General features: G+C 43.1%; 4 protein-coding genes, 1 non-coding gene and 1 pseudogene across 6 annotated transcripts; 3 read left to right on the forward strand and 3 right to left on the reverse strand.

Annotated features, from left to right (window-relative positions):
- The first annotated feature begins 7,114 nt into the window (after nt 1–7,114).
- Nucleotides 7,115–10,491, forward strand: LOC116745993 (C-C motif chemokine 8-like). Its single transcript, XM_032617163.1, has 3 exons — nt 7,115–8,597; nt 9,398–9,527; nt 9,933–10,491. The coding sequence occupies exons 1-3, from the start codon at nt 8,522–8,524 to the stop codon at nt 10,036–10,038; spliced, it is 312 nt and encodes a 103-aa protein (XP_032473054.1). The 5' UTR covers nt 7,115–8,521; the 3' UTR covers nt 10,039–10,491.
- An 11,231-nt stretch (nt 10,492–21,722) lies between these two features.
- On the forward strand, nt 21,723–24,918 carry LOC116745522 (C-C motif chemokine 13-like). The gene is made up of 4 exons (XM_032616285.1): nt 21,723–21,763; nt 22,786–22,859; nt 23,408–23,522; nt 23,990–24,918. The coding sequence occupies exons 1-4, from the start codon at nt 21,723–21,725 to the stop codon at nt 24,186–24,188; spliced, it is 429 nt and encodes a 142-aa protein (XP_032472176.1). The 3' UTR covers nt 24,189–24,918.
- A 1,450-nt stretch (nt 24,919–26,368) lies between these two features.
- CCL1 (C-C motif chemokine ligand 1) lies at nt 26,369–57,197 on the reverse strand. 2 transcript variants are annotated; one of them, XM_032615818.1, is made up of 4 exons: nt 57,072–57,197; nt 29,734–29,890; nt 28,460–28,574; nt 26,369–27,350 (listed from the first exon to the last, which is right to left on the reverse strand). In XM_032615818.1, the coding sequence occupies exons 2-4, from the start codon at nt 29,807–29,809 to the stop codon at nt 27,260–27,262; spliced, it is 282 nt and encodes a 93-aa protein (XP_032471709.1). In that variant the 5' UTR covers nt 29,810–29,890; nt 57,072–57,197; the 3' UTR covers nt 26,369–27,259. The 2 variants fall into 2 exon arrangements, with proteins under 2 accessions (XP_032471709.1, XP_032471708.1); XM_032615817.1 differs by lacking the exon at nt 57,072–57,197 and adding an exon at nt 30,023–30,165 and having other exon boundaries at nt 26,370–27,350.
- Nucleotides 30,152–106,272, reverse strand: LOC116745244 (AP-2 complex subunit beta-like). The gene is given in 17 exon segments (XM_032615807.1): nt 30,152–30,282; nt 31,174–31,283; nt 48,853–48,899; nt 57,072–57,331; nt 65,329–65,427; nt 67,189–67,354; nt 69,366–69,390; nt 69,393–69,471; nt 76,072–76,167; nt 76,300–76,420; nt 76,945–77,166; nt 79,438–79,628; nt 90,427–90,672; nt 92,594–92,729; nt 95,868–95,973; nt 100,112–100,171; nt 106,124–106,272. Coding segments are annotated over 16 exon segments (1,950 nt in total). The 5' UTR covers nt 100,149–100,171; nt 106,124–106,272; the 3' UTR covers nt 30,152–30,273.
- Nucleotides 106,273–111,469: 5,197 nt separating this feature from the next.
- On the forward strand, nt 111,470–114,993 carry LOC116745253 (annotated as a pseudogene).
- A 1,173-nt stretch (nt 114,994–116,166) lies between these two features.
- On the reverse strand, nt 116,167–116,263 carry LOC116746489. The gene has a single exon (XR_004347746.1). It is a non-coding gene; the product is annotated as a Z30 small nucleolar RNA (small nucleolar RNA).
- Nucleotides 116,264–122,508: the final 6,245 nt, after the last annotated feature.

Consider the following 122,508-nt stretch of genomic DNA (forward strand, 5'->3'; position numbering starts at 1 on the left):
TCATCCAGGAATAGGAGGAAAGTTCAGAAATTTTAGAATGCGAGCTTGGAGTCTTGTTTTAGAGGGTCTTGAATGTCAAGGTGGACAGCTGGGGTTCAATTCTGAAAGTGATAGGGAGATACTGAGGATATTTGACCAGCAGGGAAGCCAAAGTGCCATAATCAGAAGTGTGCTCTCAGAGGAGAAAGCTGTGGGCAGGATGGGGTATGGAAGGGAGGACCTGAGAGCTGGTCTCTGCGATGATCCAAGCAAGAAGTAATGGCAAGGGTTGGGGAGAGGAGGCAGCTTGTAGGGGATTTACTGAAGATATTCAGTCATGAGGACAGAGAGGAGGGCCAGTGATGCAGGTTCTAGAACCAGCTCCCCAAACACCACAAGCTGGTATTTACAGGCATGTCCACCCTATGCCCGAAATTTTCTTCCCTTTATCACTATCCCCTTAAGCCCAACTCTAGAGGTTTAGGAACAAGCATTTAAAGAGACAGGGTCTCCTCTTCCTGGATGGTCCCCTAAGATCCCCCTGCAGTATATGAGCTTGGCTTGCTGTTCTTTCAAAAAGGGGACCCACTTGTACGGAAACCAGCCTCCCCACCAAAGTTAAAGACCAACTATCGGGACTCACACTTGCCAGTTTCAGGGAGAGATGGCTGCTGTACATAACAGTGTACTTGGGAGCGTGGGGTGCTGGAAGAGTCCAGTCCTGGGAGGCAGGAGATGTCAGTGCTGATTGCAGATGTGGCACTGACTCCCTGTGCACTCAGGCATATCAACTTCTCTTTCTGGGCCTCAGTTTCCCTCTCCATTCAATGGGGATAATACTGTATCACAGGCAGGAAGGGAGAGAGTCTGGTAAGTGACCTCACCATTTCCCTCAGTTCAGGGAGCCATGTCTTGGGAGAAGCTGGAAGGCACCGAGCTTCAAATCCGCACTTGGGGCCAGCCAGGGGCCTGGGTTACTATAAACCCACTCCTGGCTCAGCCATTGCCTGCCTAGGTACAGAGTTTTCATCAAAGCCCCCAAGGAGGCCCCCAAAGTCCTGGGAGAAATTAACATCTTCATTCATCCTCGGACTGGGTCCAGTAGTCCCGTGTGCCTCTTCAGACACCAAGATCCTATCTCCAAACGCCCATCAAGAGTGACCCCTAAACCTCCAATGGAGTGGAGGGGCACAGAGTGAGTCAGAGTACAGATGACTAAGATGCCGCCATATGATCCACACTCAGAAGCCCCTCTGGCACTAGGCAAGTCTTGGGCAGAAGGTGGGGAATGGTAAGAGGCATGAGGTGGGCTTTTGCTGTTTTTGGACCACCCTCTGCTGCTATATCCTTGGGGTCCATAGGTAGAGATGCACTGCCACCAAATGCCACAAGTGCACAACCTCAAATAGAATCTGCTTGCACTCCCTCCTTAAAGATATCGCTCTTCATTTTGAAGTGGTCCTCAGCCCATTTGTCCTCTCACTCCTGTCCATGAACCTGTAAACTCAAAGCACTGGAGACTCTGGGACCTCTGATAGAGAAAAGTTCCCACCAGGGACCAGGGACAAAACACGGATGCATGATGTGTAATTGAGCACCACCCTGTCAGATTCTTCTGCACTAAATGGTCAGCCTCTTTCCATTGTTTCTATGATTCTGTGATCTCTGAATAAACCTGGGGCAAAGCTGTAAAATGTAGCCCGGGCTTGGGATTCCCAGGCTATTCTTCCACCTGACCCTGATGTTCCTTGAGAGTCACTTAAGGAGATGGAGACCAGCTTCCACGGCAGCAGCCTCATTTCTTTCCCAGTGCTAACTTAACCCTGCCCTCTACCAGCTTATTGTCTAGACCACAGGCTTGCCATCCACTGGCTCCTAAATGACAAGCACGTTGAGAAGCCCCCGGGAGAGGAGAGAGAGAGAGAAGGTAGAAGGATCCCCTCCCTGGGGAGGGCAGTCTGGCAGCTGGCCAGAACAGCTACAGAACTTGAGCAGTCTCGAGTTTCGTTTCAGCTTTCACGCTAAGATTTCCCAAATCCAGATGAAAACCACAACGAAAGGAGGGAAATTGAGAAATCAAAGGGATTTGCTGACAGCAGTCTTTGAACTCCCCGCAGAACCTGAGCGAGGTGCCTCTCTGTGTCTGTCCTACCTGGGATCTGTCTCCCATTCCTTCTGGGGGCCCAGAGCCTTCTGTACCTCTGGTTTGTGTGAGGGTCTAAGGACCCCATGCTCCACTGTTTCCAGGAGACTCTATTTCCTCATCTATAGCACAGGTCTCCCAGAAGGTCCTACTACATCTTTACCAAGAAACATGAAGACAGCTAAAGGAACACTTCCAGTAGTCCACACCCCAGGTACCTCCCTAGCAGCCTCTGGTCACTGCATCCCCCTCATTATGAATATCCATAACTGCTAACTTAATAAATACTTACTATATGCTAATAACACACTGTTCAGTGCTCTCCTGTGTCAACTCTTTTCATTCACTCATTTTACTGATAGGGAAACTGAGGTACAGAGAGCCGAAATAAGCATCCAAGCATCCAAATCCTGGAGTTGATTAGCTTAACCACTCTCCTTCCTCCTAGATGGAGCTAAGCAGGAAAGAACACTTCCCAGGCGATTCCTAATGTCCTAAATGTCCAGTCTCAGACTGGACCCGGTTCCAGATGATCTTGGGAGAATAAAATGGAGGGGAGCATAGGTATCTCTTGGCCCAGAAATGGCCATGTCACAAAACTGGGGTCCTCCCTAACACTGTGCCCATGGAGGACATCAGTAAAGAGCCTCATCACTATTTCTCATAGCCCAGTATAAGACCTCGTTATCCTTCCAACCATCCTCTTGGGTTGACACTTGCACTGAAACTCACGTGTCATCCCTGATCTTGTGCATCCCCACATTTCATAGATGAAGCAGGTGGGCCTAATGGAATCTGGGTGGGTCACAGAGCTACTTGGCAGGCAAGCCAGGATTATGCCTGCTGGACCTTAATCCCTTGCATTTCGATGAACCCACTTGTCCTCATAATAGACTTTTAGTCTTATTTCTAGTTCTTGCTTCCAGATGCACCTCTGTATCATGTCACCTCACTGGAGAATAAAAATGTCCTGGGCTTATTTAGTGACCTTGCATGTGCACTGCAGCTAAGTACAAACTTGGTCCCTAAACCATGCTGGACCATGTGTATCAGACATGATGCAATTGGTGGGGAGAGTCCCTGAGTTTAAAAAAGCTGCCGTCCTGGAAGGGCTTAAGTTCCTTCTTCTTCTAAGAGGAAATCCTGAGGTCAGAACTACGGTTCATGTTCTGTAACTTCTGTATTGTTAAGAGGTGATACAGTGTTTTCAAAAAATGAAATATACAAGAGGTAGATGTTTTAAAGTCTCTTATAAATAAAGAAGAAAAATAAGTGAATTCTTAAGCTAAGGAGACTATCAATTCACAAGATAAAAAACCTAAACCAATAGTGTATTGTTTAGCCTCCACGTATTTGTATTTTTTACACTTTTTTCCTGTAATTGATATCTAGTCTCATAGCGTCGTGGTCAGAAAAGATACTTGATATGATTTCAATTTTCTTAAATTTACCAAGGCTTGATTTGTGACCCAAGATATGATCGATCCTGGAGAATGTTCCATGAGCATTTGAGAAGAAAGTGTACTCTGTTGTTTTTACATGGAATGTCCTATAAATATCAATTAAGTCCATGTTGTTTAATGTATCATTTAAAGCTTGTGCTTCCTTATTTATTTGCATTTTGGATGACCTGTCCATTGGTGAAAGTGGGGTGTTAAAGTCCCCTACTATGATTGTGTTACTGTCGATTTCCCCTTTTATGGCTGTTAGCATTTGCCTTATGTATTGAGGTGCTCCTATGTTGGGTGCATTAATATTTACAATTGTTATATCTTGATCCCTTGATCACTATACAGTGTCCTTCTTTGTCTCTTGTAATAGTCTTTATTTTAAAATCTATTTTGTGTGATATGAGAATTGGTACTCCAGCTTTCTTTTGATTTCCATTTGCATGGAATATCTTTCTCCATCCCTCACTTTCCCTCTGTGTGCCCCTAGGTCTGAAGTGGGTCTCTTGTAGACAGCATATATACGGGTCTTGTTTCTGTATCCATTCAGCCAGTCTATGTCTTTTGGTGGGAGCACTTAATCCATTTACATTTAAAGTAGTTATCAATATGTATGTTCCTATTACCATTTTCTTAATTGTTTTGGGTTTGTTATTGTAGGTCTTTTCCTTCTCTTGTGTTTCTTTCCTAGAGAAGTTCCTTCAGCATTTGTTGTAAAGCTGGTTTGGTGGTGCTGAACTCTCTCAGTTTTTGCTTGTCTGTAAAGCTTTTAATTTCTCTGTCGAGTCTGAATGAGATCCTTGCTGGGTAGAGTAATTTTGGTTGTAGGTTTTCCCCTTTCATCACTTTAAGTATGTCCTGCCACTTCCTTCTGGATTGCAGAGTTTCTGCTGAAAGGTCAGCTGCTAACCTTATGGGGATTCCCTTGTGTGTTATTTGTTGTTTTTCCCTTGCTGCTTTTAATATTTTTCTTTCTATTTAATTCTTGATACCTTGATTAATATGTGTCTTGGCGTGTTTCTCCTTGGGTTTATCCTGTATGGGACTCTCTGAGCTTCCAGGACTTGATTAATTATTTCCTTTCTTATACTAGGGAAGTTTTCAACTGTAATCTCTTCAAATATTTTCTCAGTCCCTTTCTTTTTCTTTTCCTCTTCTGGGACCCCTATCATTTGAATGTTGGTGCATTTAATGTTGTCCCAGAGGTCTCTGAGACGGTCCTCAATTCTTTTCATTCTTTTTTCTTTATTCTGCTCTGCGGTAGTTATTTCCACTATTTTATCTTCCAGGTCACTTATCCATTCTTCTGCCTCAGTTATTCTGCTTTTGATTCCTTCTAGAGAACTTTTAATTTCATTTATTGTGTTGTTCATCATTGTTTGTTTGCTCTTTAGTTCTTCTAGTTCCTTGTTAAATGCTTCTTGTATTTTCTCCATTCTATTTCCAAGACTTTGGATCATCTTTACTATCATTCCTCTGAATTCTTTTTCAGGTAGACTGCCTATTTCCTCTTCATTTGTTTGGTCTGGTGGGTTTTTATCTTGCTCCTTCATCTGCTGTGTGCTTCTCTGTCTTCTCATTTTGCTTAACTTACTGTTTTTGGGGTCTCCTTTTCACAGGCTTCAGGTTCATAGTTCCCGTTGTCTTTGGTGTCTGCCGCCAGTGGCTAAGGTTGGTTCAGTGGGTTGTGTAGGCTTGCTGGTGGAGGGGACTAGTGCCTGTGTTCTGGTGGATAAGGCTGGATCTTGTCTTTCTGGTGGGCAGGACCACGTCTGGTGGTGTGTTTTGGGGTGCCTGTGACCTTATTATGATTTGAGGCAGCCTCTCTGCTAATACGTAGGGTTGTGTTCTTTTGCTAGTTGTTTGGTATGGGGTGTCCAGCACTGTACCTTGCTGGTCGTTGAGTGGAGCTGGGTCTTAGCGATGAGATGGAGATCTCTGGGAGAGCTTTTGCCGTTTGATATTACATGGAGCCAGGAGGTCTCTGGTGGATGAGTGTCCTGAAATTGGCTCTCCCACCTCAGAGGCACCCGGCTGAAGCACCAAGATCCTGTCAGCCACATGGCCCAAGGAGAAAGGAGAAAGAAAGAAAGAAAGAAAGAAAGAAAGAAAGAAAGAAAGAAAGAAAGAAAGCAAAAGAAAGAAAGGAAGGAAGGAAGAAAGAAAGAAAGAAAATAAAGTTATTAAAATAAAATAAATTTAAATTACTACAAATTTAAAAAATTAAAAAGTGAAAAAAAGAAAAAAAATAACGGACAGATAGGACCCTAGGACAAATGATAAAAGCAAAGCTATACAGACAAAATCACACAAGGAAGCATACACATACACACTCACAAAAAGAGAAAAAGGAAAGAAAATATATATATTTAAAAAAAAACAAAAGGAAGAGAGTAACCAAATCAATAAACAAATCTACCAATGATAATAAAGTCTAAATACTGAACTAAGATAAACATAAAACCAGAAACAAATTAGACACAGAAAGCAAACCCCAAGTCTACAGTTGCTCCCAAATTCCACCTCCTCAATTTTGGGGTGATTCCTTGTCTATTCAGGTATTCCACAGATGCAGGGTACATCAAGTTGATTGTGGAGATTTAATCTGCTGCTCTTGAGGCTGCTGGGAGAGATTTCCCTTTCTATTCTTTGTTCGCACAGCTCCCAGGGTTCAGCTTTGGATTTGGACCTGCCTCTGCGTGTAGGTCGCCTGGGGGCATCTGTTCCCACCTCAGACAGGACGGAGTTAAAGTAGCAGCTGACTCGGGGACTCTGGCTCACTCAAGCTGCGGGGAAGGAGGTGTGCAGGTGCGGGGCGAGCCTGTGGCGGCAGAGGCCGGTGGGACGTTGCACCAGCCTGAGGCGCGCTGTGCGTTCTCCCGGGGAAGTTGTCCCTGCATCACGGGACCCGGGCAGTGGCGGGCTGCACAGGCTCCCGGGAGGGGAGGTGTGGAGAGTGACCTGTGCTTGCACACGGGCTTCTTGGTGGCGGCAGCAGCAGCCTTAGGGTCCCATGCCCGTCTCTGGGGTCCGCGCTGATAGCCGCGGCTCACGCCCATCTCTGCAGCTCATTTAGGTGGTGCTGTGAATCCCCTCTCCTCGCGCACCCCAAGACAATGATCTCTTGTGTCTTAGGCCAGACTTTTTCCCAGACTCCCTCCCGGCTAGCCGTGGTGCACTAACCCCCTGCAGGCTGTGTTCATGGCGCCAACCCCAGTCCTCTCCCGGCACTCCGACCGACCGAAGCCCGAGCCTCAGCTCGCAGCCCCGCCCGCCCCAGCGGGTGAGCAGACAAGCCTCTGGTCTGGTGAGTGCTGGTCAGCACTGATCCTCTGTGCGGAAATCTCCCCGCTTTGCCCTCCGCACCCCTGTGGCTGCGCTCTCCTCCGCGGCTCCGAAGCTTCCCCCCTCCGCCACCTGCAGTCTCCGCCCGCGAAGGGGCTGCTAGTGTGTGGAAACCTTTCCTCCTTCACAGCTCCCTCCCACTGGTGCAGGTCCTGTCTGTACTCTTTTGTCTCTGTTTTTTCTTTTTTCTTTTGCCCTACCCAGGTACATGGGGAGTTTCTTGCCTTTTGGGAGGTCTGAGGTCTTCTGCCAGCGTTCAGTAGGTGTTCTGCAGGAGTTGTTCCACGTGTAGATGTATTTCTGGTGTATCTCTATCCACACATTTTGATTGATTAATCCCTTAGCTATGGAATTGAATGGAGACATTAATGATAATATTACATCAGTTTTCTCATAATTATTGTTTATGATTGTGAAAAAATGGAAATTATATAATTCCCAACTGAAATTCTTCAATTAATTATGGTGCCTTTATATATGGACTCCTGTGGAGTCTTTAACATTCAAGATTATTGGAGAATATTGAATGATTTGTGGAAAATCTGGAAATATTCATTGAAAAGGTGATATGCAAACTTGGGTTTGATGATGAGATTTTAGCTATAATACCAAAAGCAACATCTATGAAAGGAAAAAAATTGATAAGTTGGACTTTATTAAAATTTAAAACTTCTGCTCTATGAAAGCCATTGTTAAGAATATAAGCTACAGCCTGTGGAGAAAATATTTGCAATGCACATATCTGGTAAAGGACTTGAATGCAAAATATACAAAGAACTTCTTAAAGTCAACTGTAAGAAAAAAAAAATTTTTTTAATGGGCAAAAGATTTGACACCAAAAGCAAAAGACCCTTTTCAAACAGACCCATTCCATCTGAATCTGCATGATATATTGGGCTTCCGCATATCATTTCACTTGGAAAGAAACTTTAGTGTCTAGATAAAATATTTGGAAATCACCACCCTAAAAGATCGGTATTTGCCACCCAGTTCTTAGGCTCCACAACAGAACATTCCAAGGCATTAAGACTTGAAGATTCCTGGATTCTATCGTTCTGCTAAGGTTCTATCAAGCTACCTGTATGAGGTTCTAAAGGAGCCTGACTGATTTAGGATGGCAGGGACACGAATCTGATAAAGAGACCAGGCAAAGCCTTAGGGCCCCGTCCCAGACCTCCCGGGACATGGGGAGGGTCAGGCACTTGGTTCTCTTCACTCTGTTAGGAACTCAGCTTCTACTCTTCCTTTCCAACAGATCATGTTCCATTTCAAAGAAATCAGAGCCCTTCATAGGCCAATAAGGTCACTTCCTACACTTTACTGGGTATAACTACATCCCCTTCCACCACTGCCCCACCATCTAAACAAATGATGGAAACTGCACGACTTCCCTTTCTCGGTGTTTGGAAATCACCACCAGGATCTGGTACCTACTCACCACATTTAGGGGCCTATTTTATCCTTCCTTAGACATGACCCTGCCCGTGTGCTCTGCTCCTTATAAAAGGCAGGCAGATGAGCCAGAGGAGCCAGAGTTGCAGAGAAGCTGAGACCAACTCAGAAACCTCCAGCTCTCAGGCTGAAGCTCCCGTGCTCACCCTCCGGTATGAAGGTCTCTGCAGCACTTCTGTGTCTGCTGCTCACAGCAGCTGCCTTCAGCACCCAGGTGCTGGCTCAGTCAGGTAAGCCTCCTCTCTTCTTAAGCCTTAACATTTTAACTACCCCAGGTACTAACACCTGGCATGAGTCATCCCATGCTTGCTGCATAGCCTACATTAAAAAGATGGAGAGAATGAAATCCAGAGGGGAATTAAGAAGAGCTGGCATGTCACAACTGGTCAGAGGCAGAACCAGAACTAGAAGCCCAGGCCACTGGAGCCAGGCTCCACGATCTTTCTCAACACCAGCTTTGGGACATTAAATGCAGCTGCTATCTCAACAATCCTCACCTTGTTTGGAGATGTGGCACAGAAGGAAGAACCATTTCTCATTGTGGATAGGAAGGACATTTTGGGCAGTAGTAGAGAGGAAGAAACTCTTCCTGAGGATTCAAATGTTGGATTACAGTCCAGGGTAGCTCCCAGAAGGGTGGCTGTGTAAGGAGGATAAGGAACCCAGAGGCATCTCAGCATGTGACTTAGGTTGGCTCTAAGCCCGTGGGGACAAATAGCTGGGAAGCAAGGTCTTAGAACTTATCTTCCCAGGGTCAGAGGTTTTGGATATGTAGACCCTGAGTCACGCTACAAGGATTAATCTTGTTACTCAAGATTTTGCCATCTGCAGTCAACAATGAGGGGCCCCATAGTTCAGCAGAGGAAACTGACTCACAGATAACATTTTATCTATGGGATCTGGACTAAAGCTCTGAACTAGGGAATGGTAGGTCTTAGTTAGAACTTGTGTATTTGCTTTGTCTTCTACCTTCTCCTTCTTCTCTTACAAATGCAGGCTGACAATACATTATAACTCTGATGCTTTGCAGAATGTTTTTCAGATTCAGTTTCTACCCCAATCACTTGCTGCTTTATTGTGATCAGTAAGAAGATCCCCTTCAAGAAGCTGGACAGCTACACAAGAATCACCAACAGCCGGTGTCCCCAGGAAGCTGTGATGTGAGTGGACCATGCCCGGGCACCGTCAGCCAAACATTCTATCTGAGTTCTATACTTCCAAATGAGTCAGATAAATATGCCATCTAATCCAAAGGACCCTTTACCCCATAGACAAATGAAGCCCATGAGAAGGAATCCATACTCACTCCAGGCTCTTCTGGAAGCTTGGTCAGATCATCCAAGTTCCTTTAGCCAGGAGCTAAAGGAAGGCTTCCCCTGGAGCAGTAGCAACAGAACTTCCTTTCTGGAACAGAGGCCTCTTCCTCCCTTTTCCCCTTCTTCCTGTTCCCATCCAGGCTCCTCACCCAGGGAGCAAGGACTAATCATGTCCAGGGGCCAATGGGCCAAGCTCCTGGGCAAAATCCTCAAGACACTCGATTTAACTGTGCCCTCTTTTCCCCACAGCTTCAAGACCAAAGCGGACAAGGAGGTCTGTGCTGACCCCAAGCAGAAGTGGGTCCAGAATTCCATAAAGCTCCTGGATCGAAAGCCCCAAGCCCTGGAGGCTTGAACCTTCGTACCTGGACTGAGAGACAGTCAGAGCCCTGGAAAATCTTATTTATTTCCCCCCACCCTTCCCCAGCTGTATTATTTTATTATAATGTCCAAAAAGAGGTTCTTTGTTTAATAATTTAAAACACATAGTTTCTTAAACAATAATTCTATTTAAGTTATTGATGTTTTAACTTTATCTGCCATAAATCCTAATGAATGTAAAAACACAACATCTGGTGACGAGTTTTCCTTTGTGAGCTCAATTAAGCTCATGGTAAGATGGCACTGTTCTCCCTCCTACCTGCCTGTAGTATCCTGAGGTCCTTCCACTGATCATCAGAGTGAAACACCTTTGGATTCTTAGGAAATCAGTGCTCCTGGAAGTCGATGTGTGCTATGTAGTATTGTGATGGAAATTAATGTTATTAAATGACTATGGTGTTTTCAAAGAAAAAAATCTATATAATTTTAAACTACTTGGCCTTATTTTTCATGGGGTAACATTTGGCAGGAAGGGAGAAAATGGCAGCAATGAGTGACAATTGGGGGTGTGAGGATCATCCTCTAAATTGAGTTTTTTGGACTCAGCTGAGGATTACGGAGAACCTAGAAGGACCAGACCAGACTGTTCCAGCCCTGTGGCTCCAGTCCCTAAATCACCTGCCCTTATTTAATAGAATCTAGATTCCTATTGCTTTTCTCTCCACACTTACCTTTGCCTGGTCTCTCTCTTGATCTCTTGCAACAGTCTGCAAACGTTTCTCCATAGCCCCAGGTTTTCTCCATCTAATTAATTCTCAAACCCAGAGTAATGTCCCAGAAATGAAACTGAGTCTAACAGGAAACTAGATGTCTATAACTTAGAGGTCCATGTAAGGTTCTTTACTGGAGATGAGCCTTCAACAGGACCGGTCTTGAGAGATTGGAATATGATGGGAAATGAAAGGATTCTTCAGAACTGATACAGGAGGGAGATGAGGGGAGGGGGCCAGAGGAAGGAATCCCATCTGGCTGGGCTCTGGGAAGAAAGAGAGTCAGAGTTTTAGAAATGCAGGTTGGAGCCAGGTTGTAGGGGCTCTTGAATTTCAGATTGGGAAGTCAGCAGGTAATAAAGATGCACCGAAAGTTTTGAAACAGGAGAGAAGGAGAATATCACATTCAGAGGCGAGCATCAGGAAGAATAACCTAGTATCTGAGTACAGGATGGAGTGTGAGAGATAGAGGCCTGAGAGCAGGCTGCTGCCATGGTGCAGGGGAAATGATGGGGACATAAATGGTACAGGGTGGGAGTGGAGATGAAGTGAGGAAGAATGGGCCAGAAAGAGTGATAGGTTAAATGTTGTAGAAGGTTGAGAATAATTGACCAAGACACAGACCCTTCTCTTATAATCTTGCAAACCGATATCTACAGGGCTTGCACCCTTGAGACACAGAATGATTCATCTCTGTCACTATACCCTCAGCCCCCAATCTCAAGAATTTGCAAAATCCATTTGAAGCCATGGAATCTCCTTTCCTTAATAGCCTCTTAAGGTCAAGAAGATTCTCTTGTACTTCGTGAGCATATCTGGCTCCTTTTTCAGACAGGAGACCCACAGCACCAAGGCACAAAGACCAGACCCCTCATTAAGGGAAAGAAGATTATTGTCCTGCTGACCCAAGTCCAGGGGGGCTGTCATTGGTTGGAGAAATACCATGATTCCAGTACAAACATGGAAACATATCAAGGCAATGTTTCTGGGCTCTGATCCCAGAACTGACCCTGACTCTCTGAGTCACTTACAGCAAGTCAGTTTCTCTCTCTGGCATTAAGATGCCCCATACAAAAGTGGCAGTTGTTCTGTGTCACAGGCAGGAAGTGAGAGGATCTGGCAGACAGCCTCATAAACTCTTTCCTGCTCTAGGAGCCATGTCTCCTGGGAACTTGGCTACATCTGTTGGCTAGGGTAGGGCCAGGAAGAAAGTGCCTAGAATTAAAACCACTGAGCCAGCCAGGAGCCCAGCCTAATGGCAAACACCTGCAAGTCAGGTATATAACCTGTCTGAAGATGAGCTTTCCATTGAAGTCCAAGGTAGCACACCTAAACCCCAGGCATCTAAATAAGGCGCCTAAATGTCAGCTGGGCAAAAGGAGTGCTTTCCAACCACAATAGGCTCCATCCAGTTCTAACCCCTCTCTTCCACAGCCTCAAGGTCAAGCTGGCTCCGGAGATCTGGGCCCAGGGTTTCATGAACTACCTAGACACAAATCCTAAATTCCAAAGGCAAGAGACTCACCCTAAACTGGCACCAGGCCACAGCACAAGACACAATCCATTTGTTTTCCCCGAGCATTACCCAGAGGCACTCTGGGATTATGTCGTTGTATTTCAAATCACAATGAACTTTATTAATGACATTAAACATAAATGTGTTAAGTGATATGTCATCTTATTTAAGTTGTTGATGTTTTATGTGCCTTAACTTGAATATTAATATTTTGAAAATCCCCATAAAAATAGAGCTAGCATATGACCTTGCAATCCCACTCCTGGGCGTATATCCAGAGAAAAACATTGTCTGAAAGGATACATGCACGCCAGCACTGTTTACAAGCCAAGACACAGAAGCGACCTAAATGTCCATTGACAAAGGAATGGATAAAGAAGATGTGGTACATATATACAATGGAATATTACTCAGCCACTAAAAAGAATGAAACAATGCCATTTGCAGCAACATGGATAGACCTAGAGATTGTCATACTGAGTGAAGTAAGTTAGGCAGAGAAAGAGAAATATCATATGGTATGCCTTGTATGCGGAATCTAAAAAGAAATGATACAAATGAACGTATTTACAAAACAGAAACAGACTCACAGACCTTAGAGAATGAACTTATGGTTACCAGAGGGAAGGGTGGGGCGGAAAGGATAGTTAGGGAGTTTGGGACTGACATGTACACACTGCTACATTTAAAATGGATAACCAACAAGGACCTACTGTATAGCACAGGGAACTCTGCTCAATGTTATGTGGCAGCCTGGATGGCAGGGGAGTTTGGGGAGAATGGTTACATGTATCTGTATGGCTGAGTCGCTTTGCTGTGCCCCTGAAATTATCACAATATTGTTAATTGGCTATACCCCAATACAAATTTAAAAGTTTTTTTAAAAAAAGAAAAACACATCCTTCCACGAATGGGTTCATACCAGTGAGCACAATTCATTCCCTTGTCAACTGGGGGCAAAGAACTGGTGAGGTCACTTGAAGCTGACAAGAATCCTCTAGGGCTCTCCTCTGATTTCACCCTGGGCTCGGGCAGGGAGCTTGCTGTGGGCTTGGACTCATTTCACTCTCTCAGCAACTGCTCTGTGTCTCCTCACTTCTTGCTTTCTGCACATAGGCTCCTCCTTGGGTGTCATCTCAGGTCAGGGGTTGGCTCAGCCTGCACATTTGCCTGAGGCTCACAAGTGCGGGGCAGTGAACACTCTGGGTGACAACTTTCCACCAATGCAGGGATGTTTAAATGCAGGCAGATGTTTAAATGCTTCTGCCACCCTTCCTTCCAGCGGCTGATTCTGGGAGCCATTCTGCAGGCATGTCAGTCAGTTCAGGAGAAGCTATCCCCATCGCCCTATACCGACCTTGATTCTGCATGCTTCTGTTCGTTCCTCCTCCTTTTCCGTCTCACTCGGCTGCCTCTCAGTCATGATCTCTGGGGTCACTTCCCAAAGGAGCTATGTATGAGAGAAGTTCTCATCTCAGGCTCTGCCTTATTGATTCATTGTTTTATGCAGTCAATATTTGTTCTCCTTCTCCCAGCCAATGCCTGGATTTCAACAGGCAAGTTTGCTGGCTCAGGGCCAGGGATTTAGCTGGGCATTTGTTTGGTGTGTTTACCAAGGCTGGGGCTGGGGTCAAGATCAGAGACTCACCCAGTATGTTCTTTGGGACCAGGGCTGGGGCCAAGACTGTGGACTCAACCAGCATGTTTGGTAGAACTGGGTTCAAGAGGTCAGCCCACAAGTCAGGGTCAACCGGACAAGGACTGAGTTAGCCACATAGCTAGCAGAATGGTGACCTAAAGAAGGATTTAGCAAATAAGTAAATGTATTGAAGATAATGGAAGCCATCTCCCTTACTGTTGGAGAAGCTTCCATAGAAAAATATGGAATGTTGGAAGCTAGAAAAACCCTGTGGTGTTGGACTGCAATTGGAGGTATCAGTGTGAACTTGAGGTTTTACAGGTAGATGGTACCTATAGATAGATAGATAGACAGATAAAGATAGATGGATAGATAGATGGTAGACAGATAGATGGATAGATTGATAGAGATAGATAGATAGATAGATAGATATACACATATGGATGACAGGACATGCATATATTAAGCATATACTCAACCACCAAACACCCTTCCAGATATGGCTAAATATTTTCCAGAGTTTTGTCACCAGTTTACACTCACTCCTACCAGCAATGTATGAGAGTTTGAGTTATTCCATATTTGGTATTTCCACACTTGGTACTGTCATTCTTTTTAAGTTAGCCATGATGATTATGTGTATAATTCCACATACTTATGGTTTAAATTTGCATTTTCCTCCTGACAGATGAGGTTGAACATCTATTTAAATGTTTATTAGATATCTTCTTTTATGAAGGTCCACTTCATATCCTTTGCCCATTTTTAGATTGTTTAGATTTGGATCTTGTCTATTTTTAGATTGCCTGTCTTTGTATTATGAATTTGGAGAAGTATTTTCTATATTCTGAATAGGAATCTTTTGACAGACATGTGAATTGAAATATCTTCTCATAATCTGTTATTTTATTTTTCACTCCTGTTTTGCCTTTTGATGATACAGCTCCCTGATTTGATTTGATTTGATTGATTGATTGATTTCCATGGAAGGGCTTACAAAGACCAAGATGTAGGTAACTAGAGAGATACAGGATCAGGGTGCTGTACACATGTGCTGAATTGTTCTTGGGCAACAGGTTCAAATGTAATTAATTGGCCTAAGAGAAATTTCTGTCTCACTCTTCAGCGAGTAAGTAGATCAGAGCCTAGTTTTTAACCCCATTGAGTTGGAGCTTCTCTATATATATCTCTTGGGAGAGAAATGTATTTCAATTCAGCATCGCCTACTGAGTGCCACTGTGTGCTTGGTGCAATGCTGGCACTGTTGAGGGTGCCATTACGGTGGTAAAAGAGACTCAGCACCCCCATCAGGACTTCCTCATCATGCACTAATGAGTATCACTGGGCAGAGGCCAGAGGATAGTCGGCCCAAGATAGGCCTTTGCTGATTTACCAGAAAGAGGTGGGGTTAAGAGCATCCAAGGAGGGGGATACTTAGAGCAAAGGCCTCAAATAAGGAAAAGTCCAGAGGGACTGGGGAATGGCAAAGAGACCTCAGTGGCTAGAGTTAGTTTCAGGCTTTGCATTGTGTATGTGGATAGGGAGAGGCTAGGATGGGGAACCCCCGTCTTGTTGACCTTCTTAACAGGAAATACAGCTTCCTAATTTTAAAATAGTCCATTTATCAATAAGTTCCTTTATGGTTAGTGCTTTTGTTTTCTGCTAAAGAAAACTTTTTTTAACCAGACATCACAAAGTTATTCTTTTACATTATCTTCAAAAAGCGTTATTTTTTTGTTGTTCACATTTAGAACTACAATCCACCTTAACTTGATTTTCGGGTATGCTGAAAGTTAGCGATCAAGATTTTATTTTTCCATATAAATATCCAATTGATTCAGCATCAGTTATTCAAAAGAGTTCTTTTTCTTAACTACTCCACAGTGCAAACTTAGGTTATATCCAACATCAACATATGTATGGTTCTACTTCTGCACTCTTTAATCTGTTCCCTTGGCATATCATCCATTCTTGGAACAATGGCACCATGTCATAATGACTATTGCTTTCTAAAAACTGTTAACATCTGGGAGTGTAAGTCCTACAACTATGTTCTTCTTTAAAAGTTGTCTTAACTATTTTAGGTTTTTTATTTCTCCTTTAAAAGGAATCAGTTTGTCAATCTCCACAAAATTCTTGCTTGGATTTTAATTGGGATTACATTGAATTAGGAGGAAAATCTGTTACCGAATCAAATTTGGGTCCACTCGCCTGTGGACAGAAGAACTTCCGTTTCTTTGGCCACTGCACCAGGGCCAAATACAAAGCTTTTTCTGCCTGCATTTTTTATTTAGTCGTGGGAAGGGGCAGCCTCAGGCATTCATCCTGGGAGTCTCCCCCAAAGAGAGGACAGCAGAAACTAAAAACTATAAACACCTGAATTAGCAATGCAACAACAGGCAAAATGCTAAGACCCCAGTGGGTAGGGAGACTGCACACCTCAGTTTGCCCAGGACAATTCTGCCTCACCCCTGTCTGGCTTGGAAAATCAATTACATGAGAATCTTCCCACAGAGGAGAACCCTTATGTCTTTTTAGGCTCCTTGGATCATTGGTAAGTATTCATTTTTTACTATATGCTGGTCCAGAGCATGACCAGAAAGATGAATCTGTTTTCTAGAGTAGAAGTAGGAGGGCTTGAGCTGGAAGGTCATCAGCCATCTATTTCAGAGCAAGTTTGGTTCCCTATGAAATCTGTGAAGCCAGACCCAATGTAAGCCAGACCTCACATAAAAAAAAAAAAAAGAAAAAAAGAATGTTTATTTCAAAGAGGATAAAAAGAAACACCCAGAGAGCTGAAGGAGTGTGAATGCCTGATTACAGTCTTCTTTGGATAAAACAGAAACTTTGCTTCTGTGGTATGTGTGTTTAGGCAGATTAAATTGATGTTTGATTATAAACCCCAGGGTAGAAAGAAAATAAATATGTTCTTGAAGACTAGGAGTTCCCAATAGGAGGAAGAGAAAAAAAAGTCATTAGCTAATACCCTGATGGCTGCCGTCTCTAGGAAAGTCTAGATAGATCTCATCATGGTACCTCTGGGCTCAGAGACCCTCTGTGGATGGCTCCCCATCTCCCCAGAATATCCATGCTCCCTAGCATGGCACTCACGACCCTCCTATCTGAATCCAAAATATTTTCTCTTCCTCCTTCTCCTCTTGTACCCTCTCCTAAGTCACACAGCAAAGGGCTTACCATGTGCCAACACCTTCTGAGCTTTGCTGCCTGAGGGCCTTCATCCCTCCCCTTCTTTACCTGTTGGAAAATGCTAATTTTTTTTTGCGGTACGCAGGCCTCTCACTGCTGTGGCCTCTCCCGTTGCGGAGCACAGGCTCCGGACGCGCAGGCTCAGCGCCCATGGCTCACGGGCCCAGCCGCTCCGCATGTGGGATCTTTCTGGACCGGGGCACGAACCCGTATCCCCTGCATCGGCAGGCGGACTCCCAACCATTGCGCCACCAGGGAAGCCCTGAAATAAACATTCTTGTAAAACAGTGCAACCTCAGAATACAGATCAAGGGATAGAGCTCAAAAAAAATAAATAAATAAAAAATAAAAGATGGGTGGAAGACCTAAATAGACATTTCTCCAAATAGGATATCCAGATGGCCAATAGGCACATGAAAAGATGATGAACAGCGCTAATTATCAGAGAAACGCAAATCAAAACCACAGTGAGGTATCACCTCACACTGGTGAGAACGTCCATAGTTTAAAAGTCTACAAATAACAAATGCTGGAGAGGGTGTGGAGAATAAGGGAACCCTCCTACACTGTTGGTGGGAATGTAAACTGATACAGCCACTATAGAGAACAGTATGGAGATTCCTTAAAAAACTAAAAATACAGTTGCCATATGATCCAGCAATCCCACTCCTGGGCATATATCTGGAAAGAAACTCCAATTCGAAAAGATACATGTACCCCAATGCTCATAGCAGCACTATTTACAATAGCCAAGATACGGAAACAACGTAAGTGTCCATCAATAGATGAAGAGATAAAGAAGATGTGGTGTGTGTGTGTGTATATGTGTGTGTATATATATATGACCTTCAAGATGGCAGAAGAGTAAGACGTGGAGATCACCTTCCTCCCCACAGATTCATCAGAAATACATCTACACGTGGAACACCTCCTACAGAATACCCACTGAAAGTTGGCAGGAGACCTCAGACTTCCCAAAAGGCAAGAAACTCCCCCACGTACCTGGGTAGGGCAAAAGAAAAAAGAAAAAACAGAGACAAAGAATAGGGACGAGACCTGCACGAGTGGGAGGGAGCTGTGAAGGAGGAAAAGTTTCCACACACTAGACCCCTTCGCGGGCGGAGACTGCTGGTGGCAGAGGGGGGAAGCTTCGGGCCCGCGGAGGACAGCGCAGCCACAGGGGTGCAGGAGGCAAAGCGGAGAGATTCCCGCACAGAGGATCGGTGCCGACCGGCACTCACCAGCCCGAGAGGCTTGTCTGCTCCCCGCCGGGGCGGGCGGGGCTGCGAGCTGAGGCTCGGGCTTCAGTCAGAGCGCAGGGAGAGGACTGGGGTTGGCTGCATGAACACTGCCTGAAGGGACTAGTGCGCCACAGCTAGCCGGGAGGGAGTCCGGGAAAAGTCTGGAGATGCCGAAGAGGCAAGAGATCATTGTCTTGGAGAGCGCGAGGAGAGGGGATTCAGAGCACCGCCTAAACGAGCTCCAGAGACGGGCGCGAGCCGCGGCTAAAAGCGCGGACCCCAGAGACGGGCATGAGACGCTAAGGCTGCTGCTGCCGCCACCAAGAAGCCTGTGAGCGAGCACAGGTCACTATCCACACACCCCTTCCGGGGAGCCTGTGCAGCCCGCCACTGCCAGGTTCCCGGGATCCAGGGACGACTTCCCCGGGAGAACGCACGGCGCGCCTCAGGCTGGTGCAATGTCACGCCGGCCTCTGCCGCCGCAGGCTCGCCCCGTACTCCGTGCCCCTCCCTCCCCCCGGCCTGAGTGAGCCAGAGCCCCCGATCAGCTGCTCCTTTAACCCCGTCCTGTCTCAGCGAAGAACAGTTGCCCTCAGGCGACCTACACGCACAGGCGGGGCCAAATCCAAAGCTGAGCCCCAGGAGCTGTGCGAGCAAAGAGAAAGGGAAATCTCTCCGAGATTTAGACACCGAATATTTAGACTATTTAGACACTGAATAGACACCGAATCTTCCCAAATTGAGGAGGTGGACTTTGGGAGCAACTGTAGACTTGGGGTTTGCTTTCTGCATCTAATTTGTTTCTGGTTTTATGTTTAAGTTAGTTTAGTATTTAGAGTTTATTATCATTGGTAGATTTGTTTATTGATTTGGTTGCTCTCTTCCTCCTTTATATATATATATATAAATATATATATATATAATGTTTTTTTACTCAGCCATAAAAAACAATGAAATAATGCCATTTGCAGCAACATGGATGGACCTAGAGATTATACTAAGTGAAGTAAGTCAGAAAGAGAAAGACAAATACCATATGACATCACTTATATGTAGAATCTAAAATATGATACAAATGAACTTATTTACAGAACAGAAACAGACTCAGACATAGAAAACAAACATTGTTACCAAAGGGGAAAGGGGGTGGGGGAAGGATAAATTAGGAGTTTGGGATTAGCAGATACAAACTACTATATGTAAAATAAATAAACAAGGTCCTACTGTACAGCACAAGGAATTATATTCAATATCCTGTAATAAACCGTAACGGGAAAGAATATGTAAAATAACATATATATATATAACTGAATCACTTTGATATATACCAGAAACTAACACAACATTGTAAATTAACTATACTTCAATGAACATAAAAATTTTTCAAAATTGAAATTATTGGCACAGGACTGAGCACTTTGCATGCACTCATTATCTTATTGGGTTCTCAGAACATCACAATGAGGTAATAATTAGCAATCAGTTCCTCTTAGAGGCTCAAAGAGGTAAGCAATTTGCTCCAAATCATATAACCAGTAAACGACAAATACAGTACTTAAATCCATGTCTGGTTGACTCCAGACCCCAGGCTCCTAAACATGTTTTCTTACAAGATAATAGGTCCTGAAGCAGAGGGAAGGACAGACAGGAGTCCCTTCAGCTGGAAGTGTTTGAATGTCCCCCCACTCACTCAGTTTGGAGAAGAGTTTGGGGTGCATGTGTAGGAGTGGATTGTAAGAGGATGATAACATACAAGACTCAGTTGGTTAAATTCACTGGCATGAATGTGCTTATCCAGAATTCAGGATTCAATGCACTAGCACAAGTACTTGGGGATGATGAATATTTAGCTAGATTGGCTGATTGGAATCTAGGCTTTAAAACAGGCCTGCAGTTGATGAAGTTGAAATGCCAGAACTCCCCTGGGACATTAGGAAGGTGTCTAAAGGCTCAGGGAAGTGGGTCTATTGAAAAGGATCTATTATGTGCAAGCTGCCTAGCCATCCCTAACTGCACTCCCGGGCAAGGCCAGAGGACACTTCCTTTACCAAGGCATGCTTTGATGGGGCCGTGAGAGGAGGCCAGCGTCCTTAAGAGCTCTCTGGTGGCTATTCACTACAGGTCAGAGATGGCCACGGGATATGCTGGAATCCCGCGGTTCTCAAATTTTAGTTCCCATTAAGAATCACCTGGAGGGCTTGATACAACACAGTCTGCCATCCTACTATTGGTGACAATTTAAGTAATCATGATGCCAGCAGCTGCCATTATTATGCTCCTAAAATATATGAGCAACCCAATTCCAGAATCCCATTTAGAAGGTCTATTACCAGAAGCCACTTCTGGTACCTAAACCTCTGTCAGTGAGGAAGAAATAGATAACACTGAAATTGGAATGATTTGAGGAGGGTTTAATAAAAATGCTATTTACCAAGAAGTGGGCTGGGTGTGGAGAAACCATAGGGCTGCTTTGGTACTCTGAGGCTAGTGACAGCATGGTGACCACCCTTGGACCTGAAGGAGCAAGGACAGAGTGTGGTTCCCCAAAACTGGACGGAGAGAGTCATAGAGAGGGCCACCTGGAAAGGAAGTGAAAACCATTGGTTGAGGGCTGCATCCAGGCAGAGGTATAAGGAGGCAACAGAGAAATCAGTACTTCACCCTAACTACTCCCTCTTTCCAACACCCTGCAGGGTTCCCTCATGTCCAAACCCAACCCAAAGCCAGAAGACCTGCAATCTCATTGACGTGATCCACAAAAGAATGGCATGTGTGTCTGCAGGGACAAACTTGAAATCTTTTCTTTTGTGGTTCCTGAGAAGTTTTTATGTCAAAGACTTATAAAATGAGTCGAAGAGTGAACACCTTTGATATTCCCTGGAAGCGACTGTGTAAGATCAGAATTATTTGTTCTTGGAATGCTTGGAGGAAGAGCTGTTAAAGCTTCTGGAGACTGGAGGATGTGTTGTGGGAAGGTTTTCCATTACTGACTCAATTTTTTAAATAGTTTGAGGATTAAAAAATTTTTTTTTCTTGCAATCTGGTAAGTTGGATTTTAAGAAATCCGTCCACTTCTTTTAAATTAAAGTTGCTGGCATAAGGTTCTTATTTTCCTCTTGGTGTCTGCAGGCTCTGTAGTGATGTTCCCTAGTGGTGCCTTTTTTCCTTTTTTCATGGTCAGTTCAGGAGAGTTTCAGCTTCTTTGTAGGCTTGTCAAAGAACCAAATTTGAGACTCTTTAGCCCTTTGTCTATATATTCTTTTCTATTTCACAAAACATAGCTCTTTATTTCATTTCTTTTACCATCACTGGGCTTGTTTTGCTAGAGTAGAAAAACTTGCAAGGATGGAAAGTGGACAGGAGAATATTCCAAGCAGGTGCAAAAAGTAAGCGAAGTCTGGGAGCCAAGAATGAGCATGGGGATAGGAACACTCAGGTGAAGGGCCTTGCCAGGTATTCTATCATAGTCCAAGCTGTTCCCTCCTTGCCACCGTGCTCATTGGCTCTCCCCCCCACCACCCCAAGCTCCTAGCTCAGACCCCTCGCAGGAGGGAGCCAGGTTCAGGAACAAAGAGCCCACTTCATTGCTCTGTTCCCCACCCCGTCCTATCAATGATCCTTCCTGAAAACAAGGGGCTTAGACAAATCAGTGGTTTTCAAACCGTATCCCTCTGGGCCTGAGTAGCAGAAGGGAGCACCTAGATGTGATGGGAGGAGCCTGGTCACCAGAAGCTGGCTTTAATTTGTCTCCAGTATGAGACTTCCACCTAAAACTTGCCTTGGAAAAAGACATCAGCTACATGAAACTCTCTTGGTGATTATATGTAAACAGACTGTTTTTTTCTCCCAGTGTCACCCCTCACTCCCCATGAGACGTTGGGCAAGTTATTTAATCTCTCTGCCCCTCGGTGTCCCCATCTGTAAATGGGCATGATAATAATAGCGCTTACCTTGTCAGGACTAAATATGTAATAGGGGAAAGTCCTTAGCATAGGAGTTCTTTTCTATGGTTTCTTTTTCATTTTGGAGAAAGCAGCTCCTCGGATCACTTACTAGGGTGAGTGCCAGCACATCTGTGTTCTGTCTTCATTTCTGTGGTCTGGGTGGCTGGAGGGAAACGGTGCCTACCCTGCTACAGGCCACAGCTTTTGCCTTGCATTTCCTGGAAAACTCTTTGGCAACCCAGCCTCCAGCTTAGTAGATTCAGGATACACAGTAAGAATTCAGAATCTTAGTAGATTCATCTTGACTTGACTGTACCCTGGCCAGGCAATGATCCCTCTGGGGGCCCCCATCCTCTCTGCCTCTCTACAAAGGCAGGCAGGGCAGCCAGAGCTGCCAAGAGGCTGAGATAAACCCAGAAACCAACAGCTCTTAGGCTGAAGCTCACATCTTCCCCTTCCAACAGGAAGGTGTCCACAGCACCTCTGTGTCTGCTGCTCACGGCAGCTGCCATCAGCACCCAGGTGCTCACTCAGCCAAGTAAATTCAATCTTTCTCCCCCCTTCCCTTCCTCTCTCTCCTTCCCTCTGTTTCTCATCTTCTAGGAAGGCCTAAGACAAAGTGACCCACTTCAGAGACTATCAGAGCACCCGGGGTCCTTGGAGTTGTAACATCTAATTTTGGAGACAGAAAGCAGAAGCCCAGGTTGGGGACAGCAGGCATCCTACCGGCCCCCTCCCCGCTCCAGGACACCGCAGAGCCAGAATAAAGCCTAAACTCTACTGAAAATCCAGGGCCTTTTCTTTGACCCCAGATGATCGCCCCAAACCCTGCAGGTTGGGGGGCCATATCCAGGACCTGTCGCACTGGCCTCCCTCAGTCAGCAAAGATGTGTCCTCACCGTGCAGAATGAACCTCAAAATCTTGAGCCACATGTTCCTGGTCCCACCCCCTCTCGGGGCGGCTGTCAGGAGCACTGGACCTGTGTGGAGAAGACACACTTCTACCTCTTAGCTTTCCTTCCCCTGCTGCGTTCAAGCTGAGAAAAGCCTGACATCTCAGATGTTTCTCAGTGACTTTATTTCCAGATGCACTCCGCGACCTGTTCAACTGCTGTTTCACATTTAACCATAAGAAGATCCCCTTGCAGAGGCTGAAGAGCTATGGAATCACCAGTAGCCAGTGTCCGCAGGCAGCTGTCCTGTAGCTAGAAAAACCCTGCTCCCCTCCAGCCCCCCACCTCATCTCACCCCTTCCCTTTCTTCCATCCCCCCCATCCTAAGTTCTGCCCCACAAGACAGACATAGACTAATTTGAGATGTCCTACTCAGGGGATAAGATCCAACCAGACTATGTAATCCAAAGCCTCCTATTATTACATCAGGGACAGGCCCAGAGAGGGCCGGTAACATCCCACACCCTCCTTGCTGAATGGGTACCAGCTCACACTCGGGTGGTTGCTTTGCTGGATGCCAGGTCAGCTTCTCCCAGGGCGTGGCAAGAACAGCAACTACCCCCAGAGGGCCTCTCCTTTCCACACCCCTCTGACTTCCTGTCCTAGGGCAGCCCCTCACCTGTAGCAGGTGGGCCTGGTCATCCCTAACGAGTCATCCCTTGGATAAAACCCTCCAACATTTCACCTAACCCTGCCAGCCCACTTTCATCCACAGCTTCAGAACCAAACTGGCCAAGGACATCGGTGCCGACCCAAAGGAGAAATGGGTCTGGAATTACATGAAACACCTGGGTCAGAAACCTCACACTCTGAAGACTTGGACTCTTTCGGCCACACTAAGACCAAGCCAGAGGCTGAGAAATGATTCTTCTCCCCCAGGCTTCCTGTCTCTATCCTGGACTAAATTGACCTGAATTTTCAAATAGGGTGCTTTCTGTTTCCTGATGCAAAATGTACTATGTCTTAAGTAATATTTCGTATTATTTGAATTGTGGCTGGTTGGGGAGTTATTTTGAATATTGGTGATCTCTTTTTTTAAAGCAAGGCCTTGAGCCACTTGGTTCCTGTCATGAGCCCCAGTTCCTTCTCCTGTAAGCTGTGGGCAGTGCGTCTTTCTCCTGCCTAACTCCCCAGGGGTGATGAGCATGCCTATGAGAGCCATGGCGATGAAGGGCTACTGCAATCTAGGGAGGACGGCACCTGGTGAATGTGACGTGTTGCTAAATGTGTTATTATGGAAACATGAATGCAATTGTAGGACGGCTGACTTTTTGCAGAAAATACATTTTGTTTAAAATCTCTAATACAGTAATGGTGTTTTCTTCAGGGATAACTCCCAACAAGTAGGGGGTACTCTCAGGGGCAGGTGGATGGCAGAGGGTGCTAGAGGAATGCGGATGTAGCCAGGGCCTGGTTGTGTGGCTAACCTGGGCCCATCTGAGTGTCAGGGAGGGCCTGGCTCATCAGCCCAGGATATTCTAGAACGATTGCTCCAGTCCCCAGCATTAGCTTCCAGTGGGTCTCCCTTCCCTCGTCCTCCACCCTGGAGTAATACAGCCAGTAAGTGCACTTGACACACCCACTGGCGGGGACGGGGGAGGGGGAGGAAACAGGTGGCCCTGTCCTGATTAGCATCAGACTTGACAGCAAAGATGGGACTTGGACAGATGGTGTAGCACCGTCACAGCAAAGACTCTACCGGAGAAGATGCGGGATGGAAAAGAGGGGAGAGGGCCTGCAGGGAATATCCCCAAATAGTCAGAGTAAGGGATCCAGAATGGAAAAGCCAGAGACTTTTGGAAAGGAAGGTTGAGGCATAGTTATAGAGGAATCGGAATATCAAGGTGGGAGTTTGGAGTCAGCTCTGAAGTCTTTGGAGCGATAGGGAGGGCAGGGTGTGGGGCGCCAGGAAGAGTAGCCTGGGATCGGGCCGAGGGCAGGATCGGGTTGGCAGGGGGGCACGGAGAGCAGCCTACTGCAGTGGTCCAGGTGAGGGGTAGCCAGAGAAGCAGGGCAGTCATGGGGGGCGGAGGGAAGAGATGGCCTAAGAAGAATGAGCCGGATACGCCGTGTGTTGAATGCCGGGGTAAGAGGGAAAAGCCCTGAGACACAGGACAGGAGACCGTCTCCCCTTAAGTCACCAAACCCAGAGACCCAGAATTCACTGCCCTCCTTTGCTAGTCTCCCTAGAGTCTCACGTTACACAACTTGGAGCTTGTGATTGTCCCTCTTAAAGGGACAGGACCTCCTCTTCCTCTCTATCCCCTGAGGGGCCCCCTGTTCTTCCCGAGACTGCCTCCCTCCCCTGGATGACTTGTGTTGGCATCTTCATCAGACGTGGACCCACCGACGCCTGGACCCTCCCCAGGGCCCTTCCCAGGAGAAGGCCCTGCTAACCAACTCTGCAGGCTGCTTCCGGTTGAGACAGGGTCCGGGTATCCTGCTGTACCACACAGTCACGTGGCATCTGGGGACTCGGGGAAGAGTTCTACCCTGGGAGGCATTGTAAGCAGCTTTGGGCCAGAAAGCGCTCTCTGCAGGAGGTCCCTTTTGTCTTGTTGCTAAACTTAAACCAGGCACCCCCATGCTCTACTTGTCTCTGGCCCTAGCACACTTTTCAAACCTTTTGATCACAAAATACTTTGCCTAACTTGTTGGTTCTTTACATAGATCAAAGAAGCAGAAATGAAGAGTAAGTAATTAACGGAGTGCCAGATCTCTTCCCCAGCTTCCCGTTCAGTAATCTCTCGAAAAAACTGCTAGCAAGAGAGCATCTAAAAAAAGATCACAAGGAGTCCACAAGCCTGCACACAGTGGGGGATGGTGACGACTCTGACACCCTATTTCAGTGATTAACTGAGATTACTTCCCTGTTTCCCCTTAAAAACGTTCATGGCTGTACTTCCCTGGTGGTGCAGTGGTTAAGAATCCGCCTGCCACTGCAGGGGACACGAGTTGGAGCCCTGGTCCGGGAAGATCTCACATGCTGCGGAGCAACGAAGCCTGTGCGCCACAACTACTGAGCCTGCATGCTACAACTACTGAAGCCCGTGCACCCTGCAGCCCGTGCTCCGCAACGAAGAGCAGCCACCGCTCACCGCAACTAGAGAAAGCCCGCGTGCAGCAACAAAGACCCAACGCAGCCAAAAATAAATAAATTAATTAAAAAAAAAAACTTTCATGGCCGAGGAGAATCTTCGGAGGTGGCTTTGGGGGGACACTGAGTCCACCATCTCCCCAGATTGCCAGCATTCTGATTAACGGGAACTTTCCTTTCTAGCAACACTTGTTGAGTTTGGTTTTGTAAGTAGCCGAGCAGCAGGAACCCTGGGCTCTAGCGCCAGATCTAATCCTGACTTTCTGCGTGTCCTCAGGCCTGTGGGTGTCCCTCTCCAGCCCTCAGTCACCTCATCTATACAATGGGGCTAGCATCGTCTTACAGGCAGACGATGCCCAAGATCCCTTCCAGCTAGGGCAGCTTTTGGATATCATCAGCCTCTGAACCCTCTGGGCAGTGCAGAGTGGGCGGGGGTGATGGGGAACATCCTGCATCCAAATGGGGACCCAGCCCCACAGAGAATCTACATCACAACCCAGAGCCCACACTTATCCCCCGGGACAAAGGCAGTCAGCTGAGAGATGTAAGTCATTTATTGGCTCCTATGATGAGAAGTTGGTTCTCCTGGCACCTGGTCCAACATGTTTCCTTTTCTCCAGCCCCTGACCCCAGCCCCTCAATGTCAATCAGCTTTGCACCCTGAAATCCCTGTGGGGTCCAAGAGGCACAGGGAGGCAGAAGTTGAAGAGTCTAGAATTTAACTATATAAAGTGCGACAACGTATCTTATCAGGACCCAGCAGACCCTCTGGCATGACCCGGCAAAGCTGGGACAGAAGGACTGGTGTAGGGTTGGGCGTTGAGGGGACAGGTAAAGCCACACGGTGTCCAGAGTCCAGGATGGAAAGGGATCAGCTCATATTCCCTTTCACTGGCAGGGGTTTATCCTTTTTAAATAAGCCCGAACCCACGATTTTGTCTGTGAGACACAGGCCTCTCGGCCTCCGTTCAGCTTCAATCTGTAGGCAGAGAACAAAGGAAGGGCTAAGTCACCTGAGCCACGCCCTGGGTGCCACACACAAGTCCCATCACCCCCTCATTGCTCCTGGGTGCCCCTAAGCTTTTCTCCCGGGGCCTATAAAATGAAGTCATTGCCTAAGACCTACAGTTTGTACACTGGGAGGAACACCCAAGCTTCAGGGGCAAGGGATGGGGGGCTTTCAAAATTGCATTTCGTGGACCCCTTTTGCGGATTCATTGTATCAGGGTAGAGCGAAGGCTGCAGACATTCTGAGGATCTGCTAACATGGAAAATTCCCCTCCTAGGACATCTCTGAGGGCCCACCTGCTCCATCTTTTCATGTGTCTGTGCCCATCCGGGACCCCTAGTCATTGCCTTGGATGTGTGTGTGTGTGTGTGTGTGTGCGCGCGCGCGTGCGTGTGTTTCTTTTCTGATCTACCCACCTCCCAAACTTGGCTATTGTCCAAAACCGTAGATCAATTCTGCCTCTAATTATCTGCAAGACCTTAGACAAATCTCTCCAATTCCCTGAACCTCAGTTTTCACGATAATGAAAATGTGTGCACTAAGAGTTAGATGAGATAATAATATACACAAAAGTGCCTTATAGACACTGAGTGGCAAGTGTAAGCTACCTCCCTGGAGCTTCATAACGACCCTGTGATGCAGCTATCGTGTTTACACCACTTCACAGATCAGGAGTGCAGAGGGGCTACCCAGATAAGGAAGTTCAGAAGACTTACCTGTCCAGAGTCACTCAAGACTATAGGTTGGCAAATCCAGAAGCAGGAACTATCTGAGAGCCCCTCACTCTTACCATCACCCAGTAGTACCTGGAGCTTTTAAGCTCTGGGCATAAAATATTAAGATATAACACTTGGCACCTTGCAGCTCCAAGAAACCCATGTCACTGCAGGAACACAGGTGTTCGTCCTAGCGCCCACTCTCAGCTCTGCGCCCAGGTTTTGGCCTCCTCACTAGTTTGGTTAAAAAACCTTAATCCGGTGGAACATCGCCATCTAGCGTCTGCTATTCTAATTCCAGGGCGGCCGCTTTCTGTCCTCTGGAGAAGGGAGTCAAGGATGGAAGAGGATACAACCACTCACATTAGATGGTTTTTGTAGGAGCAGGTGGAGCTGGTGTTCTTGTAACACTGGATTCTCTGCAGGGACATCTTTCTCTCTACCAGTGTGAAACAACAATTGGAGGATGACACATGCACTGGAAGAGAAGCGCAAAAATGGTTTGCATCCATTTCTCAAGCTGGACTGAGTTCCTTTCATCCAGGATGGGGAAAAAAGCAAAAACAAAAAACCCTTCCAGAACAGGCTCAGGCTCTGGGATCACACCCAAAGGGCACTAGTGTCTCATCAGCCACCCAGTTCTGTATTTAGGCAGTCAGGACACTGGGGTTCAGATCCCAGCTCTCCACAAAACAGCTGTGTGGCTTTGGTCACGATGAGCCCTCCCCTGGGCCCCAGACTTCCCAGCTGAAAAGCAAGACTCTTTAGACTGATTTCTAAAGGCTTTTCTAGTTCTGACATCCCACCACCAGGGTATGGTTCTGCCCTTACATTTGGGTTCAAGGGCCCTGAGACCCTGTGAGTATGATTCAACAGCAGTCCACTATTTGGGGCAGGATTAGGGACTGTTTTAGGAGCTCAGACTGATGAAATGACCAGGCAAGAGCTTCCAGGAACTGATCAGCTCCACGCAATCCCAACCTCACCCTCCACCCTGGTCCTCTCAGCTCTGACCCAGAACTCCCATTCTGCCGGTTTGTAACCCCCCCTACACACACCCCACCTTCAAAAGACTTGCATTTCAATCCTGGCTCCTTCCTCCTAGTTTGACCGTTTGCAAAGCCCCTTCCATATGTCTGCTGTTAGGTCAGTATTCTCTCATCAGCCTTAGAGGGTAGGCATGATCAAACCCATCTTACTGATAGCGAAACCAGAGTTTGGGAGGTATAGTAACTTGCCCAAGGTTAGCCAACTGTTAAAGCCCCAGATCCTGACCTCAGACTCTGCCTGTTATCTGTTACACAGTGGAGGCGAGACCCCAGTCAGTCCCTCCTCTGGACCTCAGGCCTCCAGCTTGGCCTCAATGACCTCACAGCTGCCCTCCATCAGTCCGCAGGATCTGGACGAGGCTGGCCTCCTTTGGCTGAAGCCAGCTGCTCAGCGGTCTGTGTTGGCCCCAGGCTTATGGCTCTCCTGCTGTCCCCCTGCCCCCGAGCAAGTCCTCCCTTCCTCCTCTTCAGGGAGAATTCTTTCTGGAGGAGTGGAGATGAAGGGGTGAGCCTGCCCCCAGCCCCAGAGCACCTGCCTGCGTCTCCACCCTCCCCAAAGAGGAGCAAAGTGACTCCAGCCAAACTCACTGCTCTTGGCATCCACATCCTGTAGCCACGCCCTGGCCAGCAGCAGGCACACCAGAGCAGTGGTGATGACCTTCATCTCGGGACGTCCAGCTCAGGCCTCCCTGGAAGGAGTCCCTCAAGGAGTCTGGTGGAGTGAAGAGCTGTCCTCTGGCCCATCCTGCAGTACCCAGAGCTTTTATTAGAAGACCTGGGTGGGGTTTTCCAAGCCCCAGTGCAGAGGTGGGGAAGTCACAGGAAGAAGAGGTGGTTACTTGCGTCCAGTGACCACATGGAAAACTCCTTTCCTTACCTCCCCTGGGTGGTGTGAGAGGTGTAAGGAAACTTCCCTAAGCGCAGGAACAGATACGGATCTTGAGAGGCTGAGTAGAAGCTGTCCCAGCTGAATGGGACGTGGAAAAAGGTGAATGAGAGGAAGTGGCCTGTCTGTGGCTCCTCTGATGTCACGTTTTTCCTGAGCAGAAGAGCTCTGCACCAGCACTGAGACACACATGGGTTTGAATCCCAGTTCTGCAAATCAGCGGATACATAAACTCGCCCGAGTCACATCTCCTGTGGAAGACGGAAAGAGTAACTCGTATCTCACAGGTGACCGAGGAGCATTCAGTAAGATCCATTCTGTCAAGGGCCTGGCCCAGATAGTTGCAATTTCTATTTTTTCAATCACTCAACACTTTTCAATCACTTGCCCTGTTCTTGGTCCTTGGTTAGTCCCAGGGAAGACAGCTACCGATGACATGCAAGCCATTGCATCACAGCTAAATAAGGAAAAGCCAGTTGGTGTAAGGACAGCAGTGGATGTGCCATATGGAGGGCGCAGGGGAGGCTGGGAGCTGCCCACAGGAGAGAGGCCTCCCAGGGGAATGTTCTTCAAGCAGAGTCTCCTGCAGAAAGGCTGAATTGGAAAGCAGCCTCTCCACAGAGGAAGGAGCTTGTGTAAGGACAGCGAAGCGTGGAGGACAGTGCCCGGAGTGAGGAAATGGCTGGAGAGATGTGTGACTGTCCAGCGACCAAGTGGCCAGGTCAGGAAGACATGGTGTGCAGTGCGTGGAATAAGTAACACTAGCAGGTGCTCAAGAAAAAGTAGCTGGGCCATATCCGTGTGTTAAAATCACAAGGCCAACGTGATAGCTTCCCATGGTCAATGGGATGAAGTGCAAGCTGCTGGCCATTCGTGGCTCACGTGATGTCTCCATGGATTCCCGCATGTTGCAATATTTGCAAGTCTCTGAACAGGTCACATGCTTTCTTATCTCCAGGATTTGCTGCCACCGTAACCTCCACCTGCAGGGCCCTCCTCCTTGTCTCCCGCTGTGAATTCTACCCATCGCAAATGTCGTTGTCTCTGTAAAGGCCCTTCTGCTGTCCCCACAGATAGGCCTTCAGCCTCCTTTGAAGCCCCTCTGTGCCTGGATCTCCCACATGAAGGTCTTTCATCCTTACAACCCCTGCATTCCGTGTATTCTCCATCCTAACACCTGCGTGGGGGTCCTGGCGTGTCGGAGTTGAAAGCTCCCTTGGAGACCATCTGCAGCAGTGGCTCTGAAAGTGTCCTGGGAGAGCAAAAAATGCAAAAATACCTTTGCCCCATTTCTGAAGCAACATCAAGACACATGTGCCCGTACGTGTTGAGGGGCAGGGGAGGAAAACTCCAGGTAATTCAGGCACCGGCAGATAAGAATCTAGTACGGTCTCTTTCTATTACAGATGGGGAACAAACAAGCCTCAGAAAGCAGAAACCGACTTTGCCAAGGTCATACCGAGACTTCGTTGCACAGATGAACAGTGGATGCCAAGGCATCTGGTCATCTGACCACCACGTGCGGCCACCTCTGGGAACACACTGTCAGTAAGGACCACACACTTTCAGTAAGGACCTGCTCCATCAATTCCTTCATCTGGCCAGCTGCTTCCTGCCGCCCAAAAAGTACTTAAAGCAGTTGAAATCACTAAGACACTGTTGTCACTCTCCTATTTTCTTTGTCCTCGCAGACTGATACTTTTTTATTCCTTGGTTGTCATTTTAGTGGGGTCTCAAAGAGGAAGGAGATTAAAGGGATGTGGCCAGTTGGTCAAATGTCACCTTAGATCCTTTAGACTCACTTGGGACACAGAGAGGGGCCAGGTCGCCACCCAGGAAATACTTTGCTCTCCCCTCCTCCCGGGGATGCTGCCTGGCCCACTCGAGACCAGGACAGGGCTCCCCCTCCAGCTGCTCACTTCCCATGCTCCCCCTCACTGTGGCTACCATGAGCCCAGGACAGGAAAGGAGGCGACAGAAAGACTTAGTCATGCCTCACTTAGTCATGCCTCCCTCTCCCCAGCTGCCGCAGCCCCAGAAGGAACTGGCCAGAGGCTCCAATTACATGGAAACCCAGCGTCCCACAGGGTCGCGCCCCCAGCCCCACTCCAACTCTTCTTCTCTAAGCCTGGCACAAAGTTATTACTTGGCCAGGCTTCTCTAAGCCTGGCCAAGTAATAACTCAATAAGATCTGCATGGCCTTGAATGTGATGGATCAGAACTGCGTAGTTGAGGGAAAGGTAAGAAAAGCTCCCAGCATTGACACTGAACCAGTTTCTCATGTGAACTACCCTTTTCTTAGTTAGAAGTTTGAAAACCAGTATGGGCCTGTAGAGAAGTTTTCTTTTTTTTTTTTTTACATCTTTATTGGACTATAATTGCTTTACAATGGTGTGTTAGTTTCTGCTTTATAACAAAGTGAATCAGTTATACATATACATATGTTCCCATATCTCTTCCCTCTTGCGTCTCCCTCCCTCCCACCCTCCCTATCCCACCCCTCGAGAGGTTTTCTTATTAGTCATCTTTTGTGAAGTAGGGACCAATTTACTACAGATAGGTAGAGGTCAGACAGAGCTCAACTGGTGCGGGTTCATCTTAAGATCATCTCCTCCTGGAGTGGCCCCAGGTTCTTGCCTCAGCCCTGATGGCCTGGGGGTCCTGGAGCCTGGTCCTGCCTGCTTCCCCTCCAGTTACATCTCAGCCTGATTCTTCAGACCAGGACACAGAAACCCATGGGGGTGGAGGGAGGAGTCATTTTCCCAGCATCGCACAGCTGCAGCAATACTGGCCTCGCTTTGTCCATCTCTGGGGCCAAGTTTTCTTAGTTCCCTCATTTAGGGAGGAAGTGTGTTTGCCCCAGAGGTAACTGTGTCAGATTTCAGCCCCACTACTTTTTAGCTGTGTGACCTTAGGCAAGTAACTTAACACTTGTGAACTTTAGTTCCTTCGTTGTAAAATCCACTACCGACTGGATCTGGTAAAACTCTCCCCAGTGTTTTCAAAATAAACTCCCCAAACCACAGCCTAACTTTGGGCTATTTGAAGGATTAAATGAGATGTCTCACCTTATCTTGGAACAGGGGAAGAGGAAGGGAAGGGAGGGAGAAAACGAAAGAGGGCAGGAAGGAGGGAGAGGAAAAGAAAGTTGGATCATTCAAAATCACTGTGGAGCACCTAAAATATGACAGGTCCTGAGGACACAGCAGACACAAGACAGACACTGGTCCTGCCCCTGTGGGGCTTACAGCTCGCCGCAGGAGGCAGGTACTGGGAACTGTGTTTAGTGCTCGAGAAGAGACCTCGTGTCCTATGAGCTGCAGAGTATACGGAAGCGCTTACCATGGGGCCTGGCACATAGTAGGTGCTCAATAAAACTGCACCCCTCCCCCCTCTACCCATTAATCCAGGAACCAGGCAGTGCTGCCACCTCCCTAGCCGGGACCCCCTTCCTGGTCTCTTTCCTCTCCAATCCTGTGATGCCCAACGCCCAGGCCAGGCTTTCTATTGTCACCCACAGGAGCGCAGTGTTCTCTTCCATCCCCACCTCCGCACCCCTCCCCAGCTGCCTCCTATAAGTGCAAGTCCAGCCACAGTGCCTCCAGCACCCAAACATCTTTGAATTAAAAACCCTTTCTTCTGTTTTCCAGCGACTCTTACCCTCCTCCTGGGTTCCCTTGTACACTGTCTTCTAACATTCAGCACTTTTTGTTCTTTTCAGGAGGCCTCTGTTATCCAGCTCTCAGCAACAAAGTGAACGAGACAGCAAGCATCTCTTGTAGCAACAGCAGACCCTGGGGGTGCCCAAAGAATGTCACAGCAGTGACAGTCACCAGTTTTTCAATTCGCGTCCACAGCCGTGGAGCTCCAGAGTGACAACTCAGCCTGCTGTTCGGAGGTGAAGTACAAATGTCTTGGCTCGGCTTACGTAGTCCCGCACAATGTGGCCCACAGAGCTCTAGCTGCACGGCGCTGTTACTGCTCGGCGCACCTGTGCTGGGGCGTCACTGCCCCTTCTGCCTGGGACGCCTGCTCCAGCTTTACCTGGAAGACCTCCTGCAGGCTGCCCCATCTGAGCTCCCAGCATGAAGCAGGCTCACGCCCCATAGCAGCCAAGCCAATCTTGTGATTGCCTGGTGGTCCACACCCCTCCCTCATCTGGAAGCTCCCGGGGAGCAGCAGTCCCTGTCGTGGTCCTCATTTCATGTCCCAGCGCCCCACCCAGGATGGGTGCGTAGTGACTGTTGCTAAAGCAGGTGGAAGGAGAGGCCTTCACATCATTCTCGTCATCCCCCTGCCGCAGATGAGAAACAGAGGTCCTGGAGATGACAGGAGTCATACAAGTAGCAAGTGACAGAATTAGGATGAGAAGCTCTGGCCCAAACCCTGTGCTTGTTTATACCCCCCTGGACCCTCTAGCATGGATGGACCATCTTCCGACTGTGCTGATGGGCACCATTCCACACACAGGATGCTGGTGACAGGTCTCAGTTCCTGATGTGGTCATTCATTCATTCATTCACTCATTCACTCAGGAAACATCTTCTGAGGGCCCACTTTGTGCATGGGCAGTCAGGTGAGAGAGGAGAGCTGACCACAGAGTCAGGGCCTTCAGAGGGAAACAGATACGCAAACCAGTAAGTGGGCACAGATGGTCAAGGCTGCTATAATATGCAGACTAGACTCTGCACATGCCCATTCTAGGGGAGCGGAGAGCTCACTGGGGTGCAATGTGGAATACTGGCTGGGCCTGGAAGGATGAAGGTGGAATTTCCCCTGGGCAGGGGCCTGGATGGCACATTGTGTGTGGTTATAAAGGTGGGCTCTGCCTGGCCCCCAGGCCCAGCTCCTCTGTACACCACTGGTGTGACTTCTTTCCCTTTCTTAACCTCCCAGCCTCATCTCCAAACAGGGATAATAATGATACCTGCTCATAGGCTTGTGTGAAAATTAAACGTGCTGTATCTCTTAAGGAAAATCAAACAATTGTTTGATGGCATGCTAATAGCTGGTGTGGAGGCTGATGTCTTCAGGGCATGGGGCGGGTGAGGAAGGCCTGCAGAGAGGGGCTGGAAATGGAGCCAGGAGGACCTGGGCTGGGTTTCACAAGATCCTGTTTACTGGGCTCAGCCCTTGGGACTTAAGCTTGCTGTCAGTGGAGGGAAGGCCAATCTTTTGCTTGGGACAGGGATGCAGCCAGATTTGTGGTTTGTGCTGAGGGCTTGTGCTAGAGGCTGCAGGACACAGTGACTGGAAGAAGGCAGTCAGACTGGGAAGTTTGAAGGAATCCAGGAGAAGTGACGGAGGTGGGGTTCTGTAGAAAGAGGGTGAAAAATCAGGATTTCTGAGCTCTGCCGCTCATTGTCTGTGGGACCTTGAGCAGGCTACTTCCTGCCTCTGGGCATCAGTTCTCCCACCTAAAACGTGGGCAAGTTGGCCTAAATCAGTGACTCTTTACCTGGAAATCGGATTCATATTAGGATCATTTGGGAAGCTTTTATCCAAAGACACGTGCTTGAACCTCACTATGGACCTTTGTATTCTGAGTTCAAGGTAGTTGGAGTATCTCAAAAGGGCTCCCCAGATAATCCAATCCCACCACTTCCCTCTAGCCTGGATGGCTACTGAGACCCTCTCTGGTTTGGCATGAAATAATATTCTGGGTCCCTAAGGGCAGACAGAGCCCTGCCTACAATCTACACCCTAAACAGCTCCCTCGTCCATCCGAGGTGGAACTGGCCTTTCGGATCAGGCCTGTTGTACTGAGAGAGCCTGCTGGGGAGGGCTCCCTGCCCTTTCTGATGGGGATAGAGGGCAAAGAGCCTAAGAGGGCTGATCCAAGTCCCTGAGGCATTTAGATCCCACCCACCCTAGGAGCCAGGGTCATCTGAAACTTAGAAAGCTCCCAGGAAGACAGAAACTCAAAGAAGCCTGATAGGCAACTCATAGGCTTAGATTCAGCATGTTTTGTAGCCTCAGTTTTGTGGTTCTTGAGACATTCGGCCCTGGACCAAAAATAGCCACATTGCAAAGTCTCTGCGGGTATATTCGGGGAGTCAGCGTGGGTCAGGTGTGTGCCACATCCCCCCAGCGCTCAGGAGGACACTCAGGACAACTGGGGTGGACCATCTCATGTTACAGCTGAGGAGCCGGAAGCCGAGAAAGGAAAAGAGAGCTGTCACATGGGGACCCCGTGAGAGCCCTGAAGATAACCCACCTTAACTCCCAGATAGGCTCCTTCTCTGTGATTTTCTGGCTTTATGCTCAGGACCAGAGAGCTGGGCTGTGGTCAGAGAGAGAAGCTGGGCATGATCGGGGCCCCTGGGATGCTGGAAAGCCCTGCAGGGTTCCTGCAGCCCACCTGGAGGCCAGGGCACAATGCCAACTTTGCAGGGAATGGTAGAAGAAAAAAGCCCCAGCTTTTCCACCCAACGGAGCAAGGACGCAGGGGCAGGAAGTGGCAACAGTTTGACCCCAAAATATACCCACCAACACCAACAAGGTCACCCATGATTTACCCATGTGGGCAAACACGCCCACATGCTGCTAGGAAAGTCCCCTGAGGAGCCCTCTCCCCCTGAGGTAGTAGGTGGACGCCTGGGTCCCACCTCTGCTCACCACCAATTTCCCAGTTCATCTTGGGGCCACAGCTCTGGGAGCCCAGGGGAGCCTGAGCAGGGATGCTCTTCCTTCATTGCCCTTTAGGCCTGGCTCTCAGGCTCAGCTTAGAGCTGGCCACCCAAAGAGACACCTCCACTGCCAGGTCTGGCTTCACGGGCTCTGGAGTGAGCTGAACTGGTCACAGAGAGTGCATTTAGCTCAGAACTGGAGCCGGGCCTGGGATATGCTAGCCAGCATAGCCTGGACATCCGGGTCCCCTGGCCTTCACCTCTATCCTCTAGTGTAATAGGAAAAGCACTGGACTTGGGATCCAGACACCTGCATTTTAATCCAGGTCACCGCTTACCAGCACCATCAATTCTGATCATCTTCCTGAACCTCTGGGTCATTATCCCTAAAACTGGGATCCCAGTGCCTCTGTACTAGGACCATTGTGAGGACTAAATATGGAAATGTGTCAGAAGGCTTGCAGCACAGAGCCCTGCTCATTATCGTGGTTTCTAAGAGTGTTCTGTGTTTCCTCCCTCCCTGCTCGGTTTGTCTGAGACATCTTTACAGCTGCTCTTAAGAGCTGACTGCAAATTGGCCAGGTTCTCTTTCTCAACTCCCGCTGGCTGGCCCAGCTTTCCCAAGGGTGGGTGAGTTTCAGGAGCCAGGTTCACGTGGGGAGCATCTGAAGTCAGGGCTGCTGCCTGCCAGACCTAGCTGAAGTCTGCAGTCCATGTGTTCCACCAAGGCCCTGACCAGGAGGTTCACATAATTTGCAGGGTCCAGTGCAAAATAAAATGAGGGGTCTTGTTTAAAAACTAAAAATTTCAAGCATGCAACAGCAGAGTCTGCACAAATCATATGCCATGAAGGCTGCCCTGCACCTCTCAGCCCTCCTGCCATGTTTCTGCTTCATGTTGGACAGGCATCCACTGGTTTTCTCCTTGAAATATCCCACTTTGGGTCTCCTGTGCCCTGGTTTGGAAAATGATTTTCCAAAATCCCACCATTATGGTTTTATCGTTCCAAAGTTCTTGACATAAAGACATTTCCCAAACAAATCAGAAGGATGCATTTTACTTCCCACAAGCATTGCTGCTTTAAGTGACACATCAACCTCCAAGCCACTCCCACCCACAAATCCCCAGCTGCAGAGTCAAAGAAAGACCAGACCTATCTAAAATGTCAGAGAAGGGATTGCAGAGAGGGGCAGCAGTGAAAAATAGACAGTGTTGCCTCTGCTGATGTGGGATCCATCTTGCCTCCCGTTTCTAGCTGGAACCAATTTCAACCAAAGATTTCTCCCACCACCTGGATATGATGTGATTCAGTAGGATGGGACATATTGGGCACCCAGCGTATATTAGTTTAAAGGAATCTGTCACCAACCTCTTCTGCCACCTCCTCCATCCACCTTCAAGAGATGGGTCCTTTACATCCAGGTGTGGTAAAGCAGGTAGACGGCACTGAGCATCCTCCACCCTCTTGCCCAGTCCCCCCTTGCCCGCAATCACATCATGAAAAGGGAGAGGAAATGGGTAGCTGGCCTTTCTCCCAGATCTGCCATTCTTCATCTGTCTATACACGTGTCCTCATTTATGACTTATATTTTCTGCTCTTTCTCCTGCTTAGCTGACCAGAGATTGTGAACCTCATAGGAGACAATGGCAGGATGCAGTGGGTATTTGGCAAAGCACATGGTTATCGACCTCACCGTCCCTCTACCTCTGCTGCCTCTCACTTGCTTCCCTTCCCAGCCAAACAGCTGGAAGAGTTGGCACCACTCTCCCTGGTTCCTCCCAACCCATGTGTTCAATATACTGCAAACTGGCCTCTGTCTCTACCACGTCACCAAAACTGCAATGGCTAAAGTCAACGGTGACCTCCTTGTTGCTAAATCCATGGCATCCTTGGCTGTCACCTTGCCTGACATTTTGGCACCCTTGACCCTGTTGACCCTTCCTTCTGGAAACATCCTCTTGCCATGGCTTCTATGACAGGTGGCCCTCATGGTTTTCCTCCAAGCACTCTGCTGTTACTTCTAGACTTGGTTAGAGGTTCCTGGTTCTCTGTTCATCCCTTAATCTTGATGTTCCCCCGGCCCTCCGTGGAATAACAGCGGCTATTAGCTAACGTTACGTTGTGCACTTCACGTGTGTCAAGCTACTCTAAGCACTTCATGTGTGTTCAGCTGTCTAGTCTTCCTCATGGTCCTGGAAGTAGTCATTATTATTAACACCCATTATACAGCTGAGGAAACCAAGGCACAGAGAAGTTGTCCAAGATTACTCAGCTAGTCGCTGGGAAGGTGGGATTCCAATGCAGACAGTCTGGCTTCAATCCTGAAACAGTACTCTGCACCACCTCTTGGTAGAGACTCACCCCTGGGTGCTGCCCAACATCTTACCTTGTCCTGCAATCTGCCTCCTGATCTGGCCACAACCTACAGCACCTGTAACCCCATATATACACTCTGTGCCCCTAGACTGGGTTCCACACCCTTCTGCCAGACACACCCTGGTCTTTGCACACGCTCCTTTCTTTAAGGGGAATAAACTTCAACTGTTTTTTCCCGTGGTAAGTTCCACTCTTGTTCAAAATCACCTCCTCTGTGAACCCTTCTCTGGTTCCTCCCAATCCTCTGTCTTCCCTGGATCCCAGGCACCGTGCTTTTCCCTCTGTGCTTGCACGGACTGCCTTATAATGTAATTTGTCTGTTCCTGAGACTGCCTTCCTGTCTAGACTCTGAGTTCCTGGTTTAACACAGGCATATGATCCCGCTGGAGAATGTGTAGGTGAACTAATGAGCTGACCCATGTCTCAATGGAACCTGATGCTACCGAACCAAACTTGGGTCCATTCATCCAAATGCAGTAAAGCCAATCTATCGATGCTGGGCTGTGGTGAAGGACAGTGCAGCATTTATTGCAAGGCCAAGCAGAGTATGGGCGGCTAATGCTCAAAAGGCCTGAAGTCCCCACTGGCTTTTGGGGAAAGGTTTTCAAAGACAGGGTAAGGGAGAGAGTTGTGAGGTGCTTGATCAGCTTGTAGACATTCTTCTGATTGATTGGTGGTAATGCATTCTGGAGTCAACATCATCAACCTTCTGGTTCCAACTGGTCTGGGGGCTACATGTACATGGTCATCATGCAGTTAACTCCTTCCATCTGGTGGGGGTTTTAGTATCTGTGAAACAGCTCAGGAATGTGTGTCAGGTACTGTCATTTACGTTCTTCAGGGAAGAACTAAAGATTCTGTGACTCTACTGTATGGCTGATCTATTGTTTAAATTATTACCTGTTCTCCTGACCCAACTGCTGTCTTTTGTTATACATGTTCACATTCTTCCAATCATTAACTCTTGAGCCACCCTTTTGTGACCAACAGAGGCCTGGGAGACGAAAGCTTTTCCACAAACAAGAGGCAGGCCAGGACACGGGGAGGTCTGTCCCAGGAAGGCCCCATCAGGTCCTGCTTCATTATCCTGAGACTTTAACCTCATCTACCCTGTGTTTTTACCTAAAATCTAAGCCTTCACATTCAGATCCACTCACACTCTCATGTGCATACAATGACACACACACACACACACACACACACCCCGGGCTCAGAAGTTCCCTTAGGCAGTCCCAGCCCCCTCAGGCCATTTTCCTAACTGTACAACCTTCCAGGAGTCTGAAAATCCTGCCTTTCCACAATGTCTCATCCCAACTCTGAGACTGAGTTTTGCATTCTTCCATAATGTTCAGGCCATTTCATGGGGCCTAGCAGCTACAACTTGACTACTGAGTCATGTCCCACATAGACAGGACTGTCTCCAACAATAGTTACAAAAATAGTCCCTTACGTGTTCACAACTATTTGTGGCTTCTTTGGTCCCTTACACCCATGTGTTCATTTAAGCTTCACAACAAGGTATGGAATAGTTGCTATAAATCTATATATTTGACAAATGAGGAAATCAAGGCGCATAGAAATTAATACTACACACACACACACACACACACACACACACACACACACACACACACACACCTCCACCCAAATGCCCCCAGGGAAGGGTTGGGCCCTGTGGGTCCAAAGACTGCTTGTCCCATGCTGAAGCAGGTTTATGCCAGGTGAGCATGAGATGGGCCCAGGCCACATAAGAAATGAGTTTTCTCCAAGACTGTGTATGGAATTTCTTTCTGGCCTCCACATCTCTACTTCCCCAGGGCAAGCCTCTGCCAACATCCCCCCTGTGTAAATAAGCAAGCAGGTAAATGTAGTCCAGTTTCACTTATTCAGGTACATCAGTGGAAAGGCAAGATGAATTTAAGACTGTTATTAAATAAATGTGGTTCTCTTACTTCCAACCATATATAAATCCTTCTAACAGTATTATGGCGTTGAAGGTACTTTGAAGATACACGTTAATGGGAGAGTTTATCAGGATTTGTAATTAGCACAACAACTGAGAGCACTTTAAAGTAGTTGGAAACAGGGTAACTCACTAAAGAGAATCAACCACTCAAAAACACAATTGCAGTATCCATTTACATGCCAGCAATTTGTCTCCCAATTAGAAATGCATAAATTCAAACAGCTACTGTAAATCTTACTCTTGATGCAGTATTTGACATCCCTCCCGGCAAAAAACACTCATTAACTAAGTCAACAGATATTTAAAGGGTGCCTACTATGTGCCAATCACTCTCCCATGTGCTGGGAACCAAGATACACAAGGCACTTGCCTTGTAGAGCTAACCCCCTGGGAGAGACATAATTTTTCAGTTAATTATATAAACAAGATAATTTCTAATAGGATAAGTCAATGAAGACATATAACAATGGGATATGACCAGAAGGGAGATTAAAGAGTTGGCATTTGAGCTGAGACCTGGAGGGGTAGAATATTCTAGGCAGAGAGAATGGTGAGTGCAAAGGCCTAATGTGGTATCTTAACACTACCCTCTGAATAAGACCCAAGACAAAGATTTAAAGAAAGTAATCTATTGGGGAGGTGCAGGAAAGATGAGTAAGGGAACAGGAGAGCAAAACAAGGACTTGACAAAGAACCTGTTATCAGGCCAGCTCCTTTGTGAGTCGTGGGGCCGGCTCCCCAGGGACACGTTGGGAAACAGTACAGAGCACACAGCTGAGACACAGCTGAGTTATCTCACCTAGGAGCAAGGGAGTTGGGGTATTTATACTCCACTTCCTGTCTCTCACTGGTGAGGCCTGCTCCCTGGCACTTCTGTCCTGTCCTGCTCATGGACAGAGTGATCTTCCATGGCTGAAGGCAGCTTATGTGCACTGAGACGGAAGGCCTAGCTAAGGCATGTGAGCTGGCTACTGGCAGCATCTGCTACATGCAGAGAGCAGCCTGGAATATTCCAGAAAGAAAGTCAGTGAGAGTGGCATATTAAACTTGGGCAGGGGCTGGAGCGCAATGGTAGGAAATGAAGCCTGAGAGGAAGGCAGGGACCAGCTCAGGTGAAGCCTGGGAGGCCATGATGAGTCTGAATTTTATTCTAAGTGCTTTGGGAAGACAGCTGAGAAATTCAGAGATAAGAACTGACTTTTTTAAAAAAAAAAAAAAAAAAAGAAGATTCCTCCCTTAGTTGTATGGGAAACAGGTGTTTTGGAGAGTAAGAGAGAATGTAGGAGGATCAGTCAGGAGGCACTGGCTGAAGTCCAGGTGGGAGATGAGGCTGGCTTTGGCTCCTGGGGGTGGGGTGGGGTGGGCACTGTGCAAAGCAGATGGACCCAGGTGTGTCAGAGCAGAGCAGAACTGATGGATGGGTTAGATGTGGGGCAGAGTAAAAGAGGATGAAGCCTTGGCTTGAGCGTGTCAGTACTGAGGTAGGAGGATTACAAGAGGAGCAGGCTGGGTTGCATCGCTCAGGAATTGTGTAACTTGGGTCAGTCACTTCTCCAATCTGGTCCTCAGTTTTCTCATTTGGGAAATAAGGAAGTAGAACTAACTGACTTCTAAGGATGCTTTTAACTCTAACAGTCTATGACTTAAATAAAAACAATCATATATACATACACACACACATTTATATAAATGTATAACTGAATCACTTTGCTGTACACTTGAAACTAACACAACATTATAAATCAACTATACTTCAATTAAAAACAAAATAAGATAAAAAAGAGCAATCAAGGGACTTCCCTGGTGGGCCAGTAGTTAAGAATCCGTCTTCCAGTGCAGAGAATGCAGGTTCAATCCCTGGACGGGGAACTAAGATCCCACTTGCCATGGGGCAACTAAGCCCATGTATCGCAACTACTGAGCCCACGTGTTCTGGAGCCCATGCAAAACAACTAGAGAGGAGCCCGTGAACTGCAATGAAGAGCCCATACGCCACAACAAAAGATCCCTCATGCCACAGTGAAGATCCCGCATGCCGCAACTAAGACCTGACACAGCCAAAGAAATTAATTAAATAAATAAATGTTTAAAAAAGCAATCAAAACAATCTCTTTTTTAAAGTTCTAGCTCTTCTTGATAATGCCACAAACCCATGTGAACCACCACTCCAAACAAAAGCTAGAACCTTGACAATAACCTGCTTCTAATCATATTTTCCCTCTATATTATTTTTCCTGACTCCTTCAACCCAAGGTAACCAACAACCCAAATTCCCTTGCTTATCTTAATCTCTGTGTGTTTCTAAAGTGTATATATTTTTACTTTATAAAGAGTATCATAGTGTTTATAATTGTAGGGACTTACTTTTTGGCCAGTAGTATTCTATTAATATATATCCATATTACAGACTGTGCCAATGCAGTTCATTTTGTTTTAACTGCTGTATAATATTCCATTGGTTAAGTATGCTCCTATTTATTCATCCACTCTCTCTTGATGGGCATTTGAGGTTTTTCCCAGATTTTCGCCATTGTAAACAGTCCAGCTATGAACATTTTTGTACGAGCAAGACTTCTACTATGTCTATATGAAAAAGTGCAATTGCTGGTTTAGGATAGTCACTGTTTTGAGTACAGTTTCAATCATTTTCTAAAGTAGCTGCCTGAAGATACCAGCCATGTGTAAGAGATCATGTAGATCCATGTTCTCTCCAATACTTGATATCATCAGAGTTTCCCGTTTTTGCTAGTCAAATTACTTTGAATTGAGATCTCTTTCTTGTCTGGATTTGCATTGCCCTGAACAGTAATGAGGTTAAACATTTCTTCGCTTGTCCATCACATCAATCATTAAGTGTGTCCTCTTCTGTGAAATATCTGTTCCTGTTTTTCATCATTTCTCTTCTGGGTATCTGTGTTTTTCTTATCAATATCATCAGTCTGCTTCCTGCCTGTAAAGTCTGGGGCTCGAGACCGTTTTATGTCCTGAAGCGTCAGTCTTATTCAATCCAGACCAGCAGCACTTTTGGTGATGGAACTCTCAAAAACTTTTTGTGAAAGGTCAGTAGCCAATTCAAGTGTCAGTGGCCACAACATGCGCTTTGAGACACGCCTCTCCGTCCTTCTCTAGATATAACTCCAAGTATTTGGACACTATCAGGATTAATGAGATTCAGTTTCTTTTCTAAGAAGTGATGTTGTCCAACTGGCAGGATTCCCTGGGACTAAATCTCCTCACAGGTCTTAACAAAGGGAGTAACAGTCATGTTCTTGATTTGGTTTTGACCCCAGGTCATGCCTTTGTTTTGATATTGCCCCTAAAGCTAGTTTCTATTTTGAGAATATTTTGCAGGCTGCAGAGGTTGACATAACAGATGATTGCACCTTTCCATCATTCAAACCCTACAATTTCTACACTTTCTGTTCTCTTTCAATTCTGCTTGCAAATGAGCCAGTCTTATCTGCTGTCACCTCTTTCTTGTATCTGATGAAATGTACTTAGTAACAAGTAACTCACACCAACAACATTCTGTCCCAAAACTTCCTCTCCCAAAGCCATAAATTCGGTAGGTATATTTTCTGCCTTCCGAATGATCACGTGACAGTTTTCCCAAATGTTTAACTATTACATTACATAGCTTGCTGGTTTTCCAGCCCCCTGTAGTAGTTACTTCCCTGTCTGCCACTCAGCCCCAAAGCCAAAACCACACATTTTATTCTTTGGGTAGCACAGCACCCCACTGCTAGGTACTAGTTTCCATATTGGTCAGCTTTTGCTACCATAACAACCCCCCCCCACCTCATCCCCCAAATCGGTGGCTTATAACAAGAAACATTCCTTTTTGCTCTCAAGTCTGCAGGTCAGTTGCATCTCTGCTCCAACCTGTGGGTCAGCTCCTTGCCCCACGTCTTCCCACTCCTGGGCTCAGGCTAAAGGAACAGCTCTTGTTTAGGATATGTCATTCTCCTGGCAGAGGATCCAGGAAAAAGAAACTTGCAATGCTTTTAAAGCTTCTGCTAAGCTATGACACATGTCCTGTCTGCTCACATTCTCTTGGCTCAAGGAAGTTACATGGCCACTCACATTCTCTTGGCTCAAGGAAGTTACATGGCCAAGCACAAAGCCAATGATGTAGGGCAATATATTCTGAATCATTTTAAAGAACAAGAGTCTCTCACAGATATCAAGGAGCTCTTGATACATTCTTATATAATCCTTTCTTAGGATGTGGATTGCCATATAGTCTACGATTTGTAGCTTATTTTCTTTTTTCTTTCTTTCTTTGGCTGCGCCGGTCTTAGTTGCAGCATGCAGGATCTAGTTCCCTGAACAGGGATCGAACCCAGGACCCCTGCACTGGGAGCGTGGAGTCTTAACCACTGAACCACCAGGGAAGTACCTGTAGCTTATTTTCAAGTTGTCTTTTTAAGAAAGAAAACTCTTAATCATAATACAGAAAATGTATCATTCTTTTCTTTTAGAGTCAACATTTTCGTATCTTAAGTAATCTTTCCCTTCTCCAAAGTTCAAAAGATATTTCTATTAAGGTTTTCTATTAAAATTTTCAGGGGCGTATTTTTAAACAAGATGTTGGGGGGAGTTTATTAATTTATTTTGGCTGTGTTGGGTCTTTGTTTCTGTGTGAGGGCTTTCTCTAGTTGGGGCAAGCAGGGGCCACTCTTCACCGCGGTGCGCGGGCCTCTCACTGTCGCGGCCTCTCTTGTTGCGGAGCACAGGCTCCAGACGCGCAGGCTCAGTGGTTGTGGCTCACGGGCCTAGTTGCTCCAAGGCACGTGGGATCCTCCCAGACCAGGGCTCGAACCCGTGTCCCCTGCATTAGCAGGCAGACTCTCAACCACTGTGCCACCAGGGAAGCCCCAGGGGCGTATTTTTAACATTTAACCATCTGCAGTTGATTTTTGCATATGGTGTAACGTAAGGATCCAATTTAATCTTTTCTTCCATATGGACTGCCATTTTTCCAGGCCTAATTTTTGAATTGATGTGACATACAAGCCATATCACATACCGTAGCATCATACATATGTGGTTCTGTTTATGGACTTTCTTTTTATTGGTCACCTACTTTATCACTGCATTGACCATAATGAGCCATGGTATCTGGTTAAGTAAGGCTCCCCTCTCTTTCTTTTGTTGTTTTTTTGTGTTTCAACCAGAAGTGTTCTGGCTATTTTCACCCTTTTACTCTTTTATGTCAAGTCTGGAGCCATTTCATCAAGTCCCAGGAAAATCTCTGTTGGGTACCCGTCTGTGCTCTTTACACAGCCAGCTCACTGAACCCTCACCACTACCTGATGAAGGTCAGTGTTATTTTCCTCATACTACAGCTGAGACGCACAGAGATGGACTGCTGGCACACAGCTGCAAAGCAGTAGCTCTTCTGCATGCCCCAGCACCCAGCTCACCCAGGCAGCACAGTGGATACACTGATAAGCCTGAGACCACAAAGCCTGGGTCATCTGCAGAGTCACTAGCAGTGCATGCTGTCACTTTGCTGAGGATCCCTGGTGACAGCAGAAACCATGCAGGTTTCTAAGTTGACCATCTAAGATTCTAAGTTGACCATCTAGGTCAGTTCATTCTCACTGACTGAAAAACAAAACAAAAAACAAACAGGAAACTGACCCCTGGAGATAGTTCATATTGAGAAGGCAGGCTGGCAGTGGGTCTCCATAATAGAGGGGAAGATATGTGTGTGTGTGTGTGTGTGTGTGTGTGTGTGCGCGTGTGTGTGCGTGTGTGTATGTGTATTCACATCAGAGCAAATGACTAGTATCTGGATTGTCTCATCAATTCCATATTTCAGTTCTTGAAAGAGAAGGAGGCAATCTTATTACCAAGAAGATTAAATGACTTTCCAAGTTCTCTATCCTCTTAGTTCATGGGAGTAATATTTAAGGCACTTCATTTGCAAGGTTATTTTGAGCAAAATATATGTAGAGCAAGTGGCCCTCCATACTGGGTCAGCAGCTTCAACATCACTTGGCAGCTTGTTAGAAATGCAAATTCCTGGGCCCCACTCCAGTCCTACTGAGTCTTATCACAGGGTGTGAGGCCCAGTAACCTCTGTATCAACAAGAAACCCCCTCCAGGTGATTCTGGCGCTCCTGAAGGTTGAGGACCTCTGGTGTAGGGCATCCACCACAGCACCCAAAGCTGTCAATTTTCAGTGAATGCTAACAAGTTTGGTCAAAGGTCACAGAGCTAGTTCATGGAAAGCCTAGACCTTACTTGGTCTCTGGCCCTACTGAATAACTTTTTTCACCAACTGGAGTCTTATCTCCAAGGATAAAGAGCTGCAAGGTCAGATATTTGTATTAACTAGATCACCTGAAAATATTCAAGTTTAGGGCTTGGAAGAATAACAGAGGTGAGCCTTAGGCCTGTGAAGCACCATGGACAATTCTTAGCTTGTCATTTAAGACTCTTGTATGTTGAGGCTGGGAGGCTGACCAAGTCCAATGTACACAATGGCATTCTTAGAGATGCACATGTCTGTGTATACAGCCCCTCGAACACAGGAGTTGCTAAGGGTCCATTATCCGCGAGTGGGTTAAATCTTTACTTCAGTTGTCAGGCTGGCTTACATTGGGATTTTTATATTACAGATAGCTTTGGGAACAGAAATCTTTATTATAACAACATTAAACAAACAAAAAACCAAATCAATAATAGTCATATCTCTCTCAAAGAGCTGTTCGTTTCTCACTTTCCATTGTTTAGCTCTTTGTAGACAAATCTTCATCTCATCCCATCCACAGTGAACTCCCAGTTTTGTGCTCTTCTTTTTCACTGACTTTATCATAAATATTTTCTGTGATGTTCCCTAGTCTTCATAATTGTCATTGTGATGTGGCTGGAAAAGATTGCCTCAAACTGAGATGACAGGATTTAATTGTAGATATTTATCTGGCTACCACTATTTCCTAAGTAACAGTGTTGTGGCTACTTTTCTATAAGTCAAATTTTCTTCTTGTCGATGTTCTTCTTTAGATTAACTTCCTAGAAGTGGAATTACAACAAAAGACAGTATAAACACATCTGACTACTGGAGCGATAAGAAAGATGTTTCCCAAAAAAAACGACCATTTCTTTGTTAGTGGCAATGTATAAAGACACTTGTTTTATAAAAAGTAGTCCTCAGCATTGGGTGTCATTATTCAACTCCCCTCCAACTTTTTCTTTTTCCAGTTTAGTGAGCATGTAAGTTTACCCTGTTATCGTTGCAATTTTCCTTTTTGTAAATCCTATATCCCTACTTCCTTCCAAAGACATCTGGTCAAACGGGCTTCAGAGAGAATTCATTTCAATTAGGGTGTACGTGTATGTGTGTGCATGCTGTGTAGCTATGGCTCTTTGTATCTGGATACATATAAGAGTCCGAGTATCTGACCGTCTCTGTGTGTGCATCCGCTTCCATGTTTATGCCTCAAAGAACAGACGTGTTGTGGAGTGTATATGTCTGGGGTTCTGCTGCAGACACCTTGTTTCTGAGCATGTACTCCTTAGAGTATGCTCATGTGTATGTGTCAATAAACTGTAGCGTGGAATCGTGGAGGAGATGCAAGTAATGAAATCAAACACAGACCACTTGTGGCTTAACACAGTTCTCTCATCTGTACCTTCCTGCATAGCTCTGCTAACATAGGGAACCAATTAATGAATTCCAAATAACAGTGAAATGTATAGAAGAGATGGGACGATTTGGAAAAAAGTGGACAGATCCTACAAGCCTCTAGTTTTCATACAGAAAATAAATAAAGCTTCAGTGGGCTGGGACTTTTAAAACCATTTATCAAATGAGTGATACTGGGCAGTGATACATACCACCATCAACAACCCTTGCCCATGCCTCCGTGCTCTGTTCTCTGAGTCTAAAATGAAGATCAGAACAAAGGATGCTTGTGAAAGTTAAATAAGATGATGTTCATAGAAGGTGCTCAGAAGACGTGGTCCCCTGTAGGAAAAGGAGTGGAGGGGACCCAAGTCCCAGGCCTAGGGCCCCAGTCTCTTCTCAGACTCTGAAATAGACAATGACGATTCCTAATTGTAAGTGTTGCCAAAGGTCTTTCCAAAATACCTTAACCAGAGCTAAAAATCTTACACGTCGTTGCTAAATACATGTAGTTTGGAGGTAGACCAAACTCTTCAAACCATGGGGTTTATAATGAAAAGATAGTCAAAGGTCCTCATGGGGTAGAGGGAGCTGGAAATCACTGACACAAATCTGTAGATTTCAAACTTCTAAAAAATCCCAATAGAACCACCTACCCCCCAACCCTGTCAACACACACACACACACTTTTATCCAAACAACTTTTACAGGGAACCCCAAGCTATGAAACAGATGGGGGCAGGGGCAGAGGCAGAATATGGGTGGGCCTTCCTAATCCTCTCTGGAATCTGACGAGGGGCTCCTGGGGCACGTCCACACACCCTGGAGCTCCCCAGGTGAAAACCATGCATCTAGATAACCCCAGAGTCCCGGCCAGCACTGCCACTCTCTAAGGCTAAACCGCAGTTTCCAAGCAGTAACAGACCAGCTAATGTTTTCTGAGAGTTTCCCATACTCCAGGTTCTGTGCTTAGCTCCTGACACATGCTATCTTATTTTGGCCTCACATGTTCTCCAGGAGGAAGACCCTAGTAGTACTCTTAGGATCCCCATTCTCAGCTGAGGAAGATAAGGCCCAATGCAAGGATACTGGGCATTATAAGAAAAGTGTCCAAGTTCATTCAGCTTGAATATCATGGAGCCAAGAAGCAAACCTAGATAGTCTGGGTCTCGAATCTGTGTTCTTAACCCAGCCTGTAAAGCCTCCCAGTTTTGAGGGTTAAGTAGCATCTTTGCGAGTTAAAGTTCCCAGTTCCCCATCAATTGACATTATAACACCAGTTTTAGTTTTGGGGTTTTTTTTGTTTGCTTGTTTTGTTTTCTTTTGCTTTGTTTTTAAGAAGCGGTATGGCAGTGACCCCCAATTCTCCTCCATCTCTTATCTAAAACCCTCTGTGATCAGGACAAAAGAGCAGAGCTCAGAGTTACTGTCTAACTTGAGGATCAAACCATTGACTTTGACAGCAACCATGGCTGCTGGGAAGATTGTTCCTCCAAGTATTTTTTGATGACAGGACAAGGTGGGAACGGAAACACAGAGTAGCATCTGATACCTCTCAGGGCTTTAAAACCCGCCTTATTGGACTCCCCTGGTGGCACAGTGGTTAAGAATCCGCCTGCCAATGTAGGGGACACGGGTTCGAGCCCTGGTCTGGGAAGATCCCACACGCCGCGGAGCAACTAAGCCTGTGAACCACAACTACTGAGCCTACGCTCTAGAGCCCGTGAGCCACGACTGCTGAGCCCACGTGCTGCAACTACTGAAGCCCATGTGCCTAGAGCCCATGCTCTATAACGAGTGAAGCCACTGCAATAAGAAGTCCACGGAACTCAATGAAGTGTAGCCCCCGCTCGCATGCAGCAATGAAGACCCAACGCAGCCCAAAATCAATCAATCAGTAATAAAAAAAAAAACCCGCCTTATTTACCAGGCACTACACTCCAGTGAAGTAGACAGGACTATCCCCATTTCATGATGGCAAAACTGAAGCTCAGAGAAAATCTGCTGGAGATCCCCTAGGTCAGAAGCGTCAGAGCCTGGATTTGAACCCAGCACTCTCTGACCTTCCATCACTCTACACGAGACCTTGGGGAGAGTGGGGCCTTGCCCTTCTTCAGAGCCTTCCTCAAAGCCTTCCTTCTTTGCCTGCTTCCACCACAGCCCTTGTCACCAGCCATGCCAATACTTGTTGCCACTTCTGCCTCTTCTACTACCCAGAGAGCCTTGGTGGTAGAGTGTGAGTACACACAGGGCCCTCTGTGAAGGTCTGCTAGGGAATGAACAGCCCAGTCCAAGTAACCCAGACCTCCGAGGAGATGAGAACCACCCCTCCACGAAGGAAGGATCTTAGATTACAGGAAAGCACCACTGGACTGCCCAGCACCACTGGACTCCAAGCACTCAGAACCCCTCCGGCCCCTGGAAATTCACACTTCCTCCCTCCCACACATGGTGGCCTTCTTTGGTCTCTGGGAAATCCCAGGGCAACTTTTGACTTCTAAGTGGGTGCCCAGGAGCCAAATTTTCCCCAAAAGTTGAGCTTGTGATGGGGTATTCAAATACTCCCAGCTAGAAGGACGCTTGTCTGTCTTTCCCTCTGCTTCAGGACCAAATATCGCACAGGACAGTGTGTTTAAGAACCTGGGATCTGGAGTCTACCAGATATGGGTTTGAGTCATGGCTCTGCCTAGCTCTGCGATTTGGGGTAAATTAACCTCCTTAACCTCCCTGAGTCTCCAAGAGGAAACAGTTAGTAACTAACCGTGACCACACAGTGACGTTTTGAGAGTCAAATAAGATAATGCACAGGGCCTGGTTCAGAGCAGGTGCTCAAAAGGAGTGGAGCCTTGAAATTGAGCCCTGCCCTCTCTCAGAGGCTCTGAGCGGCTGGTAAAGGAGGAGCCGGTGGTCAGAGTGGAGCAGGGACCAGCTCACCTGTGGGAGGCGGGGATGGGGACAGGAAGGGAAGCCCAATGCTGAGTCAGTGGGAGCTGCGGAGGGCACAGTGACTCAGACAGATGTTCCCACTCAAAGAACCTGCCCCAATACTAACCACAGGAAGCAGATAGGAGTTCAGGCAGTGGGGCCTTTCCATGGTAGAAACCCACGGGCAGTGTGCTAGGGAGGTGGAAAGGGGACAGGGTGGGGAGGGAGGGGAGAAGATTGAACTTCAGGCTGTAAAACAGAGAGGGAGACACAGGGCACAGTCTCTCCCACAGCCCCTCGGAGCGAGGTCCAGGAAGATGAAAAGGGCAAGCTGCCTGGGACCAGGAAGAAGCCGGCTCCAACTTCAGTAGGACACCCTCTTTCCTGTAATCTAAGATCCTTCCTTCGTGGGCTGAGACCGGAGAACCTTAGCTGAAGCCTAGAAAGAGAAGAAAGGAACTCGGGTTGACTGAGCCCCTACCCTGCGCCCAGGGCCAGAACTTTATAATGAGCTTTATCTCTAGATGCCTCTCTTGTGTCCACACAACCCAACACTGCAGGGCAGCACCCCCGTTGCATATCTAGGGGCCCAGGTGAGAGAGACGGCACCAGCTAGACGTGGCAAAGCGGGGCTTCAAACCCAGACCTACATGGCTCTCTCAAACCTGTGCTTTTCCTTTCAGAAAGGCAGCACCATTCTTAAGCACTGAAGCTGTCAGTCCTGGGTTCAAGTTGACACTTCTGTCAACTACTAGATATGTTAACTCGGATCAGTCACTCATCTCTCTGGGCCTCAGTTTCCCTGGTTATAAACCAAAGAGAGTAGTGGTACCCACTGCATAGGGTGTGGTGAGGATTGAAGGAGCTCAAGCCAAGCCTGGTACAGAGTCAGTGCTCCATTTATGTCGACTGTGGAGTTTGTGCTCTTCTCCAATAAAGCCACTCCCCAGGAGAGTGGAAGAAAGCATGGCTGCCCCCACCCCATGTAGGCTGCAAAGGAGAGAGCCCTGGGCTTGGGGGCTAAGGACATGATTTCAGAGCCCAGCCCTACACGTTACCTGGGGTGTTACCTTGGACAAGTCACTGGACGTCTCTGAAGTTCAGTGTCCTCACCTCTAGAATGAGGATAGTGAGGCTACCAACTGTGCAGGGCAATGGTGTCACGCCGGGTAGGTGACAGCCCCTAGCACGGTCCAGAGGAGAGCAGAGACCAGGAGGCAGGGACTGGAATTGCCCTGTGGTGGAGACTGATGAGCTGTGGGCAGTAAGAAAGAGAGGGGAAGGGGCGTGGAGGAAGGTTCAGATGCCCAAAAAGATCCAAACCCTACTGCCAAACCAAGGTGGGCATTTCCCAGCCACAGAGAGAGATTATGATATTCACGGAGCAAAGATGGATGGGAACATTACAGGACTGGGGTCTTTACCCTTTTCTGTCATCTTCTGTTGAAGGTGGCCACCAAGAAACTTACTGTCCACAGAGACCTTCCCGCTGTGTAACCTAGGGGAAGTTGCTCACCCACTCTGTTCCTTCTCTTTTTGGTGTCTAGGAGAATGATGTTCACAAAGCTCCTGATTGGGAGGGATGAGAATGAGGAGGAATAAACTACTGGAAAGGAAAGAGGTAGAAGACCTCAGCAAAGAACCCCTCCCCACCCCCGCCAGGGCATTCAGTGGTATCTCCCTTCCTTCGGTCCCTGGCTGGGAGATAGGGGCCTGAGGACATCACAGGAAGATGTGGCAGAGGAGGACCAAGCCACAGAGACCAAAATTAGCAACAAGTTGGGGCAGGGAAACCCTGTGTGGGTGCAGCTCTGAGGGAGGCAAAGCTCCAGCAGGGGCAGGTGGGTGTGGACTGCTGTTCCCTCCCAGCTTCCACAGGGTCAAAGTGGAACCAGCATGGGCTGGGGCTGGGGGGCGGGCCGGGCGAGTAGGGCATGAAAGATCCGGGATCATATTCCAGCTGTGTCTGTGTGAGATCGTCTATTTGACAAAGGTGTACTGAATACACTTTATACCCAAGGCACTATTCTAGAAGCTAGACAAGGGTATGACAGGAAGAAGCCCAAGAGCCTGACCTCAGAGAACTTCAAGGAGAAGAGAGATGCAAGGCAGAAGCTGACCATGGTCCAAGGGCGAGACCAGTGAAATGCCATGAGGAGTTCAGAGGACAGAGCTGGGAAGGGAGAGAGATCCAGGTCAACCAGCTGAGCCAGAGCTATGAGCATCACAGTTGGAAAGGACCTTAGAGGTTTTCTGATTCAAACGTCTCAGTTTCCAGATTAGGAAACTGAGACCCGGGGAAAAGGAATTCTTTGCATGAAGTCATGTAACGTACTGGCATCAGCAGAGCCAGCTGAGGACCTAGGTATCCTGACTCCTCAGGCCCATCCCCAGCACTATCATGGTTCCATTTACACCCCTGACCAAGGCTGACAGGTGATCTAGCAAACAGAGCTCAGGTAGCCCAGGACAAATCCATTGTCAGAACCGTAAGAACTCAACATACTCAACCATGGCCTTCAGCTTCAGGTAAGATTCAATTCAGCTGCACAAAGAAACCCAAAACATTCCGAGCTTTTGCACCCTAGTTTTTAATCTCTCAGGTGAAAGTCTGGAGGCCTGAGGTCCAGGCTATAAGAGAGCTCTGATCCACAAGGTTGCCAGGGACCCAGACTCACTCCAGCACCCTCTTTCCATCCCTAAGTTATGGCCTTGGTCCTACAGCCTCGAGTGAGGGCACCTGCACTCCAGGCAGCAGGGCAGGATGAGGAAGAAGAGGGGGCAGACCTTGTCTTTTAACAAGGGTTCCTGGAGGCTGTCACATGACACATCACTTTACAGCCTCCAGTGGGAGGCTGGAAAATAATTTTTTTTTTTTGTGGTACGTGGGCCTCTCACTGTTGCGGCCTCTCCCATGGCGGAGCACAGGCTCCGGACGCGCAGGCTCAGCAGCCATAGCTCACGGGCCTAGCTGCTCCGCAGCATGTGGGATCTTCCCGGACCGGGACACGAACCCGTGTCCCTTGCATCGGCAGTATTTTTAAAAGGTGAGATATTTCCAAGTTAGACAACTATTTACCATCTCATGCCCACAGAGCAGCTGAAAAGTATAGTAAGCAATACTCAACTAAAAAGCACTTTTCCCTTTCCCAAGTGACTTTAAAAGACCTCACGAAGTAAGCATTTTTAAGCCTCTAAGGTTTTATGGTGCAAATGTATTTCACGTCAGAGGCATATCACTTATTACCCTTAGGACGCAGAAGCTAGGTGATGAATGTACTCTTACAGACATGCCATTTGCAGCAACATACCCATATTTATTTCAAAGGGGATTTTTCTGCACTTGTGTTTCTTTTTTAAAAACACAAAACAGGGCTTCCCTGGTGGCGCAGTGGTTGAGAGTCCGCCTGCCGATGCAGGGGACACGGGTTCGTGCCCCGGTCCGGGAAGATCCCACGTGCCGCGGAGCGGCTGGACCCGTGAGCCATCGCCGCTGAGCCTGCGCATCCGGAGCCTGTGCTCCGCACCGGGAGAGGCCACAGCAGTGAGAGGCCCGTGTAGCGCAAAAAAAAAAAACCAACAACACAAAACAAGCACAAATGGACAAAAAGGTCATCCAAAAAGGAACCACATAAGGAATTGTGAAGGTAACAAATTAAAGGCTATTTATCTGATAAAGACCTTATGTAAGAGACTGTGCTTCTTTTTACATATTGGTTCTCTCTTTGTGTTCTAGGAAGAGTTGTTTTTGTTTGTTGATTTGTTTCATTCATTTTCCCCATCCCATTTGAGGGTCAAAGTTATCAGGAGAAAGGTAATTTAAATGGCAAACAACAGAAAGTCGTATCTATTTATCAAAACTTGAAGCACAGACTGGGAGATGTACTTAGAAGTTAAATGGTCATATCTAGCGAATGTTAAATATGCTTGCCTACGAGGTCAAACACCCTGTAACGAGGCCTGATCCTCATGAAACCACAAGTTTCCTTTGGGTGAAAATCACAGCACTGCCCTAAAACCAAAGATTCAACTCAAGGGCTAATGAAAGATTAATAATCATTTTCTTGGGTACTGCCCTTTTCTTTTTGTTTATCTGTGCCCATAGTCTGTCAAAACAGAGCTACAGTATTGTAAACGTTGACTACACTAATTTGTAAAGCAATAAATCCTACACTCTGGCTATTCATGAACCACTGAAACACCTATATTAGACAATACGAGACACTCAGAAACGGTGCAAGTGCAGATACTCTAACCACTCAGAGATCAAATTCTACTTATATTTGAGGTTTATTATAATTAATGAAGGGAGATTCTGAAAAGATTCCAAGATACCCATTATAAGAGTTTATGAGAGTACTGCCGCTCCGAAATTAAAATTTTAAGGTTATCTATAAAGCAAGAGTTCCGTGTTACCTGACAGTCTGTTCATAATAGCATTTCCTTACTGATATGGAGCAATTTATTTTGGTAAAAAAAGGTACAGGCAACTGAACAACTATGTCTACACAGAATCTAGGCTGTTCTTATAAAACAATCCTGCAAATATTATTTCATTAACAGCTAGCTTTACAGCATAAGAGAAGCAGTATCTGCTAACTTCACCCATAAGCTTGAACCAAAGTTACAGTAAAGGATAAAAATAGCTAAATGTATACATGGGCGGACCTCATTTTATTGCACTTTGCAGATATTGCAGTCTCTACAAATTCAAAGTTTGTGGCAACCCTGCATTGTCAGATGATGATAAGCATTTTTTAGCAATACAGTATTTTTATTTTTATATTTATTTTTGCGGTACGCGGGCCTCTCACTGTTGTGGCCTCTCCTGTTGCGGAGCACAGGCTCCGGACACGCAGGCTCAGCGGCCATGGCTCACGGGCCCAGCCACTCCGCGGCATGTGGGATCCTCCCGGACCGGGGCACGAGCCCGCGTCCCCTGCATCGGCAGGCGGACTCTCAACCACTGCACCACCAGGGAAGCCCCAGCAATACAGTATTTTTAAATTAAGGTATGTAGACTATTTTTTTAGACATAATACTATTGCACATTTAACAGACTACAGTATAGTATAGACATAACTTTTATATGCACTGAAAACACAGCAACAAAAGAATTCGTGACACTTCATCGCAGTGGTCTGGAACTGAAGTGCACTATCTCTGTGGTACGCCTGTACAGGCTTTTTACCAAGTTTTCAACTCTGGGAAAATTTCTAGCCTCATCTTTCTGGAGACTTAAGCAACTTTCAAACTTTATCCATTTAGAAAATCTTCACCACAATTTTCTAAAGGCACAACCTTACCTACCCTGAGGTTAGAACACAGAGGGGCCTTTTAACCCATTGTTTGTGTGTGGTCACTAGTATTCAGATGAAGCCTCCAGGGCAGTAGAGTAGGTTTGCCAAATGCATAGCAAATTTTTCTAGGCTATAAAAGCTTGAGGAAGACCAACTTCGTCTAAACAGAGAATCACTTCTCACTCAAACCTAGTTTACCTGCTTACCTCCCATGATGTACTGGCAAGTGTTTGCGATGGATTCCATGACTTCCTTCCACAGAAGCATTGGGCGGCTTATGGTACACTGAGGCCAAAGAATCAATGTGGCAGATGAGCTCATCCAACAGAGTTGGTTCAATAAGATCTGTCTCCTCGGAGATCAGTGGCTTCTCAGACAAGACTACTTCTTTGGCTATGACAGGATCAGTTGAGAGAAGGCACCAATAAATAAGGCCCCGGTCTCGAAGGTCAGGATTATCAGAATCCTAATGAAAAGGCAATGGCAAGAAGGTTTAAATGTAACCTTTCTCCATACAGAAAGCCAAACTGCTGGATTTATTATCAAGGCAATGCTGAAGCGATTTATGCAGAGTTGGCCGTTAAGAAGATATTTAGACTCAATATATTGTTAACAGAGCCATAATTCTGTAATCTCTAATGTTTCCAAGAATTTAAATATAAATTGAAGTGGGTAGTTCTAAGACTCAAATTCAAAATGAAGTTGGGAAAAGGAAAATAAAGTTTAAGCCGGTAAAAATCAACTGCTTACGATGGCCTCAGGACATAAAAATAATGTTTTTATAAGTGCTTTAATATTAGCAGGATTATTCATGAAACACAGCTTACATATATTTCACCCATACCTTCTTTCTTCATTTAAATATTTATTAACTATCTCCTATGGAGACACTGGCCAGGCCCTGGAAACAAAGAGACAACAACACAGTGCCTGACTTCAATGAGCTCAAAGAATATTAATTATTACAATATAGTATGAGAGGTACTATTACCTAAATAATAAAAAAAACTGTTCAAGAGAGAACATAACGAAGTGCTTCTAAAAGGGGTGACACGTGAATTCAGTGGTCTCGTTTTTTTTTGTGGCTGTTTAAAAATAATTTTATACATGGTCATGGCTAAGAAAAATTTATTATCAATGACACGTCACAATTTAGAAATGTATAATATAAAAATAAGTCTCCCCCTATCATCCAACCCTACCCCACCTTAACTCCCCATCCCCAAAATAGCCATATTAACAGTGCACCATATATCTTACCAGAGAGCTCCCACACATATATATTTATTTTCTACAAAACCAGTTTCATAGTATATATACTGCTCCTCAAGCTGCTTTCCATATTGGCACATACAGCTGTCATTTTTCCACTGTATACGCAGCACTGCATCATTATTTACTAGTGTCCTATTGATGAACATTTAGGCTGTTGCCTTTCTCCCTCCTTCCTACTATTTATTTTTGCAATCATTATAAAGTGGCAATAAATATCCTGGTATCCACCTCTCAGAATGTCTATATAGTGGCATTCATTTATGCATGAATTGTTCCAGTGGTATCATGTTATTAAAGGCAACAATCGGTCCCATTTCAATTTCTGTATTTAAAACACATACAAAAATATTTTCTTTAAACTAGGCCAGGGTTTTTCCCATGAGTTTCTACATAAGCAGATGAACTGGTTTATAATTTAGCCATTTAAGGCACGTATCATTCAGCTCAACACCGCAAGTGACCCTGATGGTTTCATATACATTTTCTTAATCATGTATTATTTAATTTGCACTCAAAATGGAGTGCTGGTTAAAAACAAAAAAGCATAAAGAACACTGAGATACAAGTTAATACAGCATAAAAATGGTAAATTTTACCTCAAGATAATCTTTATCACATTCATAGGTTGCATTATTCTAATAGAAATGCACATATATACATGTATTATTCATATCAAAGTGTTTGTAGTATTTGAAATGCCAGGGTTAAAAAAAGGAAACAGTGATACTATCCAATTTAAATGAGTTTGTTTTGTTGCTTGTTGGGAGGGGGGCTAATTTGCTCCTGAGGAAGTGTTTATAAATAGCAGCCTGAAACCTCCTCACTTAGATTTTCATTTGGAAACAAAGTGTGAATATTATGAAACATAAACAAGTTGATTTTTTAAAAGAGCAGAATACAACTTTCTCCAAGTATCACATCAGGAAAGCAATCCCCTGTCCAGCTTTTATTGATATTTAAATTAAAAGTTAAATTTTAATCTGTATATTCAGTCCCCAAAGCATGTGATTTAAAATTTGTAGACTATGCTTTTTATTACACAATGAACACTACACATCACTTAACTGGGAAAACTTAATTTGCCTTTATATAGTAGTAAAGTTGTTAAACATATTAAAATAAACTACATAATACAGCTTAATAATATACTTATCAAAATAATTTTTTTTTTTTTTACTTCAAACTATTTCTCTCATATAGCTGGTACATATTTAACCAAATGGCCAAAAAAAAAAAAATTCCTGTCAAGATTCGCAAAATATATACTTCTGTGAAAATAGCTTGAGTCCCCCCACAAATTCAAAACACTGCAACAGGACAAATTTCTGGAGACAGAATCACTGGATCAAAGGGTATACGTACTGTAAATCTTAACAGAAAAATTTAGTCCTATGAGAAATGAGAAAATGAGTGCAAATTTTCCAGGACTAGAAGTGAAGAGTGGGCAAGGATCTCCACTGTCCAAACTCAGTTATCCTGAGGGGTGATCTCTTAGGACTACTATCAGCTGGCCTTCACTGCCTCACTAATTCACATGGAGACCACGATAAATCAGGCCCAGTCAAGGCTAATGACAATAGAAACTTTTTATGATTTTAAGGTGCCATTATGTGTTTGGTGACTCAGAAAATTTGGTTTCGGATCTACTGTACTGCTAGTCTGATAGGCCCCCGTAAGGATCTCGAGAAAATAGTGTATTTCCCAAAATTTGAGAGCTTCCTAAACAATTCTTACCAGGCAAGCTCTGAAACAGTAATTCTTAAACTATAATGTGCATCAACATTTTAACGCACCAGGAAAGCCACTGAAAGTGCAGATTCCAGACTTTCTGATTCATTGTGTCAGAAGTGGGGCCCAGGAACTTTTATTTTTAACAAGCAGCACAGGTGATTTTGATGATGACGGTCTCTAGTTCACAGATGGAAAAACTAAGGTGAAGACTTCTTTTCCATGTACTAAAAATAGTAATTACTAAAGTTTGGACACTTCTATGAGTATTCTTTACTAATTCCTCTAAAACTATCAAAGCGAAAAGACAAATCTTTGAAATAAAGCCACGGATTCAAGGGTTGGTTTTCTTTTCCTCTAATTATATATATATATATATATATATATATATATATATATATATATATATATATATATACACACATATATATATATATATATATTTTTTTTTTTCCTAACCTGTTGATCTCTGTCGTTTAACTGGGGTGTTCAGACACATTTAATGTACTTATTGATGTGGTTAGGTTTGGAACTGTTGTCATTTCTTTTTTATTTGTCTTATCTGTTCTCTGCTCCCCTTTTATTCTTTTTTCTTTATTGTTGTTGTTTTTATAAATTTATTTATTTTTTGGTGCATTGAATCTTCGTTGTTGGGTCTTCATTGCTGTGTGTGGGCTTTCTCTAGTTGCCGCGAGCGGGGGCTACTCTTCGTTGTGGTGCGTGGGCTTCTCATTGCCGTGGCTTCTCCCGTTGCAGAGCTTGGGCTCTAGGTGCATAGGCTTCAGTAGTTGTGGCCCACGGGCTTCAGAGCACTCAGCAGTTGTGGCACACGGGCTTAGTTGCTCCGTGGCGTGTGGGATCCTCCTGGACCAGGGCTTGAACTCGTGTGCCCTGCATTGGCAGGCGGACTCTCATCCACTGCACCACCAGGGAAGTCCCATAATATTTCTAATCATACCACCATTTTATTTAAAATTAGAAGCACAAAGATTTCACATATACTTCACTGAATCCTCAGCACAGATAAACAATACGATTAAGTCTACTATAAAGACAGAACAGTAGTATGACAGAGAAATTTGCCCAGTCACGTCCTGAACCAGTGGATGTAGCAGAAACAGAACCCCACCACCCAATTCAAACTAACGTAACTCAGCAGATCATGCTGCCCTCAACTTAAAAATGTACGGCTGGGAACATAAATATTAAATTAGGTTCTTATTTCACGAACTTGAGAAAAAAATTCCAGAGGAAAATTCCAGTGGAAAAGACTTATATAAATGTGCTTACTCTATTATGCTAATGCCTCAGATTTCATTAACTGGACAGAAAAGGCAAGTCTAGAGAAACTGTTTATTAATTATTTATAGCCAAATATGAAATAATCATCCACAATAATCTTAAAACCTCTAAATTCACTTATTTATACTGGCTTATGCACAACAATGCTTCAGGCAGGCAAGACAGGAAATGCGTGTTCTCAAAAGTCATTCTCAACTTTCAGACTTGAGAAGCAGCATTAACAGAGTAGAAAAGGGCAAAGACTCTGGAGCCAGGCTACTTGGGTTTGAGTCCTAGTTCCACCCCATACTAACTGGGCCGGCCTCTCTATGTCTCAGTTTCCTCACCTATAAAATGGGAAGAGTAACAGTATTAACCCTTACTGAAAGCCTGGCACATAGTAAGCACTATACAGATGACTGTTGTTACTAAGATTCTCTACTAGTCCTTGTACAGAAAATCTAGAATTAGGAACGTCTGATGGTTTATTTATACCCTGCCCTGTTCTAGAAATGGATTTAGCAAATCTTATAAAATACATCTAAGGCTAGAGAACATAAACTAGAAGCAAAGGCAGAAAAATGCAAGCCACGATGACCCATACATTTTCTACGGGAGATCCTTAAATCTGATTCTAAGGTTTCAAACATCTGATATGAAAAACAAGTCTAGTCAGATAAGCCATTCAGAGGGGCAGTTAATTACACACTAATGCATAAGAGAATCCAAAACTGGTTAGGAATTTTTTTATGGGGTTTCATAGAGAAAAAAATATATAATGGAATAAATATTTGATAACAGATCTAAAGAGGATAGTTTCTCATGACAACCCTTACTACAGGATGATGATATTAGTGTAATTCAGTAAAAACAATTCTAATAAGGGTCAAATACAATGCAGTCTAGATCCCCAGCTCTCTACTAATCTGGCTTGATTCAGTGGTAAATTTCAACATCTATAAGAACATAGGGAATCCTCCCTAAACACTTTATCTCAGGCAAATACTGTAATAAGAGTGAGTTTGAACTCTGACGAGAACCTAAAACACAGCTCTCCTATGCTGCCTGTTACAGATACAGAGGCCTTAAGAGACAATGGAGGTGAAGGCAGGGTTCAGAACTTGTGAATACAATAGAATCTACCAAAGACACTCACTTGATTATGAGGCTAGCCTTATCTATTCTGAAGTGAGTAGACAGGATTCCCTGGTGGCACAGTGGTTAAGAATCTGCCTGCCAATGCAGGGGACACAGGTTCGAGCCCTGGTCTGGGAAAATCCCACATGCCACGGAGCAACTAAGCCCGTGTGCCACAACTACTGAAGCCCACGTGCCACAACTACTGGAGCCTGTGCTCTGCAACAAGAGAAGCCACTGCAATGAGAAGCCTGCGCACCACAACGAAGAGTAGCCTTCTCACCACAACGAAGAGTAGCCCCTACTCGCTGTAGCTAGAAAAAGCCCGTGTGCAGCCAAAAGTAAATAAATAAATAATTAAATTAAAAAAGTGAGTAGAGAAGGAGCAAAGCCAAAATTCTTTTTAGAAAATTGTTCTAACTCCATCTTAACAGAGATACAAATGGGTAATAAAGGGTCTAGACTAGGAAATCTAGAATGCTCAATATAGATAATATTAAATAACCATTGCCTTGACGGTTATGGAAATTGCTTTGCTTCAGGCAAAAGGAAGTTTTAGAAAAAACACTTCAAAGAGCTCTAACAAATAAATTTTAAAAGATGTACAATTAATAATAGGAAAGGTGTATCTATTTTCCAAGGTGGATGAATGTCAAGTGGCCTCTCAGCAGTTAAGATGATTTTGACTATTCCACACATACATAAACACAGAATCTTCAATTTGGCTGAGGCATGAATCTGTCACACAATGTAAGCCGAGACAGTCTCTTACCTGCCGAGTGATTCTAGGTCACCACCCAGCACTCCCATCTCTACATTTTCTCTTTCCTTACTTTCTATTTCTTGTGGTAACTTTCATGGAGAGCCAGATATTGCTGATGCTTTGAAATGTGGCCGTCAGGGGAGAGTTAAAACTTGAGATACTTTAATAAACAGAAATCCCATGATTCTTGAAGAAAATGAGATTTCTGAGAAAGCTAAGAGACTGTATAAATGTGTATTTATCTGTGTTTAGGGAGTTTTCTGAAGTGTTAGTACACAGGCCTCATTAAAGTCAAGTTTACTATATTACCATCTAGAATAAACACAAGACTTCTTTGAATCTGGTTAATTTATACAGAGCTCTTTCTTCCGTACAAAGGAGAGAGGCTCCAGGGCCTATAGCAAAAGACAGAAATGAACTTCAAGGCCCTAAGATGAAGTCAAATACATGGCTAATTTAATGGCAATCACCCTACAGAGTCTGTAATAAGCACTACATGATTAAGAAGGGGCAATTTCTATTCAAAATGGCCTCCTGTGGATGACCTATTAAACACTAACGCAAAAATTAACGTCTAACCTAAACTACTTTGATCCAGAAGATGACCAATTTCTGCTCTTAGTGCCAAGACATGCCTCATCAGTGATGGACAACCTCCCAGTCCACTTTTCATGGACAGATGGTGAGCCATGGCCTGCCCTTGACTCCACATACTCATATGGATGCTTCTTCACACTAACCATAATGGGGTCAAGTGAAGGTTTAGAGACTTGGGGAAACAGCACATTAAAAAGTTCATTCATAATTTGTTGGAGAAATGGAGAAAACTGAGAGGTACAAGGGGTGGAGTGGGACACCTCTATTTTCTGTGAAGTGCATTTTCTGACATCCTTTAACTCAACTACTGTTGGTCAACTGCTCCTTAAAAGATAATCAAGCGATAATTCTCAGTAATGTTTACGTGCATCAGTAATCAGACAAGACAATTATCTTAATTTTTAGTTCAGGTCTTCTTCACGTTTGAGTTCATTGATTGTAAAACATCTGTACTTGAATCAAGTGTCAGAAAGTAGCCTTTGACTCTAGCAGTTTTCTTGGCTGTATTTTTTTCAGAGTTATATAGCATATTCCATAAACAACTTATTTAATAACGTTGTCTGCTTTATAGTATTCCATTAAGTATTCAAATGCCTTATCTGCCCGTCGAACTTCTTTTCCTTAAAATGGATTCCTGGTATTTCTAAAATTAAATACTGTCAGAGGAAAGAAGAACTTTGCATTTATCATGTATCAAATGATGCGCTTTGACCACTTAACAGATGATGTATTGGCAACTATTCAAGGTTCACATTTGTGGCCTCAGTTTGGAACTGGGTTTCAAAAAGTGTACTAAGTGCACACCCCAACCGTACTAATTAATTACAGGATTTACCATATTTAGTCCTCCAATTGTGTTCATTATTGATATGAAATAAAGCTCCTCAGAGCAAAAAAAAAAAGGAAAGATGACAGCTCAGAGCTAGGTTAAAGAACTATAAAAGAGTTCAAATGCTGTTAATATACAACTATAAAGAGATGAAAGAGGAAAATGGCAAATTGAATATCTGAATCAGATTCCATGTGTAAACACACATCATAACTCTTGACAGCCTGCTAAAGCCAGCCTGTTCTCAAATTCAATTAAGAACATTACTGGATCATGACGGACTGATCATTATACTAGTTACGTCAGAAAAAGTAATTACTTTGATTTCTATGTATCCAGCTGGTTGCCACATTCCTGAAATCAGGACCCTCCCTAAAAGGACCAAAAATACTAAATAATTAAGGAAGCAGCATTAGCACTTTAAAATTACTTGAAGAGAAAGGCAACTTATCTAGAAGGCAGAACAGCACGCGAGATATCTGTCAAAGCATTTACCATCTCTACAGGGTACTTTCATTTGAAAGCTGAAATTAAGTCCCCCAGAAGGAGATAGTGTGAGACTCAATGTCCTTTTCACAAAGTCAGTCCTTCATTAACACTAAAGGGTCTAAGTTCAATTTTCATGAATTATCATTAAAACTGGAGTCAGTCAATTCATTTAGAACCCATACAACCAGTTCTAATTCAGCAGAATATGTAAAAGAGGCACTGTGTTTATTTTTTTAACAGAATCTAAAGACTGCACTCCTTCCGTTTAAAATCTCTGCAAATGAACCTTCTTGGAAGAAGTTTCGCAATTTCCTAGAATTCAAAACAAGACAAATCAACTCCATGCTTTCTTCAGACTTCTTACCTGTGTTGCCAAACTCAAGACCTGCTGTACCAGCTCCTGCGTTTCTGATGGTTTCTTGAGAAACAGCTTCACAATGGCAGTAAGCAGAGTGAGCTGTACCTAAGCAAATGTAATTTAATAGGTAAAGTGAAAGACATTTGCATTATTCCACACCATGAATTCCAAAGTGATATTTTCCCAAATATGACTTACTATGAGGTCTTTCTGATTTTGATTAAGAAACAAAGGTAAGGGGCTTCCCTGGTGGCGCAGTGGTTGAGAGTCCACCTGCCGATGCAGGGGACACGGGTTCGTACCCCGGTCCGGGAAGATCCCACATGCCACGGAGCAGCTAGGCCCGTGAGCCATGGCCGCTGAGCCTGTGTGTCCGGAGCCTGTGCTCCGCAACGGGAGAGGCCACAACAGTGAGAGGCCCGCGTACCACAAAAAAAAAAAAAAAAAAGAAACAAAGGTAAAAACTCAGCCAATATCCACAATAGCAGTCAAAGGTTTTCATCAACTGAAAACGCACTAGCCTCCTATCTCCAAATTGCATTTCTTGGCATCAAAAACTGCTGGTTTGTTTCTGGCCCAGATAATCACCTGTATTTCTTAAAGTACATGCTAACATACTGATGGCAATAAAACTGGTTCCTGACCAAATTCTTTATTATTTACTTCCACCAAAAGCTACAACTTCCAGGGAATTAGAGAATCATTTATCATACTGAGGCAAGAGCCAAGACAGTAGAATTATGCCAGATCACAACCAATTAAGAGTGGCATGCTAGGGCTTCCCTGGTGGCGCAGTGGTTAAGAATCCGCCTGCCAATGCAGGGGACACGGGTTTGAGCCCTGGTCTAGGAAGATCCCACGTGCCGCAGAGCAACTAAGCCCATGCGCCACAACTACTGAAGCCTGCGCGCCTAGAGTCTGTGCTCCGCAACAAGAGAAGCCACAATGAGAAGCCCTCGCACTGCAATGAACAGTGGCCCCCGCTGGCGGCAACTAGAGAAAGCCCGCGCACAGCAACGAAAGACCCAATGCAGCCAAAAATAAATAAATGAAACAAATCTATTAAAAACAAAACAAAAAAAGAGTAAAATTTTAAAAATAAAAATTAAAAAAAAAAAAAGTCGCCTGCTGAACCATGAAACTACTGGCTGGTATATGTTCCTTGTAGGGCCTATTAAAATTACTATGATAGATTACATACATGAACTTCAATTTGCAGTGAGTACAAATGCCAGGGAAAAAGAATAATTTATCTGCTTCTCTGGGCCTTTGACTCGAAGGTCTCTCAGTTTTGGTAGAAGACAGACAGAAGATGGGAAGGAGTCTAACCATCCACAAAGAACCTTTTCAAACTGCACATGCCAGCCTTCACCCCAGACAAAAACCCAGCTGCAACTGAGCCACAACCATTACTAACAGCAATGGGTAATCATCTTTAGGTGACAGAAAATTAAAAAGTAATAACTACTGCTCTAAGTCAGTAGTTGTCAAAGTGTGGTTCTGGACCAGCAGCAGCAATAGCATCACCACCCTCAACCTTGTAAGAAATGAACATGCTTAGGCCCATCTCAGACCTACTGACTCAGAAACTCTAGGGGTGGGGCCCAGCAACCTGCCCTTTAACACAGATTAAACACCAGTGCTTAGGTGCTTCTAAGGCTCATTAAAGTTGAGAACCACTGTCTAAATTAGGCAGGCTTGTTCCAACAGAAGTCAGCACAACTGAAAAAGGTCACCCCTTTCTGGGAGAAAAATGAACATACTACATGTGTATATAAATTCACACACATGAAACTGCCTAACCTTTACCTTTCCTGAAATCGTCCCCAAAACATCTAATACAGTAAGATATAGATGGGAACTTACCTGGGTGCTTTCATCATGAAAACCTTCCAGGAAGCTCTCTAGTAACTCATCTGCATTGTCAATTCTTTCAGCATATTCTCCCACAATCCAAATCATAGCTGCTCGAGTGTCTGGCTCATCCAGTGAGTCTAAGTTCTCACACAAAGTGGCAATGATACTTTCATATCTGATATAACAAAATGGACTATGGTTACTGAAGGCAAAACTGAGAAGTGTATTTAACAATGAAGCCTAAAAAGCAAAAAAACATGGACAAGGTACCCTAAACCACCACCAAACTACAAAGACTTTTAGCCAAGAGAATGTACAGGCTTTAAAGCCAGAAAATTATAAATGTCTTCAATTTTCCTTCAATTATGTTTTAATAACTAGACCATAAATCTTTATAAAAGTTTATCAGATATTCTTTTTACAAGGAAAAACTAACCTATGGTTTAAGATAATACCACTACCTTACATTTCTCACAGTCTTTCTCATAACTAGATCAGAGAATTTTCCTATTACTTAATTTTACCTTCATCGTAGAGGAACAGAAATTCCACTTTACTATTAGGAAAATGGAGTCAGACAGCAATGGCATACAGAAACAGTAATTTTGTCTCTTATCCACCTATCTCTGCGTTCTACAGAGATCTTTATGTTCTTCCCTCCCAAGGCACCCACACTAATGACCTGTTTTTCTAAAGAAATAAGCAATTCAAGTATTTATTTTCACAGGTCTATAGCTCTCATTCTTTACCATGTTAAATCCATCTCCTTGGCTAATTTTTTTTTTTTTTTTTTTTTTTGCGGTATGCGGGCCGCTCCCGTTGCGGAGCACAGGCTCCAGACGCGCAGGCTCAGCGGCCATGGCTCACGGGCCCAGCCGCTCCGTGGCATGTGGGATCTTCCCGGACTGGGGCACAAACCCGTGTCCCCTGCATCGGCAGGCAGACTCTCAACTACTGTGCCACCAGGGAAGCCCGGCTAATGTAGTTTTAAACATCAGAATGAAATTGTATAATAAATGAGATATGGACAACTGAATAATACACTTAATTATTTGCCCCATTTCCACTGATTAAACCAGGTTCTCGATAATGCTTTCTTAAAATTAAACTATCATAATCCCTCAGTAATACAAAGCAGAAATGGACACATTTCTTTACCAAGCATATTAAGATATACACCTCCCCACTTAATCAAGAAGTTTAGAAACCCAACCCTCCTCTTTCCTGGGAGAGTGGTAGAAGTATATGATCCTTTTTCCAAAAATACCATTTCTAGAATTGAAAAAAAAAATATATATATATATATATAGTATATATAATGCTTAATAAACCACTACCTTATTAAAATATTTCTTCTAATTCTGAGTCCACCACTAAGCTAACTAACTGTAAGTCACTTCATTTCACATTATCTTTAACGATAATCAGAAGCCTTAGCACAGTTCATCTCTATGATTATAAGGTAAAATGAGATTTAGGATGCTTATAAGATCTGCTCTTATTTCACTCTTTTCAGGTTCCTTAATTGTTTGCCTTCAAAAGCAAATCTGAAAAAGTATTTTTGTTTCATAACTAAGAGGCCTCAATGTGAAAATTTTTATGGAGTGAAAATGTAGATTTTGTATATCTTAATGGAAGCAGCTACAATACTTCAGAAAAGGCCTGGAACTCTGACAGTTCATTGTTGCATGTTCTATAATTTTCTACAAGTACTAGGTAACATACTAAGTGAATAGTGAAGCTGTCACCTCCCTGGCTTTTACAATAAGGTGACCATGTAATTTATTATTCAAACTGAGACGTTTCTGAGAGTGAAAAGGGGCACAATTATTAATTATGCCTGGTAAGAGGCATAAAATGGATTATGCCCAGACAACGTGGAATATATGGGTATCCTTATTTAATAGTAACTTCATCACCAAAGAACCTGGCTAACTTTAATATATGCCAATTGACAATGCATATTCAGACAGAGCTTCAATTCTTCTAAAAGTGATAAAGCAGAGTGAAAAATCAGATTTTAATCTTTGTGCTAACCAACTTATATGTTTCTGATTTTTAATAAAGTATTCAATTATGACCAGTTACTTTACAAAGACTAATTCTTACCTAGCCAACCTCAAAGTGCCTTACTTAAACATTTCCTAAATGATCTGAGGAAGAGGGGCAGAAGTATCTGGACGTACTTGTTGCGGTATTTGCGGAAGATATAACAATCGCCTCTTGGACCACATAATTTACTTTGGTTTGGATGAGATCAAGCAATGTGCTTACACAGCGCTCTGCAGATTGCTGCAAAGAGGAACATAATGGAAGTCAGATGATCTATCCAATAACACAACCTCAACATAAAAAATATTTTTTTTGGAACATTCAGGTGTTATCAACTAAACTAGACTAAAAGATGAGGCATTTAATTTGACCACGCTATACTAGAGGCTGGGTTATCTGATGGAGATACACAGAAGTTCTAGATATACTCCAAATTTTACTCATTACAAGAAACAGTTCAAGTGAAAAAAATCATCTTGGATAGCCAGGATGACAGAAATGAGAAGAAAGCATAAGTCAAGGTAGAAGGAAAGAATAAGAATGAAAGAATAAGCCAAGCGAAGAGGTCTTTATCTGCAGTTCATGAATGAGCACAGACAGAAGGCATCTTTAAACCTCTTGAAATGAAACTGCCAAATTTCATTTGTGCACACAAGCATATTTTCCTGGGAGAAGGTTTACAGTTTTCATTATATTTTCAAAGTTCTCTGTGACTCAAAACACTCTAAGAAAAATTTGCCATCTTCTGGGCTATATAACTGCAAGTCTATGGCCTTAGATAAACTGCAATTTTCCACAGCCTATGGTTCATCTATAAAGTAGAATTTAATCTATTAGTCTTTTATTAATGAAGGGAATATGGAAGAATACAAGTGACAAAACTAATGTATTGAAACAATAAGTCATAGTTTTTAAAAGAAGGGTTCCAGAAAAGAGATCCTAAAAACGAAGGACTGATGTATCATATATTACAATGTAGTATGATGGGTCATTCCATTATATGCCTCCTGATAAGATGCAATAGGAAATTCACAGCAGCATCTAAGAGGTATTCTTGCCAAGAACACTGAATATGAATATTACCAAGCCTCTAGATTTCATTTTCTAAAGGGGATGAAGGAATGAGATAAACAACATCACTAAAATACTATCAGCCGAATCTAGACTCTGGAAAATTCTACAAGCCTAATGATCTAGTCCTTTCAACAAATGGCACCCAAATAAATAAGTAAAGACTTAAGAGACATATTAACCAAATGCAATGTATAGCTAGCTCTCGTTTAGCTTTTGATTTGAACAAGGCAACTGTAAGAAGACACTTAGACACAATTAGGGAAAACTGAACATGGACTAGGTATTTAATGAGATTAAGAGTTACTGTTTGTTGAGTACGGTAACGATATCATTACAAATTTATTTTAGAGGACCTTATCTATTAGATATACACATTGGACTACTCTAATAAGATCATATCTGAGATCTGCATTAAAATATAACAGTAACCCACTCCCTTGAAGGGGGAGGGAGAGGGAGAAGATCAAATGGGAAGAGCAATGTGTTGGTATTTGTTCAAGATGGATGGTGGGTATATGAGAGCTCATTAATCAATTTTACCTTAGTGTATACCTAAAAATTTCTGTAATAAAATCTTTTAAAGGTACTATAATTTAAACCATTCCAAGCAATATAACGAAAACAAAATTGCATCTTGCGGTTATTTATATGAGGTCATATATATGATGATTCTGTTCTCTTTTATTATTGTAGTTTTCCCATTTTTGAATTCTATTTTATTCATTTTCAACTAGTTATTTCCTGTGCTGTTATTACAACAGCAAAACAGTTGGGAAATTTTAAATATAAAAGTTATGATAAATTATAAAGCATGTAAGGGTTAAATTATCAAATTAGATAGTACAAATAAAGTACTCAGCATAAGGCTTGATAGAAAGCTAACGTCTACTGAATCCTTAGTTTCATGATTATAATAAACAAAAGGTCATCTCCCATGATGCATCAATATTCAAAAACAATTAAGTCTAGGATAGTAATTTTCAAGCAAATTGTCATCTCACCTATATTGCTTTTGATTAAATTTTAAGAACACCATTAAAGCAGTATGGCAGAGGAACAAAAGTAAATATCCAATCATTGTATATACAAAGTAAGTCCAGAAACAGAGAAAGGCATACAGACATATAAAATTTAGTATATGATAAAGGCAACATTTCATAACAGTAAGGAAAGGATGAATTGTTCTTGTGTTTGATCCCCACACTCTTATCTTTAACCAAACCATTGCCATTAAAGTAGAAAATAAAAGTGAATTTTATATAATTTTGAAGTGAAGCACAATTTTCTAGGTGGTCCACTAAAGATATCATTGGGAGAGGGACTTCCCTGGTGGCTCAGTGGTTAAGAATCCGGCTGCCAATTCAGGGGACACGGGTTCGAGCCCTGCTCCAGGAAGATAACACATGCCACAGAGCAACTAAGCCCGTGACCACAACTACTGAGCCTGTGCTCTAGAGCCCGCGAGCCAAAACTACTGAGCCTGCATGCCACAACTACTGAAGCCCGAGCACCTAGAGCCTATGCTCCGCAACAAGAGAAGCCACCGCAAGAAGCCCGTGCACCGCGACGAAGAGTAGCCCCCCCCGCTCTCCGCAACTAGAGAAAGCCCACACACAGCAACAAAGATCCAATGCAGCCCAAAATAAATAAATTTATTATTTTTTACAAAAAGATACCATTGAGAGAAAATGGATAGAACTCACTATGTAAGGAAATGCAAACTCCTATGCATCAAGAAGTCAAATGAAATCAAAAGGAAAATAATTGGGAAAATAACTATTAATGAAATGAAGGGGTATTAAATGAATTAATACCTTTAATTAATTATAAAAAACTTTAAAAAATCAATGTGGAAAAGATAACACATTGAAACAAGATACACATGCCGTGAAAAAGCAATTCCAAATGGCTAAGCATAATGAAAAAAATGTCACCTCAACTAGAGATCAAAGATTTAGCTACAAGGATCCTCCTTATAATCATTATTTGGAAAAAGCAGAAACAACTTTAAGGTCCATACAGGAAGGGAAAGGCTAAATAATTATGAAGCAATCACACAGTATGTCTACAAACCACTAAAAATGATGTAAAATATTATCAGTAACATGGGAAAATGTCCATGTATAATAAGCAAAAAAAGCAGACTACAAAAACATAAATAAATAGCATTTGTAGAATGATCTCGTTTTTGTAAAAAGCACACCTGTTTATGGAGGACTATGTAAACAAAGACTTAAAATCATGTCCACATCATCTCTGGAAGGGTAGAACAGGGGTAGGAGAAAGCAGAGTGTTCTACTTTTAACTTGTCTTTTTTTTATGATTTTATGTAGTAAATACATATGCTTTTTGTTTGCATAAGACGTAAGTCAGTACCTTATCTTGAGCTACAAAAATAAGAAATGGTAAACACCAAAGAACAGAAGAGTGGGAAGTGAGGAATACCTTAACTTAGTGACTTAATCTCTCTCAAACAAAACCAAACATATAAATAAATCTCGCAAACAAAATCATTTTATTTGTAAGAAAAGGAGGGCAGGGGTTTATTTCCTCCTTAAAGAAACAGGTATACACTGTAATATATACAGCTTTAAATCTGTCAATCATACCTCAATAAAGCTGGAGGTGGGGTGGAGAGTAAAATCTATTTAAAAAAACAACCAAACAAAAAAGAACAGGCAAAAGTTACTGAAAAAACAGTACTATGAAATTGCTTTTTCAGTGTTATTTATTGACTCAATGGCTTATGCTTAATCTTTAACCTAACCAACTTAATATGATAAAATTCTACATTTTTTTCACCTCAGGGTACTTAAAGCAACAAGGAAACACCTGTACTTACAGTCATGCTAAAAAACAACTCCAACTCTTAACACCCAAATTTTACAATAGGCCCTGTTATCTTAGCTAAGCACTAAACTAAAATTCTTTTTTTCTCATCTGTCATATCTTTGAAACCAACTACACATTAAAAAAGGGTCAGGTGCCCTGAGAGAAAAGCAGCAGCTCAGTCTGGAAGCTACAGAGAAAGGCTATTACAATTCCCTCACTGGTTCTTGCCCTTGTCCCATGGATAGGTTAGTTAAAAACAGGCAATCACTGCCTCTCCTGCCCCAACAACTGTGTCTGGACTAGGCAACTCTTTCTAACTAATAACTTTCATGATTTAACCAGTTCTAAGAAAAGTTCTTAGGCAAATCCAGGTAACTGGAAATAAGAGAACACTATCTAAAAGGCAGGATTCTTGAAGGCTGATCTTAAGCTTCCAAAGGAAGTTCATTCCTCACACACTCATATTCCCACAGGGCACCCTGAATCAAAGGAAGAAGTGAGAGCCACCAGAAGTTCATCTCTTCCAGAAGATGATGGATAACTTTTCCATTTAGTCACAATAGACGGTACTAACAGCCGCTAGGAATCTAGATGCTTTGAGAACACTTTCTAGTAATTCCAGGGATAGAAAAATCTCTTTAACTTTGGAATGAGACTCTTCGCAAGAGCACTGTCAGAGAGGTTAGTAAGACAATGACATTCTGGCAGTGAAAAGCACAAAATGACTCTTCTGCTACCAAAATAGCTCTGAAAATTGTCTGCATTAATACCACAAGCAGGTGGCTATTCCACAATGAGAAAAGAAAAAGAAAAAAGTTAAGTAGTGGTGGTAAGTTAAGAAGTGTGGTAGTAAAAAAAAAAAAAGATGTAACACATCAAGATCCAATAAACAGATTTCCCCATTTCTCAAATGGAGCAACACAAGTATATATTAAGTATGTGAAGCAACTGAGCTGGCAGAACCAGAAGTAGAAACCAGGATTAATTGACTTCTTGGTATAACAACTAGTCTACTAAACGACTTATCAGTGGTAACTGTATGAAGCAGCATTCAGTAAATAAAAACAAGGAAGGCCAATTAGGAATTTGGCTTTCAGAGACACTTCTCTGACACAGCATCTGTTTCCTTCTGTTCCTGTGAAGCACTGGTCATACTGTACAAATTATTTTAGTAACTATCCTTGTGAAATCATATGGTCCCATCTGACTCAAAGTAGAACCGTAGGGACTTCCCTGGTGGTATAGTGGTTAAGAATCCGCCTGCCAATGCAGGGGACACGGGTTGGAGCCCTGGTCCAGGAAGATCCCACATACGGCGAAGCAAATAAGCCTGTGTACCACAACTACTAAGCCTGTGCTCTAGAGCCCACAAGCCACAACTACTGAGGCCGCGTGCTGCAACTACTGAGGCTCACGCGCCTAGAGCCCGTGCTCTGCCACAAGAGAAGCCACCGAAATGAGAAGCCCCCATGCACCTCAACGAAGAGTAGCCCCCACTCGCCATGACTAGAGAAAGCCCACGCGCAGCAATGAAGACCCAACGCAGCCAATAAATAAATAAATAATTAAATAAAATGTCAAAAGAGAAAAAAAGCAGAATTGCACATAGTCAAGTAGTAAGAACAAATATGGAGCTCTGAATCCACAATACTGTTGTGCACAGAAGCCATCATTAATTGCAACAAACTTCTGAATGAGGAAAAACAACAGAGGCTTGGTGACTGATGAAGCAGTGCATTGTAAGTTGTAGCCCTTAATACCTACTGGAAGGCTGCAACCAAGCTAGAACCAATCTGCCCTCTAAGACCACAGAGAAGCTCTTCAAGAGGACTTCCAAGTAAAGATCAACTCCCTTCCCTAAAGCAGAGACCTGCTAGTCAACAGCCCTGCCTATGTGCACAGAAGTCCTGACAACTTTTCTGTCGTCTCATTTTTAGTATAAATAGGCAGCAATTTACTGTAAGTATGGTATACACTTCGATTAAAAAATCATAAATAGACATGCAACCATCACCATAAAATACTCCAGATAATTAAATTCAAACTGCAGAAACAAAACCAAAAACTGTAATTCACATCACAAGAGATTTAAGAAACTACTGCAACCACAAAAAAAGGAATGCTATGAAAAAGTACCCATAACAAGAAACAGCAATGAAGGGAAGCTGTATGGAAAGACAGCTGTGCAGAAGACAAGAAAGCAACCACCCAGACTGGAGTAAGGACTGGAAGGACAGAGGACTGGAAGAGAGAAGGGTCTAGAACAAAAGAAAAGTTTTATTAATTTAATATTATGCTTGAAAAGCTGGAAGAAGATAGGAGTGCAATGAAGGCACAATGAAATTTAAAAAAAAAGGCAAAGGCCATTATAAACTACAGAAAAAACAAAAGCCTTTATGAGAAAGAAAACGCAATCATTTGATTGTGTAGGCTCTACATATTTACAGGCATAATATGCACAGCAAGCTTTGCAAGACTCTAGTTGATAGAACAAGAAACAAAAGTATATTATCTCAATTTACAAAGATAATATAGGACAAAAACCTCATGATATAACTATACAGGGGATCTATACAGAACGGTAGAAGTAGGAGTGATGGAGTATATGAACCAAGTTGCCTCTCTCATAGTGGAAAGTTAATAGACAATGTCTACAATTGGTAAATCAATAAATAGTAGCATAAGGATATTAGAGATATGGAAGTAATCAAAATAACTAAAACTAGGAACAGTTAAACATGATTCCCTCAGGAAAGAGAGGGACCAGGGACAGCTGTTTTTCATTAAAAATTTTTTAATATTTTAACAATGTGCTTTATTATTTTGATAAACTTAAAAATGTATTTTTTAATTTAAACTTAAAAATGTAAGGAAAGAGGTGAAGAGAATACCCAGAGTCCCACAACGTGATCACAACTACCACGGGACACTTGCCTCCACCTTGATGGCACACCGTCCAATGGCCCACACAGCTTTGCGCACAAAGTCGACATCCACCTCTGTGGCATATTCCTTCAGTTCTGCCAGAACCTGTTAAAAATCCACGAAGTGAACAATCATTAAGGATTCTCCAACAGCAATTTCATGGCCTAGGTTTTTCTGAAGGCCAGATCTTAAGATCTAAGTTATTAGATCTTAACTTGAATCTACTTTAAGTCTGACCTGAGCAATGTTGGCTTGGGATGCCAAACGAATCATGATGTCCAATTTCTCTAGTTTCACACAGATGGGATCATTGTACTTCACTAAGTAAACTCTGATCTCCTGCTTCAAGATTTCAGACCTGTGGTACACAGAAACACAAGATAAGGAAGGTGAGGCATATATTGATATATCCTTCTGAGTCTGCATTAATACCTAACCTGTGCTTCTCTGCTCTCCATTCACACACTCCACTCCAGGGGGAAAAAACTCACAAACTTCCTCTACATCCCTCTAACCAGATCCATCTGGCAGACTATTTTTATCCTTTTAAGGAGTAAAGTATATATTGCCAAGAAGAACCACTGGAAGGACAACCACCTGATCTAAATTACAGCCTGAACCATATTAAGCAGACACTAGCTATCATACAACTAAGAGTTCCTTCAGAAAAGAAACTAAATTGTAGAGCAACACCAGGCATTCATTGTAGGAACACTCTAAAATCAACTGTTAGCCTCCTGACCCTGGGCAAGTTGCTCTACCATACATATTTTCATTTCCATACATTAAACAGAGTTTTAACACAGTCCTCTTTAATAATGATGTTATTAAGTTTAATTCAAAATTACAAACACTTTAATCACCAATTCATTTTTTCCCAACCTTTTCTGGACGATCAGGTTGATGTTCCTCAGGGCGACGTACTGCACCTCTGGCTCCCCAGACAGCAAAGTGACAAGTGGAGGGGCCAACTTCTTCAGCAGCATATTGTAGTAGTCAGAGTCCTTGGGTAACAACTCTAGAAATTTCATTAGGACTTTTACTGCTGAAAGCACCACTGCTGAGTTGGCGTGAGATAGCCAAGGAGTTACCTGCTCACAGATATTGAGGACAGAAAATGAAAATTAGTACCTTAAATTATAATTTCTTTGCTCAATCCAATCTATAAGGGTAATGTTGTCAGAGGTTCCCATGGCCCAGGTATAAAGAAATTAGAAAATCAGTTAGAAAAGTCAAAACTCCATACATAGGTAAATTTGGGATCCAACACTGCGGACACCTCAATCCCAGCAAACTACAAACAGAGCAGGGATATCAGAAGACTTTAGGAAACCAGCAATAAGGGATGTTCAAACTGGAAGGGAACTAGCCAATACCCCAAACACCTGAAGCTCACACCATTTACCTTCCTATTTTATAGTCCTCTCTGTCTCCCCATACTATGTAAGGGCTCCCTGCCTCACAGCCCATTTCTCCTCAGCCTATAGGAAGTCAAATTAAGCATTCTGAGAGTTATTTCACAGTGAGAGATATCAACCAACTGTGGCTGAAGTTTCACTGTAAGATGCGGAAGGAGATGGGCTGACAGGGAAAACCACCCAACCTCTTGCATTCAGCATAATAAGGGAATCTCGGGAAGGGTGTTTGTTTGTTTGCTTTTAACAACACGACACCACTGCAATACTCTCTCAACCTCATCCCCTTCTCCTAGTCCCTGCCACCTACACTTAAATGTCTCATGAAATATAGAATATTTAGTTATCCATTGAGGGTTCTTCAGAAATTAACCTAATTTTGATAGCTCTTAGGCAACGTGAGTGGCTAGCTGACTCAATTAAGGACACAAGGTAAGTAAGCTGTGTTTTTCTCCCTTCCTCCTGTATCTACTTGGCTGACTCCCTGACCTCCTTTAGGTATTTATACAAATGCTACCTTCTCAGGGAGACCTTTCCTGACCACCCAGCATTTGTTAGATCTCCTCCTTACTTTATCTTTCTTGTTAGCACTTATCATCATCTGACCTATTATATGCTGTATTACGTATACATTTTATATATACTTCTGCCCTATCCCTCAGAATAAGTGTCCCATAAGAGCTATGATTTTTGTCTGTCCACTGCTATATCCTCAGAGCCTAGAACAATGCCTGGCATACAGCACGGGCTCAATAAATATTTGCTGAGTGAATGAGTAAGTGTGAGATGTCAATGACCAAGAGAAAATAAAATTGTATGTAAAGTCCTTTCCAGAAGATATTTGTACTTTCAGTGATGGAAAGAAACTATCAGGGTGAGCTTTGGTTAAATCCAGAAGGAACAATTTCCCAGACAAGTGAGGAGCACTTACATTATAGTAGCTCGAGCTTTAGCCGGGCAAGGAAGGTTCCTATCTACCATAATTAAAATGAAGAGCCAGGGCTTCCCTGGTGGCGCAGTGGTTGAGAGTCCGCCTACTGACGCAGGGGACATGGGTTCGTGCCCCGGTCCGGGAAGATCCCACATGCCGCGGAGTGGCTGGGCCCGTGAACCATGGCCGCTGAGCCTGCGCGTCCGGAGCCTGTGCTCCGCAACGGGAGAGGCCACAGCGATGAGAGGCCGACGTACCGCAAAAGAAAATAATAATAATAAATAAAATAAAATAAAATGAAGAGCCAACAATTCTTCAGAATTATTTTGCCTAGTACAGTGCCTGTATACACAAAATGCTCAATAAAAACTGATGATACCTCCAATTCTGTAAACTAAAATGTATGTATGTGTATATGAAATTTAGTAGTCAGTATCTGATAGTCAAAGAAAATCTGCAACACTAAAGTGGTAGAGAGCTGAGCAGAACAATCCAGGTGTGTCTTCCAAAATCTTCTCCAAATTCAGACTGATGAGATTCCTGTATCTAACGGAAGACACCATACATTTTGCTGGCTCCAACACAGTTTCTCTAGTATTAATTATAGGTATAAGGCAGCTCAATAACTAGTAACAAGCCAAGCCACTTACTATGTATGTAAAAGAACGAAAATTTTGTTACTACAGTGAGAGACGCTCAAAAAACCTTTGTTTGCCAAATGGCTAGGAATTGCTGTATGGGAGATGTGAGACCATGATGAGGCAGAGTTTCTTCAGAGGGCTGTAACTATACTGTTCAAAGAAGAAATGAAAAATACACATCTCCTCTTAGGAAGAGCTATTTTTTGCATGGTTTACTCTACCACCTAAAATGTTCCTAAATACACTGAGAAAATACCACAGGATAGCAATATATATCCCATAAGCCACTGATTTTCCCCACGTAACAGACCCTTATTCTAATACAGACTTACTAGAAATTATTGAACCGGGCAAGACTCCTAGATACTATCCAGAAAAACAGACTGACCTCTGAGCCTCCCGGTCATCTTTAGGGTTGTAATTAGACAGGCAGTCCAGGATGAAAATCTGGCCCCGTTCGGTGCACTCATTCAGGGCTGTCAGTAGCTTATTAATGTTCTGTGGATTCAGATCGAGTAAGTTGCTGTTTGGGTGAGATCCACTGATTTCAGATAATGCTGCTACAGCATTAGCCACCACCTGGGAAAGAAGCAGATATGACCTTGATTTGTCAAGAACAGTACAACTATTTCTCTGGATCACTTCATAGATCTTAACCCATAACCGTTCCTGAACGTTTTACGCAGTCAGCTAGAAAGAGATATACTGCTTTCAAAACGTATAATAAACCACCAATGATGGCATATATAGCTTCCTCATGGTCAGGCAACACAGAATTAAAACAATTCACATATTAGCAGAGAGTCCCTCATGATTTACTATTAAAACAATAATAATTTTAATAGTAGTCAACACTATCAGTAGAATTAAGACACATGAACAGCTGTAAAAGAAGTGAAGGTTAGGGACTTCCCTGGCGGTCCAGTGGTTAAGACTCATGGTTCCACTGCAGGGGGGCATGGGTTCGATCCCTGGTTGGAGAACTAAGATCCCACATGCCTCGCAGCCAAAACAAAACAAAAAACAGTGAAGTTTAAATATGAAACATGTACATTAGGCAATGGAAAGAAAAATCTAGGCGAAACAATTTTATAGGTGTATGGGCGTGCATGTACTGGGGGGTGGGGAGGTGATACTTCAGGTGTCAATCACACCTTAAGTCTCAGAGTAAGAAAATGTGACCCTGAAACCATAGTTCACTGTAACATGATGTTGGGAAAGCACATAATCTCCGTGAAATTCAATTTCCTCATCTGAAAATGGGATAATTTAATCCACCTCACAGATTAGCTTTAGTTTGAGGATAAAATCAGATATTTATGTATAAGTGCTTTCTACAAAGCCTTATACAAAGTTAAGGTGGCAATATTACCATAATTCATCAAGACTAAGTTGCACAGTTTTTCATATTAACATCTCCGAAGTTGGGATATATTTAATAATCAACGGCATGTCAGTTTAATAGGAGGTATTTTTCTTTCTACGTAATACAGGAAATAATAATGCATCTTAGAATCAATGAAATATGGTACCTCAAATGTATCCTTAACTCAGGCAGTATGATAAATGAAAAATTGCTACCAAATATAAGAAAGTACACTTGTTGCGTCCGGAGCCTGTGCTCTGCAATGAGAGAGGCCACAACAGTGAGAGGCCCACGTACCGCAAAAAAAAAAAAAAAGGTTCTGTTGAGGGCTTCCCGGGTGGCGCAGTGGTTAGGAATCCGCCTATAAATGCAGGGAACACGGGTTCGAGCCCTGGATCGGTAGGATCCCACATGCCATGGAGCAGCTAGGCCCGTGCGCCACAACTACTGAGCCTGCGCTCTAGAGTCCTCAAGCCACAACTACTGAGCCCGTGTGTCACAACTACGGAAGCCCGTGCGCCTAGAGCCCGCGCCCCGCACCAGGAGAAGCCACCACAACAAGAAGCCCGCACCGCAACGAAGACCCAACGCAGCCCTAAATAAAATAAATAAATTTAAGAAAGTACACTTGTATCCTGACTTAACAGACCCAGAAATCCATACTAGCTGCAAGAAAAAACAGTGGACATTTTATCAAAATTACAGAGTATGTCTAATTTAACTAAGAAATCTACAACCAATGAATGTTTAAAGTAATTTTAAGATTATAAAAACACCCCAAAATAAACAAAACAGACAAAAAACTATAGCTCTGTAAAAATGAATTTAAAACAACATTTTGCAGTGAGGCTCTCAGCTGTCGCTAAATATTAGCACAGTAAGGCTATATATAAATATTCTGTAGGCATAAGTGAGATGCAATAGGTAGCAGCTTCATTAATTACATATATTGAAAAGATTCTCAAAAATGTCAACTCGTTTTTAGTTCTGACTGAAGTCCCTGTTAAAAGCTTGAGAAACTAAGAGTTGTATGATTATCCTTTTGCTAGCAAGAGAAGAAACATAATGGTCACAGTTTAGCTATTGATTTTAATATCCATATCACTTGGGTACTCTGCAGATTATCCCAGTATATGATTTTACCTAGAAGATAAATTCTAGAGAATATGGCTTTTTAAATCAAATAATACACTCATGACAGTATCCATTAACTAAGATAATGATGCCACAAATGGAATCACCTTCAGTTATAACTTAGTGATCAGGACAAAAAATTCCAAGATGAAAAAAATTCAAAGGTTCACTTGGTAAGTATGATTATGGATGTAATATTTTATTGTTATTAAGACAACTCGAGAAGGATTATCTAGTTCACCTATCACATGATGGCATGCATGAGGTTCTTTCCTGACTTAATTTTTGTTTGCCAACCACACCATCAAGCATGGCCTTTAGTAAAAATTAAAAGCATGAAAAGGGAAACAATAATCTCCATCATCTCAGTGCTTTACATGCAGGGAAAAGGTACTGTGTTTCCCCTGTATAATACACTTAATACACTGGATTACAGGATAAAGGATCAAAATGTCACACTGGAAGAACAAATGCCTGTTTTCCTCTCTTGCTGCCAACACATGCCCAGTCTTGGTTACCAGTTCGTCCAAAACAAATGTCCTGTCACAACTTACCATTTCTGCCAGTCAAATTTTTTTAATGTTAAAAAAAATTAAATATGAGGTCTGTTAACAGGAAATGAACAGAATGAACAATTAGAACTCCTCTGCTACCATCACAGGTAACTGGAAATTAAACCAAGTATATAATGCAGCTAATGAAGTATATGTTCTGGTGGTAAAACAGGCAATTTTCACTTATTATCACATTAAAACAAGAAAAGAAACAGGGAAAAGTAAATCTAATTAAAAGATCCAGAGAGATCAGATTATATGATTATGTTTAGAAAAGGCTGCATGGCGAAAAAAGATCACTGCCAAATGGTCACTGAGCCAATGACTGACCAGATGAGATACACCCCCATTAACAAAACTCTACTGCTATTCCTCTAAAATTCTTTCTGTTCTACCTTTCCGCTTTCATCTCCTAATCTTCACATTCATACTGCTAAGTTTTCAGAAATATACTGAGGTGGGCCCATAAGAGCTGCTCAGAGTTCTCCTGGTCAGCAAGCCATGCTTCTCTCACTCTAATGGAAACTTAAAATGAGCATCGAATCTCAAGCAGGCAAAGACTGACTTCAAGACAGCAGCTGGGTAGCTGGGGTATACAGGACAACTCCCGTGTCTCTGTGTTTCTTTGGAATTTTGTATAGAATGTAGTACATATATTATCTGTTTGTAAAAATAAACTTTAAAAATAATGGATTGAAACATGATTTACTTCCTCTTCCCAGAGAGCCTTCTCCATACAATAATTCATTATCAAAAGAAAAAATCTGACTCTTGCAGTAACTGCCCTGGTTTACTAGTGTATTAAAACAAAGGTTATGTCTCTTTCTCTTGTACCATCACTTTGAATGTGAACTAAGACTAACATGCATAACATTTTCCCCCCAGAAAACTGGCAGTTCTTTTAGGAAACAGTGCCATGAAAAGAACAATGGCCTTTTAATTATAATCTCAGAAAAACTGGAGTTCCCAAGAAAGAAAGGGGTTTCTAAAGGAAGTTCTGCTTTAAAAATGGATTTATAAATAGGGTTTAAGTGAGTTTTCTCAGCACACTGGTTGATTTACAAAGAGTTGGCATCTAAGCTACAAAGGAACATATCCCATAGCATCAAAAGAAATTTTTTTTTTAATTCATCTTGCCTCCCAATTATAGTAAATTCTGTTCTTTGGAAGACTGCAATAAAACATTCCTCCTCCCCATCCCACCCCTACCCCCTGTAGACCTAATATGTATACTTTACAGATACAGATATTAAACACAAACATATACATACATACAGAAGTATGCGTGCACGTGTGTGTGTAAAATCACACTCAATACTAGACAAATTTTTCTCTGCTTTAACTACAGATTTCCCTTCAATATGACAGTTCATTGTGGACCCTTGGAGTCTGCTGAATTTTTTTTTAACGTAAGCAATTTGTGTTTTGGCTTACTTTATACTATACCTAATAGAATTGGACAAAGAGATAAAAGAGAATAATAGCTAAAACTTACTGAACACTTACTATGCCATTTACCTTCCCAGCAACTCTAAGGTAGTTGCTATCAAAATCCACCTATTACAGATAAGGAAATAGGCTTTAAAAATGAATTTATAAATAGGATTAGAGAAATTCAGTGACTTGCTTAGCCAACAAAGCTGGAAAGGGAAAATGCTTGAATACAAACTCAAGGCCTGGGGCTTCCCTGGTGGCGCGGTGGTTGGGAGTCCGCCTGCCGATGCAGGGGACATGGGTTCGTGCCCCGGTCCGGGAGGATCCCACATGCCGCGGAGTGGCTGGGCCAGTGAGCCATGGTCGCTGGGCCTGCGCGTCCGGAGCCTGTGCTCTGCAACGGGACCGCAACGGGAGAGGCCACAACAGTGAGAGGCTCGCGTACCGCAAAAAAAAAAAAAAAAAAAAAAAAAAAAAAAACAAACTCAAGGCCTGTATCTGATTCTAATGTCTGAGTGCTAATCACTCTGCCCCCTGCATTTATAGAAGTTCCAAGAGTTGTGAACATCAAATGGGGGAAAGGGAAAGAAAAATCGGAGCTGGGGAGAATAATATAATCAAAACATTATTTCCAGGCAGATTTATACAAGGAGAAAAATGCATTCTCCTACTTTATATATTTCAGAGATAATCACATCCTAGCAGCACTTCAAAGAGGCAAGATTTACTATCCAGCTACAAAATCTGATTTATAAGCTACCCGTCTCATATGCAGCAATTCTGAGGACATAAATTTGACATTACTTTTTTTATTTTTATTTTTTGGCTGCGCCCTGCAGCTTGCGGGATCTTCTTCCCTGCAAGTGGAGTCTTAACCACTGGACCACCAGGGACATCCCAGACCTCTTTTTTTTTTTTAAGGAGCAAGCTGGAGTGGTGGGTATGATTAAAATAAAAATGATCCTGTAAAAAAAGAACTCTAGAAGGAAATCTAGATATACATTGGGAGTGGAGTATCACAGAGAGAAGCTCCTTTAGGAGAAATCTCTCACACATTTCCCTGTTCTTTTGAATGATCTCTCTAATTTCACTCATTTTCATAGCCTCAGAACCCAAGAAAGATAGCACTTCCCAATATAGTGACTTCCTCCTATTAACTATATTTAGAAGACTTTCATTTCTAGCAATGACCTTCAAGGTCAAACACTCTGAACAAACACTTCAATTTTCCCGCTCAATTTACAATCCTTTTGGCTGCTGCCCCTGAAGACTTGAATAAATTGAATTCAGTAGAATAACTGACCAAAACTCTTATAATGGAAAATAAAGGTGATTTGCATACTTTCATCCTCTTGAAAATCAGCAACAGTTCAGAATCTCACTTTCTTCTTTATGGAGTTGCCTCAAATAACACGTTAAAGCACAGGGCATTTATTCTAAGCATGTTTCAGTCATTATCATCTCCTTAAGAACAAAATGACTGGACTTCCCTGGTGGCACAGTGGTTAAGAATCCGCCTGCCAATGCAGGGGACACGGGTTCGATCCCTGGTCCAGTAAGACTCCACATGCCGCGGAGCAACTAAGCCCATGCGCCACAACTACCGAGCTTGTGCTCTAGAGCCCTCGAGCCACAACTATTGAGCCCGTGTGCTGCAACTACTGAAGCCCACACACCACAACTACTGAGCCCACATGCCACAACTGCTGAAGCCCCCGTGCCTAGAGCCCATGCTCCGCAACGAGAGAAGCCACCGCGGGCTTCCCTGGTGGCGCAGTGGTTGGGAGTCTGCCTGCTAATGCAGGGGACACGGGTTCGAGCCCTGGTCTGGGAGGATCCCACATGCCGCGGGGCAACTGGGCCCGTGAACCACAACTACTGAGCCTGCACGTCTGGAGCTTGTGCTCTGCAACAGGAGAGGCCACGATGGTGAGAGGCCCGCGCACCGCGATGAAGAGTGGCCCCCACTTGCCACAACTAGAGAAAGCCCTCGCACAGAAACAAAGACCCAACACAGCAAAAATAAATTATAAAAAAAAAAAAGAGAAGCCACCGCAATGAGAAGCCCACGCACTGCAACAAAGAGTAGCCCCCGCTCACCGCAACTAGAGAAGGCCTGCGTGCAGCAACGAAGACCTAACGCAGCCAATATATATAAATAAAAATTTTTAAATGCATTGTTAAAAAAAGAAAGAATACAATGACTATACAGTACCAGTTAATTTTACAGTCATGCTTTAATCCAAGACACTGTCCAGACTGCCAACTAATAATATGCTGACTACATGTGACATTCTGTAATGTTCCGTTTTTTTCCCCATCTTCTTTCCCAGAATGAGGAAGCTAAGTGAACGCATCTACCTAGTGGAGTCAACACACCGTTAACAGCAAGAGAGTCTGAATATCTGATAACAAGTAAGATTTAAAAATTAGACTCAATAAAACTCATTACTTAGTTAAGGGGCTTACATAAGTAGCTTAAAATGTGTTTTGATGAAATGTGAATATTCACAAAGCTAAAACACTACAAATAAATATCTACAAATGGACAAAAGGCACTCCTAAGAAGCCAAGAGTTACTTGGCCCACCAGCCCTAAAATCACACAACAGCATGCTGCAAAATGAACAAAACAAAAAATTTATTATTACACCATTATCTCCCTTTTGAGAGTAAGTAATCCCCTGCCAGATTAGAGCCTTGAGATCATTTTAAAAGGGACACTAAGAAATGAATAAGCCGTGATCTTTCGGTACACTACTGAATTACTATGTACAACAGGTCCAGTTTTCAGGAAGTTGCCTACGAAAACTGCTTTAGGCATATCCTTGAACAATTCTCTTTTAAAAGTAATCCTGCAATGATGTGTTAAGTAATATTGTAAATAGATTTACTTCATTTGTAGATAAGCTGCCCTCAGAATCACCCTAAAAATTAATGTCTGGCTTTAAATAATGTATACAAAAGAATTAAATATCTTTGGGACTTCCCTGGTGACACAGTGGTTAAGAATCTGCCTGCCAATGCAGGGGACATGGGTTTGACCCCTGGTTCGGGAAGGTCCCACATGCCGCGGAGCAACTAAGCCCGCGTGACACAACTACTGAGCCTACGCTCTAGAGCCTGCGTGCCATAACTACTGAAACCCGTGAGACCAGAGGCCGTGCTCTGCAACAAGAGAAGCCAATGCAATGAGAAACCCGCACACCGCAAGGAAGAGTAGCCCCTGCTCACCGCAACTAGAGAGAGCCCGCACACAGCAACGAAGACACAACACAGTGAAAAATAAAATTATAAAAAATAAAAACAGCTTTAGTTAAAAAAGAATTAAATACCTTTAAAAAATAAATTTGCCGTTGAAATATTAACCCTTCTAAAATCATTAATAACCAGCACCACGATCACTATACAATAAAGAAACGTTTGTTATTATTAAGGGCTTACTCTATACCAGGTTCACTATTAAGTGCTTTGCAAGCCCTCTTTTATTTTTCACAACGATCCAATGATAGAGGCACTGTTTATAATCTCCATTTTGTAGACGAGGATACTGAGATGTTTAGGGAGACCACCAAGCTAAGAACGGCAGACCAGGATACAAATCCAAGTCTGGTTGGTTTCAGAGCCTGAGTTTTAACCCTCATGTGTTAGTACTGGAGTGAAAAAAAAAAAAAAGTTCACAGTTACAAAGCGCTTTTCTGTTTCTGAGATACTTTCATAAAGAGTGAGTCAACTCTTTATAAAAGGAAGTGATTAAATGCAATTTGGTATGCTGGATTGAATCCTGGAATAGCAAAAGGATACTTGTGTTGAAACAGGTGAAATAAAGTCTGTACTTCGGTTTATAGTGATGTACCAACGCCAATTTCTTAGTTTTGACAAAGGTACCATGGTTATGTAAGATGTTAACATTAAGTAAAACTGTGTGAAGATAGGTATATGAGAACTTTCTGTACAGTCTTTACAACTTTTCTCTAAATCTAAAAACCCGCCCCCAAAATGAGATTAAAAAAAAAAAAAAACCTAAGTTAGTAATAACTGATAAAATGAAAACTGATGATTAAAATTCCTAAGGTGAGAATACACATAAAAAGATCTCCACAAAGTCTATCATAAAGGAAAACAAAAATTGTTTCCTTCCTCTGCAAGAATTTAAAAACCGAAAAGCACTGAGATGGGCACTTGCCCTTATAACAGAGCAGCCTCCAATGATTCCACTTACTCAACACTCTGATCCTGCAGAAATTACCAGCAACTCATCTTTTAGTACCAAATACAACATTACTTACTTGGGGCATCCAGACACAGACTGAGTGAACATGTTACCTCCTACATCATTCTTACCCAGTGCCTACCACATACTGACACTCTCACACATGCCTAAAATTCTACCAGCTCTGGTACTCCTTTACGGACGCTGGGCATGAAGAGCATCACGCATTTTTAATTTCACTTCTGTATAATATTTTAATTTTATTACTTCTTCTATTTACTGATATATATTTAGGGATAACAGAATTCATATAATTAAAGTACTAAATTAAATGAAGTCGTTAATAGATGATCTAACGTTGCCCACGAGAACAAACATATTCTGACAAAAATCCTTCTCAAATTTACAAAGTGATCTAGAGAGACTTCAGTTTTCCAGCATTTATCATCTCAGACTGACAGCAAACCACCACAAACCTTCTAAAGCCTAAATAGAAATAACAATAATCATAAAGTACGTCACGTTAGATTTGTTTCTCAAGAATAGCTGTCATTTATTAAGCATTTACTATATGTCAGGCATTATTTAAGTTTTTAAAACAAATTAGTCCTTCATGTTGTTGTAGGGGGCTCCCTGTGCACTGCAGGATGTTTAAAGTATCCTTGAACTCTACCTACTAGATGCCAGTAGCAACCTTCCCATCAGTTGTGACAACCAAAAGTGTTTCCTGACAATGCCAACTGTCTCCCAGGAAGCAAAACCGCCCCCAGTTGAGAACCACTGTCATAATCTCATGTGGCTTCTACATGCTGGCTAGCACATGGATAAAATACATACAAATACATACTTTTTCTGAGGAAAAAAATGTTACTTTTCATAAAACAGCTTTCCAAAATAAGTTCATATTAAAAGAAGCTGGCAGTAACTAGAACCGTTGCTAAAGGCCATACCGGGCCAGGTTCTGAGAGCATGCTGCTTGTGCAAAAAAACCCTCAACAAACGAAAATATGTTTCTGGGGGTTTTTTTGTTTTGTTTTTTTAACTAATTCAGTAGTCTGTGCTTTGGCAGACAGGACAGAGCAATGGAAGAAGGGCATTCCCAGGGGCAGTTCTCGGAGAGATGGTAGAACTCAGAAGGCTTAGAAGACAAGATCAAAGGGGCTAAGACGCTGAGCCAAAGGATTTAGGAGACCTGAGCTCACAAACAAAAAGCAAAGTACGTGTGGTGGGGCTGTCAAGAGAGTCTCTGGAGTGGCAGATTCTGGTGTAAACATTAACTGAAGTTGGAATACCTCAAAATGCCTCTAAGAGAGAAAAGGAAAACTGCAGTAAGGAGGGAAAATCCTAATGCATGGGCAAAAGCTAGTGAATTATCACTATCACCCAAAAGTGTATCTTTCTTGCAAATGTCAATTTAGTGAGACAGAATTTTCAAAACTCTGATTATCTGTGAAGAAATCATAGCTATTTTCCTCTCGTGCCAAAGTGCTTCCTCATTCTGAATACGTTTACGTTCAAAATAATGGACTAATAAATCTGTGTCTGGAAATAAGTTTAGCTTTCATTCCCTCAGAAAGATTTTACCATATGAACCTGTATAGCTATCAAAGGGGTCAGAACCCTTTAATATTGTAGCAATAATATTAACCTTTGCCTAATGTCTACTTCATAATCATGGCAGCAGCAGCCATCATTTCATGAACTCTCATAAGCCAAGCACTTTCACAGATGCTTTTTATGCAAGAGCTCAATTAATACTCCTAACGACTCTCTAAGTTGGTACCTCTCACTCTACAGAAGAGGAAACAGACTCAGGGAGGTTAACCTAGGACTTAACAGTGAGAATTTTTTTACTTCAAACTATCTTTTCTCTTTCAAATAGTATTTCACAGGAAGTCAGTTTTAACTAATGTTAACATATACACACTACTATATATGAGAGAGATAACCAACAAGGACCTACTGTATACCACAGAGAACTATACTCAATATCTTATAATAACCTATGAGGAAAAATAATTTTTAAAAATTTTTAATAAAAAATAAAAACATTGGGCTTCCCTGGTGGCGCAGTGGTTGAGAGTCCGCCTGCCGATGCAAGGGACACAGGTTCGTGCCCCGGTCCGGGAAGATCCCACATGCCGCGGAGCAGCTGGGACCGTGAGCCATGGCCGCTGAGCCTGCGCGTCTGGAGCCTGTGCTCCGCAACGGGAGAGGCCACAACAGTGAGAGGCCCGCGTACCGCACACACACACACACACACACACACACACACAAAAATTAACCTAGAAAAATTAAAAAACAGAAAAGCAACAGGATTTACTGTATAACATGGGGACAATATTCAATATCTTGTAATAATCTATAATGGAAAATAGTCTGAAAATACATATATATAAAAAACAGAATCACTTTGCTGTACGTGTGAAACAAACACAATATTGTAAATCAACTATACTTCAATTAAAAAAAAAAAACCACCCTTGTATTTTAGTACTTGGTTTTCAGCTCAGAAACATATAGGGTGTGAGACAGACAATCTGTGGGACACACAGAAGTCACGCTTCACATAGCTAACCTATGGCTCAATGTCCCAAAGATAAAATTTATTTTAAACATGCTTTTTAAAGGGACCCAGTTTAAGTACTGCTCTCTTATAAACGCAGAAACATATTACCATTGGATTTGAATCTGCTATGAGATCCCGCAGAGAGTCCAGAAATCCCTGCTCTTCCACCATCTGGGCACTGATGTCATGGAGTTTTGCCACACAGACTGTTGCTGTCTTCCGAACATAGGGATCTTCATCCTTTATGCACTTGCGGAGGGACTCACAGAGATCTTCTGTAATCTTGTCCACCTGGATGCAACCCATGGTTCTGACTGCCAAGGCCCGAATCAGAGGATTGGGATCTTCACAGTCCTAGAAAAAACAATCATTGACAACTACAGGTGTACATAAACCAGAAAACTAAACAGTCTGGTTTATATAAGCAACAAAAGAATATTTAATTAATGTAGGCTTCCAGTTTCATTCCACATCAGAACCCACATCTCCCACACGATTCCTTTCCTAAGTACAACAGTTGCCTATTTAAGAGTTTAGGCTAGGAATTCATTTAACTGCTTTACATACACAATGAAGAAATGCCCTATAGGATTCATTCCAGAGCTGGGCAGAAGCTTAGATAGCTGTACCATCCCCATGGCCATTGTTGGACCTGCATTAAAAGCAGAAAAGGGCTTTGGGCTTGTATTCTGGTACAGGATAAAATCAGAAATTGGGGCTTCCCTGGTGGCGCAGTGGTTGAGAATCCGCCTGCCAATGCAGGGGACACAGGTTCGTGCCCCGGTCCGGGAAGATCCCACATGCCGCGGAGCGGCTGGGCCTATGAGCCATGGCCGCTGAGCCTGCGTGTCCGGAGCCTGTGCTCCGCAATGGGAGAGGCCACAGCGATGAGAGGCCCGCGTACCGCAAAAAAACCCAAAACAACAGCAAAAAATCAGGAATTGGAAAGATATGTCCCACTCCACAAATATTAAGCAAGGAGAAAAGAGGGCTGGATATCTGGGGCCTACAGCCAAGAAAGCAAAGGAGAATCTAGAAGCTGGTTTGGGCCCAACATAAGTTCCTTGCGCGAAGCAGCAGAGAGGGCCCTCTGAAATCCTGATTAACATACATTCTCCTTTCCTAGCAAGTGCCTCCAAATACAGTACAAATAGAACACTTACCAAGAAGGAACATCCCTTAAATTGCCCTATACTAAAAAATTTCTTTAAACATTATAAACCTATGCTTATGCTAACTTCCAAAAAATGTAAACTAAATTCTTTCCAATGATATCATCCATCTATGAATCACCAGACAGAAAGAATGAAATGTTATAATGATCCTGTACATTGTAGCTAAACACAGAAAAAGAACAAAAATTCCACGAGGAGGAAGAAAGCATGTTTATTTTCCAAAACAATTTAATAGAAGCTAATTTTAGAAATGCTGTCTGATTTTTGCTTTTAATGTAGACTAAATTCCAGGCAGAGGAAAAAGAAGTAAACAAAACAAAACAAAACAAAAACCCTAATAAGAACAACCTTATTACTGTGTTCATCAAATCTACTGATAGAATTCTGACTGGATATCCAATAATATTAAGGACTTGCTTTAATGATCAGCTGATTAAATGGTTTTTTTCATTCTTAAGATGTTTGGGATTTGCTTTAAAATCATCCAGTAGGAGAGGAGGTGGGGGTCAGGAAAGCATGTATGGAGAGTTTAAGTTAAACAAAACTGGCCATAGGTTGGTAACTACTGAAACTACAAGGTAGATATTTAGGAATTTATTATACTATTCCCTCAACCTGAAAATGTTTGAAAATTTCCACAATAACAAAAAAGTTAATCAACTATTGTAAGACCTATTCAATAAAACAAAATTAAAAGGCAGCTCCTGTAGTTTCCACTACGTCTGAACCATAAGCATAATTTCTACAAAGATAAAAGAGGTAAAACCCCAGGCTACTGACACTACAATGATATGCCCAACCTTTGTCAGCCTTGGAAGATAAAACAGTGAGGTTTCACCTGGCTTTCTTCTCCCACCTGGCAAGGATGCACCAAGCCCAGCTGACAGAAGGCGCACCATCTGAACTGGATGACAAACTCTGGCATACAGAATGCTTAAATCGTGAATATTCCTACTCAATGGCCAGTACTTCTCTAGAGGCCCTCTTTTGGAACAGAGGTTGCTTATTTGCAATGCAGACACTAACCGTATCAAGAGACACTTCTGAAAAGGTTTTCTGAGGTAGAAGAGACTTTTCTTGAGTCCCTGGGAAAAAGTTACCTTCACAAAGCTGCTGACATCCACGATGGCCATGTCTGGCTGACTCTTGGCATAGTTCATCAAGTAGAGATACACGAGCTTCTTTAGTTCCAGGTTGTCAGTCTGCATACAATTCACTACATCTGGAAAGAGACAGCTGAGAAAAGAGGAAGGGAAAGCGAACAGATGTTGGTGCCAGGCTGTTGGACAGAACACAAAGAAACAGCCTTAATTTAAAAAGTGATTCGATGTGAGCACAAATGTCCGCTAGTGATAATACTTACCACAGAAATGGATTACTAAAGAATTTATAATAATGGTCCCAAGAAGATGTCTAAAAATAGATTTTAAAAAAACATTTTACTATGAAAATTTTCAGATTAGAGACAGCAGTTTAATGAACCCATGTATCCATCACCCAGCTGCAAACAAATATTGATACATACCCGATCTTGTTTCATACACAACCTCAACCCACTCGCCTTCCCCCAGTCCCTACCCCATCTAGTTGCTCTAAACAATTTCTAAACAAATCCTGCACATACATTTCATATATAATATTTTAGTGTATATCTTTACAAACTTTTTAAAAAAATCACTATGTCACACAAAAAAATTAACCATAATTTTTCATATCAATTCTTTGCAGTTCAAAGCACTACAGTTGTTATGCTTTTTAATGCACATATTCTTCCATCCCTGACCAGTGGGAACTTATTTGATTAGTTTCCTTATTAAAACAGTTCTCAGATAATTAGGACCTTTGTTCAAAATTTTAACCATTTTCAGAAAATGAAACAGTTCTAAACGTGTGTGCCATGTACACATTTAGATTCTATTGTATATATACACCCAGGAAGGAACTGACCAGTAACAGGTATTGGGACTCAGACCCTAGGTTAGAATCCTGGCTACATTACCACTAGCTGTATGACTTTGGGATTATTCTTTAGCCTCTCCAAGTATACACTGCTTGATCTCTAACATGGAATAACTTCTGATTCAGAATAACCTCTAGTTCAGAAGACATGAGGACTATAACAAACATCGTAAGTAAAAGCATCTGTCCCTGTGCCTGACACAGAATGCACTTAAATTTAAACTTCCCTTTTCTTAATGACATTAGGAAGGTCATCATTAGCCTCAGGACCTTCTCAGATGTTTGAGTTCCTACACCTTACATCCACCACTAGATGCTGGAATTTACTTGGCATTCTTGCACTCATCCATTTCTTATCAGCAGCATTTGACCCAACTAATAAAAGGAAAATCAATGCATTTCATATTAACATAAATATTTTAAAGTAAAAATCTACTTATTTTCTTAAATTAAGATGACATTGTTTTAATTTTTGCCAATCTCTTTAATGTCTACTTTAAACAAAAACAGCTGGATTCTCACACATGTTCCTGCATTCAACCTGTTGTAGAATGTTGTAAGTGTATGAAGAAATGCTGAAGTGTAAGAAGAAAATCCAATTTGCATACACGTATATAAATTGGAAAATGGAGGACTATTTTAATAGCTTTTTCATATAACTGGATGTTCTCCTTTGATACATTAAAGCTAGACAAATGGTTGTTTTTCTTTTTGTTTTTAGTCCACCAATGGTAGTTTCTTAAAAGTTAGGTACAATATGGAATCTGAAACCATATCAATAAACCTTCTGTACTTGGTTGCATTAAATTCCATTCATTTATCACTTATTTTGAATGGATATTTTACCCATGCATAATTTTGTGATGTATGCACTGGTCATTTGGAAAATACTGGTTCAATGAGTTATGCAGATCTTCTCTATGGTGGCATATTTCATTATACAGCAGCAAATAATCACAGTCATTAATTTCACCACCAATCTCATCAGAAAAATCTCTAAGTATTGGGAAGCTATCAAGCTCACGATGGGAGATACAAGTTTTCCAACACTCTAATTTTTACTTTAAAGTCGAAATTTATCTACTGTCAAATTTTTTCCCTTGAAGTGACACGTTCACTTTGTCCATTTTTTATAAAATGTCTCCCAAATACTGAAGTATGATTAACTATAGTTCTGTCTGTCAATCTTTCTTTCACAAAGAAATGGTGTTCCCAAGTCAAACAATTGTGCAAGGGCTTTTTTTCAAGTCAATCGTCACACTTTGCTATGCAGTAGAAGTACTTTATGCCTAATTCCTATTTCATCACACAGAATATTAAAAAGACCTGAACTCAAGGTTCAAGGTTTACTGAAATAAATTTTTAGTGCTTCATGCAGGACAGTCCTAAGTGAAACTGCCCTTTTTTCCTGCAAGCACATGACGGTGAAGAATACAATGACTACTTTTACAGTTCGGCACCACTGCCTTAATTCACACTAAGGCACCAGCCATGCAAATGTCAACACAGTGAAAAGGGTAAATAACACCTAAGCATTATTACAAGAATAGCTCTGACTTCATGGATTTCATGGAAAGGATCTCGGGAATCCTCAGGGGCCTGCAGACAATCCTTATTTATTTCCAAATGGCCTTCCTAAATTACAGGAAAAAAGGGAGGAAAAAAAAAAAGACCCTTTGGATTTTGTTACCACTGATTTTCATCTTGAATTCGGTAATTAAAGGCAGAGTTGTAAAGTTGAGGGCACTAGCTTGAGCCAATTAAAGTACACATGGGCTTCTGCTTGTCAGTATATTTTTATCATCTTCTAAAACTACCTCAGCAACAGATTTGTAAGTGTGTCAGCTCTCAGGAGGTTTTATGCTAGATCTGTATGCAAGTGAAATCAAACTCATTTCACTCAAAAAACAAAACAAAAAGAACTAAGTCACAGAGTTAATATAAAAGCAACTACACTTCCTGATGTTTCCAGTGGGACAAACTCATTCTTATACGTTCTGACTGTAATAGCTTTAAATAAAAAGCAGTCTGGTGGCGCAGTGGTTGAGAATCTGCCTGCCAAGGCAGGGGACACGGGTTCGAGCCCTGGTCTGGGAAGATCCCACGTCGCGGAGCAACTGGGCCCATGCGTCACAACTACTGAGCCTGCGCGTCTGGAGCCTGTGCTCCGCAACAAGACAGCACGCGAGAGTGAGAGGCCCGCGCACCGCGGTGAAGAGTGGCCCCCGCTTGCCACAACTAGAGAAAGCCCTCGCACAGAAACGAAGACCCAACACAGCCATAAATAAATAAATAAATAAATTTAAATCATGTGGGCTTCTAAGAAGACCTCTGCTTTAAAAAAAAAAAAAAAAAGGCAGTAAAAGCCATAGAGTAAGAGTCTAAAATGAGCAAAGCAGAAGAGATTACCCTTACCTAACATCTTTCCCCACAGTCATAGCAGCAATCACTTTCTTCACAGCCTCCTTCCTCTTTTCTTTCTTTTCATTGTTGAGTTCAGCCTTTAATTCAAAGATTTCTCCTAAAAGACAACAAACGGGTGAGGTCCCAGGATCAGAGAACTAGAGCAGAACACTGTACTATATAGCAAGCAACACAACAGATGACCAGTGGCAGGGCTGCAACTGAAATAAGATTATTTAAAAATTATAGGATAGGTACAGTTCAAATCCCTAGAATATTAACCAACCCATTGATAAGGATGCTATTTTGGGGTTATCGCCAGAGAGGAAGGTGTAAGCCAGATCTCAGGAAGCACAGAAGTGGGAAAAAGGAAAGATATCTCATGATATCTTACTACGATGGGGAGAGAACGGCATCTGAGTGATGATCTCCCGTCAGAATTTCAAAGTCCTGGGAAAAAAATAAATGCAGGCAGCAAACAGGTTCACAAATCAATGTTTTCAAACCAGAAGAGACTCCTCATTCACCTACTCTCAACTCTACAAACAACTGAGGCTCAAAGGTCACTAAGTGAGCGAGTGACAGAGCTGGCCTTAGAACTGTTTCTCCCGACTCTTTAATCCAGTGTTTCTCAACGTTGGCTACACACTATTACCCGGGAAGTATCTAGAAATGCCAATGCTCAGGCTCCACTCTGGACCAAATAAATCAGAATGTCAAGGAGTAGAACTCCTACGTTCATATTTTTTAAAGTTTCCTCAAGTGATTCTAATGTATAATCAGGGTTGAGAATCACTGCTCTAATTAGTACTTTAAGATGATAATGGGCTTTAAGGCCCTATCCTGTTCAATCAATCTAAGAACAGAAATAATAATCCTGAAGCTTCAAGAATGGTACAAACCAGAGTCATTTCTAAAGGTATAATCTTAAATGACTGACTGCTCAGGCCCTGCACCGTGAAATGCCAGGACTGTCACCACTATTTTAAGGCCCAGGCTCACCTATCTTCAGAAAGCTGGAGCTGAAATAAGAAAAAAGGTTAACCACCCTCAACTGGTTTTTAAAGAAAGGAGAAAATATACTATAAGACCACGAAAAAGAAGTTGACTATTGTCACGTCAACTTTCAATCCACAGAATTGCCTCATTTTCTTCCACCTTTATGACTGTTCTTGATGTTCACTTTAACCTCGTTCACCAGTATAGAAATAGTGGGGGCAGCAAACTAGGTGATCTGCTGAAGCCTCTAAATGGGAAGGATGAACTGGCAAGAAGCACAGAAGTTGAGCACTAAAAAAGCCTGTTACATCAAAATCCATCGCTAACAAACTGTTACAAAAATCACCCTTTTATTTGACAGCTGCAAAAATAGCACAGACAGAAAAGCTGGGCCCTTTAAAGAGTCACTCTCCTCTTCTCCAAGTCCTCTGCTGCCAAATCCAGCTCTTAGGGTTCCCATCATTTACTTCTGAAAACAGTAAAGGACAAGCAGCACGGTTTCAGAAAATCTGAATTGTGAATAGCAGCAGGAGCTGAAGAATCAAAACAGGATATAACTGAAATTATTCCAACTCCAACAGCATACATTTAAAGAATATGCTCCAGTGGCAGTTCTGGTGGGTGTTACAGGAAGTAAAAGGAACACAGTCTATCCATTTTTTAAAATGTGGTATTTACCCAGCCATGATTCATCTGTAAGTCTCAAACCTTTATAAAAATCCCTGAATTAAAAAAAGGTTACCAGGACCCATCATAAGTGAAGGTTTGAAAAATCAGGTGAGTTTTAAAATTACATCTTTTTGTGTTATTATAGAAACATCTTGGTCATCAAAGATGTTTGTAACACAAAATGTTAACAGAAGAAATAAATACATTTCAGAATGATAAGAGAGTAAGAAAAAAAGCTGAAAATGAATGACAAGGGGCTAAATGCTTTTGTACGCTATAAGCAGTAAAAACAGCAAGAAGTTGGGTGGAGCCAAGGAGGAGCACGGAGGCAAGGTATCTCATACATACTACAGCTTTATTAAATTCTTATCTTTCCCCCCTCCTTTTCCCCTGAATCAAATCTACCAAGCATTGCTAGCAGCTAGCAAGAGTTCTCAATCCCGGCTACACATCAGAAAGTTCTGGGGAGCTTTTAAAAAAAACCCACGTCTAGGCCATATCCCACACCAAAGAAATCAGGATATCTGCAGGGGTAGGACTGGACATCACCTATTGTCTTTTATTTCACTGGGCAATTCCAATGTGCAGGCAACGCTGAAAGCCGTGGACTAGTAGCTAATGTAATTAAGCAACTCTCTATGGTGTTTTCTGTATTATAATAGAAGTTTACCCTTAAATAACTCCAAACGACAGAAATATGCTTGTGCTTTCTAGAAAATTTTCTGGTGCTCCAGGCCACTATGTGTGCCCTCCCATTTTCTTTTTCTTTTGAAATCATTTTAACCTTAAAGTTGCAAAATTCCCCATCTGCTAACATTATGCCACATTTGCTTTATCATACTTTTTATATATTTATACATTTTTTTCTGATTCATTGAATAAGTAAACTGTAGACATCATGTCTCTTTAGCTCTAAATATGTCAGTGTATAACTTCTAAGAACAAGGAATTATGTTACATAGCTATAATACAATGATGAAAATCAGGAAGTTTAACAGTGATATACTGTCATTATCTAATCTATAAACCTTATTCAAAGATCTTGATAAAGTCTTTTAGAGTAATTTTACCCCCATCCTCCTTGGGCCAGGATCCAATGCAGGATCATGCATTACACTTACTGTCATGTCTCTTCAGTCTCCTTTAATCTGAAACAGCTGGTCAGCCTTTGTCTTTCATGATAATGACATTTTTAAAAAGTACAGGCCTATCATTTTATAGAACACCCTCAGCTGTCATGGGTGTTCCCTCATGATTACACTGAGATTATGCCTTTTGGCAGCCATAATTCAGAAATGATGGTATGAAATCATCGTGTGTGGAAGGGTAAGAAAATATCAAATTTCCATGCATTGTTTTGCATAATCATTTTTTGTTAAAAATTTAAAAACTCATATGTATTAATACATGCATAGAAAAGACTGAGGATACATACTGAGTTCCCATCAGGAACAGGAATAGGGAGGGAGGGAACTTTCATTTTTACTTTATATTGCTGTATTGCTTTAGTAGTACTCCATGTAATAAAATGTTTATTTCCAAGCAAAAAATAAAAGAATTTGGTGCAACCACTATGGAAAACAGTATGGAGGTTCCTTAAAAAACTAGAGTTACCATATGATCCAACAAACCCACTCTTGGGTATATATCCAGAGAAAATTCTAATTCGAAAAGATACATGCACCCCAACGTTCATGGCAGCACTATTTACAATAGTCAGGACATGGAAGCAACCTAAGTGTCCATCCACAGATGAATGGATAAAGAAGATATGGTTTATATATACTATGGAGTATTATTCAGCCATAAAAAAGAATGAAATACTGCCATTTTCAGGAACATGGATGGACCCAGAGATTACCATACTAAGTGAAGTAAGTCAGACAAAGAAAGACAAATATATGGTATCACTTATATGTGGAATCTAAAAAATGATACAAATGGACTTATTTACAAAACAGAAACACTCACAGACACAGAAAATAAACTTATGGTTACCAAACAGGAGGGGAGGAAGGGATAAATCAGGACCTTGGGATTAGCAGATACAAACTAGTATATATTAAATAAACGACAAGGTCCTACTGTATAGCACAGGGAACTATATTCAATATCTTGTAATAACCTATAATGGGAAAGAATCTGAAAAAGAATATATATATGTATACACACACATACATACATACACACACACACACACACACACACACACACCCCTGAATCACTTTGCTGTGCACCAGAAATGAACACAACATTGTAAACCAATTACATTCAATTTTTTTAAAAAAGAGAAAATAAATGTGCTTCTTCCTTTTACCCTCCTCAGATCTATCAATCTTCAATGGATCAATCTTGGATCTCTTCCTTTCACTAAAACCTTCAAGTCAAAATGATGTGCACCACAGCCGTATCTTTAAAAACCCATACTTTAATAATTTACTCAATACACTTTTCTGTAGGATATCCCCAATGAGATGGTCCAAGACATACATGTCTGAAGAGGTCAGGAGCATTCTACTTGGAACAACCTTACACCACAACTTTTGAAGAATCTTCAAAAAAGGCTGTGATCAGGTTCTCTTACTTACCTTTTTTATTGGTTGTGAAGTACTTGGAGTCAGTCATGGTTGTGGATCTTTAATGTGCACCTACAGCAAGAGAAGAGAATTCCTTTAACCAAGTTATTTATGTCCAGCAAGGCATTCAACTAATTTTAAGATCATTTATATACAAGAATTTCTGCATTCAGAAAGTATCTTCATCCTTACCACCATCACTGGTGATCCAAAGGGATGCAAGGATAATTAAGAATGTAATCCTTGCCTCAAAAGCTAATTGGAACAAAATCCAAAGGCCTAATGGAATAGAGTGATAATCTGAACCTATCATAGATTTATGATTTTATCCACAATTATCTCCTCAGAGCCTCCAAGACCTAAAGCTACATCTTTTTACAAATACATCTTCAGTTAGTCACTCCAATATTTAAAATAAGGAAAAGTTTGTTTCAAAAGATCTCCCCATTACTTTCCGTTAAAGCAAATCTGATTTACTTCCCTGCCTGAAGATGGAGTCACTCTAAGACATATATTCTGAAACAGAGTAAAACTGAAAGAGAAAAAAATTTTATCAACCTCTTCACCATTACATGCAACTGTCAATAAAAGGAATTTCTTTCAGAAAAAAGAGAAAAGCCTAGATTAGTAGGACAATACTCTTTCATGACAAACACCTAGAGAGGCAAACATCTAGAGAGGTGTTATGCATGGATTTTTTTTTTAAATTATGCTTTTCATATTTCCAACAACCTACAATTCCCCCGCGTATTCCCCAAAATAAAAAATATGCAAAAAACTGAGTTATTTGTTCAGTCACACTGAGTGCTAAAGAGGATCAGAACTGGTGTTAAAACTTAAAAGAACATGGATCCCAGCTTCAATTTAACTTTTCTGTTCCAATTTCCAGAATTAGTCCAGTTGACATAAGGCTCCATTGGTAAAACGAAAACAGCATGGACTGATCACATTTCTCCCCAAATAATGAGACAATGTTTTCTGATTTGAGAAACCCTAAGATTTTGTCCAATGTACTTGACTTCTTTAAATACATTAAAACTTTCTTTTAATAATATTCCTGCTGCATTCAAAAATGAGTATCTTCTGGGATTTCCCTGGTGGCAAAGTGGTTAAGACTCTGCGTTCCCAAAGCAGGTGGCCCAGGTTCGATCCCTGGTCTGACTAGATCCCACATGTGTGCCGCAACTAAGAGTTCGCATGACGCAACTAAGGAGCCAGCGAGCCTCAACTAAGGAGCCCGCCTGCCACAACTAAGACCCGACACAACCAAATAAATAAATTTTTTAAAAAATGATTATCTTCTTACTGACCACCATCATTAATAATACTTATCACCAAATTTTGGACAGATGCCCTGGCACCTACTCATTATTTTCTGGTCAAAACAACATGAGTGATAATATATTTGGCAAACTTGAGCGATAATACCTCCACAAACAATGGTAATTATGGATCTGAGAAAAAAGACCTAAGCACTCAACAAATCAATGCAGTTAAGGAAAAAAGCCAGAAAATCATAAAATAATGAAAAAAGGTTGGCTCAAGTTTGTTCTCTAAAATGTACTACTTGGACTATTTAAGGGAAATTAGACTCATCTGTTATCTTTCCAAGGAGCTACTTAATGTTTATAGTACTGATCCTTATACAATAGTGCTTTTAGGTTGTACAAGAATTTCACTGAATTTACCTTGTTAGAAGAAGTGAGCTAGAACTCACACAAATCATTATAGAATACAGAAATTTCTGATTTGATACTATTTGTTATAACTTAAAGTGAGCCTGTAACAGAGGCTTGCCTTATGTAGTATTTTCATAATGTCTTTTCTAGCTAAAATTCAAAGAATTATAATCTTTTAATCCATTTCATCACTTAAGCCATTCACAGTGTAAACTAAATGTGAAGTAGGCAAACTGAAGAAAGGAGTCCTTCACATAAAAGACCTGGAATAGGGACTTCCCTGGTGGTGCGGTGGTTAAGGATCCGCCTGCCAATGCAGGGAATGTGGGTTTGAGCCCTGGTCCAGGAAGATTCCACATGCCACGGAGCAATTAAGCCCGTGTGCCACAACTACTGAGCCTGTGAGCCACAACTACTGAGCCCACATGCCACAACTACTGAAGCCCACAAGCCTAGAGCCCATGCTCCGCAACAAGAGAAGCCACTGCGATGAGAAGCCCACACACACCGCAACTAGAGAAAGCCCACGCACAACAACGAAGACCCAACACAGCCATAAATTAATTAATTAATTAATAAAAAAAAATACCTGGAATAAATGTGAAGTTATCATCTAAGAACTTATATATACAAAGAGGAAAACCAGTATACAGAAATGATTACAGTACTAGAGCCTGACAGGAGGGCCACAGCTCAAGGCCATTATGGTCTATCCAGGATGTTGTTATACCACTCTAATCCTTTGGGATCATCAAAAGTTAAAACTTGCTTAACATTTAAAGGCAAAAGCTGCTTGGAATTTGTTTCTTTGAAAAAGAGCCCCCAAATCGTTCTATTTTCTAAAGCTCTCATACACATTCACATATATTAAATTTTTAACAGAAAATTTCAGCACAATCTGTTAAACATCAAATTAACCTCGTCTTAAATCGTACCTTTATTAGTGACCCACACATTTCATTACTTCCCCTAACAAATTTCATCATCGAGGACTAGATTTCTGTCCTTTTACATTGTGAGCACTAAGTTCTTAACTAGAGAATAATGTACCAGCCTACAAAATTTCAGGGAAGAGGAGAGAGTCAAGTACATGATCTTAGACCCTAAATTAAGAACCCCTGCTTTTCAAGAGAAAGGAGAAACACACCACTCTCTTATCTCGCACTGTCCTAAACAACAGTAATGAAATATCCCTTATACATATTGGCAGAGCAACATTTTATCATGTCAGTTCCTGACTTAAGCCAAAAGAAACTCCCCCAAAATAAAAATAAACCAGCCTAAACAAAAACAAATGAGAAGAGTCGGGGTTGCACAACACTGTGAATGTACCAAACGCCACCAAACTGCTCACTCTAAAATGGTTAATTTTATGTCATGTGAATTTCACCTCAAAAAATTGCATATATATGCATTTTTTGGCTGCGTTGAGTCTTCATTGCTGCACGTGGGCTTTCTCCAGTTGTGGCGAGCAGGGGCTACTCTGCGTTGCTGTGCGTGGGCTTCATTAGTTGCAGGATGCAGGCTCAGCAGTTGCAGCACATGGGCCCCAGAGCACGTGGTCTTCAACAGCTGCAACGCGTGGGGTCAGTAGTTGTGGCGCACGGGCTTAGTTTCTCCATGGCATATGGAATCTTCCCAGACCAGGGATCAAACCCCATGTCCCCTGCATTGGCAGGCGGATTCTTAACCACTGCACCACCAGGGAAGTCCCTGTATATATTTTTAAATGAGACACTGTTTCTTTGTTTTTGTTGTTGTTGTTTTTTAATGAGACACTCTTAATCACACACCAGAGATGAATATGGTCAGATTCTCTAAAATATAGGATGGTGAAAACTGTTGTCTGGGGCTTCCCTGGTGGCACAGTGGTTGAGAGTCCGCCTGCCTATGCAGGGGACACGGGTTCGTGCCCCGGTCCGGGAGGATCCCACATGCCGCGGAGCGGCTGGGCCCGTGAGCCATGGCCGCTGAGCCTGCACATCCGGAGCCTGTGCTCCGCAACGGGAGAGGCCACAACAGTGAGAGGTCTGTGTACCGCAAAAAAAACCCAAAAAAACAAAAAAAACCTGTCGTCTGCTTTAGAAGCCAAAGAAAAAGCAGCCAAGATAGAGTTCAAAGAATAAGTCAAGTATTTGCTGAAGGAGCCTCAAAAATCAAGTTCCTTCTGGGAGCTGGGGGAGAATTTATTCCTCAGGAGAGTCCCAGGGCAAAGCCAAGACATCATGGAGCTGGAATTCACACTACCTTTTTACCAGATCAAACTAGAGAAGTCACCGGCTGTTCTGAGGACCTGAGGTATGACCTCTGGACATTGTTAAAAAATAATAATAATAATGCTGCCACAGTCAAAAGCACAATCAGTCTAACTTTCCTAGCCCAGACTATGATGTCACTGCATTTCAGAAAAGGTCTCCCTGTACAGGATTATACATCTAGATTTAACATAACCTAGTTTCTACTAAATATAGCTTGTAAAAGTCCCTTCTCAACTATTCCTCCCTCCTTCCGGCGCCTGTAAAGAGACTAAGGCCAGAAAAAAATTAATAGGGTCTTAATTTCAAATGGCTCTCTGGGAAATGGCAGCTAAATTAGAGTTGGCGAGGCCACTAAATCCCCTCTTCGCATAAAGTAGGACTTTACACAGTTGGTGCTAGTAGGGAAAAAGTGAACAGTTGACCAAATTATAAAGCAGAAAGGTCATCTCAGCAATCTTTCATTACAAGGGTGAGAGGTGCTAATCAGATATTTCAATAATGCAAAGACAATGGCATCTTCAGGTATCATTTATTGCCTAAGAAATGACAGCAGACAACTCATTACAACAGACACACCTGAAATTTCCATTTAAAAATGACCACAAAATAATATGTTAATATTATCCGGTAAGAAAAAAGCTCAAAAGTTTTACATCCAATTCTTAACTGAAATAAACTCTGGAAAACTTACGCCTGGAAGGAGAGAAAAGAAGGAAGAAAGGAAAATGCGTCCTACCTGATTCGTTCCCTGTTCAGCTTGGTTCGTAATATTTTAAAATATGGGTGTGTCAAAGAAGAAAAAGAAAAGATGGAAGAACTGGACTTTCTTGAGTCTCTTAAGTCACAGTACGTTAGCTTTGTATTACCTTTACCACCCAATTTTCAGTGAGGCTATTTCAGAACACACTATACTTTCTGCTTCTTTGTGAGTTTAAAACTACTAAGGTACCTGCAAACAGTTCTCATCTTACCACCACGCTTAGTCATCATTGGAATGTGTCACACGTTTTCTTGTACAGCTGCATCTCCTTCATCTGCTGCTTTCTATTATGACTCTGTAAGTGTACCCTGAGGCTAAGCAACAGAATTCTACCAGGGAGGTGATTAATAATTTAAATCGTTCCTGAGACCACTTCCTTTGTCACTCTTCCTTTTCTAAACTTACTGAGTTTTCTTTACTTTCTCTTTTAAACCACATGATTGTAACAGTGTTTGGCATTTAAAAAACACTTCTTAAAAGTCAAAGCTTAATGAAGCATTCACACTTTATTCACACTGCTTCATAATGAAGCAGCCAGGTGAGTTGAAAAAAAGTCTGCCCTGCAAATGGGCACTGTTTTCATGCTCTGAAAACAAAGAGCATGAATCAATTCTTTGGATTCAAAGAATATGGAATAACAGGAAGTTCCAGTTTCTTTACCTCTGCCTTAATCTACAGTCTTTCCTCAAACCAGACCGCTCCTTCTAAGACCAGAAAGAAAAAACTCCGGGCTAAGATTTACTCCCACCTGCTTCCCCCTCTCTCACATCGGGTCAATTCTGGAGGTTTCTCTTCCCGTTCTCCAATGTCAGGAATTCCTCTTCTTTCCCCAAGTGGTCAAGATTCTAGGGATATGTTCCTCCATTACGAGGTGAGGGAGAGGTGTCTCAACCTCAAATTACAGAAGACGGGTGAGGTCTGCCCATCTATGAGCAAAACTCTGGGGGAACCCCTTTCCCCTTCTGGTACCTGGACACGTCCCAGCCTCTCAGTGAATGACGCCAAAGCGGGAAGAAAGTTCTCCCCTCGGCCTCCAGTCTCTACCGGCCACACCCCTGGCCTCTGGCCCTCCTAACCCCCCACTTCGAACATATCTTTTCCCCAGTGCCCCCCAACTCCCAGTTGCCACCCCGCGGATTCCCTCACCCCGCTCCAGCGGTGGAGTCCCTTTCTCCAACCCTCTTCCTCACAACGGTCACACCCGACGGCTCACTCCATCTTCAACGTTAACGCTCCTAAGATTGCTCTCCTCCGTCCGTCCCCAACCAAGCCTGGCCCCCTTCCCCAAAAGAGGGACACACCCCAAAGTTAGCCGCCCTGAACTCACCGGAGGCAAGGGCAGGGCTGGCAACAGCAGCCAGAGAGCACGGCCCGAGCAGTGTTGTAATGGTTTCCTGCACGCCACGACTCCTTCTCCAGGTCTAAGCCACTGCGCAAAACCCACTTTGCCAGAGACAAACATGGTGGACAGGAAATTCTGACGTCAGACAGCCTCGCCGTGTGACGTCATCCAGGCGCGCCGGAGAACCAGAAAGGCGGTCATCTCGGTAGCCTTGGAAACGGAAAAATTTTGCGCAGTCGGGAAGCGACCTGAGGTCCGGGCCTCCTAGGAAGTTCACTGACTATCGGAATGGATCTATTAAACAAGCTGACATTCCCTGGATTTGTTTCCTCGCACAGGAGTTCTCTAAAAACTTACACATAGGGATAGTGAAACATCCTGTTTTCTTAAAAAAAAAACAAAAAACAAAAACCCAGCTAATTTCCCTGGCCAGTTCAGGAATGTGGACAATGGTGAGCCAGCCCAAGACCATACAAGGGCAGTGGGACTGGAGGAGAGTGGTGCAAGGAAAAGAGGTTGACATGGCCTCAGATCTGAGTTTGAATCCATCTGAGATCGAATCCCTGTCCTGAATGTGATTAGGAACGTTACTTAACGTCTCCTCAACCTTGGTCTTACTTGTGAAATAAATCCAGTGATATAACTCTCTCCAGCTTGTGAAGCTTAAAGTAGGTAAGGCGCCCAGCATGTAATAGGCGTGCTTACACAAAAGTAAGTTCCTTTCAGAAACCAAGACCTAGATATCTCTGTACCTTCCCCTCAAAACGAAAACTTCCCACTTAAAACTGCTCTAAGTAATAATAAAGTCTTTAACCAAGAAAAGAAGAAGAGGAATGTGAAGAATAAGAGCCTGAGGCAGAAGTTGGGAAACCAAAGTGCAAAGGGAACTGAGAAGTAGAAGGAAAAGCAGGTGGTCATAATCATTAGGACGTTTTTAGAGTTCTATGAAAGTATAGGAACTATATACTATATCTCTGAGGCCTAGCCGCCCCCTCCCCAAAATTTGTTGAATGGATAAATGTATGAGTGAGTGGTCAACAACAGTTGCTAGAGAGAAAAGGAGGAAGTGCCGAAAAGTGTCCAAGGATTTAGCAGCACAAAGGTCTTCGATGTCATTGCTGAGAGCATCAGCAGAGATAATGAAGGCAAAAGCCATGCTGAAGAAGTTTGAAGATAAATGGGAGGTAAGGAAATGAAAACAGATAACTCCATAAGAAAGTATAGCTGAAAGAGAAGAGATATAGGATGGTGTCTGAGGGAGAAAGTAGCAAGCATTTTATTTTTAAGTTCTATATTCATACATTTTCTTTACACTAACCCTTTAGCAACACCATGGGTTCAATCATTTTTCCTACCCATATGATTCCAAAATATCTATCTCTAGCCTTGACCTAGTCCCCAAACTTCACCACCAAATTGCTAACCACACTGATCGTTAAGTCTGCACATATGGCCCACCCAAATTAAGCAAATCATAAGAGTATTGGGGGGGGAGCGGTGTTTAAAAACTGTGGTTCCAGGTAAAACTCACAGAAGACAGAGGTGGATTTTGTAAAGAGATGCAACCAGAAAAATCTTTGATTCATACCTCTCCCCGGTTCAAAACCTTTCAACAGCTCCTCATTTCCTAATTTGTACAGAACCTATCCTTCTCCCAGTTTTCGCTATTTCTTTGCTCTTTAGTTTTCTCATCTACAAAATGGGAGAAATACTAATATCCAATCATAATATTATTACAAGGATGAAATGAATTCGTGTATGTAAAGCACTTAGAACTATGCCTGCACATAGTATGGACTATGTAAATATTTGCTATGATTGCAATTATTTGAACAAATTACACTGCCAGAAATTACTAGCCAGAAATCTGGGGGTCATTCTTGATTTCTCTCTCTCTTAACTGCCACATTCATTCCATCTCCAAGTTGTCAATCCTACCTTCAAAATATATTTCAAATTCATCCAATCCCTTCTATTCACCTCATTATTCCAAGCCACCATCGCCTCTTGCCTCAACTACTAGAAACCTCAACTCTCCTCCCAACCATTATTCATACAGCAGCCAGATTTTTGTTTCACTTTTTTTTTGAAGTATAAACGAACATTCCAAAAAGTGCACACCAAAAATATAAAGCTTGATGAATTTTCACAAAGTAAATGTAACCACATAACCACTACGGGGTCATCTTAAAAATATAAACCTGGTCATGACTCCGGTGTATAAATCCTTCAATGACCTCCCATTATACTTTGACTAAAATCCAGTTTCCTTCCCATGGCCTATGAGTGGTTAGGCTCCTGTCTACCTCTCTTAATATCATTTTATCCTTTTCAGTCACTCCTCATTTCCTCTTCATTTCACCTCTTGCTAGCTTTTGCAGCTCTCAAATAGGCCAAGCTCTTTCCCATCCTAGGGCCTTCACAACTACCACTCCTCCTACCTAATATTCGTTTTCCCCAACTCCACACAGGGCTGGCTGGCTTATAATTTAGGTCTCACTTTAATTGTAATCTCATAAAGGCACTCCCTGATTACCCAGTCTAAAAGGTTCTTCTCTTCCAGGCCCCACTGCCACCCCCATCATAGCCCTCTTATTCCATTTGTAAATTATATATTAGTCTCTTTACTTATTATTTCTCTCCCCAACTAGACTGTAGATTCCATGAGGGCAGATACCAAGTCTGTTTTTATTACTACTGTCTACCCAGCACCTAGCATAATGCTTGGCGCACAGCATGTATTCAGTAATAAATGAATAAGTAAATTATTCAGGAATAAATGAATGAATGTCCACAAGCAAAGTACTAAAACTAGCATTTAAGAGCCTCTATACTATGGTCAACAGTATAGACTATGTATTATTGGTCTATTTTCCTCTCTATATTTAAAGCAAACAATTTCCTCCTCAAACACAATCCACGCTGATCCCTTAGCCTGGAAAACCCTGTCACCATGACTTTGCCTTTCCCCAAATGTACTCATCTTTTGAGGTCCACCTAATCCACAAAACTTTCTCAGTGGACATCTGGTCCTGATATAAGATGCAGGAGATACCAGGTTACATCGCTGTATTAGAAAGCAACTGGCAGAAAGAAGCTGAGATAAAACGTGAGGTTAGAAACGATCTTCTCCTTGGTTACAAAGGCCAATATAGCTTCTGTTTAAGCTAGTTTGAACGGCCTCATTTCTCCCAGCTCTTATTGTCTCTTCCTCTAAACTCACCATATTAACCTATCTGATGGCTCTTCACACCTTTTAACATAAGTGCAATCAATTTCTGTGTCTTGCTTATTACACCATAAACCTGGGAGTGGGATTTGTGATGAGGTGTTTATTATTTATTGGCTGTAATAATTGACATTGTTATTTTTGACTGCCTTTTTTCTCACATAACAACATCAGTTTACTTTTGGAATATTCTCAAAGGACTATTAAGGTGTCTTGCACTCTTCAGGCTAAGAGTGAAACAGCGAGTGGAGATGAAATCTGAACCAAGGTCAATAGGGATCTGAATCATAAGTACAGTGACAGAAATTTGTTGAAGCTCGTTCATTGCAACAGTGATGCCTGTATGACACTTTGCTAATTCTTGCTAGAAACATCCAGTAGGACTGTGTAATTCCTGTTCCCTCAGAGCTGGTTTTCCTTATTTTGTTAGCTACTCCATATTCTTCTAAAAAATTTTTTTAGTTTAAATTAGCCTGTTTTCTGTTGCTTGTAACCAAAGAACCCTAACTGATACCAATGTTTAACTAACTTCCCACTCGTCTTAGGTGATGCTATTTCTCAACTTTGTCTTCTTGCTGTTCACTTAAGAAAAGCCTCTCTGTAAGAGCTACCACTAACCAAGAACCTAAAGCTAGGTGTTTTATATAGATACATTATCTCTACTCCTTAAAACTCTGTAAGGTAAAATCTTCCATCAATGTGACTTTCTCCAGCAGGTATCCAATCAGACTATAAAACACTCTTTTTTTTTTTTTTTTTGGCCACGCTACTTGCAGGATCTTAGTTCCCCTGGCCAGGGATCCAACCCATTCATCCTGCAGTGGAAGAACAGAGTCCTAACCACTGGACCGCCAGGGAATTCCCTGAAACACTTTTTGGAACCACAATTAAGGTTAATTTGCAAGATTTTATTTCTCCTATTGAAACAACTAAACCCAAACCTTGTTCCAGCGTTCTCATTATGTGAAACAATTAACTATCTTTATACCATAACATCCTCTATGGTATAAAGTAAGCAAACTTCTATTTTTAGCTATGTAGCCCAGGGGTTGAGGGGAGAGGTTGGAGAGAGAGGAGATGAACTTTATTATCCAAATTCAGTAAACCTGCAGCTACTCAAGGCAATTGCATACGATGTAAAAGCAGTTTGCAAAAGGTCAAGTTAATTACATTAACTTTGGTATACAATGAAAAGTACCTTCTCTGCCAAGCCTCCCCAATTCATGCTAGTTAGAATTCAACAGCATCACTCCGTTTTAGCACTGTATTCGTATCGCTAATGTGACGCATCCTACCGTGTTCGAGGGCAGGAACCATTTTCACTTAGTGTAGCAAGTGCCCAGAGTTCTGCTTGAACGTAACCTAACCTAGAAGACAATTAAGGTACCAGCTTGAATGAAAAATAATCGTCCCAAATTCTGAACAACAGCAGGAAATTTTTTTGTTGTTAATAATTGGCAGCCATAAGGCTAAGCCTTCTATCTCGGCTTTGTCGCTTCAAATCCTTCCAGAAGGCGGCAAAAATAGTGAGCCACCACCCCCGCCGCAAGCAAAGTGAGCCTTCCATCTCCACGTTCCCTTGGGTCCCTCGCCTCTCTCTATCGCCCCAGGGAACAAAGGCCTCAGCAACAGGCCGAGCTCTGGCTCCGGGCGCCAGACGTCAGTGCGGCGACCCAACACCTTGCCAAAAAGACTCTGTAGAGAGATATCAGAGCCGTGGCTTTCCAACAACACAGCGATGCCAAACCATTTAAGAAAAGTAAAACCTACCAGCGGAAAACACCTCTCCAAACGAGCCCGCTGGGGGCGGAAGCGGAAGTCCCTGTGAGATCATAGAGTTCTCTAGTTCCGGTCGCGGGCCCGCGTTCGGGGCTAGAGCGCCTCTCCACGGCCACCGGGCTCCAAGCGGCTTCTATTTCCGGTTGCGGCTTCTGACATAAAGCCGAGACTTCCTTTTAAACGCGGCGTCGCGGGTTCCTCGCCCCTCGCCTGGGGTCAGCTCAGCGAGGACTTGGAGCGGGCGGGGGTATTGCACAGCCCACAGCTGAGCCAGGCCGTTGGGGCCGGCCTGCACTGGCACCTTCGATCCCTCAGAGCCGCCTGACTTTTGAGCCCTCCGGATTGGGAGTCCGTGGTTGGCCGCCTCCAGGACTGCCGCTCGAGAAGCCAGCGCTCCTTCGCCGTACCTGTCCCCCCATAGTCACGCTTTTCCCTGTGAGGTGCAGCATTAATCAACTCACCTCTCCCACACACTACTTCCCTAACGTGGGTGTCCGCGTTACTTCATTCTTCACCTTCCCTTGAGACCCCGCCCCTCTGCCTCCGGAAGAGGTCTTTTTTGCCCAGTTCCTGTAAAATAGCACCCATCTGGCACCCCCAGAAAGTTCATGCTTACTAGAGAGGTTGTGGGCAAAGTAAAACCCAGTGCACACACGAAACTATGGCTGAGCACGGGGCTCATATCACAACTGCTTCTGCAGTGGATGACCAGCCAGCCATCTTTGAGGTGGTAGCACAGGAGAGTTTAATGACAGCAGTGAGACCTGCTCTTCATCATGTGGTCAAGGTAAGGATTTAATTCTCTGAAAAGTTTTAGGAACGTCCGGGTAAAAACCAAGCCAATAATCTGAATTTATTTGTTGGCCTAAGTTTTGAAATAACCAATTAGCATATAATGCACATCACATGATTTAATGGTTATGGAGTCTCTTGTTATGTGTACTGAATACCCAGCACTAAAGGGAGGTTAAGGTAGACCCAGAAAGAAAAGTGTGGAAATTCAGAGGGAAAAAAAGGAAATATAAATACAAGGCATAGTAGCTGTGTAATGGAATGAATTTCATTTATTTATTTTGCTTTAGGTTTTTGCAGAATCAAATCCTGCCCGCTAGGGCTTCTTGTGGAAGTGGTTTGATGAAATCTTCACCCTGCGAGGTCTTCTGCTCCAGCAACATTATCTGTCTAAAACCAGCGCCTCGTTTTCTGAAAACTTTTATGGCTTAAAGAGGATCGTAATGGGAGACACACACAAGCTTCAGAGATTGGCCAGTGCTGGTCTCCCAAAGAAGCAGCTTTGGAAGTCAGTTATTTTCCTGGTTCTTCTTCCCAGTCTGAAAGTGAAGCTGGAGAAGCTGATTTCTAGCCTGAGAGAAGAGGATGAATATTCCATCCATCCCCCTACTTCCCGCTGGAAACAATTTTACAGAGCCTTTTTGGCAGCCTACCCATTTGTTAACATGGCCTGGGAAGGCTGGTTTCTTGTACAGCAGCTTCGATACATCCTAGGAAAGGCTCAGCATCACTCACCACTGCTGAGTCCGGCTGGGGTTCGGCTAGGTCGACTTACAGTTCAGGATATACAAGCTCTGGAGCACAAACCAGCTGGAGCCAGCATGGTGCAGCAACCAGCTGGGAGGTGAGGCCTTAACATTTCCCCAACATATTTGATTAATAAATCCTAAAATCTTATCCCAATTTTATGAAATTTACCCACCTCAGTCCACTTCGGGGTATTTCATAAAATCATCGAAAAATTCTTGTGTCCATAAAACAAGGATTGCCATCCTGGTAACCTTCCTCATCATACTGGCTACATTTTTGCACACACTTGCTATGTACCAGGCCCTTTGCTAGGTGTTTACGTATATTATCTCAATCCTCATCACAGCTCAATGAAATAAATGCATTAGCACCACTTAACAGTTGAGGAAACTAAGTTCTAACATTTGAGTACCTTGCCAAGGCCACACAGCTAATAGGCGGCAGAGCTGAGATTCAAGCCAGATCAGTACAATTCTAAAGACTGCTCTTAACCATGGTGCTATCCCGCTCCTAGTGTCTCTGTTCTCTGACAAGTTCAAATATATTCCTCAGTAATGCTGAGTTGTTTTTTAAGTGAGTCATTTCTTTTTCTGGATATACTATCTTCCACCCCCATAAAGGTCTATATAATCAATGGCTCATTAATTTCTTTCTCAAAACACAAAGCAAACAAAGCCCTAGTCATTAAAAACAAAGCTTAGCTCCTAGAACTCCTAAACTACGGTAGGTCAGAAAGAGGGAATTGTTTCGAATGGACACTTACAAGTGAAAACGCCAGTCCAGCAACTATTCAATCCCCAAGCTGAATCAACGATTCTAATGAAAAGTGTAAGAATTGCATGCGTATTAGTTGTTCTGTGATTGTACCTAAATAAACAGTTTCTCCTTTTGCCTCCTTGTTCTCTTCTCCAAACGGCGTTGGAGAGAAGATGAAGTCAGCTCTGAAGCTAGCCGTGGGAGGTGCCGCCTCATGCCTCTCTACTGGCCTTTCGGTGGGTGTATTCTTCCTGCAGTTCCTTGAGTGGTGGTATTCATCCGGAAACCAAGAAACCATCAAGTCATTGACTGCCCTGCCTACTCCACCACCACCGGTACCTCTAGACTACAATTCTGATTCTCCCCTGTTGCCCCAAATGAAGACTGTGTGCCCACTGTGTCGTAAAAACCGGGTGAATGACACCGTTCTCGCCACCTCTGGCTATGTGTTTTGTTATCGCTGTGTGTTTAATTACGTGAGGAGTCACCGAGCTTGTCCCATCACAGGTTATCCAACACAAGTACAGCATCTGATTAAACTGTACTCCCCTGAGAACTGAAAGGGATTAGCACCTTGTCTCACAACGAAATGACTGCGCTGTAAGGCCAGAGGGCTGGTTTTCCGCACGGTAAATAGCATTGTTTGATCATCCTCAATTAATAATTGTATGAACTTTAAACAGCCACATGGATTTCTTTAAAAGGATGTACTCGTTGATCTTAACCTTTTAGCTTGCTCCCTAGACACCTCTACTTAGAGTTGACCGAGCTGGTCAGAGTGAGAGAATCAGGACTGGCAGAGGATGTGAGGGTCAGCATAGAGAAGGTGATCAAAGAGGGTACTCGGCACAGAAGCTTTTCCTGTCCCCTTCCTTAAAGGACAAGAGGTATAGAAGCTCTCAGGAAAAACCCAAGTTAGACCTCGTAGAGTGGGTAGTGAAGGGGAAGCAGGCCTTTTGAGAAAGGAAAGCATTTATCTGCCTATGAGGAATAGGTTTTATCGGTTTGCAAACAGTATGAAATATGGACCTGCTTTTTAAAATTTTATTTTATTTATTTTTTTTAATACAGCAGGTTCTTATTAATTATCACTTTTACACACATCAGTGTATACATGTCAATCCCAGTCTCCCAGTTCATCCCCCCACCACCCCCCCACGGACATGCTTTTTATAGAAATACTTAGAAACACTTTCTCCTTCCATATGCTGAGACTCATTTGTTAAGTAACATTTGCTATAGTTTATCACCTTTTAAAGATCCCTTTGTGAACCACACATATCTTCCTTGGGAAACTGGTTACAGGAAAATAGGGGTTGAATGTATATACAGAATAGTCTGAAGACTTCAGTGTGAAAGCAAAGCTATTAATGAAGAGATGAAGTAAAATACTGCCCTAACTATGACTGTGTAAAGACAGGATATTTTCATAAGCTCTTTCTGCTTGCTGTTAAGAGTTTGCTAAGCTGACATGAATTATTCTGGCTATTACTAAAGTTTCTATGAAACGCTTAAGTAAATTTTAAGAATAAATGTTTTTTGGCAAAGAGCTGTTCCATGTCATGATTATGTGGAAACTGAAAGATTAGTCGAGGTATTTAGAGTAAATTTTTCATTCAGGCCACCTTTGCGTTTTTTTGGTTTTTTTTTTTGCGGTACGCGAGCCTCTCACTGTTTGTGGCCTCTCCCGTTGCGGAGCACAGGCTCGGGACGCGCAGGCTCAGCGGCCATGGCTCATGGGCCCAGCCGCTCCGCGGCATGTGGGATCTTCCCGGACCGGGGCACGAACCCGTGTCCCCTGCATCGGCAGGCGGACTCGCAACCACTGCGCCACCAGGGAAGCCCCTACCTTTGATTTTTTGAGGCATTCTGCATTAACATTTTGCTTTTTTTGCTAATCCAATATTGGAGAGAAATACTCTCCTCCAACAGCAAGAATTCAGTCTTGAGTGAAATACCTTATTTCTCAAGTGAAATACTGCACAAACACTTAAGTTGCCACCGGATTGGCAGGGTTAAACATACAGGTTAAAAACATACGGGTTAAAAAAAAAAAAATCATTACTACAAGAGGAAGGATGAAAATTATTTTTAAGTGCCTCTGCTGAGACAGGTGTTGTCCAATACAACTAATTTCAGCAATTCAAAGCACATTTTCTGATAGCACTAAGATAATAGAACTAAATTTTGAAATAGAATATCCTATAGATTTTAAAATATTAACACTTTTATGTACCATGAGAAGAGTAGAATGGATATTTGCAAAAATTCTTATTAAACCACAAGGTTTTACCAGAACAAATACCATAGTTAAGTAAACTTTTTTTTTAATTTAAAAATTTTTTAATTTGTTTCAAAGTTAAACCCAAGACACACTGACTTCACAGGAAATCCAATGAGAAATGTTTTTCTAGGCTGAACACCTGTTTCCCCTTAGTCTCCCCCCAAAAAACATGTACATGTTAGTTACTTTCATTTTATAATCACTGCTAAATAAACATTTTTAATATAGTAATGAGTCAATAAGGGAACCGAACCAGATTCAGGACTGAAATAATGCAGTTTTCCATGAAGATATCAAAGCCATATTTTTCACCTCAACCTACAAAGAAAAACAGGAAAGTATCAGTAATTCAAAAGAATATTAAACACTCTTACACATAATAAAACCAGTATCCAAATAGGCTAGAACATACCAATGTGGAAAAACCACAACCAGAATCAGCTCAGAGAGAAGATTAAGGGGTCATACCCTGGTCAATGCCAACACTGAAGCAATGGCAATACCAGGTCAGACTATACTTCACTCATCATTGCATCATTGCTTTTCACCTCCTTGTATTATCTAAGAGCAGCCCAACACCCTATTTTCACATCCAAGAAAACTTAGGTTTACCCATGAGAAAAAAAGACTTCTTTTCAGGTAAGTTGCAACCGTGGGCTTTCAATATTTGATCTTCTACTATTCACCTCAAGCAACTCTGCTGTACAAAAATGCAAACTTGAACAAGTTTTGTTTTGGAGGTGCTTTTTAAAAATTTTTGTAATACAGAGTAGAGTGGAGAAGCATTTACAGTTCAAAAAAACATTTCTTGTTTTAGTGAGTCCAAACACCATGCATGATAAAATCTCAGATATGTCTGTGAAGGGATTTATAATCTAGTTCTAAAGCAAAATCTTTAGAAAAGATTTTCTCCTAAAATCCTTTATAAAGTAAACTCCAGTTCATTTGACATACAGTTTGATTTACAATTCTGCTGCCAACAAAGATGAAAAGTATAGTCATAAAAAATTTTATACAAGAGTCTGCTAAAGAGTCCAAGACCCAGGGAGGCTAGGATTTGACAAAGGTCCATAGCAAAATAACAGCAATGCTGGAAAGAGAAACTGAGATCTGATTACCAGATTTATATTTTTCCACTACCAGCTAAATACAAGGTTTAATATCATTTTTCTCCAGGCCATGGGCAAGATAAAAGAAACAATGCAAAGCCTGGGTAATTCACAACATGGATGATCAATTTCTGAATGAGAAGGCTGCCTGCATTTTATTTATTCTAAATGACACCTTCTCGTAGTTTACTATCGCTGACATGCTATGCTAAAGTACTAGGAACACAAACAATGTCAACCTCTCCAGCTTTTCAGCATTGTATCTAAATAACAATTCTGGAGACACAGCATGCCTCCTTCAGCCATTTATAAATGTCAATAGCTTGATACTCCATAGTTAAAAACGTACAGCTATGGTCTGTGTTCTCCATTCAGCAACTGAATTCCACAAAGAGAGGGAAACTAGTAAAGTGCCTGTTTAGAGGCTCGAACCTTTATCTCATCAACCTGTGCAGAAGTAAGTACACGTTACAAAAAGCAAACAGGCTAAGAGAACTTAAATAATCTTGTCTAAAAGCATGAAACTTGTGAGCAGAGCTCCAAGTGTGCTCCAGCCACAGAGGGCACACTTTCCTTGTTCTCTTCCTCAGTACGCTTTCCTCTGTCTGGAGCGCCTTCCCTACCCCTTTCAATCTGGAGAAAGTCTGTAGTTCTAAAACCTTGTTCAAACGTCACCTTCTCTGTTAAGTGGTCCCTAACTCCCTCAGTCATCCCCTCCTCTGACTCCCACAGCACTTTTTCCCACCACAGTACGCATCACACGCCAATTATTCACCCATTCACGTCCCCCACCTCCCGTCTCTCCCACCAGCCCCATTACGCAGAGCTCCTAAAGAACCAGGACTTCCTCTTACTGGCCTTTGCATCCGTTACACTCAGAATGATGCCTGGGACTCAGAAGGCGACTCAATAAGCGACGGTTTAATTCAGTCAGTGAACGACCCTCCCTACTAAACCCTAAGCGCCTGGATTATACAGGCATCAGCACGGTTTATAAAGCCGACTTAGCTCCAACATTTCACGTAGGTTAAGGACGTCCCTCAAGCATCTCTAAGCCCTCCGACCTCCAACTTCTAACTCATGGCATTCTGCATGGCACCCTGCGCAGGATCACCAATTCGCGGTGTATCCTCAAAACGATAATAATAACAATAATAACAATACTACTGCTGATAATAATAATAATAACATCCAAACCCCACCAACTTCAGGAAAGACTGAGACGCCATCCTTCCGGGGAAACACAAGGCCGGATCCAGGGCTCAAACCAAAGCCTCAGGCAGGGGGTCCGCAGCCCGCTTTCCGAACCCCCCAAAACTCTTACGCCCTAGACTCTCAGGAGGCCTGCCCAGGCCTGCAGAGGCTGACCGCAGCCCACCCGCCGCCGTTCAGTCCCAGAGGTACGGGCTTGGGGCTTCCCACACTGCTCCACCTCGCTACCCTGCCGGCTGCCGTAGCAGCCCGATCCGGACAACCAATCCCGCGACGACCAGTGGGCCACGTGGGCCGCAGCCCTGAGGCTCGGCTGGTGCGAGGAGCTGCCAATCGGAGGGCTAGGCGAACGCCGGGGTTGGAGTGGGGAGGGAGGGCCGGAAGGCGCAGGCGTCTTTGCAGTCTCTTCTTGGCGTGGCGGGCTACATGCTCAAAGTTGAAAGCAAGACCCTGAGTAGTCCCTGCCCGCCCTCCAATTCCCTGATCTCCGACCTTGGGGAGACTGACATCCGGAGTGGTTTTGCTGGTGCCCAACTGGGGAAGGGCATCTGAGGCGGGCTGTAGAGGGCGTGTGTGCCCTGGCTTTCCAGGAAGAACTATCGATTCAGTGTTCGACAGTATCGTGCTTGCGCCGAATTCCCGCCTGAGGGCTAGGGGTTGGGGCGGACTTCGATGAATGTGTCCCTCTCTCCCCGACCAGGAGAAACTCATTGGCTTGTCAGGGGCTTGGACGCTTCCTGAATAAGCAAGAGGTGCCACTAAATATCAAAGAACTGCGAAAGAGAGCAAGAAAGTCTTCCTGGGAGAGGTGGCATTTGATCTGGGTTTTGAAAGATGCGTTGGATTTGGAGATCCTGGGAGAAAATAATTTAACTCCCGAATTAAATGAGAAAGCATAGGGGAGCTTACCAAATTTAGGTAAAGTTGAAACTGGTGTAGTGTTTTCCAAAATTCAGTGAGTTGGAAATACCAGGAGGAAACAACAACATAGATGTCCCCCAGCATCAAAACCAAACGACAAACTCCCACAATCCAGACTTACAGAATCGTTAAGGTTGAATCTGGAGTTGGAACCCAGGCGTCTATATTTTTAATAAGTACCCCAGGGGAGATTCTGATTCACACCAAAGTTTCAGGACCAGTGTTAGCGTAAAGAAAGGGGGTGATAAGAGATTTGAAAGACAGGGCAAGACTTTGTTAAAGATAGTGGCTTGCTGGCTGTGTAGTTTAGACTACTCTGGAGAAAGTGGGAGAATTAAAGATTTCAGAGTCTGAGGAGATGGGTGATCACACAGGCCCGCATACCGCAAAAATAAATAAAAATAAAAATAGATTGAAGGAAGGCAGAGTGAAAGAAGGGGAAGCTATTGCCAAGTGATTGCAATGGTCCAGGTGAGAGCTAGTAAGAAATGGAGAGGTGGCATATGAAGGACAGCAGGAGGAATGTGATGAGTGTCAGATAGGGATGGGGAGAAAGATATGAGGAAATAAATGGAGAGAAATGGAATGTCCTCTGTACCAGGCCTATGAAGGACCTCCATTGTACTTTAAGGATAGACTTTAGACAGTGAAGAGAATGGGCCTTTGCAAGTGCTGTTTCCTCTGCCTGGTTTTCCCCTTCCTTCTCCATCGCCCTTTCTCAACCTGGTGCATTCTTTTTTTTTTTTTTTTTTCCGGCACGCGGGCCTCTCACTGCTGTGGCCTCTCCCATTGCGGAGCACAGGCTCCGGACGCGCAGGCTCAGCGGCCATGGCTCATGGGCCCAGCCGCTCCGCGGCATGTGGGATCTTCCCGGACCGGGGCACAAACCCGTGTCCCCTGCATCGGCAGGCAGACTCTCAACCACTGCGCCACCAGGGAAGCTCTCTTTTTTTTTTTAAGGTAAGTTTTTTTGCTTGTCTTTATGGAAATGAGGTTAGTCATTTTTTATGTTTTTTTATTTATTTTATTTTTGGCTGCGTTGCCATGCGCAGCCTTTCTAGTTGCGACGAGTGGGGGCTACTTTTCGTTGCAGTGCGCGGGCTTCTCATTGTGGTGGCTTCTCTTGTTGTGGAGCATGGGCTCTAGGCGCGCAGGCTTCAGTAGTTGCAGCACGCGGGCTCAATAGTTGTGGCTTGCGTGCTCTAGAGCGCAGGCTCAGTAGTCGTGGCACACGGGCTTAGTTGCTCCACGGCATGTAGGATCTTCCCGGACCAGGGCTTGAACCCATGTCCCCTGCATTGGCAGGCGTATTCTTAACCACTGAGCCACCACGGAAGCCCTCAACTTGGTGTATTACTTGCAGGTTTCAGCTCACATACCATCTCATTTATGAAATCTTATCTTGTTCTCACAAGCATAGTCACTGACACTCCTTAGAACACCCCAAGCACACTGTTCATATGTTTCTAGCTCTCCAGAATGGCACTAGACTGTAGTGGTCATGTATATGGACTATAGTATTTGCAAGCACCATAAACTCTCTGTTCCTCAGTTTCCCCATCTGTGAAAAGGGAATAATGACAGTACCTACCTCACAGAGCTGTTACGAGAACTGAATGAGAACAATGCAATAACACCTGGTGTTATCACATACGTTGTATTGCAATGAGTTCTTTAATACATGTGTTCCCCCTCTAGATTGTGAACAGGACATGTGTCTCATTCTTCTTGCTAACAGTAAAGGCTGCATGGCAGAATGATAGTAAATGGGTTTTGGAATCAGATAGATAGGAGTCCAAATCCCAGCTCTGCTACTTACTAGGTGTGTAATCTTCAACTTTACTTCCCTGAACTCAGTTTCTTCATTTATAAGATAGTGAAAATAATGCATGTCTTATAAGTTGTTACGAGGACAATTTGAGATCATCAAAGTTGCAGATCTGGCCCAAAGAAGGCAGTCACTAAACGGTGCAAATGATGGGTGGCCCCAGGACATAGTACCATGTACAGAACACAGTAAATGCTTAGTAACTGATTATTGAATGAAAAGCTGACGTTATATGCCAGGCACCAGGCTAACCTTTTTATATACATCATCGCACTTCATTCTCACAAGAACTGTATGGAGAAGGCACTATTATTATCTCCACTTTACAAAGAAGAAATGTGAGGTTTAGATTATCTTAACAAGGCTTTCTAAGCTAAAAAGTGCTAGAGCTAGGATTTCAAGGCCCTTGGTGCTTTAAAAAACAGCTGACTGAATGAGAGAATGAATGAAAGGAGACTCACCCAGAGTCAGTAGAACCAGCACTGTTACTCTTGGTCACCATGCTATCTAGTCTGCTATTCTAGCCGAATCATCTTGACAAATGAATTGAGAGTGAGATGGACGCTGGTATTTGGCAGTTTGTGTCTACTGACCAGGAAAGCTGTGCTATACCTATCTCGGCTGATAAATTGAAGTGCTCGGTGAATAAACACAAATAAATTGGGAGCTCTAGTTCTTCGCCAACTGTCAGCAGTGTGTCCAGATCATTTTCCCAAGACCTAGAAAAAAACCACTGTACAAGCTACTCATTTCAAGTTGCTTTGTGGTATCAGAGCCAGAATGTGAGCTCCTCGCTGGCCTGATAACATACTATTCATAGCCAGAGGACTTAACTAAGGAACTCTGAAGAAGGAAGAGAAACCCTCTTTGCTCATCTTTCACATTATCCTTCCTTCTCCTGATTTGGTCCCTAATAGTGCATTAAAGAATAAGAAGGAGAAAACAGTACAGTTCCTAGTTCTTCTGCCCAAAAAATGTCCTTCCTGTTGATTGGGAAGGAAAAAGGAGGTACTTAGGTAGATTTCAGATTTTGAAGACTCCGAAGCAATCCAGAATCCCAAACTTGAAAGGCAGTGGAAGGAGTAGGGGCATTTGTATTAAACAGACCTGGCTGTGCATGCCATCTCTTCCACTTAACTGGCCATGTAATCTCAGGTTCCGTATTATGTGCCACACTCCCAGCTTGGTCCCTTGTGCCCAAATGCATATGTGCAGTAAATGACAGTCCTTTTTATCTTTCTAGAAGTAAGTGATATCAGAAGGATTTCAGTGTGAGAGTGAAGCTGAGAATTAAGGTAGGTAGTAGAACTAAAAATGAGACTGGGGACTTCCCTGGCGGTCCAGTAGTTGAGACTCCGTGCTTCCACTGCAGGGGGCGCGGGTTTGATCCCTGGTTGGGGAACCAGGATCCCAAATGCCGCGTGGCATGGCCAATAAATTTTAAAATGAAATAAAAGTGAGACTGAATTTGGAAATGATGTGAGTGAAAAAGGGTTAAAGTTGAAGCTGAGAGCAGACGTCTGCAGTTTACTATGTTGCTGTGCTGATTATTCGTCATGGTATGTATTCTGCCTCCTATCCTGGAAATAACTTTTGAGCCAGACAGGTACAAAGTGTCGTGCCAACAAAGCAGAACTCCATAGGAAGAGTAACCTTAGTTAAAAAGAAAAACAAAAAACCTGAGGGGGTATTCAGAAACCTATTTCAGAA

Source organism: Phocoena sinus, chromosome 20 (assembly GCF_008692025.1).
Source record: "Phocoena sinus isolate mPhoSin1 chromosome 20, mPhoSin1.pri, whole genome shotgun sequence".
Lineage (NCBI taxonomy): Eukaryota > Metazoa > Chordata > Mammalia > Artiodactyla > Phocoenidae > Phocoena > Phocoena sinus.

Excerpts from the sequence above, each read along its gene's own strand:
- LOC116745993 (XM_032617163.1), top strand. The coding sequence starts at position 8,522 with ATGAAGGTCTCTGCAGCACTTCTGTGTCTGCTGCTCACAGCAGCTGCC. Across the intron at positions 8,598-9,397 it reads CCAGGTGCTGGCTCAGTCAG|AATGTTTTTCAGATTCAGTT; the intron begins GTAAGCCTCCTC and ends GATGCTTTGCAG. Across the intron at positions 9,528-9,932 it reads TGTCCCCAGGAAGCTGTGAT|CTTCAAGACCAAAGCGGACA; the intron begins GTGAGTGGACCA and ends TTTTCCCCACAG.
- CCL1 (XM_032615818.1), bottom strand. The coding sequence starts at position 29,809 with ATGAAGGTCATCACCACTGCTCTGGTGTGCCTGCTGCTGGCCAGGGCG. Across the intron at positions 28,575-29,733 it reads GGATGTGGATGCCAAGAGCA|TGCATGTGTCATCCTCCAAT; the intron begins GTGAGTTTGGCT and ends CTTCTCTTCCAG. Across the intron at positions 27,351-28,459 it reads TCCTACAAAAACCATCTAAT|ATTGAAGCTGAACGGAGGCC; the intron begins GTGAGTGGTTGT and ends CTCTGCCTACAG.
- LOC116745522 (XM_032616285.1), top strand. The coding sequence starts at position 21,723 with ATGGAAAGTGGACAGGAGAATATTCCAAGCAGGTGCAAAAA. Across the intron at positions 22,860-23,407 it reads CCAGGTGCTCACTCAGCCAA|ATGCACTCCGCGACCTGTTC; the intron begins GTAAATTCAATC and ends CTTTATTTCCAG. Across the intron at positions 23,523-23,989 it reads TGTCCGCAGGCAGCTGTCCT|CTTCAGAACCAAACTGGCCA; the intron begins GTAGCTAGAAAA and ends TTTCATCCACAG.